General features: G+C 39.0%; 1 protein-coding gene across 2 annotated transcripts; it reads left to right on the forward strand.

Annotated features, from left to right (window-relative positions):
- The first annotated feature begins 5620 nt into the window (after window positions 1–5620).
- elfn1a (extracellular leucine-rich repeat and fibronectin type III domain containing 1a) lies at window positions 5621–81277 on the forward strand. 2 transcript variants are annotated; one of them, XM_023957446.2, is made up of 3 exons: window positions 5621–6251; window positions 52646–52735; window positions 76084–81277. In XM_023957446.2, the coding sequence occupies exon 3, from the start codon at window positions 76444–76446 to the stop codon at window positions 78808–78810; it is 2367 nt and encodes a 788-aa protein (XP_023813214.1). In that variant the 5' UTR covers window positions 5621–6251; window positions 52646–52735; window positions 76084–76443; the 3' UTR covers window positions 78811–81277. The 2 variants fall into 2 exon arrangements, with proteins under 2 accessions (XP_023813214.1, XP_078807106.1); XM_078950980.1 differs by lacking the exon at window positions 5621–6251 and adding an exon at window positions 6357–6508.
- Window positions 81278–144179: the final 62902 nt, after the last annotated feature.

Here is a 144179-nt window from a genome sequence, read left to right on the forward strand (position 1 = left end):
AAGATTGCCCTTTTTTAGTTATCATTCCTCGTAATTTTTTTCATATTAAATGCAACTTTTTCAAGTAAGCACAATGCCGAAATTGTGTGTAAAGCCTATTAAAACGTGTATCTTTATCATACTCCTGATGCTCTCCCATTCTGCTTCATCCCATCTGTGCGTTTGTTGGCTGCAAACACGGATGAGGGCAGAGAGAAGAGCGACTGAAACAGCAAAACATCAGTGCCATTTCATGTGCAACCTTTTCAAATTGGCAACTTTAGTGTCCCCCACTCCTCTAGTGTGCCATTGTTGTTGGATGACAATCACAAAAGGGGGGTTTGATAAAAGGCATCAAAATATTTTGAGTTCAGCTTTCCATATCTCTGATGGAGCAAAACATGTGCATAGTTTGCAAAAAATCAGCTTTTTTTAAGTGGTAAATAAGTTTTAATCTACCTTTACATATTTTCCATCTGCATTGTGATTCTAACCAACTTGTTATTTGTCATTTGGGGAGATTTGCTGCTTCAAGCTTCAATTGTCCCTCTGCAGATGAATAAACTGCTCTTTACATAATGTTATCACAGTGAAGTGGCTGTGAATATTTTTCCTGCTTTCAGGCAGTAAGGTAAACCTGCCTACCTAAAATCAGAAATGCTTGCAACTCGTTTTAATTGCCTCACCACCAAATTGATTTAACCAGTAAATGAAGGGTATAAATACATCTGTCCACCTCTCTTTTCCACTGAGACTGCTTTAACTTAATTTATTCATGTCATATTCTTTTTTTATGCATTACTTGGTAATTTCTGCAACTTAACCACATGGTGGTGAACTATAAAAATGTAATAGTTTCTACCATATAGAACAAAAATAGGTTTTGCAGAATAAATATTTATGTGTTTACATTTTTATTCTTGTTGCTTATAAAATGTATTCTCTTGCTGTTTGAGCATTGATCTGTCCCTCATTGGGCCTGACAATGATGCCAGCAGATGAGATGAGGAAGAGCAGGTCAACTAAGATTACCACATTACTCACAGTTAGCAAGAGAACCTCTTTATTTGCAGATATGTGCTTTTTTTAAGTGACTTTATGCATAACTGTAAATAATTTTTTAAACTGTCAGTTTTCAATTTCTTTCCTATACGATGTTTCTAGGTACATTTGTTTTTTGCAAATGTTAAACGGCTCGTGCAGATTGCCAATAAACATAACTGGCACTACAGGACACAAAACGTCTGGAACAATGTCAAAAAAGGAAATTACGACACAATTGCAGGTCCGTTTCTTTGAAGTGTTTCTAGACAAATCTGTGGTTTGTGTTTCAGATTACCCGTTAAAAAAGAGGGATTTTTAAATTTGTCTAACTTCCATAAATTGAACTTTTAGTCCAGATTTCATGTCATCTCAAGATGCAAGTGAACTCACAGTATATTTTTGTGTTTTTTCGTGTGGTCACTTTGCCCAAAGAAAAAGGAACAATAATAGTTTCTAAACAACAACAACTAATAGTTGTCCGATTGTAACTGCTGATTCTCTTGGTCTTAGTTTAACAAAACTGTAAACTTGAATTTTTCCCATCATGATGCCTCACCAATCGTCATGACTACAGCAGTCCTGGACAGCAAGGACCATGCTAGTGTCACATACTCAAAAATTCATCAAAATTTCCACTCACCATACCCAGAAAAAGGGAATTTGGGTATAGTGAACTACCCCTTTCCCCAAAAAGTTAATAAATAAATGAAATAAATAAATAAATGAAAATGACATCACACTAGTAATGGGACCATAATCTCTCAGAGAGCTCAAAAGACGTAGTTCAAAATCAAGTAACAAAACTTAAACACATGTGCGTGTATTGTAAATCCAAAGGAAGTTTTAAAATTTGAATGCGATGGCCAAGGGACCCAAGGCTTCGCATTAATTTTTTTTTTTTGGCAAAGTGTGAAATTTGGCAATTTTCACATTTTTGCACAATATGGGTAAAGTTACCTTTTGTTTGGGAAATCTTCATGAAATTTGACACACAGGCACAATTTAAGTTCACAACCACAACTGAAGTTTTGTTGACCTTTGATTTCAGGAAGAGGCTACCGTCTTGAGAAACAGAAAATCCCCTTTGGCACCTTCTACTAATGTTAACTCCTCCCAAGGGTTTAAATCTATTACCATATAACTCCCCGAGCATCATTGGGAAGCTACTTGGGAAAAACGTTGGATTGAGAAGTTGTAGATTTTGACTTTTGCGTTAGTGTGGTGAGCCCGCAAAAGTGGTGTTTCCCGGTTGCACACACACTGTTTTACTAGAGTATTGGGAAACTTAAACACGAATCCTTGGCTCAAGCAGACATATTGGGAAATTCAAAAATTTACTTTTGAGGATTTCAGAGCTGACCAGGGTTGGAGGGGCACAGGGGGCGTATAGCAGTGAGGGCAGGTCAAAAGGGGTCAGCAAGGGTGGGGTTAGGTAGCCTCTGCCCAGCATACGCGGCTTTAATTTGTATTGAATTCTTTACTTTTTTATTCAGAGTACTTCCTTTGATTTCTCTGCAGGCTTTTAGGGTGGATAAAAATCTGAGTTCCTCTGCACAGCACTGACTGGAATTATTGAATCAGCAAAAGCCCAGCTGCACAGAAAAACCTATTTTGAACAGTTCTCTGCCCACATGGACAGACTCTCACATCTGGGGGGGACTGTGGCTCACAGGGTTGAGCAGCCGTGACTGGGTTGAACTCATGACTCCTAAATGCTCAAACACAATGACTAGTTCAGGTGGGCAGCGTTCGGAAATCATGTGGAGTTTTTGATATTCAAACATAACAGAAACAACAGTTTTAAGCAAGTTTGAGGCAGGAGATGCAAAACACAACTTCAAACTGTGGAATATTCACTAGACATGTTTGAGATTACACGGGTTGGCTGTACAAGCTTTATCCAGACTATAGTAAAATTGTGTTTTTATGTGTTTTTAACATGTTCTTGTGGAATTTTTCTCATGATAGTGGACATATAAAACTGTACAGGGGGAGGCTGTGAGATAGTGGAGGGTGTAAACAAAGGGTTGATGGGAAATAAGAGAAGGGTCACAGACCGGCCTGAAACACAGAAGTGAATCTCTGATGGACTACTGTTTCTAGAAATGTCCTAATGTCCTGGAAAATGACACATGATTTTTAAATTTTGCCTAGAAATGTCCTAATGATAATAAAAACACCACTGGGAATGCTTTTAAAATAGATCAAAAGAGATTAAAGTGGAACTTTAAAAGATAACGCAGAGTAATCAACAAATTCATAGTAATTATATCTCACAATCACCTGACAGTGGTCATTTTACAGGTTTTATCAAAGTTTTTTTTTTGCTTTCAAATATCTTTATTTAAAGGTTTTTGACAAAAATAATACTTCTCTTACTGCAAAGCAAAAACAAAAAAACAAAAACTTTAATTTAATTTTAGCGCAAGGTAAAAAAAAACATGTAAAAGTGACCTGTTGATATATTTTATAGTCTCACTAACTTCTGTCTTAATGAACTGACTAATCACAAGTTATAGTTTCAGTTGACAAATTGCGCACCCATCACTACTGTTATTTATTTAGGGAACAACTTCTATTTTTCTTTTTCAGTCCATTTTTATTTCAGCCACTGAAAGAAAGAAAAAAACATTTAAAACATTTAGAGAGTTCTATATTTGCTTCTGTTTTTCACCTTATTTTGACATTTGTATTGGCAAAGATTTGTTGGCAAGTTAATGCAAGTGACAAGTCAGCCAAAACTGACAAATCACAGAGTTTTAAGCTTTATTATCCGCTCCACTTGAAGGTGCTGACCTTTGAAGTACTGCTTTTTTTTAATGTTTAGTTCTGTGTTCTGTCGCAGTGAAAACCTTCAAGCCAACAGTACTTTATCTTATGCGTCAGGAATAGTAAAGATGTTAGGAGGCATTATACAGAGTGTTCGTTTCTCCCAGATGCAGCTGCCTGGATGAGTCTTTCTAAGCCAAGCTGTCCATTTTTTACATTTTACAGCTCCAACATGGCTGCTGCAATGACACCAGGAATTGCTGTGTCTGTGCCAAGTCCTCAAACAACCACTTAGTCCCTCTCTGAGAAGAGCATCTGCATCCTGGCTGCCGCTTCCCGGCCTGCTGGGGTCATCCCCCAGACTACGTCATTACAGAGGACATCAGGCTGCACTCTCCATAAATTAAATGCGGGTCTGCATTTACACAGAGACAGGCAATCTGAGTGACCCAGAGATGCAGAGCACATTCAGCCACAGCTTTTTTAACACAGAAATGTCTGCTTCTATTTTCTAGGTCCTTTTTGTTTTTTATTTTATTCATTAGGCACAATTACTGTTGACAATTTTGTTATTATCCATGTGAACTATGAGTGTGTATCACACCCTCTCACATGATTCGATACACCTCTTGATACATGGTCCAGAAATCAATACATAAAAGATTCAACCAACTTTGTAGTCATTCAATACAGTCCACATCTAAATGGATACAATTTGGGATTTAAAATTATAAATAAAAATGCTTCTTGACAAAGAAACTTTTTTTTCTTAGTGGCACTTTTCATTTGAACAACAAAATATCTTTAATATAACAGCTTTATTAAAAAAAATATTTTAGATATTTTAGACTGCATGCTTTGGAGAAAAAATGTGTTGTATTAACTAATTCAGGCATTGTTTAGGGAAAAAATGGTTATCATATGTTTTTGTGGACACAACACATATCCCTCAGAGTGGCTCACCTTCACCTGGTTGTAATTGACCCGACTTGGTAGAAAAAAAGGTTGGGATTGGATATCTTTTTGCCTACATTACATGTGAACAAAATGTACAACAGGAAGAGGAAACAGGAAGTTATTATTTACTGTACCTCCTGATCTATTTTATACTTTTTTATCAACATAATCTTGTTTGTATCTGTGATTTACAACCAATGTTATCCCCACTGCTCGATTGATTTTTTTTTGATACACATCCATATTTTACACATCTCTACTGTGAATAAATACGTTTTTGGCATCATTTGAATTCCATAAATAAAAGAAAAATAAAATCAAACAGTTGAAAATGGGATTATTTCACCCCAGAGTTTATAAAAGTTTCGGTTTTCACGTACTTGTTTGAAGAGGTGAGCCCATATTTCTAAATGCTTAGTAATCAACCAACAATGAGTACTCGTAATTGATTTATTCCCTTGAAAGACAAAACTTTGCTTCCTCTGTGAAGTATAATGCTCATTATATTCTTCACTCAGATAACAGTAAATGTATAACCCACCATCATCCTGATGGAACCATTTTTCACTTCTCCAATGGTCTCCTTGATTTTGTGATTCTACTCTACCAGAGCACATAATCCTATAAATTTCAAGGAACATGTGAAAAAAGCCCAAGTGGCTCTTACATAGTTTGATTTATAGCCTCTGTGATCACATGTTCCATTTATATATATATATATATTTTAAGTTTGGCCACCAAATGGTGATAAATGATCATATTAGGCAGGGTTTTCATTATGAGCAGGCCCCCTGCTGGTTGCATTAGTTGATCTTCTCTTTTTTTTCTTTGAGAAGGAAGATGATCTCCTTTCATGCAGGACAGAATTAAGCATACCCCCAACCAGAGTGTGAAATTGGGCAGTTGAAATCATTTCAAGCGAGGAGGAGCCCATGCTCAGAGGGAAAGTTTGTTTAAAGATGTGCAGCTCAAGCTCAAAGCCCAAGTGACGTCAATTATACATTTTTTTAATAGGCTTAAATTACGTGAGTTTTTTTTTCTTATTCCTGTTTTTACCTCGAGAGTTGCGGTGACCCTCCCGACATCCCGTCTTAAACCAACCACCATTTATAGCCTTGCGGTCACAAACAATCTTATTATGAGATTTAAACTTTGCCTCGACGTGTCTGAAGGATGAAGATGAGCTGCTCTCGCAGTTATTCCCCCTCCTGATACCGTGAAAAACCTGCCTTCCTACACGCCTCCTTTGATTGCGGTTAAACGCTGGTGTCAGCTCTCGGTGCGACAGAAAGACCCAAAAGCAGGACTCTTGGTCTCCTCAGAATACAGAGAAGACGAGCAGCGCGAGGAGCTCAGCCCTGAACCAAATCACTCCGCTTTGTGGATCTCTGAGGCTGCACACAGGCGCGTCCTCTTGAACATTTGGATTCCTCCTTTGACATGTTTCTTTTAGACACGTCTTCACATCCAGTGAGCTGTCAGCTCCTGCTATCGTGAAGCAGGTAAGCTGTTGAATTCTTCCATGCAAGTCCCAATGTCACTGACCGCGTGCTGGTCATGTCTCGTGCCTTTCCGTTTGGTCATACCTAAGAATTGTTGTGATTTGACCCAACAGCGGTGCTTGAACGTCTGTGCGTTTCCTGCGTGGAAACTCGTGCATGCCTATTTGAAAATACGCAGCTCAACTTGTTCGCCCGCACGCTGAAGCCGCTATTATTTCGCATTAGTTTGGGAGTTATTTTGTTGCTTTGTCTTTCAGGTATGTTACGTTCCCTTTTCTTTTGCATGTGCTAATTTGAGTATTTTCTGCACTTACATTGAATCAGAAAGGCTTGAAAATCCGTCTCAAAGCCGACAGAGCTGCTTCTCTGCCGATTTGCTCCGTTCAGCACCACGGACAGCTCCGGGACCGGCAACTTTATGTCGGATGGGCTGTTTCAGGAGCTCGCTTGTGCTGAACATTGGACTTTTACCTTTCATAATACAGAACTGATAGTGAGATAAATGACTAACACTGTCAAACAGTCATATTTAGGGAAATACATAAGTATTATATGGCTTAAAGATACAGAAATGCTGTTATTACTCTGTACTGTATTTAGCCTTGTACTGTCTCACTCAGATTAGCTGGGGATTTTGCTGCGTTTCTGCCATCTGTCTAAGGAATCCATCCTATACACTGGATGTCGGACGTGTGGATTCATTTGAATTGCACAAGGCTTGGAGAATGTTTGATCAGCTCTGTGGTCTATACTCTGGTAGTGCCTGGGGTCCAGTAAAGTCTAAAGGTTCCCAAAAAGCCAAAAGATTGTGTAATTTGAACCTACTGATACACAACAGCCCAAATGCTTGCAGTTTCTTGAGAACTAATAGAAATTCAGCTTACAAATCTATATCTTCTATACTATAAAGCCTCCTGTTCATTGAAGGATCGGTCACTGGGTTTGCTTTTTGGCCACTGACACTGCAGTTATCGTCATACTTGTTGATGTTTCCGCTGATTTTCAGAATTTCATGGAGACGTTCAGCCTCCGCGTGAGTCACCATGTTTCCTCTTCAGACTGTTGATGTCAAAAGTTAGGAGCGCTGAAAAACATCTTCGTTCTGCTGCTTTTGCTGAAGATTTCTCTCGTCTGCTTTCACATCTCCCTTTTCCTGCTCCCCCCCCCGCAGTCTCCCTTATCTTGATCATACAGCTGGATGATTGAGTCAGCTGTTTTGTATGCAAGCTGCCCTAGCTTGCCTCTTTGTGGAGGAGAGAAAGAGATCGTGCTGAGGATACAGAGAGAGAATTACAGCTTCTCATGGCCATGAGGAGCAGAAAAGACGAGGCTGCCCTGTTCAATAAATTGCTATTTGAGAGAGACAGATATCCTGGGGGGGGACAGTGGTTTTGGAAATGTGACTAACCTTTCTAAATGGAAATGGCAATGTGTGTTACAGTTTTGCACAGTTTTTTACTCTAGATGACGTGAACTGATGCATCCTAAAGTGTTTGCTGATCATATTTCTGTTTATCTGAGCTGAAACTTGCTTTGTAATGTCAACAGCTTTACACATCTTTACATGTTTTCTCCTTTTAAGCCCTTTTTTTCCCTCATTCATTTTGAAATGAGGTTAAAAATTAGACAATTAATTTTAATAAACCCTCATTTAATATTCATTGCATTTAGCAAAGAGTAGGCAACAAATGCTTTTTAAAAAAAAATATTTATCATGGTAAGAATTTTGAAATTAGTCTGACAATAACATTGCACAGTTAATACAGTGTAAAATGTAATCAAAGGAAGCAGGCAGGGTTTGTAGGCAAGGCTGTGAAACATATGGCACAACAGCAGGCCCTAATTTAGTGCCACAGCTCTCAACAATCATTAAAACTTATTGTGCTGTGAGTAGTGGGTGTCATTTTAAGAGAGCTGTTGCATCACCTCAGCTGCAGGAGTCCCACGTGAAACGCGGTCATTTGAGTAAAGTGAAAATATGATGTGTTTGGTGAAAGAAAGGGTCAGCCACAAAGGAGAAAAAAAATCAAAGAATGACAAAAATGTCCAAGTGGAGGTTGAATATTAAATCTGACTGTAAACGTCTATGGTTCCACGCATGTTTTGCATTTTATTGAAACATTTTCCACTAAAATTTCATATAAGGAACGTTTTCTTTTTTTAAAGCAAACAATACATTGATTATTAAGCTGCATTTAGAGAGCAGTTATACACGTTTAATTCACATCTGATGAAAGTACTTTATATGCGATTTACTGAGAAAATAAAATATAAAGGACAATAATTATTTACAACAATAGAATTTTAATTAATCTTTAAAATGGTAAAGCCAACACTTCATTCTGGTAAAATCAAAATCACTTAAATGTCTTATAGGATGCAATTTAAAACCTTCACACTTTATTAATCCAGAAATCTACTTTACTTTAGTATCAACCGTGAGAGGAAAAAACACCTAACAATATTTTTTGTATAATTACATATAAGATCAGGCATGAAGGGGTTAAACAAATCATTTAGTCAGTCTAATGGGCACATTATGTGCTTTAAATATGTAATTTCATTGCAAATTTCAAACTGATTGAAAGTCAGAAGCAGGTACACGACTACATTTTACAAAAACATTCTTCTTTTATTTTCATATGTCCATTATTTGGCATACTTTTCTTGCACGGGTCATCTTGTTTATCCATTTTTTTAATGCCAGAGCTGGTCTCAGTTACTGTTAGGCAAAGGTGGGGTACACCCTGGACAGGTCGTCTGTCTCAGGGCATACAATCACTCCCACATGCACACCTATAGGGACACCAATTAACCAATGAACCATGTTTTTGGACTGTCGAAGGAAGCCGGAGTCCATGGAGGAAACCCATACATGCATGGAAAGAACACCATACAGAAAAGTCCCGGCCGGGGTTCAGACCACAGTTGTGAGGCGAGAGCGCTAACCACTGCCCCACCATGCAGCCCTATTTTGTTTATATTAACTTTATTAGTTGAATTGAGTGTAAATTTGAAAGGAAAGGTTTCAAACGCTGTCACAGTACTGATCGGATGCTTTTATACAATCTTTCTTTGTTCTTATGATCATTTTATACTTCTCGTCAGATTAAAAATATATTTTCTTAAAAAAATCAATAATATCATAAAATTGTGACTGTAAGTTGGTCTTGCTTAGACATCAGAAACTATAAACCAATGACAGCTCCAAAAAAGAGCCTTTTGAAAGGAAACATTATTTCCAGTTGTTTAGCATTCTGTAACCGTAAACCGTCGGTGGAGAATTTTTCGACATCGGACAAAGTCTGTAATGAGCAGATAAGGCTATAAATACAAAACCCGCTGTCCTTTCGAATGCAGCTGCCCCTAAGCACATTTACTTTAGACAATGGGTGAAAGATGCACATTAGCAGAGATGAGATCTCCAAAAAAAAAAAAAAAGCCTACAAAACAAGAGAACATCACCTTGAATGCTTACCTTCTGAGTCACTACCTGCAGTTACAGGAGCCCTTTTTGGTATACAATCTCACTCATCTGAGTGAGATGTTTGAATTTACTAAGAGGACTTTATAAAAAGTGTCAACACTTGTTCTTTACATCTCAGGCATGTCTCAAGGAAAATTACTTGGCATCTTTTTTTAAAAATATTTTTTTCAATTCTATTATTGCTAATTAAAGCTGGGAAGAAAAATAGATGATTACCTTTTTTTTTGCTGGATTTCATGCAGGAAACAAAAAAAAAATGTTAAGAATTTCGTTTAGAGGAATACAAGCAGCAGGCTTTTCCTCTGACTGATTGTGGGGATCAACCTGTGAATGTCGGGACTCACTCGAAAGTGTGGAGATTCATCACTCATTTAGACGTAAACAGCAATGAATCTTTTGCAGAAAGTCTGAAACATTTGTGTAGTTTCCTCAGCCACCTGCTGGCTGCCTTATGATGCACGAAACCCCTCAGTAAACAAGCATCCTGAAATGGCAGAGTGAGGTGCATTGAACATTACTCTCCCTCTTATTTGCCATCTTCGCTGCAAAGTAATTAGATGATGGCTTGCATGGCTGTATACATGCAGGCACCTGCACTGGATGATGAATATCCTATACATAAGATCCCACTGGAGTGAGCGTACAACAATTCTATCAAAGCTGCGTTCAGGAAGTGCGTTTCAAATGTCAAGTGATGATCAATGTTGGTTAAAGCTTTTGAAACATTTGATCATGAAAGCACACGCTGCACAAGTGTGTTGCAGGAAAGGTGCAGGACAAGCCGGAAAACTTCTCAGCATCAGAATTCCCAGCAAAGCAGCCTTTTTAGATGCTTATAAACACGGAGCCGGCTCAAACCTGCGAGGCTGCAGAGGCTCTGAGGATTTTTCCTTTGTGCATTGTGCACTGTACCAAAAAATAAGCAAATGCATTGTAATTAGGCACACAAAGCAGTGGCACAAAAACAAATGCTCAGCCCTCATTTAGCAAAAAAAAGAATGTGGTACAAACATTTGAGCACCTCAACATCTATTAAAAAGTCATGAAGATCATGGCAAATGCCAACTTCTGTGGTGTGTAAAAAAGTCAAGTTGTCCTTCTAAAGCACACAATATTCAGTAGTAAATAATTAAATCCATAACAACTGAATATTAACTATGTATGTAAAGCAAAGAAATAATTTCTTCCATGAAACAATGTTATTGCAAATCGTGCCAGTTCTCGTTTTGACAAAATAAAATTACAGGTCCGTCAAACATCTGCTCTCAATACAAAGCCACGTATAATTTGTCAATCACAGGAGAACAGCGGTTATAGACTGTATAATTAGCTGTCATTAGGGTACTTATGTGGGTTGCAGATACAGGCATTAGTTTGTCTATTACTGCATGCTGAAAAAGAATGAAAACAAAGTGGGATCATGTGTGTACAATCAAAGGCTTGTTCCCTTTTGCATGGAAATCTGACAAAGTTCATTGAGCTGCAGACTAGATCCTACAGAAGAAAGGCAGCAGATTTATGGTGGCGAGGAACAATGCCTTCATAAATCCTCATCATCTGCACCTACAGGGACACATCTCTACAGCGATTTTCTGGAGCACCCTTGAGCTTGAACAGCAACACAGTTCACCTGATCAATCAAAGCATTAAAGCTGTTTAAGGACTATGGAACAGACTGAGTGTGAAATGCACCATCAGGTGTGAGTGAACATATCATTTGGAGTTTTAGTTCTCATGTTGCTTCAGCAATCGATAAAGCATTTTTGAATTAAATCGAAAAGATATATCAAATTCCGCACAGAAGAGAACGCACTGGAGCTTAACGAGATTTTCATCATAATTAAAATCCTGGGTGCTATGTCTAATAGCCATCATTGTAATGACGGGTGACTGGCTGACTGAAGGCTTTGTACTCTGTTCTGTGACACAAAGACATGTTCATGTGCACAGCGCATCAGGACACGCTCTCAATCAGTGCAGGCAGAAATAAAACAGGACACCAAACACGTTAATTGGCTCCTTTGGGAAATGCAGAAAGCCAGGAGTGAGTTTGTTAGGTCCAAGGCTCTTAAAGTGCACCGCAGAAGAAATGGATTTGAGATTCAGAGCGACTAGTCTGTCACAGCAAAGCCAGTTGGTGCAGCTACAGTTTACGGGAAGATGCAACTGATTAGTGGAGTGATAATGCGACATGATTAAGCATTTTGTAGTTTCCTGCAAATTCGAAAACTGAAAGATGCAGCCTTTAAAGATGATGGATATGATATTGCTCCATAATGCCTTTCATCATGGCGAATAAATGCTGTAAGTGGCATGATGGCAATCAAAACACGGCCTTCCTCCCCCATGAATGTTAAGTAACTGTAGCCCGTGCTCAGCTGTTTTAGCTGCAACAGTGCAGTTGAGGGAATTAACCCAGTAAACACCTTCTCTCAAAACCCTTTTTTATGTAATCATGTGCCGTAAATATAAACAAAATATGAGGATACGTTTGGCCCATCTGATCAACCTGGTTCCAGTCTTGTTCAATCAAGCGAGCTGGTCCTAACCACTCACTGCGGATTTAGAAATGGTTTGTAAGGGGGCAAAATTAGCATATTCATAGCACCCCATGTGCTGAATGAAAGCATTTAAGGTCAGAAGAGGTTATTTTATGATAATGCTTTCAAGTGTATGATTTTAAGAAGCTTGAGATTGGTTCTCCTGGACCTCAAATGTTTTATATTCCTTTCATTGCCAGCAAGCAACTTGGTGGTGCTGCTTCCTGCCTGGGCAGTGTTTGGACAACTTTTTAGCTTTCCATTATCAAGAAAAAATGAGTTTTGCTATTTTATTCAATCACATAAAGACGTTTCCTCATGTTCATTTTTGCACAAAATCTTGTTTGGTAATCGTTCAGCGCTGAATGTGGCAAAAAACTACCCCAAATACTTTTAATCTTGTGAGTCAAGGTAACTTAATGGACTAACCTCAAGCTGCCCACCTTTCATATTAATTCATGCAGAACATAAAAGCTAAAATGAGGCACAAGGGAGCTCAGTTTTCTACTTTTAATCTGCCACACTGCTTCCAGCTATGTGCCCCTATTTCTGACTTTGTCCCCCAAAAGTTATTTGTCTGAATATGCTAAAAGAGGAGTCAATCCATTGAAGTCAGCATCAATATACTTTTTGTTTGGTTACAATTTTACAGCTCTGACTGTAGAAATTCCACAAAACAAAAGCCTGGATTTACCCAGGTAAATAAAAATGAATAATTCCTTGTTAATTTTCCTTTGCCAAAGGTGGCGAGGCAATAGCTTCACATCAAGCAACACATTCATTCTGCAAAAAAGAAATAGGATCAAATAAAGTTAACACTTCATCTGCAGCTTTAAGGGATCAAAATGCCAGAAATGTAAAACAGTTGAGGAAATTAGAAGAACACAAACAGAATTATTCTTTCTTACAAGAATGACTCTCACACCTGCTTTGATTCAGCTATGCTTGATAACATTTCTTTCCTGAGTTTAATAATCATGGAGCTGCTTCTCTGTACATCCAGTTGGCCAACAGTGCAACATTTTTATAATCCTTTCCACCTAAAATGGTGGGAAACCAGATGATGGCTTCCAGAACTAATATACACTCTGATGCTGTGTGAAGGTCACTTCTTAATCTTCCTCCTCACATCAGACATTGTAGAAATCTTTGATGAATGACTTGAGCAAGTCAATTGCTTTCGTTGAGCTATAGAAGCCGTACTGGGGGATGTTTGCTTGTAAATGCTTGATGGATGGTGGCAAAGGCAGCGACATGTAGTTGACCCACGCAGCAAGGTTAGGGGAAACAATGCTTACTGTACATGCAGTTAAGAAACATTGTCTTTGTTAACATGAGCGGAGAGGCCATCATTGACAGAACACTGATCAGACGTTTAGTACATAACTAATTTGCTCAGCTTTGTGCCCTCTTTACAAATTAATGAAGAAAAAAGATTTTAAAGAAATCGTGTAACCAGTTTTATTATTTTTATTATTATTATTATTTTTAACAGACCATAAATATTTACTAAAGTCCCACTCCAATCCTGCTTTGATCTATTGTAAAAACGCTCCCAGTTGTGGGCAGGAATGTTGGCCCAGAGTAAGCCTGCCCTCATTTCCCATCATCTCTTTGATTACATTCCCTCCTGCTTACAGCCCCTCACAACCCTAACCTAACACTAGCGGTGCAACAAAAATGTCGAGCAATATTGGAGCCATCGGAAAATAATAGCCATATATAAGGGTATGACATTGAAGCGCTAAAACTGAAACATTTCTTGTTTTTATAGTAAAGTCTCTTGCTTGAGCCATTATAAAGGAAGACTTTTATGAAATAACTGTGGCAGCATTGGTTTTTGAAAAAAAAACATCTTGAATTAGAGAAAAAAAGGTGGATTTTAAAACAGAAAACTAAGATTCCAAGGTGCTTTTGGTAAAGTAGAACGTGCTCTGCTGACCAGCTTTAGAAGGAGAGGCTGTAAATTATAGGGTGACTTATACTCATCAATAATTTCCAGTTTTTGTCTGGACTTTAAACCCTGCATGTGACCTTGCTTGCTGCCCTGAGAAGTTACAAGAGTAACCTCTGTGAATAATCGAGGACAGACTTCATGATTACTCAAAACGTGTCCCCTCATGAGGTTTATGTAACAGGTGTTGAAAATATTGTTCAAAATAATTAAAACTGTTTGTCACATAACTAAGCAGATGAGTTAAACTCAGACCAAAACAAGCCCTAACTGGACTTTCTTTTCTTTAAAGAAACAGGGACAAATCAGAACATTAACAGTGAGTGAGTGCAGACAGGGCCATGTTACCATAGAAACTGCTTCCAAACTTGGAACAAACATACTAACATCTACTTATAAAAATGTGCCAGTGTTCACACTACGAGCAGGCCTCTGTGTACAATAACACTAATACTTGACGTACTGTTTAGGAGGCTTTAATATGATGCAAATGATTCAAGGAACGCTGATTTTTCCCCCCCCCGATCCAATGAGGTTGGCTTGAAATGGCTCTACTGTAAGTGCTACACAACTTTTCTATGGGCATGATGAATTAACCACAGTGCATATTGTTTGTGAAGAATCCCACTGAGTGACTTATGTTTCTATTTTTGCGCATTTGAAAAAATAAAAGCCTCTCTATCGGAGAAGATTGGTTGCAGGGTGACAAATAACGGCTGTGTATTGGACCTTTCAAGCAATAATAACACTAGCTCACATCAAACTGGATGAAAAGGAAAACAAAATCTATATTTAGTGAATGAAGTCGGGGGATTTTTTTTTCTTTTACTCCATTTTGAGAGGTCTGATATGTAGCAATAAAGAGCATTATTCAAAGTTTTTGGTGATTTTTTTATTCTTGCTAACAGCAAATAATCAGGAGAATTTCAACATATATATTAGTATCAGTGTTAAAATATTGATTTCATTTGAGTTTGATTTACAATCCAAATATATTTTTAGGTTTCTTTTAAAATTAAAGCCGTTTGCTCATTTAAAAACTTTTCTCATAATTAAACTGAACAAAAGCAGAGCTTTTATTAGTATAATTATTGTTTAAGAACTACCAGAAAGAAGTTTTGTTTGACAAAAGTACAACAAATTGTGTTAAAGGAGAACAATCTTTTTATTTTATTTTAAGTGTCATGCCTAAAGCTGATATCTCCAAACAACAGCCAGAAAACGAAGATCTTCTACGACTTCAATGATAGTATGAACACTTTGCAAATATGCTGTTTTAATGATTATTATGCAGGCGGACAGCTGGCAAGAAAAGTGGTCCATCCCCAGCTGCAGAGCATCAATCTGACACTCCACCTGTTGTTTCATCTCTCATGCCCTCCATTGCTCATTAAACAGCGCTGCCTTTCAGGCCGAATCAGCTCAGACTGGTGATCACCCACTGTGAGACCAGAGCGCACAGAGAGGAGGAATCTGGGGTGCCAGATTGTTGGGCCTGTGAGGTGTTATTCCTTTACTAAATATGGAGATTATGTGTAAAGCCAGTGTGCCAATTAATCTTTCCCACTTCTTTAGTGAGAGCATTTGGAATCTGTGTAAAGCTTTGTGCAACGAATACAAGCAGCATAAACCTCCTGAGATGTGATGAATATGCAAAGTTTAAATTAAAAGAAAGCGGAAATTTTTTTTTCTTTCCAGTGATTTTTGTCCTAATAATAATTAATTAATAACTAATTTACTTGTTTCATTTACTATGTTAAAATCTTAAACCGATTTACAGGGTCAGACAAGTTTTTTTAACTGCCTATCTTTACTGCGACACCCAATGATTCCCTTTAATGTATGTCCTTCTTTATTGTCAAGGTGCTTCTCTGTATGCAGTACAGGTAAATCTGTCATTTGATTTGATGCTTTTGCAAAGGAAGGGTATACAGAGCATGTCTCTAAAGAAGAAACTGCAGCATTTCACAACATGAAAAGTAAAAAAGAATGACGCACAAAGCAATTGTGGATTTAAAAGTAGAGGCTTTTTTTAAAAAATAGAAACCTATGGGCTGACTTTGTCACTTAGTTTTCTGCACATGTTTTATTCTTTCAAACTTCTCTTCAAGTTAAATTTATTTTAAAAATGTTGCATTTACTGGTCTGCATCTAAGGGGATATGAAGTCAGCTCTTCATTTTTTTTGACCCCTTTAACAAAATCATTGATTTACCTTCATTAAATATATGGATTTGACCTTAAATTAACGTTATACCTCCTATTGGATAATCAGAAAAAAAGGTTACAGTGAGCTTGCACAGTACTGATTAATTAATTGTGGTTTAAATGGTCCTTAAGCTAAAGAGGCTTGATGGTACACACACACACACACCTCTGCAGATGGGCGTGTGTGTGTGTGTGGGGGGGTACATTTTCTGTTTGGAGACAGCTACACTCACGTGTGAGACGATGGCAAACCTGCTGGGCTGCATCTGATTGGATCATCAAACCTGAATTGAGCATCATTGCTGTTTTCTTTTTGCAAAATATGTCCTTAACTTGGTATTAATTCATAAATAAGCAACGTTTTGACACTACAATAGCATAGGTGCCAATAATTTAAAGACCCACACCAATAAAAAAAGAGTTTTTGGTATTTTTAACATAATTTTGTGGCATTTTTCTGATGATGGAGGACATATATATTTAAAAAAATAGGCTCAAAATTGCATTTCTGAAAAAATTAAATGAAAAAAATTGTAAAAAAAAGCAGATTGAAAAAAAGCTTAATTATGTCAAAGAAAATATGCTGAGCGGAAGAGCAGATAAACAGAGAACTCTTAGTAACGAGGAGGAGAAGAGGGGCGGACTTACTCTGTGTCAACAGTTCCGTCCCCTATACTCAGGTGTGAATTTCTAATGAACTTTTGCTGTTCTGCAGAAACGATGTCCTAGAAAATGACTTTTTTTTGTTTTTTTAATTTTGTCTAAAAATGGCATAGTCATCATTAAAAGACCACTAGAAACGCTTTTACAATATATCAAAAGTTGATCGGAGTGGTTCTTTAAATTCATTTTTATCATGTTACATCCTTTGAAAAGATTCACAATAAAATAAATGCATGCATTTAAGTGTAGTAATTATTAAAATGTCAAGAAAATAAAATGGAATATCTTAGAAATGCTTTAGCAGACTCTCAGGACTCTGAAGAGCTCCAATTGGATGTCCATCAAAAATAAAGATCTTTGTATTTGTTGGGACAAACATTTTTGAATTGATATCTTCTTAGTTCCTTTTTATATAGGATAAAACCATGGCAGTACTAAGGTTCCTTTTGTTGGCAATTTGGAGACTTTGACTGGCTGCCACCAAATTATAGTTCGGTGCAGATTTACATAATCATTAATGTCCTTATTGAGACATCTGAACACCAAACAAAGCAGCTTTCTGCTTTGAGTAACAAAGACACAGAGAAACAAAATAACAAAGAAGAAGTAGAAATGAAAATCTGGATGCTTTCCATGACTTGTCTGAATTTAGATTCAGCTCAAAGTCTTTAGGCAAAATGCAAGAGCCAGTGATCCTCACATCTGCAACCTCCTGCCAAAACTGCTGGGAGCATCCATGTAGACCTGGAGCAAAGCAACTTTTGGGAATTCAAGCTCAAGCAGCTTGACAATTTCATAAAAAAAAAAGAAAAATGATAGCTGATATTCTGGTCTGCTGTGGGCTAACACTTAGTCCTCTGTTTTAGTACGACTTACTCATCTGCTCACTGTCTTTGACTGGATTAGAGTGGGAGGCTGGCCGGCTGTAGGTGTGCAGTTTTGCATGAAGACAATTGTTGCAACAATTTTAAATACAGTTTAGACATGGAGACATAAAAGCTACATTTTTTCCCTCCAAATTTTGGAACTTCCAAATGTTCCCTATATGTTGACAAGGCAACATCTCACCTGTGTGATTACATGTAGGGCAATGAAATTACATCGGACATTCATGCATATGAAAGTAAACACATTACTTTTAGTTTAATCATCAGAAATAACCATAAATAACAGTTAAGTAGTGCGCTGATATTTAGATACCTGATCTCAAACATAACGTCTTTCACTTTAGGAGGCAAACGGTGTAAAATGGATACAACACATGGCTGTACCTGTTTAAAAAGAGTTAAACTGGATGGTCAAACTCTATTTTAATAGTAAAGAAATTCAGAAATATTACAATTACATGAACATGATTCATGTATCTTAAATCTGTATTGATATCTATCACAATATTTATTTAAAGTATTTGTGTGTTAGATTTCTGGCCAATAGTGTAGTGTGTAAACTTTGTTGTCAAGTGATAGAACAAGTATAAAAGATAAAAACTTTAAAAAGCAGTTTTCTGTTGAATCCTTTGCATTACAGCAGACTTTGATACTCCTAAATATTACCAATGAGGACTTGGATTTGAGTCCCCCTTCAGTCTTGACCCCAAAATCTAGGCTTGAGACTTATTTGGGATTATTTATTTACTCTCATTTTTACTTAAAGGACATCATTGTTCGGTCTAACTAAAAATGTCTCTTTTGTATGATTTATTATCATGCAGAAATTCCAAATTCGTTAGAGTTGTTCCCCAAAAGTAGAATAAATAAAGACAATTTGTGATGATAAAACATTAATTTTAATGATTGATAAGCTTCGACATTTATCCTGAATTTACGGACAAAGATTTGTATTTGTGACCACAATGACTTAACTCTCTAAGAGAGACACTTGGAAATCTCTAACATGAACAAATAACTCATTGGTTTATTTATTTTCATGCTACATCCACGAAAGATGAAGAGTCTTGCATGACTCCTAAGCTCACAGTGGTTGATTTTGATGAGTGGGATCACCTGTTATAGGTAGGAATAGCTAACTAAAGAACAGTAGTTGCAATTGTTACATTATGCAATGTTGCAAATGCAAAATGTGGAGAAACCATATGAAAAAAATAGCAATGAGCTGAGCTACAGCTAAGATGTTTATTTGCGTCTATAAAAAGGAAAAAAAATAGATTGCCACTCCAAAACAGCCCCTCAGCCTTTGATTCTTAGAATTTTGGGACTTCTTGTTGCTTCGAAATAAATGCAAGAATTTATTGGAATACTGAACGTTTTATTTGAGAACGGGATCTCCCTTGAGGGTCTGGGTGCCTATTAGCCCCGCGGCTGTGCCTGCTCAAACTTCGGGCTGCCGCAGGCTCATTCCCTCTGTCAGATCCTCTGCTCGGTGCCTACAGTCCCTCCTCCAGGGAAGTTTTCAAAGAGCTACATCTGTTATGTTGCACTAATGTCAGTTTCAACATGATGACAAGCAATTTTTTTCCTGTTATTACTTTGAAAATCATCTATGTGATTATACTGTATCAAATTACTCAGGTTGAACATAAAAAAGCCAAAAGTCTTGGAAAAAAAACAAAGTTTCTAATCTATTTAATCAAATTTATCATTTATGTTATTAAAAACAAGAGTTAACACTTCTAGGTTTATGGAATGAAAGTGACGGCCTCGATTCATGCAAAGTGAAAGTTCGGTCCATCAAAACTATCTTAATCAAAGCAGTGAAGAGGCCGAAATTTCAATTAATTTTCCTTGATGGTTTTGGAAGATACAAGCCTGATTAAAAAGTATAATCCGTTCTGAACAGCGTACAAATTTACTTCCGACACGTCCAGGAGGACGCTGCAGAGGCCCTGTACCTTGTTATTAATGATTCAGGCTTGACTAAATGTATCCTTTTCTGTCTAATCTGATTTACAAGGCTAAATGCTTATTCCACATGTCACCGTCACTGTACTTTAATTGAAACATTTCAGGTCTTTCACTTTTAATTATTGCTGCTGTTTTAAGAGTTTCACTATTCCGAATTGATCTGGTCAGGAAGAACTGTTGGACACCCAAAGCCTAACACTGTTTTTTTCTTTACATTAGGAAAAATGCAATAACTCTCATAACTCGACTGACCACCATCTTATAATAACTCAGATCACTCTTTCCTAAGTCAATGTGCTGCAAAATCTTTTTCTCTTTTAATGTTTAATCTTTTTAATGTGTTCTTGTGGCATTTTATCTCAGGATGAAGAGAAAACTATTAAGAAAATTAAGTTTAAAATGGCTGTCCTTAGTATTTCTTCATTCAAATCGTTAAGAATTAAGGGCAGATGAAAAGAAATGATGCTGAAAAATAGTCTGTAGCAGTGATGTACGTGTGTTACACCCCTTATTGGGTCTAGGGATACTTGTAGGAGCGTAACATAAAAGAATTTGAGTTTGCCACAAAACTTAAACAAAAACACCAAAAGAATGTCTCCATACAAATAACAAAGTTATTTCACAAATTAATGAAGCAAAAAGGCTTCAGGTTGAACCAAGGCCATTGTAACGAAAACTCCAACCTATCTAAGCCCAGAAAACAATCTTACCTGAACCAAAAGAAAATGGATAACAAAGAAACACTAACCTCCCTGGACTAACGTAAACAGGAGAAAAGGAGTACTAAAGAAAATGGCAATTCACCACTACAAAACTTCACTAAACAAAAGACTAAACAGAGTGGGCCTGAACACAAAACTACAAAACAACCTACAAAGTACCACAAAAAACTACAACAAGCAAGAATGTACAACACAACAAAACAAGTGGAGAAGAGCGCCAAGCTGCAGTGGAGACATGATGCAGCCAAGCTCCCTTCTCCCAGGCTGGAGGTCCAAATGGTGGTTTTACAGGCTGCCTCCATCAGCTAGGGTCCAAACGGAAGCCACGCCTTCATGCACCACACCTGAAAATAATTAGACACAGACAGACACAAAGATCCACAAAAACAATGAATTCCCACTCTGATACAAAAAAATACACAAAACACAGAACAAACAGAATGAACAAAACCAAATACGGCCAAAGCTGTAACAATGTGCCACAGTCGGTTTCGCTCCCTTCCGATGCATCCACTTGTTGAAAACTAGATCCATGTTCGTTTTCCTCATCTGAGCTTGCATCTGCCTCAGACATGTACATAGACTGGAAAGCTTGAAAATTGAACTGTATTGTGTATAAATCCCTCAAAATAAAAATATTAAACAGTGAAAATGAGAAATTCAAATACATGCATTTTAAATACATAGAAATAGATAGACATTTCCAATAAATGGTGACAAATTAATACGATTTCAAATATATAAAACATTCCAAGAGAGTGAGCTTCCATTCTGTAATGAGATGGTTCCTTTTCTCCAGAGATCTGCAATCTTTGTTCTTAAAAACAGAGTCATCTCCTGGTTGAAAATGACTTTTGATCTTGTGTTCCAGATGTGTGTTAATTACACACATGATCAACTAAAATAATCATGGTCGTCTCTTTATATCTAGGAGTTTCTCTGTGAACAGTCCAGGCATTACAGAACATACCGTTGCTTGACGTTTATATTACTCATTTTCCTTTTTTGTTGCACCAGTAATGTTACGTAGGGGTTGTGAGAGGCTGTAAGCTAGCAGGAGACTGTGGAAACAGATGGATGATGGGAAATGAGCATAGGCTTACTCTGTTCTGAATGTCCCACCCACAACCCAGAGGTTAATCCCTTCTGAACTATTGCCGCTCTGCAGAAACTATGTCCTAAACAGTAACACTGGTTGGTTGATTTTGCCTAAAAACTGCATAATTATAATTAAAAAAAAAACACTCTGAACAAATACACCAAAAGATGATCGGAGTGGAATTTAATGTCCCCAGGTGAATTGGTACCCGGTATTACTGCACAAAAATGAAGCATAGTTGGCTGCGTGCACACAGATGATTTTAAAGATGTTGTATCTGAAAAACATTCATCACTAAAAGCTGATAGACTGAACTTAGACTCTGTTAGCAAACTTGGCTGTCATCCCTGCAGCTCAGACTGAAAACTGTGTAAAACGGAAGATAAAGTATTAGTTTATTGACTCAAAACTGACTCTTCCGGGGAAATAAATCTTTAAGGTTATTTTGAACTTATTATGTCTCCATATTTCATGACACGTTTCATCTTAAGCTGTCAAAAGTACAAACTTGCGGGTTTATTGGAGAGGAGAAAAAAAATAATCAGATGAGCAACAGCTTGTCTACTCGGCTTCAGAAGCTTCTTTAATCTGAAATGAGTTTCATTTTTACGTACCATCTGTTTGATGCGTTTATGCATTAATGCTGAACTCAGAGGCCAGAATGCCACTCTGATCGTTTCAAACCCTGTCTCTTTTTTTTCTCCTTTCAATGATTATGGTAATGAAAAGGCTTTTGTGATCCCTCTGAAATTAAAATGTAACAGCTATCACAACCATCACTTGTAATTTAATTATTTTAACACCGTAGATCTTTTTTACTTTTAGCTACTTGAAAAAAAAAATCAAAAAAATCATGTAGCTTTTTTTATCTGGGGGTCTGGATGTAATCTTTTGTTTTATCATTTTTATTCCATCTATGAATTTTTGTTTTTTACTTCGGAAAAGTTAAATAAATGGTCCTGATACTCATTTGCATGCACATGTACTGCAGAAATGCTAGCCTGTCCATATATGGGACTTTCTGGTGACCCAGCGTTGTAAGAGACATTCAGTGTAACCACAATGTTCTCTCAGAGGACTCAGACTGAGGGGAAAAGGCCTTTGTCACATCATGTTCCTTTTCTTTGTGTCATCAATACCTCTGTGAAAAATGGAAAAAGTACCATATAAAAATGGTTGTCAAATGCATATACCAAATGTATAAAGATTTGGAAGTTGTTTTATTAAAAGTTTAACATGTTTTGGTCCACAGGAAGAATAAAACTGAAAACAAATGCTTTTTTCCAAATATAACTTATTGTCAGGTTCACATTAATTTTGCTCTATTTTAAAGACCCACTCTGATAATCTTCTGAGCTTTTTAAAAAGCATTTGTAGCGTTCCTTTTATTTATTTTTAGCCAAAATAAAGAAACTTAAGAAAAACTGCAGTTTTCTGCAGAGTGGCAGTATTTCATTAAAATGTTCCTTCGAGTTGTAGTCGGGACTGTACTACTGTCTTGGTTAATCTGTACAGTGCCCATACTAGCCAAGTCTTACTGAAACGGCCACGCAAAGGCAAAAAAAAGTATCAAACAAAATAATTAAATAAACAATTTTTACTGTTCTGATCATTCCAACAAGCCCCCCCACAATAAAAGAGAGACATAAAAAAAAGTTTCAAGAATATCCCATATAAGGAACATATTGCATAAAACCTGGGACTAATTATGCTGCAAAATACAAAAGATGCATCTTTGCCTCTAAGGATACAGCAAACTAATATTTATTTTTGTTGTTTTTGTTCCCTAAAGGACTGAAATGCTTTAATTAGAGTAACCACAGTTATTCCGCTTGTTTCACTTAATTTTTAGTTTTTTTTTTGTACAATAGTGCATTTATACATCCGTTTTTCATTTTAAAGAAATTCTAAGTAAAACAAAAAGACAATATGCAAAAGGATGAATGCATGACCAGTTAATTGTTGTTATGCTTCCCCCTAAAAACACTAATTGCAATATTTTTCATTGTAAGATATTTAAGAGATTAATCAGTAAAAACAAATCTAGTTTTACATCCGTTTTCAGTTAGCATATTTAACTTTTGTCTACCTCTTGTTGGATCTTTTCAGCAATCAAATGTGCAAAAACTGGCAGTTATGAAATTACATAACAAGTCATTTTCACAGAACTGAAGAGATGCCAATGGTTGCTTTAATGGAGCAGCGAGACAGAGCTCCTCTTCTCTTTTTAATGTGCTCTAGATAACAGAGCCATCAGCCTTCACACTTCCCACTGATCCACATACACACTCCGGCATTTTCGGGTTCCCAACTTTTGGCTTTTGTTTCTTTGACTTTCACCAAAACAGCAGTATTGGTTTGAAATGGTCAAATCGGATGAGTCCCATCTTTAGAACGATTGATAGACTGAAAATGTGACTTTAATTAAAAAAAAAAATATATATATATATATATATATATATATATATATATATATATATATATATATATAAAACAGTTTTTTAATTAAATTCATTCTATTGACATACCTCTAAATTTAAATTCAACGATCTGATTTGGAAACAGATTTGAAAGATGAAGACACCACATCCATAAACAAATGTAGGCAGAAGTCCTTCCAACCAGAAAGGCTAAATCAATAAATGTATTAATACATTAGAAAACATTGGTTTAATGGCAGCAATAAAAGGTAAAAGTGCTACAAAAGAGTAGATGTCCACAAAATGGGACGTCCTGCAGGAATCAATGCTCAGGGAGGCTTAGTTAAGGCTGAGTGTCTGCCCTGACTGTATGCTCTAACAAGAAAGGAAGGTGATTGCCTCCTGAATCCAAGCTGAGAGCTTCAACAATAGAGCAGCATTTCAGCTGATGACTCTGCTTTCCATTTCCTTTTTAGAAACCTGCGATCTAAGAAGATGGTGCTCAGTCGGGGTTATATGAGAGTTTTTTTTGATTTTTGTCTTTTTAGGATGTTGGTCGCTGAGGGCTTTGAACCCCCATAGAGCAGGATTTGAATTTCTGAATCTAACAAGGAGCGACTGAAAGAATGCAAACCATGCAGGAAAGCGATCTCCCCTGTCATTTCTCTACCAGATCTTTAGCTGCTGCAATTCATCTAGAGACTGTGAAGAATTTAAAGAAAAGAAAAACATGAAATTGGTCAAAGTTCAGAGGCAAAAGAGTACAAACGAGTCAGTTTGCATCCCTAAGTGTTTCCAATTCAACAATCTAAAGCCAGTTCTAGAAAAGTGTAGTGAAAGAGCATTCTCTGGTAAAATAAGGTTCAGTCTCATTCCTCACTAGCTAACAAAACTTGAATCTAATGCATTATTATTTCCACCTTTGTGCTTAAAATATGTATCTATCTTGACATGTGCGAGATATCTTCAACCCTTTGATCGCATGGAGTGGAGCAACGGAGGCCACACAAATGCCCCAGCACTCTTTCAAGCTGTGAGCTTCCCTCTGAATTGCCTGTCAGCATCGATTACAGAGCCTGTGTGGATGGGATCTTGGATTTTCTCTTGCTCAGAATTAAGATAAGCTCCTGTCTGCCTGTTTGAGATGCCCCTTGTTGACCCACCTGTTGAGTGTGATGTGAGATGTGTGTTCCACCGCTGTGGCCATATTATCCTCCAGCAATCACACACATGCACAAGCTGGCAGCACTCACTGTCCTCATCTGTTTGGCTTCTCCCCATCGGCCCCGCTCTTCGTCTCTGCTCTCACCTTTGTTTTCAGCCCGTGTTTTTCTTCTCCTTTCTCCTGCTCCCCTTGCTAAGCTATCTGTCTGCTCCTATTCAACCTCATCTCTTTCTCGCCATACCCCACTGACAGCAGATTCCAATGCAAACATCCTCCTTCTGCTGGTTTTCATGCAGAAATAAGACATTTTGTGAAATTGGAGGAACCTGCATCTAAATGGACCATATTGCTGGTAGTTGGGATGCAGAAGGTGCAATATTTTGAAGTAAACTAATGCATTTTAAGATTTTATTCCATTAATTTTTTTTATTTTTTACAACGTCACTTTTATTTTAACAATAATTTGCCTTCCATATCAGAATCAAAATCCAAATATGTAAATAAATAGAAGAAACACAACAAACATTGATTTTTGCATTCTTCTTAAACTGATTTGGTTGAATTTTGTAACAATTTCATACACTATTTTAATAATTATGCAGCATTTTCAATGTGCGTGTCCAGTTTTATTAATTTTTTTAAATCTCTTTTTGGTTAAAAACATACTTTTTCAAGAAAATATGACGATAGACTGACAAAAAGAAGCAATGATTGATTTTAAACAAGAGTCAAAAACTCATCTGCATCACAGATAGATTATAACACTGTTAGTTAAAGCTTATTGTAAGTTGGATAACAACAGAAGCTGGATTTGACTCAGTTATATCACATAAAGAAACCACAGCAATATACATACGGTATATACTGTATGTATGTATATATATATATATATATATATATATCATTAGAATAACCTTGTATATATATTATAAAACTTCAATATTTTCAGCTGGCAGTTTGCCTGAAATGTAAGTAATTAAATAATAAATTACAAAAAAGGAGAGTGAACATCCCATTGTTGGCAGATAAATCAATATCTTAACCATTAGAATAATGCACAGCTCTTTATGCTATAGTATAGAAAAAAAAATGTATTTGTCGTCCCAGCCCTTTTTTTAAATAATAAATCATGGACCCCAATGCAGTGGATCAGGGCTAGTTTGAAGTTAAGTTCTGGTGCTCTGGCTGGGAGTTATTTATCTTTTTGGACACTGATTGTGTTTCTGCTGGCCTCTGGAAATGATATGCCGCTTTGCAGCATTCGTGGACGATCACAAAAGCTTTCATCGTGGAAAAGAAAGTGTCCGCTTACAGATCGCCGTTCAAAATGTGCATGTTTTCAAGACGAAGTTGATGAGAGTCTAGTGGACTGGAGAACGAGATAAACTCATTCCATCGGAGGGCTGGTCACATTCTCAGGGGTGAGCTGATTTTAAGGTGCATTGCCTTAAGGAGACTGGTGGAAAAAAAGTACATTTTGAACAAAAAAACTTGTTATATAAAACTACGACATGGTTCTATTGGAAGGAGTTTATTTAGTAAAACTTTTCCTGTTGAAAAAAATCCATTACCTATTAGAAAATTCATTTTGCGTTTTAGCCCCTAGGATTAATCCATTTCAAATATGACAGAGACATAGTCTGAACACCCCCACTCTCTGCCTTTATCGGCTTGTCTCAAACATGGCAGAGTAATTGTGTCCCATTGGAGCCATATTGTTATTGTACTTACAGTTCCTAATCCCCTCAGGTAATCCCATCGACTTCTTCTCAACCCCCCGCCTGAGCTTTCCTGGACAGCTGTCATCTGCTCAGATTTTACTCTAACAATTTGAGGCAAATACAAGTTTATCTGCAGCTTTTTTTTTCTTTTTTAAACAGCTAAGCATTTTTAGATATATAAAAATGCTAAAAGTATGACAGTGATCATTGTACCCATAGTTAATACATCCAGTTTCATTGCCCTCTTCATAAATTCCATTCTGTAAATTAATTTAAGGCACCCGCCGAGTCAAACGTCAAGCACATAATGCCACTCCGTCCGGCCGCTCCTCCTCCCACTTTGCTGCACTCACACAAGCATGGGGGGCTTTTATCTCCTGCTTTGTGCAAACATACATCTAGGTCATGAGAAACTTCAAAACATGGAGGTCTTTTCATGTTCGCCTGCCTTCAGCCCACCTAATTACACTTGGCATGCGCAAAATGTGTTTGCCTGGATTTCAGCGTTAGTAGAATTAAGTGACAATGGTGAAGAATGGAGTGCTGAAGGGCTAAACGTTGATTGTCAACATCGACTCCGAGCGGAAGAAACCGACTGTGAAGATGGGACTTTACAGTGCAAATCACAGCAACTGAAGGAAAAATACCACTGTTTAGAGCTTTCAAGCTTAAAAAAAACATTAAAAAAAAAAAAAAACTTTTTCTTTACTTAATAGAACCAATTATTTCACTATGAAACACAAACATTGAACTAAAAAGCTACGGTCAGGCTTTTGCAACATGGGGCAGACTTCCTCAAAATGCTTACATAGAAATGTATCTGTTTTACAAAATTCTCTCATTAAATAGAAGCCAATTGGACAATTAATATTTCTATTATAAGTGCAGATAGAAATAAACAACCAATAAAGCAGAGTGATACTAAAAAAGTAAAATTTCTATAGTTTGAGTTTCCAGCAGAGCATTTGGGAGAAACGTGTAAATCTCCCTGAGCCTCGTATCAATGTTGGGGATTAGAGGGGGAATCTGATTTTGAACAGCGCAGCTCAATCTCTGTATTGTGTCTTCATGATCCTGAACAGCCTGGGATTTCCTTACATGCAGCATGCTCACAATCGCTGTCCAAACTTTGAAAGAAAGCCAAGCATTGTGGCAAAGTACGAGCACAAAGGCTGCTGGCTGAGCCCCATTTGAGGGGTGTTGTGTTTGAGTGCTGTGGGGGCTTTGCGAGTGCGTGAAGCTTAGCAGGTGTTGTTCAAGATGTAGTTTAAACCTCAGTCTCCTCAGCCTTCAGGCTGTTGGATCTCAGCGCCAAACCACGGGCGCTCTGACTCGCTTTGTTTATTAAACCAGAGAAGAAGAGACATGACATGAAAAAATGTGTGATGTGGTTTTTTTACTTGAAATAACACAGAGTCTCCTGAAAAAGGACAAAAAAATGTTTACATAAATAACTAGTTAGACCTATTCAGATTGTCCACTAAGTCTTCCCCAATAAATATGGGCTCTCTAAGGCAAAAGTTGCCACAAAGTTACAACATCTTTCTTGCTCCGAAAAGACTGTCAGACTGTTGGAGACATTAAAATCATGGCGGCCGAGGCCTGAAGTCAGAGAAGCTCAACAAGTCAAAAGGTCACAGTCAAGTTGTGCTGTGAAAGCAGCTGTGTGAACTGCATGCTGATCCTTTTCAGTCAGAGATGTGATTACTGGGTAACATTTTACAAAGAGGTACACTAAAGGTTGCTTTGGTTTTTTGGATAGCATATAAATAGAGAATTACATAGTTGTTGGGTATGTAAACCTTTTGTTAAAGAATGAATGAGTAGTTAACAGAGTGACAGGATAAACAATAGATACGTGATCAGTTTTAATTGAATATACAGCAAAATGCAGAGTAATACATTTGTTCAACTCAGGCTTAAACTCAACAAACTAGAATTTTTAGATTAATCTCCTTTTATGCTTGTCTCTTTTTGATTGAGAAAGATAACAATTCATCTTAATGACATTTTTTGCTTCTTAGCATTCTTTCATTGAGTGGTTTTAGTTTAAAGGCTAAAGGATTTGTTCTCTTCTCAGGATGCCTTCAAATCACTGCTTTTTGCTGCATGGCATGAAAAAGGAGAGAAACGGTTACGCTTGAAGACCCACTCTGATGAAAAATTGTCTTTTTGGTGGTTTTTATCATGTTTTGTGGCACTTTTCTCATGATGAATAAAATTAAGATTTTAATTGCATATTTATATGCAATTAAAATGAATCAGGAGCAGATGAAAAAATTCTAAAAAGACCATAATTGTTACCACCAGCTCTCTGGTTTCTCTCTTGCTCTCAATAGCGGGGAAGGGGAAGGGGGTGGGGTTGCTTTGCATCAACAAACCCACTCACAACTCACTAATGAACTGTTACCAATTTGGAGAAATCATGTCCAAATAAGCAACTCAGGGTTTTTGATTTGGGTTAAAAACGACATAACCATAATTAAAAGACCACTGCTTTTAAAATAGTTCAAAAGGTTGTCAGAGTGGGTCTTTAATGCATAACCCCATATATTTACAAGTTTCTTGCTAACTGCAATATGCTGGGGGAGAGTAGAGGGCTCTGGGAGATGAGCAGTTACCGGTAGTTGTTGTCTCTTCCTCAATGCCCTTTTTTTTCCGGCTGATCCTAACCGTTGACATGCTAAAAACATGCAGCACTATGAGTTTGGTTAGTGTAACTAATAAAACATGAGGTGCAGCAGTAACTCTAGAGTTTAAAGAAAACTCTTACACCTTTTTGTGTCACCCAGGTCACTTGACCACAGGTCTGCTTTGACTTTGCAGGGATACAGATATGATGCAGGTGCAGCACTGTGTGCAAAATGACCATCATTCTGCCGACAGACATGATTGTTCCATTTGGCACTTTTGTGCTCTCAGACACACTGCTTTTTCATTCCATCTATTTTCTTCAGGTTTAAATATATATATATATATATATATATATACATATATATTGTCCTTTTGGTTATTTCTCTTTTGTCACAGGTTTAGTTAGTCAAGAAAATTACCTGGTGAGGCTTCAGAGAAAGGAATGTCGTTTGTGTGCCAACGCAGACAGGCCCTTTTAGAAACCTTTGCAGAAGGCAACATTTTCCATTTTCATACACGCCACAATACACTGTTATTTAAAATGTGATACATTCTTAGCTGTGGTGCCAACTCTGAATGAGAAATTGGGGCTGTATGTCGCTAAAAAGACAAGAAATGTTTTACAAAGATGACAGAAAACGGTACTTTGATGACGTTAAGGTCACTTTTAATGTATTTTAAATGAGCAAAGCGTGTTATTTTTGATGCAGGAATAAAATATTACGAAGCATTTCTCACTGTACACGCAGATTCTCCAAATCTTCATAACTTAGTGACAATAGCAGGAGTCTTTTTATGATTATCGACGAGCAGCATGTCTGCTCTGTGGCTCAGAGGAAGCATTCACTTGTTGCACTGTACTTCTGCTGGGGTTTAAGCCTCTGTATGTTAAAGCACACCTGCATATTGCGATAACACGCCTGCCCTCTGATGCTTTTTTGGGTCTGAGACAGCCCTGCATGATGACACAGCTCAAGCACTGAAGAGAGAGCTTCCAACCGTCGCTAAAGTGTGGAAGTTTTTTTTTTGTCCCTGACAGATGTGCCTCACCTTCCCGAGTGCCAGGGCCTGAGTCAATCACGAGCCTCAGTGCAGGACATCTCTGCGTGTCCTACTTCCCTTGAGCTCTTTCAGTGCATTACCTTGACAGACGTGTGTCAGGTGATGAGTGACTTACACCAATCATTTTTTGTCTGACATCTTGTCAGCTCAACCGCTTAATGCAAAAGGAAAGATATACTGAGGTAAAGTGTTGCTTGGGTTTTCTTGGAAAGGACAGACCTCTTCCCACAGATCAGCTGCTCCACTCACTCAACCTAATATCAGTTCTTGTCTTTCTGGAAGACGCTGTAGTCTGTGCCTGCTTGGTGTGAAAGTACTCCCTTCCGTGTGTTTCTTGCACATATTCCTTTGGGTGTACTTCCTATTTGAAGAATGCTTTGTGTTGCACTGGTTAGCAGAGAAGGCTTGACTGTTCTGACAATTTGTGCCGTTATTCAGCACAATCCCACAATGCACTGTAGCAGATGTTTTAGCTAAGGTTGTGTTGGCTTGCGAGCTTCCATCAAGCGTGAGTTAACAGCCATGTTGCACATGCTTGGACAATATGACAGTATACTGAGAAATGGGGCATTCACTTCACAGTTTGTTCTTTTTTTAATCTTTTCTGTTCAGCTGGTAGGATTTAGTTGTATGGAAATAAGTTGGTTCACTTAGGTTTCAATTGATTGATTTCTTGAAGTCAGTTATTAAAATATTTATACATCATTAACAACATTTTAGGTTTTAACAAATACATTTTTTTTATTTAAAACAACAGTGCTGGGCGACCCCTGAAGGCATATGCTGAAAGGTGAACAACAAATACACTTTTGTATAAATAATATGTGTACGTATTTAAATATATATATATATTTTTTTTAATACAATTTTACATCTCATATCATGAGTTGCAACCTTGAAATATAATAATATTTAAGAAAGATTTGATTTCTAAAGGTTATCTTTAGAAATCTGACGTTGCTGAGTTTAGTCACAACTATTTTCTAGAGCAAATTCCACTTTTGCTCAATGTTTAAAGCAATTAGGAGCAATAATCCTTCCCTTTTTGTGCACAATTTAGATTAAGTTACTGACTACATGAATGGGACATCACGTAATGAAGGACCAGTCATTAGAGAAGTGCGAGCGCGTTGCAGACGGAGGAATATTGCAGTCTTTGACAACTATTGCCTGATCCATTGTTCTAAAGCAGTCATTAGGTCCAACTTCACCGATTGAACATGCTGATTAAAAGTTGCCATGGTGATGAAATTTGCGTGCAATGGGTAACTATGATCAGACAGAGGCCTTTTAATGGGAACTCTGCCACCCATTTCTGCATTTCTACTCAGTGAAATCTGCACATGCTCAGCCAAGCACATCGCTAACTTAGTCCTGTGGGAGCTGCTCAGAAACGCTCACTCCACTCAGGTTTGTGCGGTGAAGTGCAATTACTGAACCCTCCGCCCCGCAATTGGCAGTGTAACATAATTACCTTTAAAGGAAGTCCAGCACAGCTCACATTGTTAAGCCTTTGTGTTACAGGTCAGCAGGGGGGTTTTAGACTCAACCTATCTTTGCAAACAATTATCAGTATGTTGTGTTTCAAACCTGAGTGGCACCAGCCAAGTGCCTAACCATTGAAGCAGGAGCGATTCTGCACATCCCACCTTTGTAATCTGTATGTTGAATCCCACTTTAGAGGAAATTGCAGGGGAAATTCTACCTGTTTATTGTTATTTGATTGAAGTCCCACTCCGATAATCTTTTAATCTATCTGAAAAGTGTTCCCAGTGGTCTTTTAATTATGATTATGCTGTTTTTAGCCAAAATAAAAATTTTTTAAAAGTTGATTTTTTAGGACATAGTTTCTGCAGAACGGCAGGAGTTTATTCGAAATTTACCTCTGAGTTTTGGGCAGGACTGTTGGAGTGGAGAAAGCCTGTCCCCTTCCCATCATCCATCTGTTTGCATGCTCTCCCGCTAGCTTACATCCTCCCACAACTCCAACCTAACATTACCAGTGCAACAAATGGCGAGCAATATAAGAGCTGACCAGCCATACTTGAGCCAGATGTCAGCTGACAGCAAACGAGGAAAACGTACATGGATCTAGTTATCTACAAGTGTATGCATCACAATATAATGGGGCACAGAGCTTGCGGCTTACCGTAGTAGGCCTTACGTCTCACCTATAAGCTGTTTCAATTCTTTGAATAGAGAAATACTCAGAAATAATATCTTAAGCTTAATTTTCTTAATATATGTCCTCCATTATGTGATAAATATCAGAAAAACGAGTTAAAAAACATCAAAAACACAAATTTCATTGGAGTGACATGTTTTTTCAATATAAAATATCACATTTTTGCTTTTGAACTAATAAGAGTTGATATGTTTTAGCCGAAAAACATGAAAAGTTCCCCGCCTTTCCTTTCAAACAACAAGCGGCATACATTGCGAATGCAATACAGTCGCTTCCTCATTTAGTATTTAACTGCAGTCGAATCCATATTCAGCAGTAACCTTGCTGGTGTTTTTCAGCCCTACAGAGGTTTTCCAGATCAGACGGTTAGGGCCATTTTGGCAAACATCTCCTCCCAGCAGAACGATGATGCAAGCATGCAGGCTTTTAGCTGCCTGGTGTGCAGCCAGGTAGAATGACATATGGCAAGGAGGCATGAGCGATGTGCTGCAAATCACACTTAGGTGAGCACAATCTGTGCCTCGACTTTCAGCTTTCATAAATGATGCAGCGCGGACAAAAGAAAACATTTGGATTCCCCAGAAGCAAAGACAAATACCTCCTCACTTCCACTTTTAAGTGCACTCAAAAATATTCTCGTCAACTGTCACCACGTACAGTTGAATAATTTGTCCACGCTCAGTGTAGGCAAAAACAACATCGCTTGGCTTATATCACTTTGACCTGAAAAAACCCTAGTCTATTTTAAAACATGATATAAATCCACTCGAAACACGTCTGGGCTTTAAAAGGGCCGAGTCAGGACAGAGTAGTCAAGCCCATCCAGGGGGTCAGAGTTCAAATTGACTGCAAGTGAGGCAAAGCTGTTCCATGGTGAGTTCTCTGCACATGTGAAGCTTAGCACTGCATTCTAATGAGAAGTGATTTGTTTCTGTGTGAATAATTTATACAATCTAAATATGATATTGTTGATTCAGGCTTTAAAGAGTAAATCAGGATGATTCACTGATGATTCATAGCTAAATATTTCTAACTTTACTTCCTACTTTTTTTAACAGTAAAAGCACATATTGAAACTGGGTGGCAGGTGTAGCATTGAATGAGTGACATATCGCATGGAGACAAATGACTAACTGAGAATAAGAAGAACAGTGAAGAGAAACAAATGTGCAAAGAATGAATTACTGCTTTTCTAACTAAAAGCTCCCAGGCTTTTGTGCAAAAGTTGGTGGCTGTAAAGAGATAACTTTTACTAATGGGGTGTTGAGAAGAACATTTCACGTTATCAGACTTTCCTAATGTGACTGTGGAGTAAAATCAAGAGACTTCACTGCTACAATTGAGAGCTTTCAACCGGGAGAAGCTGGTGGTAATGGTGCGTTCAGCTTTACCTTGCAATGACAGATGTCAATAAAATGTGCATGTTCACCCTTCAACGTTTTTCTGTGGAACTGTACCATAAAAACATCATTAAATTCATAGAATTGCTTTAGTTTTCTCTACAGAGGAAGCTCCTGCTTAAAAGAAAACTTTGGTTGTGATCATTTCTTGTTCTAGATTTTGACAGGTTTACATTTATCCTTTTCTGATTTGCTTTAAAAGTATTATTTAACAATTGAAACTAAAATAGAAGTTAATAAATGTTGATATAGTGTATATTATATTGACTTTAAAGTTCCACTCCAATCAGCTTTTGAACTGTTGTAAAAGCATTCCCAGTGATTATGATTATGCAGTTTTTAGCCCAAAAAAAAAACTGTGTTGTTTTCTAGGACAGTTTCTGCAGAGCGGCAGTAGTTTATTAGAAATGTGCCTTTTATTTGTGGGTGGGACCATTATTGAGGAGCAACCCCGCCCCCATTTCCTGTCATTCATCTGTTTACATGCTCTCCTGCTAGTTTACAGCCTCTCACAACCCCAACCTCACATTACGAACACATACGTGGATCTATTTGTCTGCAAGTGGATGTATCGGCATGGAGTACCCCACCAACTGTATCACCTATGTCACTGCTACAAGCTTTTTCTAAATTTTTTCATCTGCTCCTGATTCACAATGAATTGAACAAAGAAATACCCCGAAATCTTGTTCTAATCGTAATTTTCTTTGTAAATATCATGAGAAAAATGCTAGAGGAACACGTTAAAAAAAAAACAATTTTCATTGGAGTGGGTCTTTAACTTGAAAAGTAGTTTTCTTCATACTGTCATGGCGCTCAAGGCGTGAGAACCCAGAGGAAAGACAGGTGAGTATTTGGTGAGAAAGGATTTATTGATTCTCCAAAGCTGGTAGTAGTTGTGGATGAATGAGGTCCGGTCTTGACGGCGGCTGATGGCGTGGCTGGAGGGCTTAAAGCGGTGAGTGTGATCCGGGAGGTCTTCAGATGATCCCAAGAGCCACAGAGTGGAAGGCAGTGCTGACGTCACTCGTGAGATGTGGGTATCCTGAGACAAAGGAGCAAGAGTTAGTGCAAGGCTGGGAGCAAGGCATGAGCATGAGAGCTTAGACTGTGAACCAGGCTTAGTCACCATAATGGGCAACGAACTGGCGTCGAACTGATGAGTGAGGTCTCCTTTTAAGCAGCATGGCAAATGAGGTGAGTGAAGTCAGCTGGTGGCAATCAGGGAGAAGAGCAGGCAGGGCTGGAGGGGGAGGAGTCTGCCAGGCACCATGACAGTACCCCCCCCTCAACGACCGCCTCCAGGCGGTCCGGGGCGCCGATCCGGGTGCGAACGGAAAAAGTCAGAGATGAGGGTAGGGTCCAGAATCAAAGAACGGGAGACCCATGAGCGTTCTTCCGGACCATAACCCTCCCAGTCCACGAGGTATTGATGGCCACGACCCCGGCGACGGATGTCCAAAATCCGGCTGACGGTATAAGCCGGGGCGCCGTCAATGAGCCGGGCGGGCGGAGGGGAAGCGGACGGCGGGCACAGAGTGCTGTCCATCACAGGCTTTATTTGCGAGACATGGAACGAAGGATGAATTTTGAGGGCAGCTGGGAGTCGGAGGCGAACACAGGCGGGATTGATGATTTTGTCGATGGTGTATGGACCTATGAAACGGGGGGCAAGCTTGCGAGAAGTGGCATGAATGGGAATATTGCGAGAGGAGAGCCAGACCTTTTGCCCAGGATGATAGGTGGGTCCCTCCACCCGGTGACGGTTAGCTGAACGGCAGTTGTTCTCCCTGGTACGTTGCAGTGCTGCCCTGGTACGATGCCATGTGTCCTGGCAGCGGCTGAGGTGTTCTTGCACAGAGGGAACAGCGAGATCCAGCTCGTGTGAAGGGAACAGAGGTGGTGCGTAGCCTAGAGCAGCCTCGAACGGGGACAATCCTGTAGCAGAGGATGGGTGAGTGTTGTGGGCGTATTCTGCCCAAAAGAGGTACCTGGACCAGTCGGATGAGTTCTGGTCGGCGAGACAACGGAGCATGGTTTCAAGTTCTTGATTTGCCCTCTCTGCTTGGCCATTCGATTGAGGATGGTACCCAGATGTGAGGCTTATGGTGGCTCCCAGAGCACCACAGAAGGCCTTCCACACCTGGGAGATAAACTGAGGGCCCCGGTCAGAGATGATATCAGCCGGGATCCCGTGGTGACGGAACACGTGCTGGGTGAGGATCTCTGTGGTTTCTGTGGCTGAGGGTAACTGTGGGAGCGGAATGAAGTGGACAAATTTAGAGAATCGATCGATGACTGTGAGAATGACAGTGTTACCCAGTGAAGGTGGGAGACCAGTGACAAAGTCCAGAGCAATGTGGGACCAAGGGCGGCAGGGAATGGACGGAGGATGCAGAAGGCCAGAAGGAGGTGAGTTCGAGGACTTTGAGCGTGCGCAGGTGGTGCAGGCGGCAACGTACTCCTTCACGTCCTTCCTCATAGTAGGCCAAAAGAACCGCCGACGGAGGAGGTTGATGGTCCTGGTGACTCCTCCGTGGCAGGCAATGCGTGAGGCATGGGCCCATGTGATAGCGTCGGACCTGAGAGACCGGGGAACATAAAGAGTGCCGTCAGGGGGAACCGGGTGACCAGGATCCTCACCTTGTGCCTGGAGGACTTTATTTTCGATATCCCAGGTGAGGCTTCCATTGATGCAGGTGGGAGGTATGATGGTGGCCATAGTGTTATCCTGGTCGTCAGAAGAGCTGTATTTCCGGGAAAGGGCGTCCGGCTTGATATTGCGGCTTCCAGGTCTGTATGTTATAGTGAAGTTGAACCGGTCAAAAAATAGACACCAGCGGGCCTGACGAGAATTTAAACGCTTGGCGGAACGGAGGTATGAGAGGTTCTTGTGATCAGTCCAGACAATGAATGGGTGGACCGCACCCTCCAGCCAATGACGCCACTCTTCGAGTGCTAACTTAATAGCCAGGAGCTCACGGTTGCCCACGTCGTAGTTGCGCTCCGCGGGAGTAAGTTTCTTGGAGTAGTAGGCGCAGGGCTTGAGCTTGCCAGATGTCTCCGCACGTTGGGACAGGACGGCCCCTACGCCAGAGTCGGAGGCGTCAACTTCGACTACAAATTGTCTGGTGGGATCGGGCTGAATCAGGATGGGAGCGGAGACAAAGAGACTTTTGAGGGTGTCGAAGGCTTTTTGAGCAGAGGAATCCCAATGATAAGCCCGAGCAATGGAGGTGAGTTTAGTCAGGGGGGCGGCAATGGCACTGTAATTACGGATGAACCGCCTGTAAAAATTGGCGAACCCCAAAAACTGTTGGAGTTTCTTTCGGGAGTTAGGGGGTTCCCATTTGGAGACAGCTTCGATCTTTACCGGGTCAGGACGGATGCTGCCTGCCTCAAATATATAACCCAAGAAGGGGATTACTGTGGCATGGAATTGACATTTCTCTGCTTTGACGAAGAGATGATTCTCAGATAAACGTTGTAGAACCTGCCGAACATGTTCAGGATGTTGCTCAGGGTTTTTGGAGTAGATAAGGATATCGTCGAGGTATACAAAAACAAACCGGTTGATGAAGTCCCGAAGAACGTCATTAACGAGACGTTGAAAGACGGCAGGAGCGTTGGTCAACCCAAATGGCATAACCAGATATTCATAGTGGCCAAGAGGGGTATTGAAGGCAGTTTTCCACTCGTCACCTTCCTTAACTCGAACGAGGTGGTAAGCGTTGCGCAGATCTAGTTTAGAGAAGATGCGAGCTTCCTGAATGGAATCAAAAACAGAACTAATCAGAGGGAGAGAGTATTTATCCTTAACAGTGATCTGATTAAGTTCTCTATAGTCAATGCAGGGTCTGAGGGTTTTATCCTTCTTCTCAACGAAGAAAAACCCCGCCCCGACTGGTGAGGACGAGGGACGGATGTGTCCAGAAGAAAGCGCCTCCTGGATGTAACTCTCCATAGCTACTTTCTCAGGACCGGAAAGATTAAACAGTCTGCCTTTAGGGAGAGGTGCACCATCGAGTAGCGTGATGGAACAATCGTAAGGCCGGTGCGGGGGTAAGGTGCCGGCCTTAGTTTTGCTAAAGACAGCGCGGAGGTCGTGATAACAACTAGGTACTTTAGAGAGATCAATTTCTTCCGGGGAGCTAGACGGGGAAGAGCTGACAGGCGGAATAGCAGATTGCAGGCAGTTAGCGAGACAAAACTCGCTCCAACCAGTGATACGACGACGCACCCAATCAAACTGTGGGTTGTGACGTTGGAGCCAGGAAAACCCCAGCACCACAGGATTTTGGGGGGTACGAGTAACGAAGAACCGGGTGAATTCCCTATGATTTCCGGAAGAAACCAGTAGAATAGGTTTGGTGCTATGCGTAATGATAGAAAGCTGCTGACCTCCCAACCCAGCCGCTTTAACCGGCGAAGGAAGAAGTTCAGTGGGCAAAAACAGACGAGAAACAATACTATGGTCAATAAGGTTTTGTTCTGCACCAGAGTCAATTAAGGCGTGGAGGTCCAAAGTTTCAGAGGCATGACATAGCTTGACAGGGATTTGAAGAAAGTCTTTAGGGCATGACCTGAAGGTACCTGCCCGTGGCCTGTCTTCTAGCGGGGGGGTTTGCGAGTTTAAACGTAAACTGCACTGGTGTACCTGGTGTCCTGACTGTCCACAGTAAAAACACGCCCCCTCGGCCCGTCGGCGCCGTCTTTCCTCTGCAGAGAGCTTAGAATGGCCGATTTGCATTGGTTCGTCCAATTGGCTGTGGGGGGGTTCAGCTGGAATCACTGGTGGAACGTGTGATGTAGTACCTTGAACAGGAGTAGATGAGTTCTTGCGAGTAGGCGGAGGTCTCTCGTGTTGTCGCTCACGTAAACGTGTGTCTGAGCGAAGGGCAGCAGTGACGAGTTCCTCAAATGAATGGGTTTCCGGTTGTGAGCACAGGTGGTCTTTTATGGCTTCATTCAAAGATTGGTAGAAGACCCCTCGTAATGCTGGGTCTGTCCAGCCTGCCTCCACCGCCAGTATCCTAAAATCAATGACATGATCGCTGACTGATCGGTTATGCTGTTTGAGGGCGAGGAGCTTACGTGCGGCTTCCTCCTGTTTGCGAGGTTGGTCAAACACCAGCTTGAATTCCTCCAGGAAACGATCATAAGTTAGATGTGCGACAGGATGTATGGCCAGAAACGCCTGGGCCCACTGCAGAGCTTTGTTACGGAGAGCATTTATGATCAAGGTGATTTTGCCAAGATCGGAGTTATAATACCTTGGGGCTTGCTGAAACAGCAGGCGACACTGGAGAAGGAAACCCCCACAGGCTTCGACGTCACCGTAATATGGTTCGGGCTGTGGGCGGAAGTTTTCAGGCGAGGGAGCGGACGCGGAAGCAGCGACGACACCGGAAGCAGAGGGAGCTGCTGCGGGGGGAGCCATCTGACCTGAGAGATCCATTAGTGATTGCGTTAAGCCATCCAAACGCCGAAAAAGTTCCTGCTGGGCAGAAGCCACTTGCGACAAGGCGTCGGTTTGGCAGTCCAGGGCGATACCCTGCTGATTGATGGCGTAGCGAAGTTCTTCTGGGTCAGCTGGGTCCGGAGTTTGGCCAGTTCGTTCTGTCATGGCGCTCAAGGCGTGAGAACCCAGATGCTGGAACCCAGAGGAAAGACAGGTGAGTATTTGGTGAGAAAGGATTTATTGATTCTCCAAAGCTGGTAGTAGTTGTGGATGAATGAGGTCCGGTCTTGACGGCGGCTGATGGCGTGGCTGGAGGGCTTAAAGCGGTGAGTGTGATCCGGGAGGTCTTCAGATGATCCCAAGAGCCACAGAGTGGAAGGCAGTGCTGACGTCACTCGTGAGATGTGGGTATCCTGAGACAAAGGAGCAAGAGTTAGTGCAAGGCTGGGAGCAAGGCATGAGCATGAGAGCTTAGACTGTGAACCAGGCTTAGTCACCATAATGGGCAACGAACTGGCGTCGAACTGATGAGTGAGGTCTCCTTTTAAGCAGCATGGCAAATGAGGTGAATGAAGTCAGCTGGTGGCAATCAGGGAGAAGAGCAGGCAGGGCTGGAGGGGGAGGAGTCTGCCAGGCACCATGACACATACCCTTTCTTAACTGTCAACAACACACAAATAGTAACAAAAAAACTCTGTTCAGAGTTGAATAATCCAACCTTCCCCTCTTTCGTCCACACAAAATTTTAAGACATTCATCGTTTCTCTAATAAAGACAGTTTTGAACTTATTTCTGCTTTGAGAAAAAAACTATGTTGCATAGTTGGGTTAAAAATATTTTCCAATGGCATTTTCATTGTTCTATTGTTTTCTTCCTAATTGGAAATTGAAAAAGAAATATTTCGTCCTTGCTAATGAACACAAAATCAATGTGTTTGCAGAGATGCTGCCTTCAAAAGACAAGATTGAAAATAAATCTTTCCCAAATAAAAGAATCAAAAACTCAAAATAAATAAAAGATTTATAGAGTTTGTATTTACAGGGGAATGCTGTGGTTTTCACAGCCAGACTGTTCACTTCCCTCAGCATTAGACTGAGGGGTGGTGTTTTACTACATTGCTTGAGACGAGATCTCCTAAACCTCAGGCAACAGAAGTGTTTGCCATTCAAATTAATAGTTAAGTAATTCAAAAATAGTCAGTCAAGTAAATTCGCTTTGCTGTGTCTGCTCCGGGCTCCGGAGGATTTTTTCTTCTGAAGACTTAATCATTTTCGACGGCAGTCAGTAAAATGAGATCTCCCCAACATCTCTGATGCGAACCGCCATGCTTCATTCTTAAATTGATCTCAGGTCAAAAGGAAAATGAGACAGCAGCATTACTACCAGACTGTTTAGCATTGTGATACCTAAGGATTTTAACAGAGGGGCTCTTTAGTTGGACTAAACATTCACAGAATAAGATTAGTATTTTGCCAAACTATTTCAACGTGCTAATAGGTCTGGAGCCTCAGGCAGCAGCAAAAAAGAGGATGTGAGTTAGAAAATTACCCTGAATAAAAAGGAATGAGAGTAAAGGTTAAACATGGATCAACTTATAGTGTTATTCCCACAAGCAGTTCTGCATTTCTGCATATAATACCCAATTTCCTTTTCTGATGCGCAGGCATTCTACAAATAATTGAAATGTTAAACTTTTTACCTGCTCTCTGAAAGTGTTTAAACTAATGTGAATAGAGCACCATGTGGTTTTTATTTTTTATATTTTTCACCAAGATTAAAAATCAGGACTAAAGAATTAAGTAAATACATGGCATGGAATGAAAACAAAGAGAATAAATGACATTGAAAGGTTTAGAAGGAGGAGAAAATGACAGGTTTTCCATCAGTGTTCAACCCGTAGGAGTTCTGGAGGCAAAGAGTAAAGGCCAGTGACACACAGCACAGACAGATGCTATTAAATGCAACAGCAATGAAGTCTTAGACATGGACCAAATCCCGAGAAAAAAGAGGAAGGCAAAAAAATAAAGGTTATAACATGCATTTAGCTTTTAAAAGTATGTGCTGACAAATTAAAATACAATTTTTTAGGTATTGAGGTGATGAATTGAATTAAGTTTCTTCAGCTTGGTGCAAAAAAAGAAAAAAGAAAAAAGCTAGAACTCCCATGATGCTCCTCACCAAGATTTGCATCAAGTTACTGATGCAGCAGGAACTATTTGGCAAGATCCTGAGTGCTGGTGTCTTCATTATCCCAGCAGAAGGTAGCAGTAAAAATAAAGAATCAAAAACAAGTTAATAAAATATTATTACTCAGTAATGTACTTATAAACAAAGCAGAAACATATTTTTTAGACTGATGAACATATTAAACATTTACTTCTTTGGAATCTCCTTAAAACACAGAAACTCCCCACTCTGCATCACCAAAGGTAAAGAAAATGTTGTGCACTTTTTCATACAAATTTCTTTTGTGGGACAATTAAACTGAGAGGAGATGATAAACAGAAGCAGTGGGGAAGAAATGTGAATGCCTCTGTGGCTCCCCATTACTAATAAGATATTGGCCTCAGTGTACATGGAGCAGTCAGAGAGCCAAAGTCACCAAGCAGACGATAGAAAATGATATATTTAACAATAGTGGCCTGACACACTAAAAGAAATCAATGAAAGTGTAAAAGAAATCAGAAGATGTGTTTTTGTCAATTCCAGAGTGTGATGAAAAAGATACACTGGAGATCTAAAAAATCTTTAAAAAAAAGTTTATTTCACTGAGAACTATATTTATAAAAATGATTTCTAAAAATATTTCATATCCTGATGTACTTTGTCTCAGCAAATGCTGAGGATTTTAAAGACCCACTCCAAAAAAACTGTGTTTTTGGTAAATTTAACATGTTTTTGTTTTATTTTTCTAAAGATGGAGGAAATTTATTGAGAAAATTAAGCTTAAAATTGATCTTCTGAGTATTTCTTTATTTAAATCATTGTGAATCAGGATCAAATGTAAAAATATTGTTGAAAAAGCGTTCATTTGTGCCGTTGAAAATCAATGGCCTTCCTGCTCCGAGCTCTCAGGAACAGGGAAGAGAAGGGGGTGGTGTAATTCTGCGCCAAAGGTCGGGCGGGACGTGAAGTGTAATTTCAATGGACTACAGCCGTTCTGCAGACACTATGTCTTAAGAAAGACACAACTTTTTTGATTTTTGGCTTTGAATAGATCAAAAGATGTGGGTCTTTAGACTACTGTTCCATTGAGTTTGCATAGTTTGGGAATATTTGCGGTCAAGATGAAGCTGGTGCTGCTCCTTCAACACCAACCTTCCTCTCATTCTTCTTTTATTCACAAAGCAAACATTTATCCACTCCACTGTATTGCCAACCCCTTAAAATACTACCATAACATAATGTATTGTGACACCGGTGAAAAAGAACAATATGTGTCCAAGACAATCAGAAATATTAAGATTTCCTTGATTGGCAAAAACAAGCAGGAATCCACTTCCCCTGGCAGCTGGAAAGCCGCTATAGCGTTATTGTCTCGACTTAATTGTTTTCCAATTACTCAAGAATGGTAATCCATCACAGTAGACAGCATGCCATCTTGATTTAGACCTCCTGTTGCTATAGCGTGCTTCCATAGCTGACAAATTTTCATTTTTCCTTTCAAACATTGGAAAACAAGCATTCTTTCATAAGGCAAAAATATGAAGGATAGTAACAGAATGTGAAGTTGAAACCTTTTTTTTATTAGCATTGATAATTCCCAAAGACTTGGCCAAGCATGCCTGTAGCCTCATCAGGCTTCCAAGTGCATTAGCGGCTCCACTGAAACTCTTAAATGAATCAACGCTGGCAACACTCATCAATATAAAGGCACAGGAAAATGCCTTTAGTGCAGACACTTGTTACCGTATTCATTCTATAAGTGCTGATTGAGGAAACGGGGGACAAATGGGTGCAAAGCGTTCATTTATTGCGTCAACCTAAAAGCATTCTCAGGAAATATTAATAATATGACTACTGTGTGACGGAGACATCGACACTCTGGAAACGATGCAGGTCGGCTTGCATAACTCCGGTTACATAAAATGATTTTATCCTCCATGGCACATTGGAAATTGAACCATGAAATGCAAAACCAGTTTGTAAGCAGGTCTCTAACAGACAACAATACCTGGACATGCATGTATCTCAAGTTACTTTCTACTCTTTGTATTATAGATGATGTTTGTTTATTTCCCTTGTTAATAATTGAGCTCATTCAAAAGACTGCATTACTTTATCCATGGCGCTTTTCACAGAAAAGTAAGAGGCCATTTTCTTTTATACGTTTTGCAAAATTGTTAAAATGGAAAACAAAACCAGAGCTCTTTCGGCCAACACTTGCTGAATCATGACGATTCATCCTGCGAGCCAGTGACATTGGCGTCTTTGGTGCAAAGTAGAGGCAGCTTTTGCTCTGTGATTTATTGAGTGGGCCTGCTGCAGAGGGAAGCAGGGAAAATAAAGTGCTCTCACCTGGAAAGTAAGGCTCACTGTAGTCTTGAAAGGCTTTTTTGTTTTTCCAGAAGCTTCGCTGCTCACATTACTGTAAAAAGAGCCAATGAGGTCTGAATGATTCCATATTCATGAGTGGGTTAATGAACAGTTGCAGGGATCGTGTCTGCAGAGGCAAATTAATTCCGAACATTTATCAGTGTTGAATATATGAATGGACAAGAGAAAGTAAAGCAGGTTGTTGAGCTGCAGGCTGCTTGTTCTAAATAATGAACGCAGAAAGGAACTTGAGCGTCTTTCTCCAAATTGTTCAGCTGAGACAAAGAGACGTGACCCCATGAGCCTCTTTCGCACTCTCTACGTCGAAGGTGAAGCATGCTGCTTTGCAGCCTCACAGGTTTCAGTGTTAACATTTGTAAAGTGCAGCCCCACGGCCCCACAATTCCCCTTGTGTGCTTTGTGTGCTAAAAAGGAGGAAAAAACATTTTTTGCTTTCAGATGATGCCCCAGATATCCATCACATGGCAGCAAATAAATCCCTTTGTTCGCCATCTCATGTTTGGTCTTTTCATTTTTTTTTTTTTAGATGTACTTTAGGCACTCAAGCTTTAGTGAATCTTTCAATCGGAGCTGACTCGTGCATAATAATGAACTTAAATAAGAGGATTTCACAGCACTCTGTCAACTTGACAACCTCTGCAAACAGCTCTGAAGCCTGAAGGGTTCCCAAGGATGCAGCATCCAGGGTTTTAACATCTCGCGGTCCTCTAAGTCTCCTCTGATCCCATCAATTAAACTGCAAACTTCCCTTTATAAAGGCCTTACGCTTTTTATTCTTTGAAAAGTCTGTCTTTAAAGGCTGTCACATTACCTGAAATTGGCCAAGCCAGACTTGAGGGTGTGCCTTTAAAACTGTGTACAGAAAAATATGTTGGCCTATTTCATTGATTAAAGTTTTTGTGTTTTAGTGTTCTTAAATGAGTAATGGCAGATTCTGGCTTCTACAGAATTCTCAATTGACAATTACAGAAAAATACTTTGAAGGGCCAACCCTCAAAATATTAATTTAGATATTAATATACTGTAGGTTTTAACCACACCTAGATTTGGAATATTTAGAAATTAAAATAATAAGACATTATGTTTTATAAACACTTTGAGCTTTAAAAATTTAATGTAAATATGTAAATAATTTTTGGTAGAGATTTTTATTGAGCAAGCGGGTATTCTGAGAAGTGCATGAGGATTCTGAAGCAGCAGCTTTTCTCCCAGTAAGGTACAGAACAGGACCATCACAGATCCGTTTTTAGCCCCAAATAAAAAATGAATCTGGGGTTTTCGTATCTGACGATTCGCAGTAGTTCCTTTGCTTCTGAGTTGTGGGCGGGACAGTTTGTGAAGAGTAACCCGGCCCCCACTTCCTGTCCCCCATCTGTTTACAAGCTCTCCCACTAGCCCCTCACACCCCTAACCAAACATTACCGATGTAACAAAAATGGTGAGCGAAATAGGAGCCATCCAGCTGTACAGTAAAGAGCTGGATTCCAGCTCAGACGAGGAAAACAAAGACATTCGTGGATGCATCAGTATTCATTGTGGCTTCTACTTCACAAATTTTTCCATCTATTTTTTTTTATTCAGAGTGATTTGAATAAATAAATACCTAGAAATGCAATTTTAAACTTCATTTTCTTAACATTTTTCCATTATCAAAAAAATGCAGCAAAAACATGTTAAAAAACACCAAAAACAGGATTTCCATCAGAGTGGGCGTTCAATGTCTCAGATGCCACAAATGTTGGCCCTTGAGAATTTCAAAGACAAAAATTGGGGCTGAAGTAGCTCTTGTCCAGTCTTGTTGTGTCTGGAGAATCTCCTGCAGCTGTTTTGACTTTTCAAATTTCTGAATATCATTAGAGCTACAAAGGAAAGAGTGTGTTGTAAATCTACAAGTGTCCTAATGCAGAATCTTTTCTGTCTCTGGAAGGAGCCTGGGTGCATTAGTCTGTTCTTCACATGACCCTCACTGCTCTTCTTAAGCGCTTCTGGAGTACCAACACAAAACAGCCTGTTTTGCAGGTCATGCCCTGGAGAAAGTCTGGTGAAAGCAATACGGGCAGTAGCATAAATATAAACAGAGCTCCTAATATACTTGTCAGGCTTGTCATTCTACCCCACTTATTCTGGATAATAACAGATTTCCGCTCATGTCACTCAATCGACCGGTGTTTGAATTTACAAAGAGTTCCTGAGGAATACTTCAGAGGAGCCATAACAGACATGAGAGTACATTAAGGTTTAGTCACATACATGTGTGCAAGAGCTCGCAGTAAAACACAGTTTCAGGCATTTAATGAATGCAGAGTGAAAATGCCTCCGTTTGTTTCGCTTAATAGGTTTGCAGCTTTTGCACCGGAGGGTCTGGTCCATTCAAAGATCGCAGAACGGCTTTAAGCTGAGATCACCAACGCACCTCTGAAATGAAGGGTCAACAGCAGGGGGATCTTTTAGTTTGGCTAAGAATTAGAGAGCAAAGCTTTTTAGCAATAAATCAACACAACAACTTCTGGATTTTACATGGAAAAATCAAAATCAATGAAAGGAACAGTCCTGCAAGCAATGGCTTCTTGTGTTCCATTTGAGTTGGTCAGGGGATTCATCCATCAACAAGTAATTCCTCCTCACCTTTATAAGTTAAACTGTGTAGATATACTGTGCAACTCTAGATTAAATGTCATCAGTGTCTAAAAAAAGTGTTTTTTCTAATATCTATATGACATAATCAAGTAAATAAGTATTTTGATTTTACAAAAATAAGAATAAATATAGTGTTCATTTTATGCAGATAAAGTATAAATACATCAACATCGTGAACCTTTTCTATCAGACAGTAAATATTTACTTTTATTTTTAGAATTTCAGCATTTGCTATCATGCCACAGGCTGAGTGTCTCAGGATTTGTGTGAGCACGAACCGTAAGTGCAAGAAGTGTGTAGTGCTTTATTTAAAACTCTCCTCCACAGCAGTGGTCCCCGACCCCCAGGCCATAGACTCTTACAGGTTTGTGGAACAGTTGGTACCGATCCACAAAGAGAAATAACACGATCTACATTTGATTACAAATTACATGATTCTGAAGGAAGTTTTATTTTGGAAATCGAACTGTGACGCACATCAAGTCACTCGACCAGGTGTCGAAAATACATCCACTCCCCTTCTTACAGTGATTTGAAACCACCCAAGCTAGCAAAGTTAGCAAAAAACTAACATATTTGGAAAGTTTTGTTTTTGCAAATAGAACCAGTGATGAAACAGAAGAGGAGCCTTCAACTTTGAAATAAAAGAAAGCTGCATTTAATTGTTGTTGGGATTTTAATTTTTTGTAGCGTTGAGCGATTGGTTGATGTGATTTGCACTTCAGGGCCAACGTAGGAATGGATTAAAGGAAAATCTACATCACATTTTTAAGGTTCCTACACAAAATCAACTGTGCAAATAAAGTTAAAAGCAGCTGCAGATATTTACAAAGGGATGACAATAAACATTAACTTCAAAAGTTAAAGGAAACTAGATGCTAAAAAAAAGGAAAAATTAGATGCCCACTTCAGCCTCCTACATGCAGGCCCGTGCCAAGCCTGAATAAGGTTAGTGACCTACAGTACGTATTTTAGGTTCTGGCAGACAAAACGACTATAGCTTCAGTTGCTGCTTTTTCAGTTGGTAAATCATTTTAGTTTTACGTCCAGAAGAAAATAAGGATGTGATTTCAGTTTTTGTTTTCATCAGGCACACCGTTGAGTCAGCAAGCTTAACAAAACAGACCCGCCTTAAAGCGTTTATGACTCAGCCTACAAACTGAGCGGATCGTTAGAGAGCAGAGTCTTTCAGCAGTGCGCTGATCTCTCCACGCCCGTCTGCTTCTTGTGACCACAGCCGGCTGCAAAGATTTGTTGTGATTTGCGCGCCCTGTTCCGCCCCAGCTCTCATGGCTTTAGGTGAAGAAACCAGCATTCTTCCTCAGAGCTGCTGATCACTGATGTGCAAAACAAGAAATATGGCCGCCTGCAAAACCTCGCCATCCTGTAGGATTTTAAAACACTTTGATTTAAAAGATAAAAAGCAACATTTTAGTCTATCTTGTCTTAGCATTGAACTCACTACGTTTCAAGATATCCAGCAATTCAGTACCTTTATTTTGGGTTTTGTAAAACAGATGTTAGAATTCACAATGGGAGAGTCAATGCTGGCTTTCACAAACCTCTTCCTATTTTTTTTTTCTTCAAAGTCACCATTTGAATTTCTGTTCAAAACCAAAGAAGGCTGGTATCAGCCTTGGAGCGCTCACAATACCAAGGTCAAAACATTTAAAAAAACAATTTTTTCACATTGTGAGCACTTCTAGATAACACCTGGTGCCTATTGCTGTAGCACAACACGAGATGACTCCCCCAAGGAGTGGAGGGAGAGCTGAAATCATTTCACCATGAGGCAGCAGTCAGTATATTTAAACCTTTTTCATAATTAAAGGTTTTTCGGAAAGTTGGAGCTACTCTTTGGGGATCCTTTTGGAATCAAAGAAGCTTCAAAGCAGCTTCTAAGCTGCCAAAACAGAAAAAATTAACTCATCAAAAAACTGTTGTGACTTTCTTAAGTTGCATTTGTTCAAAAATGTTCCTTTTTTTTAGTTTGCATCCTTTTTAATAGAAAACTTTTCATGAAACAGGAAAATATAACACGCCGTAAGCATTCAAAATGTTTTGTAAGGTTTTATCAGTTTTTCTTATCTGTGTTGCTTTTTGTTATACAACAATAAACCTATAAATTTACGAGTTCCTTCCTTGTAAAAAGTTGAAATGGGACAGATCCACTTGGCAGTGATTTAAATTCCAAGCATCTGTGTCAACCTGTGGACGTTGGTGAGCTATTTTCGTCCTTCTTTCCTGTGCAGCTCAGCAGATGAGAAAAATCAGTCAAATGCTCAGCCTTTCAGCACTCTGGGTAAAAGCGTGGATGTGTGCCAGAAATCAGCTCCTCGATTTTGCTGCAGGTTTGCCTCTCCACCCCACCAGCACCGTCACCCCTCCTGCAGCCTGACCCTTCCTGACATTTATTATGTATCATGGAAAGCCACACAAAAGATGAGAAGGATTTGGCTGCAACACGATTTTTTTTCTGGAAGACAATGCACTAGAAAGCGTTGTAACTATTCCATATTAAATAGCCTCTTCTTCTTGGAAATGAAGTATAAAATATTCAGTATTTTTACATACTCTTTGTTTCAGAAGAAATCACTTGAGGTTGTTGCTTTGTAGGTCATTTTGTGAAAGTACAAGGATTTGAAGATGTAAATAAAAAATTTGATCATGAAATTTGCATCATAATAAAGACCCACTTAGATATAAATAAAAAAATATAAAAAAAGCTCAAAATTGCATATCTGAGTATTTCTTTACACAAGTTGTTGTGAATCAGTAAGAGATGAAAAAATGTAATTTAAGAAAGATTGTAGTTGTGATGTCACAAATAATGTCACAAGCTCCCTGCTCCACTCCATTCCGATTAATCCACTTGAAGACTACTGGATCCAATCTTTGTTTTTCTCGTCTGATCTGGCATCCGGCTCAAAAATGTATGTCTGGATAGCCCCAATATCACTCGCTTTGTTGCACTGGCAATGGGTGGGTAGGTAGGTCGTGGGTGTAAGGGGCTGTAAGCTAGCAAGAGAGTGTGTTAACAGATGATTGCAGAAACTATTTCCAAGACAACGAAAACTATTTTTTCTTTGAGCTAAAAACATTATAATTACCACAAAAAGTCCAATGGGAATGCTTTTAAAAATAGATCAAAACATAATGGTAGTGGATCTTTAATTTATCTTTCAATTAAAGACTATATTTATGTGTAAAACCAAAGACCCTTCTTTTGGTAATATCACAAAATGTCAAGTGCATTTAAGTTAACACATCTTATAGATTTATACTTAAAAGAACTGAAGAGTTCCTCCTTATTTTTACCTCCAGTACTGTTTACACTGTGAGCCATCCACTGCGTCCAGAATCAATAATGTTGCAGGACAACAGTTAGCAGAGGAAGGAAACTTGACCTCTGCAGCTTAACTAATGTAGGCTTGTTGTTGCCTCCTCCTGGGGATAATAAAAGTCTTTGTATTACAAGGGCAGATGATGCATTCGACTGTCCCAGCCAGGGAAATCCCTTCACACAGATCCAACATTGCAAAAGTGATTTGTGCAGTTGTCAAAATAATATCCCTACCAGTTTTTAAGATTAGGTATGTTGCTGACTGAGGATAGTACAAAACATTCATTAGTTATTTGAGAAATTCAGTTGATAAAGGCTCAGTAGTAAATTCAACAGTAACTGAACTGCAGTTGCCACTTTCCCACCAGGTATAAAGTGGTAGAGTCAAGGTAAGGGTGGTGGTGGAGGGAATGATAGATTAATACAATCTTTTAAGTAGAAGGTTTTGGGCACCATGCCAGGCATTTCACATTTTTCTCTGCTGCTTGTTCAGATTTGGAAAACTAAATATACTTTTTTCATCAAATGTTTCTGCAAAAGGTTCTTCCTTCATTACCAAAGTGACATTTTGCACTAAAATAATCTGCAGAAAATATTTAACATAGATCTTCTGGCAACTGCAAAGACAGGAATTTGAAGTTTGACAACAATTCTAATTAACTAGTCAAGGTTTTTTTATTTATATTTTTATTTTATTTTAGAATCTTTTAGGTTTGTTTGCAATTTGATGACTCACTTTTCATATAAAATAACTTCCTTTTGTTGTATGAAAAGAACCACGTCGTCAGCAAATGTGATTGTTTTTTATTTATTTGGGAAAATTAAAAATAGAGGAAAGTGTTTTCATTTTCCAATCAAAATTCACATTCTTGATTTAAAAACTTTGTTGTCTGTCATCCAGTTTAACATGTGGTCAGTTTTCAGTTATTTAACCTAGATGTGTTTAAAACTGATTTAAAAAGTTCAAAAAAAATGTTTAAATAGAAAATTCCATCAAAATAAGGAATGACATTACCTCTTTGACCTGAAAACACCAAGAAGTGACATTAAGTCCAAATACATGGATGTGCTCTGAGAGAAAATTCCAGAGGGATGTGCTGGTTAAAAAAAAGAAAAGATCTCTCTTGTTTGGAGCATGTCAGCAGGGGCAGCTGCAGGATTGACCCTGCCAAGGACGGAGAGCTCCCCATGCCTGTTCAACGTCGTGAAATGAGCCATTGAACTGCTAAATGGAGTCTTTATGATGAGTAATTAAAAGAATATAGCTGAACTCTCTCAAACTCCCCTTTTCACTTGGTTCCGCTGAGTTTTGCTGTCACGGGTTTGCCAAAAGGCAGCTGCCTTGGGCCACTTTAACTATCGGCCCTTTCACCAAAATGCAAATGGCAGCCTTCAGGAATCACATCATATGTTGTTTGATTTTGCGAAAAATGTGCCTTTTTTGCTGACTTCCATTACTCGTTATTGGAGAAGTTTATGCCTGTCAAGCAGGATGCTGCAGCATTAGGTGTGAAGGAGGAAAGGTTGTAGCCTTTTATTGCTGCACTCTGTAAAGATCGTACAAAGAAACTCAAGAAAAAAATAAACCATGTGCAAACAATGAAGACATCACACTTCCTCTCTATTAAAACTTATTGGTACGAATGCAGAACATCCATCTCTCTTTGTGCAATGCGTCTCTTAGTCGTTTTTACAACTTCCATAAAAATGCATGAAGGATGTTGCCAAGGAAAGCCTCTGGTGTGCAGATTTTGAAATCTCACCCACTTTAAGGGGAGTCATTAAGATGATAGAGAGCTGGAGAAAGGCTCATGTTTGATTAATTAGTAAAACTAACTTTGGCAAGACAAGAAACTGAGGATTTCATTTGCTTGTGCTTGTTAGAAAAGGTTAATGAAGTGGTTCTCATTTTTGAAATAAAAGAGAAAAAAGGGAAAAAAACAGCTGAATTCTTTTCAGAGAATCCTCTTTGAAGATGAGAATTTATACCATTCAGTTTGACCTCTGTGGTTAAAATTATATCATGGTGACCTTAAACATAACTTCTACAAACACAAGTCGATAGTTCTTGCATTTGTGGAGAAATTTGGGGAAATTAGTTTAAAGGGCAGATTAGAAAAGGAATTGTTTTAACTACTGTGGAAACTTGATCAATATCGAAAACAACGTTCTGTGATTATTAATCTGAATCTATGTGACTATGAAAAAAGGAAAAAAAAATACATGTCGTTATTTTCTATTTCTAATCTTTACATTGTCCTTTACTGTTCTTTCAGAGTTTAACAGAGAAGTCAGGGGACATCTGAACGGCTGGAGGCCACCGGGGATGCTTTCTCCCACCGAGGATTGCAGCCCAGATTACAGAGGTTGGTGCAGGTGTTTTGGTGCAGCTGTGCGTGTGTGTTGACTTAGCCGAGGCCCTGCATGAGCAAACGCCCCCTAAGAGGATCACACCGCTAATCCACTGGTCAATACACAAGACAAAGAACAGTACAGTGCCGAGTCACTCAGAGGACATGTCATCCTGAGAGTGGACAGCATGGATATCCGTCAGTGGATACATAGAGGCTGCAACAAGGTCTACAACTACTCAGTGGCCTAGTTATGACTGGAAAGTTGTGGGTCGAGCCACACCGCAGACTGTAAAAGTGGAACCCAATGGCTCCCTGCTCAGTATGAAGGGTTTAATTGGTGGAGTAAATCAACAAATGGTTTCAGAGTGCAGCTGTGCTTGCAGCTAACTGCCCCCTTGGAGTGGGTCAAATATTTGGTGGAAATTCCACACACTAAGATGTGTGACAGCTAGAAACGATTTAGCATGTCTCAGTTTGTTTCATTTGGTTCATATGTTTTTCCAGTATTTATTTTTTAATTTTGTTTGAATTTTATTTAACCTTTATATAACCAGGTAAAACCCATTGAGATCAAAATCTCTATATTAAGGATGGCCAAGAGATCTACAACACACATCACATACTGTAAATATAGTTGAAATATAACACAAAACAATGACCTTAGATAGGGGTGGGAAATTCCAGGCATCGAGGGCAGGTGTGTCTGCATGATTTCCAGATAGTCTTGCCCTACTCATGGCTGATTACCTGGTTCAGGTGTGTCCAGCCAATCAGAACATGCCAGAGCAGGGTATGTTGGAAAACATGCAGGAATGCAGCCCCTCAGTGCCCACCTCTGCTTTAGAGTTTTAACTATTTAAAATCTAAAGTTACAGGTGCAGCAAAGTAACTTAGTGTTGTAAAATGCAATATATGTAAACAGTCAGGTGCAAAAGTTATAAGCAGCATAATAATAATAACATTTAGGAGATACAAGGTCCAGAGTTATCAGTAACAAAATATAAGTTAAATTAAAGACATTGGCAATGATGTATATAATCTTTATTTTTCTTTTTTTGCTACATAAAAAGTTGCAAAAAAATCTAAATTCAACAAGTTCAGACCATTTCAGTCCAGTTTTCAATTCCAAGCAGAGGCAGAAAATGTAAAAAAGAGTTTGGACTATTTTCACCCACTTTGTGTTTAATTTGCTTGACGTTAAATTGGAAATTGAATTTTCAATCAACGGTCTTGAGTTTTGCTTTTCATTAAGTGACCCGATATTTTTGATTATCCAACATTTCCTTTGTAGTAAATCAAAGGAATTTGTCCTTTCACTGACTGATGTGCAGGGATACCAACCAGAGTTCACACTAAGCAATCGCTACTACTAAATAAAGTAGCCCTAACAGAAATAATGTGACCCTAGTAATTATCAATGATTCATTTTCTTGCAATCATTTCTCATAACCTGCATAACCTTTCCACTTGGATGACTCACTAGTGACTTGGGTCGTCCATAATTAAACACCGAACAGAGGGGAGGTGCCCTGTGGTTTCAATATTGCATTTGTCATGTTTTTAACAGCAAAATAGCTTTTCAATGATTTTTTTTGTCTACGTCTTCCCCTTTACATACAGGAACTGAGGGAGTTGACTACATGTATATTTCTTCTCAAATAAAACACTGTGTTTGACATTTGTATGCAACATATGAAAATGATTTGTTGTTTCCACAATAGTAAAACTGTTAGTGTTAGCTTTTCCTGTTACTTTCCCAACTTAATGTTTTTAGTTATAACTCCAAAATTCGAAATAAAAGCAATGGTTTCAAAGTTGATCACAAAAACCTGCTGCAGCTTTAGTCTCATCGTGCTGCATATTCCAAGCTTCTCCATCAACCAGGAGTCTTAATCGATGATACTGGGGAAGACTTATTTGAATGGATTACTTTAAAGAGCATCATGGATTAGCTTGTAAGAGACATGGATCCCTGAGGGAGTCTTAAATTAGTCACATGAAATGATTCTAAAACGTTCTCTGGTCAGCAATTACAGGGGCTACTTCCACATCAAAACAATGTAACCCTCCTCATTATCCCCTCACTAAATGCATCAATGTCACTTTGGCCCATGCTCCATCATGTGACCAGCATGACAGTTTTACATTTAAATGAAGTGTGGCACCTATGCTTATGTTATCCTGCTGGTAATGCAATTTAAACTTTTTTCCGACACATAACAGAAAATCTGCATTTTCCATAACAACACTGCATAATTAAAATACTGAATTGCTCATCTGCATATGGTACGTGGAGTGAGACTGAATTTAAATGACGAGTTAAACCTGTCAGATTTATTTCTTAACTTTTTTTATAGTAAATTAGCAAAGAAAATTGCCCCTACATATGCATGAATCTCTTTAATGTTTTAGATTCTTTTTCAAACGTCTAGCTTAAAACACGTTTATCAGAAGAATAAGTACAAAAGCAACTTTAAAAAAGGGGTAAATTTAAAACGTCTTTTTTTTGTCTGATAAAACTCTTAATCTTGCATTTTGTCAAAATGGCAAAGATCCTAGATTTGCTACACAATTGAAGGAACACATTTGTTCTCCATTTTATAATTTGTCTTGGAGCAGATAGGATAAAAATGAAACCAAAATCGGAGTCAGCCACATGTTGTGGGAGGGGAGGTTGCTGTGCAAAGGAAATTTCACTCCACAGTTGGGTCTGTGGCGGATTCTGCAAAACAAACCTGAGGACTTTAAAAAATCAATACACCCGACTTTATTCACCGAGTTAGAAAAGCAAATGCATTCCAACTTAATAATTAGTTAAATAAAGAACCCAAAACTCAATCAGCAAAAAAAAAAAAAAATCCCTTTAAAAGAAGACAAGAAGTGGTCTAAGAGGATCAGCCTTTAAACCACTTTTCAAAAGGGGAAACAAGGCTAAACACTTGGCACTGAAATGCATTACTCTTTAGATGCTGAAAGTATATTTTTTGTAGAATTTAACTGTAAAGTAAAGTGAAATAGTAAGAGTTTTTACTTTCCTTCTGAATTTGGTCAGTTTTTACTACTGATAATGACAAATTGCCAACTTTTGTTTAAATTTTCTGTTTCCTTATGAATGAACTTATAAAACTATTTTAATAAAATACACAATTTGGTAAAACACCTTAAAGTTGCATTTAAATTTAAATTTAAATTTCAACTAACCCTCAGTAGTCACTGAACTCTCCAGTGTGTTTGCCAATCACGTCGGTTGTTTATTATGACATATGATTGACCCCCCCATTTGCACTGCTTTCATTCAACACGTTTAAAAAAAAAAATTTGTTTGAAATTTTTCTTATTTAAAACAAAGTCAAGGTATGAGACATAATAAATAATAAATAAAATAAGTCTTTCGAACAATGTATAGTTTAGTGGAGCCTTGCCTGTTTATTTTCCACATTTTTTGCAATGTTTTGACTTTGTCTTTGCCTTGTTTTCTGGTTGTATACCTTTTAATTTGTTTTTACACATTAGTTCTTTGTTATGGAAAACATAAAGAATGTAAATTTTTGCAGTTAAAAATGATATTTACAACTCGGAATTGTGTTTGTTGAACAGTTTCAGGTTCATTTTTGACTTATTGTACAATATAATGAAAATGATCTTTAACAAAGAAGCTGGTATTGTACTAAAAAGATGGAAATCAAGCACTGCCATAAAAAACATTTTCAAAGTTAATTTATCAGAGCAAATTGTAAAGTAGGATAAAGAGCCCAATAAGGCCCCAGACTAAGGGTTGATTAATGCTTGGAAGATGGATGTACAGTGAAGAGATTTACCAAAGACTACGGAGCCCTAAAGGCACACAGAGCAAAAAACAAAAATGATAAAATAGTATTGGTAGCTCTGACATAGTATCGGGTGGGCACTAGAAACTAGAAGTAAAAAGAAATAGTACTGGTTCCTCGTATTTGGTGCGCACCAGACTAGTCCTTTTTTTTTTTTTTTTTTTTTTTTTTTTTTTTTACGTCTATGTCCCGTCAGGGCCTCTGTAAAAATCAAACAAAAAAAAAGTTTTTACATCGATCTTTTTCTGCTTCCCTTTGCAAAAAAAAAATATATTTTTTTTTTAGAAAACAAAGTCTCTGGACACCAGGCTCTTGCTTTAAAATGAAAACCAATCATGAAGAAATAAACAGAGTTTAAACATGGCACCACTGTTATGACAGACAGCTTTCGGCCATTGCCTACACACCTCCTAATGACTTTTTTCTATGCCACTGATAAAACACTGTGGCACCTTTCTCCTTGTGACAGGATCCTTCTCTCATATCCTGACAGCTCAGTGTTTCCCTCTTATTACATGCCATTTCTTCAGCGATGCAACACAGCCAGTGTTTCTTGTCTCAGTCGAAATTTAAGATGTAAAAGTGAATCAAAACCCTCCTCAGGCTCAAGTTTTGTCCTTCTTTCAGCCAGTTAAATCGCAGATTCAATCTCTGCTCTGCAAAGTGAATAGAATTTCAAATTTCTTCACTGCTGTGTAGTCAAGATAAAACCTTTAAGGTTAAATAAAAGATGCAAGACTATTGTCTGTAAAACAAATATTCCTAATCTTCATTTTCCTTGCATTTATGCGGGGGAAAAAATGAACGGAGGTTTTAGAATTGATGCGTTGCCGCGGATGGCTGTTAGAGACCACCTGAAAGCACAGTGCTGCACAGCTGGTATAGTGGTGCAGACATAAAAAGAAGAGCTAAGCGAGGCTTTGGTTTATCGCCTACAGAACAGGATTAAAAACCCGAGCCACTCAGCTTTAAAGAAGGATCTCTGACCATCTGCTTTTGTTTGCACCTCTAAAAGCTGCCCACCATGTTTTGCTTCCCATTTTATTTCTTTACATAATACAAGTATTTCCTTTTTATACGGAAAGTTTTACTGCCAGTGAATGAACAACCAAGACATTAGCATGTAATCATCTGTCCCCGTCATCCAGATGCAAGTAAATATTTTATCACTCTCTCTTTATAATGCAGTGAAATGAAAAATGCCAGGTATGCTGTCTTTCAATGACACTTAGTTCCATCGGGAGCCTCTCTTTGGTCAGGAAGACAAGAAGACGAGACAGCAGTCTGCTCAAATGAGAAAACTGTCACAGCATCATTAGAGAAACCATTTGCTCGGGCTCGTTTCATTAGCTTATGTGCTTTGTTATGCCACCCTCATTCTCCAATAACTGAGGAGAAAAAAGTGTATTTTCTTCAAACTTTAATCAAAACCTGCTTTCTTTGGGCATTTGTGTTTAACAGGAAGTGACCCTTCCATCAAAATTGATGTGTTTTTCATTATTGTTGTGCCGCTTGACTTCCTTTGAAAGATTGCACTGAAGCTGATAATTGCATCTCAACAGGTTTAAAGATTAGTATCAGTGCCTGACTGTCCACGTTGGGTGGTAATTTGTCAGGATTGTGGTGGAAGCTTCATAAAGAATGTCTCGTCTCGCATGCTTTGAAAACTTACTCAATTTGAGGCAGTTATTACACTGCAAAACTGGACCGGTGATTTATCAGCTGTCAAAGTCACTGCAAAGTCAAAGTCTATCCGAATGTAGCTGCCCTGTTTTTGTTTACTGTTTGATTCTATTACAGATTCATTTCAGAATTCAAATCAGAAAATAGGAAGGAATTGCCTCTAGGCTAACAAGACTTTTCTTTTAAAGGAAAATGTCATTATTCCCTTTGTACTTAATGACATTGATTAACTTTTTTTCTCTTTTTAAATTAATAAATAATCCCTTTAACCATTTAAACCAATGCAATTCAACATACATTGAATAAATCTACCGATAGAGGATGCATTTTACTGCTTTAACTGCTTTTACTCTTTTCCAGACTGGTAATTAAAACTTTTTTCTGATGTCTTTACTGATGGATGACGCAACAACAGAATCTGTTTTCATGCAGTTTGATGGGTTTGCTGTTCTATTTTCAGAGAACCAACAGGTGGGAGGAAGGCTTTTTTGACTTTCTTTATTCATCACCAGAAAAGTATTTGCTTGTGATCAGGCATAGCTTTATGCCAATTTCCTTTTTATTATTTTTAATTTTTTTATCAAGCTACTTTTTGTGCTTTAGAGCACTCTAAAAAACCTTATTTTCTTGTTTGTGTTGGGTTTGTGAAAAAAATAAACTGCATCCACAGCTACCTTGGGGAAGTTTTAGAATGAAAAACGTCACTGATTTTTAGACAAAAATCTACTTAACATACATCTTGAGAAGCTACAGAAGTCATGGTGGTATTTCCTTTACACAGTAGAGACAGACTCATGGGTGCCAGGAAGTTTGACCATACTGTACTGCCCCTTGTGGTCTCTACAGCTTTTTACAACTTAGTTTTTTCCCCCCAGAAAAATACATAAATGTTCAAATCTGCCTTATACTAAGAAAGAAGAACCTCTTCATCTGCATTTATTTTGTTTGACCATGATTTTCTATATATATTTTTCGTTTTTCAGAAAAATACATTAAAAATGAAATACACAAATATATTCATCTTTGAACAAAAAACATAAGAAAGACCAATTTAGCGGACTGAAAATACCCTATAATTCCTTCGCTGATGGACAACTTTGTGTGCATTTACCTGTTTCTTCAATCCAAGTGTAAAATAATTGAAACTCAACTTTTATTTTCCTTGCAAACTAACACATTTGATCTTAGTCATAAAACAAAACGAAAAAATAGTTTGATCTCAATTCAAATAAGAAAAATTAAGAAACTAATCGGGGGGAAAATATGTTTAAAGCTAACCTTAAAAGATATAAAAACTAACCCAACATGATTTCAAGCAAGACATGATTATCTCATTTGAAAGGACTGCAGTAGTACTACATACTTTACTCTGAGTTGACTTGCTTTTAGGTGTTTTTGTGGGTTTTACAGCAGCATGGAGTTGGATCAGGTGCATGTCATGTGAACGAGCATCTGACAAAAGATGCTGATTGACTTTGCAGGAAGGCGTGTTGGCTTCATAACCAAAACACAGCTGAACCCATTGGCCTTGATGAGCTGAATCTGTCATATTTCCTCTCATTCACAATATTCCGTTAGCTTCTGAATACGTGCCCCTTTCAAGCTCGATATCATGCTACTCTAATAAATAGTCGCACTCATTTATCTGCTTTCTTATAAAATGTAACACATCAATGCCGTGCATCTGTGATCCATTAGAACTGAATTTCTTTTTCAAATAGTTCTCTCTGCCTTTTCCCATTCTGATTAGGACACAGCAGTGATGAAACACTTTGCATTATTAAAGGCTGGAATTACATGAGTGTTTTAACAACCTCCAGCTTTGATTATACTTCACAGAAGTCCCTTTCAAACTGGGAATTGGAACAGAAATATGAATTCATTCGACGGTGTGTGGACAGGGGAATATTATCTTTTGTCTATTGTCTGTCTTTTCAACAGGCCACAGTGAAGGTAGAAAAACATTTGAGCAAATGATTAATTGCGTGACATAAAGGATCTACTCACTTTTTGATAGATCTGCCTATATGGCCTCTCAACTTTGCACCAAGAATTATAGTCAAAGCTGCTACAAATCCCCTGAAGGCCACTGCACAGATGACATTTATTGACTTTATATTTTTATGTATTACTCAGTGAGAGATTCTTGTATGTTTAAAACAGAGGTTGTGATCAATTTTGGGGTGCTGTGGTAGTTAATGTTCTCACTGGTTGATGCATTTTTTTTTTGAAAGTCATGACATAAAGGAATCTAAAAAAACAAAAAACAAACTCAGACTTGACAAATTGCACAAGTAAGGAAGCTGTCCAGATTTTTCAACGTTGCATCATGTTTTAGGTTTCACTGAATGTAAAAAACGGGAAGTCCGAAGTCTTTCGAACAAATCTCTTTCATAACTGTAAAAAGGAAAACTTTGTCAACTCAGCTACGTTTCAAGCACTTTATTTGGAGTGCAAGGGTCAAATGTTGGTGAACAATAGATGAATTTTGTGAAATATTAAACATTCGCCTCAAAGGGGCATTACCTTCAGAGATGTAAGGAAAAAAATTAACAGTATGCCTCAATTTTATGCTTTGATCATTAGGGTGATGGAACAATCAATTTCAAAACTGAGGTTCTTTCTTTCGGAAGGAACATTACTGAAAATGGACTAGAATTTGCATTTTGATTAATCTTGATCCTTGGGTTATTCTACTGTTATGGTTCTAGAAAAGCTAGAACAAAGTTGAAGACCCTAAATCAATCGATTTACAAGTCATTTGCTCCACTAAGTCTGGTTCCATTTAAAGGTTAAAGGGCCTATATCATGCAAAATCAAATTTTTGGGCTTTAAAGTGTATTATATTGTTAATTCTTCACAAACAAACAAAAAACAACCCCAAAGGAGTATTTTGCTCTATTCTTGCATTTCTAAGCATTCCTCTCCAACCCTGCTCCATGAGCATCAGCCCCTTCCTGAAAGGGGAACAACCCCTTCCAGGAAGAGTCTGCCCTGCCAGCACCACCCCCTGGCTAAAACACACACCCACTTCCTCCACAGAGCCAGCGGTGATCGGCAAAACACTTTTTGTAAGGCTCCAGAATATAAACATCCATCTATGCAAAAGTTTGGATGCTGTTTGTTTTTGTGGGTGACACACTGCAGAGGCCGACTCCAGGTTGACGTCATGAAATGGGCGGCACCCGCAAGAAGCGAAAGGCGGTGCCTCAGAGATCGAGTCCTCTTACTTACGGGTAGGAAAATGAGCTCAAGAAAACAACTCATATTATATAAAGAAATTCTAATTTAGTGTGCCAAAGTATCATCAGATATATGACTATAGTTAACTCTGAAAGGCTCATCATAGCATGAAATTGGCCCTTCATTGTGGGTATGACATAACAATTGATTTAACATGCTACCTAAAATATATATAGCCATAAGAAAATGTTAAATGATTGTATCTATAGTAATTAAACCCCTGAACGCACAGTGTTCCCTCGTTTGTTGCAGGAGTTACGTTCTAAAAATAACCCATGAAGTAGGGTTAGGGATGTTATAAGGCTGTGAAACGCCTGACTACACACTTTATAAACTTTTCTCAAGGAGAAATTACCATTTTCACACTTTTCTCTCTAGCTTAAACTAGCAAAATTCAAACCTTTGTAAAATAAAATAAAAAAGTAAATCCAGTATTGTAGAACGAAAACAAAGATCTGGTTAATGATCTGCTTGCAAGGGCCAATCAGGACGCAAAACACAGTGTTTTATCTAAAAGAGAAGAGAAAAGCATGCAAAATGGCAAAAAAAAAATCTGCAAAATCACAAAAGGTGAATCGTGACATAGTGAGAAAAAACTGCATTTACCCTGTAAAAACAAACACCACAATACCATTCTGTGTGTTTTGGCTCCATATCAAGGAAAGATTTAAAAATGTGAGGTGAAAAAAAAAACTGATACATAAAGGATTAAAGTTGGATTTAAAAGTGGCCATAAGACCTGGGTGGAGTACCTCTCCTTTAATTGCTATGAACAGATTTGTTTAGCCATAGTACAAAAGGGAGCTTTTTTTTGCCGTTAAAGCAAAACCAAATGTATTTAACAAAGAACTCAGGAACTTGCTTTTTTTCTGTTGAATGAAAGGGCAAAATGTGTTTCTTCAAATTTCATTTAAAAATGCTAGAGCTTGCCGATCTTTCCTCTATTTACCATCATTGATGTCCATCAGTTGGTTGGCCTTTAGCCTGCACAGCCTTTAGATTAACAAGAATAAAAGCCCTCTCAGCAGTACACCTGTCATGTTGTGTTGAGATCTCCTTGAAGTCCACACTTGGCTTTCTGCGGAGCAGCGATATACCTTTCACTCCCCTGATAGTCAAGAACAAGCCCTCCGTTGCATCTTCTGCCTCATATTAAGCCTGAGTGAATTTGCTCTGTCAGGAACAATAACTTTTCTTTTCAAAGAAGAGACTATTTCATTTTGGCAGCAAAGCTATCACACAAGGAGGTTGTTTCTATTTCCCACCCCGCTGTTACCCTTCAGTCCTGCACTCGGTGTGGATGGATTAAATGGCAACAGCATCAGCCCGACCCTCCTAACATCTTCGCGAGCGCAGACACCTCCCGTCACTTTCTCTAGCTGCAGCAGCCTTTTGTGATGTCAGGTGAATATAGAAGAAAAAAGTAATAAAATCAGATCACAGTCTTTTTGATTGCTGGCCGAATAAACATACTTTTTCCTGTTACCACCTGCCGAAAAACCGTTTTAGCTGAGAAAATCTCCAGAGTCTGTTACGTAATTTTATCTCCCAAAAAAAGGAAAACTGCAAAATTTTCAGGAGAACAAAGCGGCCCATTTCCATGTAATTTATTCAAGTTAAAGCTATCTCGCATTGTCTTTGGCAAGGCAATCTCAAAGCGATAACACCCACTTCCTAAATGTGTCAGATAGTCTTATTGGGTCAGACAGATATAAACATTCAGCACAGGGAACGCTCCTGTTCGCAGCCTGTCAATCAGAACACACAGGCAGGATGAACTGTCAGTCAGACACACAGTCCTGCAGTCCAGTGTAATTGAATTAGCTCCAGTGTCTTTGTGAAGGTTAATTGGTGGTGATACCTTGGCAAAGCATGGCATATAAATTGACAAAGATAAGGATGGTTGTCTTATCGCTGGTTTTGTCAGCATATGTGTGAACTTTATCATTTTGCCAGCCATCAGATATTAAAATTATTATGGAGTTAAGCCCTCCACATTTTTTCTGGTTCATTTAAAACCTCCTCGGCTGTGAAATTTCTGAAACTTTCAGCTGTGTTGAGGGCAGAGCAGGAGCACCTGATTCATACGGAAATGCTATGAGTCAGCAGGTGCAGAACCGCCGCTGGCAGACGCTCTGGCTCAGAGGGCAAGAAAGAAAAAAATCTGACAAGTTGATGGTCACTTGATGGCTTGGAAAATTTAATTTACACCTGCAGGTGTTTTTTTTTTTTTTTAATAATAAATCACGTTTAATCCTGATTAAATTGAATTAACTATTTACAGTTGGATACTTTCTCAGGTGGATTGTTTGAAAGGCATGGTTGTGTTAGTCAATTTTACACAGATCACTGCATACTTATAAGAAAAGGCTATAGAGTATCGTGAAAATTCAACATTCTTTAAATCCCACTCCCATCATCTTTTGATCTATTTTAAAAGCATTCCCAGAAGTTTTTATTCATTAATATGCCATTATAGCTAAAATGAAAAAAATCCTGTCATTTTCTAGCTCATAGTTTCTGCTCAGTGTTAGTAGATCATTAAAAATTTGCCTCTGAGTTGTGGGGGGGACTGTTGGTGCTGAGCAACTCCGCTCCTTCTTCCCCTTTTGTTGCAGAGCGAAGCAGAGCAGGGGGCCAACCCGGTTTATTTTCTAGCAATAGATTGCTAGATAGATAAATACTTTATGGACCTTTGGGGAAATTACAAGACAGTCTATTGCTCTATCAGACCACTCACTCAGTAGCTTAAAACACACATTAAAAGAATAAATGAGTGTTAGAATATACCAATAGAAAACAAGAAAAAGAGCATAAAAAGTAGTTGAACATTCATTGTGCAAAGACTCCGAGGTACTCGTGTATCGACTCAATGGTGATGGGTTGTAGAGCAACAGGTGCCGGCATCTAAATCACAAATAATCTTTGTTTTTTAAACACAATTGTTTCAATTCTGAGCTTAATTTTCTAAATATATGTCCTCCATCATTAGAAGAATGCCATAAAAACACATTTTTCATTGGAGTGGGTCCTGAAACAATTTTGTTTTGTTTTTTTCCTGCAATTTTTTTGTGGTATTTCATTGCTTTACTGTAATTACATGTTTTTCCTTATAACTTATCTCTGTAAGAGGTGTCACCCGCCATAGAGCTTCTAGTTTGTAATGAGATTTCTTTGCTCAGCTTAAATCATAGAAGGCCGTAAGTCGGCTGAAGGATCTTGATACACTATAGAACAATAGTGAAAGATTCAGGGAATTTACAAGAGAAGGCAGGCCAGCAAGTCATTTAAAGTTTTACCAAGTCACCTGTGTGGAATACTAAGTGATGAGGGAGCAAAAGTAGATGAAGAGGTGGTTTTAAGTCTAAAGTACCAGAGGATACACGTACATCAGCCAAACCTCTGCACTTAAGGTTTTAATCATCTGAGAAACTACTGTTTTTTGACATTTAGCACTAAACTTTCATCAGCATTAATTAACATCAATCGACACTTCAGCATTACTTTCTTTTTCCAGTGCTAAATTTGAAGCTGCTTAGCAGGGAATAGCGCTAATTGGCAACAGTATGATTATTTATAAAATGTTCATGTCTGCAAAACATTCAGAAGCTTGCAAGGCTGGATTAAAGGAAATTATCAAGAGTAAAAGTTTAGCCATATTCCCGCTTTTTCTTTTGACTTTACTGCTTGGGGTATCGCAAACTTCAATTGAAAGTCAGCTGGAAAATTCTGCCTTAAGGCAGGGGATTTTAATAGTTTTCAACGGCTTGCTTTAATCAAACCAGAATTGATTTTTCTTTTTTTTTATGTGCACAAATAACATCAAAGAGTGTTTACATTTGTTATATTCTGCAAATAAATTTATCTTGTTAAAAAATTTTAGTTTGGAAACAGCATGTTTTTCATTGAAAGTAAAAGATCCAGGCAAAATTCAACAGTGGCCAATAAAATGCCAAAGGAGGACAAGTAAAGAAAAGATTCTTAAAGACCCACTCCGATGAAAAGTGTCCTTTTGGTGTTTATGATCAATTTCTTGTGGCATTGAATTAGTTTGATTTGCAAGGAAATAAAATAATTTTGCTGACCTATAGGAAATCCACCACAACACTGACTTTTCAACCAGCATTACCTTGAAACCTTTCCCAGTGCAAGATAAGATAAGATATATGACTCCCATTATTCCCATTTCATCACAAAGTCATTCCTCAAGGCCCTGCATTTTCCTTTTCCAAGACAATCCTTTCCCAAAATTATTTTGGATGAAGTGGAAGTTTCTTCTGACTCTATCACTTAAAATGCGTTGTAGAGCTTTAATTAAATCATGTAAAATGAAAAAAAAAAGAACAGTGAATGTGTTTAGAGATAGTAATTTCTCACCTACAAACAAAAAATAACTATATTTACTTGCAACTCATAGAAACAAACAATTCTTCACGATGGAACCCCAAGAAGTAGGTCTTTAATCGACCCATCAATTATTTTCCAAACATTATTCCCATAATAATTAATAAATGAGGTTAATGTCCTCTTTTGTAACTTCAAACTGCATGACCCCCTTTTTTTCTCTAGACCCACTTCGGTCTAGTTCCTCTATGAATGCTGCATTTCTGTCCCCAAGAGTAGCCGCTCCATTTTAACTCAATTTGTTCTCGTATTCTAAGTCCCCCATTTTTTACTTCTTTTTTTTACCCCTCCAAGTCTCGGAAATGCTCGCATTTCAAAGGACGTTAAATGAAGAGCATTTATTGGTTTGGATTAGGAGGATCGTCTGAGAAGAAGGCAGCTCAACAATCTCAAAGCACAACCCAACAGAGGTGCTTTAACCTGCTCAGAAATCTTTTGATTAAAGTAGTTATTTAAAACTGTCTTGTTTTGAATCTAAGTGCCTCAATTTGGACAACTTCACTCAATAAAGGGGAGTGACTGACAGACAACACTGAACTCTTTGTTGGGAAAAATGGGCAACATTTTTTGATCCGCTTTTTTCCCTGTGGCCTTCTGGAGAGTCAGTCAACAATTGCCTTGAAGCACTGGCTCTGTCAGTGGAGCAGCACCCCTGAGAATATGAGCCATAGAAGCCACTCTTTAAGTTTTTGTGCAAAGAGACAAGCCATTGATAAACATTTTTCTGTACTCAACTTTACGAGAAGTTCTACTTATTTTGTTCCCAAGGAAAATTTAGCAAGTTTCTCCAAAATGCTTAAGATAGGAGTTTTCATGTTTGAAAGTTGGAAAGGGCTCAATGAAACCTCCAAAATATGTTTTAATCCTTGTTTTAAGAGAATGGTTTTAAAAGTTTAGCCGCAACAAAGGAAAAACTATAATTGCCCAACTCATAAAGCATAAATGGAAAACAGTCCATGCAGGGGCTGTCTGCGCCTGATAGGGGTGTGCACCCAGCTCCGATGCCTTAGGTGTTCTGGACGGCTCCGCAGAGGCCCAGCACTGGACCGTACAGATTGCTGCCGTTATTGAAAGAGTTTCTGTTGTGGAAAAAAAGACCTAAGCTTTCACATGGCAACACGTACAAAGACTGCCCTAGGCTAACTTTGAGATCTGACTTTACAGTATGGTGTGATTTGCATGAAAGTGAAACTCTTGAAAATTAATTTTAATGTAGCTGGCTGCTGTGTTTATCCCACAACAACTTAACACTGCAGGCGTTGTTTTTGTTGGCACTTGCTCTGAATTCACTGGGACCCAAGTGCAAAAACAGTTCTTTCAATAATTAATTGCAAGCCATTATGACCAGCAAAAAAAGGGCCTTTTCTGTAAGCCATCTTTAGTATGGATAAGAAAGACAATTCTAATTTGGTTGGACCTTTCAGGCCAAGCTTAAGTTTCCATTTAATGGCTAAAAGCATCTTACACCGATGTCACGCTGTGAGTGAGCAGAGGCCAGGTCAGATGGGCCCAGTCTCTGCCGTGTGGTATTTGCAATAAAGGTCATAGACGGAAAACTAAGAAGACCGTTTTCTCCTCTTAAAGATCTCTCGCCTGTATGGATATTCTGCAGAGCGGTATTTTTTTCATATTCATTTCATGGAACATTTGATTTGGAACCTCTTTCCTCCCAGGGCTTTGAGACTGTTCTTTTCTTTAGTGCTCCTCTGCCACTGCTCTTTTGTAATCATGAAGGTGGTTTTGTAATGACAGCCTTTGGCATTCTGTTGCAGTGCTCAACACAGCATTTATTCCTCGCACTTTATCTATGCTTTAAAGGCTGACCAGAGCTTTTACTTGATTATCTAAGCTTTGTTGCAGATCATTTATTCGCGCAGTGTGCACCAAGGAGAACTGCACTTCTGTCCATCAAAACAACTTCTTGTTTACATTTCTAAACTACATTTTGTTGCACTTTGATTTGAACAAGTATGTGCGTTCACGAAGGCCATAGCTGCACGGTTTTGAACCGGATTAACCCTGATCAAAACTGAGAAATGAATTATTAGTTTTTCCAAAACATACATACTTTTATAAACTAAATATTAACAGTGGGTAGCTTAGAAGCTGTTTGAGTTGTCAATATACACATCAGTTTCCCTGTTTATAATGGATGTACAGAGTAATGAGCACGAAAACGGCTCTATAAGTCTGAATGGGCAAATAATCTCACCCTCAAGGCAAACTAAGATCTATGTGAAGCATGCAAAGCCTGAAATTATAAAACCCATGTTCAAGAGTAATTTTATCAGCATATGGCATTATCCCTGTTTTTTGTTGGCTATGATTCAGAGCTGAATGACTGGAAGTGGATAACATGCACTAGAATGGCCACGCATTTCTTTCTTTTCTTTTCTCTTTTTTTTTATTTTTTACTCCAAAAATGTTCTTTGCTATTCAGCAACAATAAAAAAAACAAATACCAGGTCGGGCAACATCCATATGACAAATGATAAAAGTAAAAAACTTGTGTGCCATACAAACATAACTGTCCAAATTCAAAAAGTGTGGGCGTGAAAAATCTCTGTCATTGTCTTCATCTGTTTGCTGACCACAGAGCTGTTGGTGGTCAGAGGTTGATCCTGCTAATGAACAAACAAGGACTGCAAATTGAGGATTAGACTCCAAGGCAGAAACAAACACTGCCTTATCTGAGACAGAGTCGGGCAAAACCACAACACGAGTGAGACTGTAATGTGCTAAACTCACACAAAGGTCATATGACAGCAGGAGTGGTCTTTAGATTCTCTGTGGCAACTCTAGTTTCCATTTGAAGTATATTCTCTCTGCCATCAACTGTCACATTTATTCTCCTCTAGCAGTGTGATTACCCCTGTTGTGAGTCAGGTCCTAATATCAAATTAACATCTTCTTATGTTTACCTAAGATTTTCTCACAGTAAAGAGACTTCATGTAAGTTCCTTAACGAGTCATGGTCTGTTTAATCTATTTTTATTCATATATTAAATCTCTATTTGTTGCACTAAACCATTAAACATTATAAACCTTTCAGAGTATGGCTGCTTCTGAAAGATCTTATTTAAAAATGAAAGGTTCGCTGTCAATGATCTCAACATTGAAACCAGTCAGTACGCTGTGGTCTTTTATTTTGAAAAGCTTTGAGGTAAAACATCCTTCTATTTTTTTTTTTTTTTTTTTTTTTTTTTTTTTAACTTGTCCTGTCCAACAGCTAGGCAGACAGATGAGAGCTGAGGGCCTCTTGGGTTGGACATATTTTACTTTAACAAGAGGGGTTATTAATCTTCAGACAAACCAAAGGTATGTCTGAATAAACCCCTTTTGTAATTGAGGCCAAACTTTATTAATTTCAAACATGTCTGAAAATCTTTGGTGTTGGACCGGACGGAAAAGGAAAGAGGGGAAGAAGAGAGAGGGACGTTAGAGAGAGGGGGGGTAGGGGGTGATAATAGGAGGGGAAGGGGGATAAGACCATGAAGCAGCATAAAGCAACAAGTTTACTGGTTGTTAATCATTATGGTAAGGTTCAAATGTAAAAAAAAACAAACAAAAAAAAAAAAAAGGGCGGAGCCTGTCCACACACACACTCAAATGTTATAAACACACCTGTTAGTTGCAAAAATGTCCACCTGTCGACATGTACACAAAACAGATAGTGTTCACACGCATACTTATGCCTTAAAACCAACTAGTGTGAAATATTTCAGTCATTCAGTCTGTTGAGCTAACACCTGTGCTCAGGTGAGTGTTTATGTTCTTCTAAAATGGATGGTGGAACGTGAAAAGAAGGAGGGAGAGTGCCCAGCCATCCCCACCCCAAGACCCCACACGGGAACCGGCAGGGAACAACCGCCGCCCGGGCGACCAAGCCCGCCACCCAGGCCAGGGCCAGCAGGGCCGCCGCAAGGCCCCCAGAGCCAGAGAGCAGGGAGGCACGGAGGGAAAGAGGGCGCCGCCCCAGCCCAACCAGGAGAGCAGCCCCCCCACCGCGCCGGGAGAACCCAACGCAGGGCCCCACCGGAGAAGGACGCCCACAGCCCCAGACGAGCACCCCACCACCACCCAGGAGTTCCGGGCATCCCCCCGCCCCAACCCCAGGTACGAGCCAGGACCCCCCAAGGGAGACCCACTCCGCACTCCAGGCAGCCATCCGCCCGGCCCACGGTTGGTCCAGGGAGGAGCAAGGCAGGGGCCCGCCGCCCCCGCCCAGAAGGGGGGAACCCCGGGGAAAAAAGAGGGCCCACAAGGGGTGTTGTAAATATGGCCCGACCAGGCTCGGCCACAGTTGGAAATTTGGCGGGGCCCAGCACTCAGGAGCAAGGACCAGAACCCACCCCCCAGGGACACGAACACCCCCGGCTCAGATGTAATGTGAACCCCCCCACCGCGCGGAGAGAGCACCGCCGGGCCCAGGAAGCCGGCACCCCGGGGACACAGCCGCCGTTGCAAAGGGGCCCGTACCCCCCACCAGGGAAGAGGCAGGGGACAGATGGTCCTAGGTCCCACCTTCCTTGCAAAATGTGTGTGCGTGTGTGTGTGTTTGAGAGAGTGTGTGTGTGCATGTGTGTGTGTTTATGTTGGGATGTGTATATTGAGGGGGGAGGGGTGTGTGTACTAAGGGGGGTGCGGTTAAAATTGGCGGGTAGGGCACTAAGGGGACGTCTCCTGATTACTCACAGTGACGTCCCCTCACCCTCCCCACCAAGGGGCCCTAAATGTCTAAGGTGCGGTTAAAATTGGCGGGTAGGGTGCTAGGAGGACATCCGCTGCTTGCTGGCAGTGATGTCCAAGCACCCCCCCTACCAAGGGCCCTGCATGTCTAAGGTGCAAATAAAACCGAAAGAGGGGGGGCCCACTCCATACGGCAACCACAGGAGGGGGGTCACTGCCTAGTAAACCCCCCCCCCAAGGCTCATCGCAGGCTAAGCCCCCCACCCCCTCACCCTATTATGAGGTTATATGAGGAAGGGGGTAAGTTGGGGACAGATGATAGACTGTCCCCCGGTGGTCAAACAGCCGTCCCCCGCCCCCCCCCAGCAAGGGGGCCAGGCCCACCCAGCCCCGGGGCCCCACCCCCGGAGGCGCAGACACCCCAGGCCCAGCACCACCACCCCCACACAGAGAGAGGGGAGCCAGAAAGCGCCGGCCCCCTCCGGAGCAAGCCCAGGCCCCCACCCCCAAACGCCGGCCCTAGAAGAGCTCTGGTCAGGCCTCGACGGGACCGAGGCAGCCAACCGGCCGGGGAAACCGCCGATGGCCTCAGCGGAGACCCCGACCCGTCAACCCCCCCTGCCCCGTACCAATAGTGCCCCCCCCCCCCCTCCCCCAGAATGCCCCCCCACAGGACAGGGCCGACAAGACCCCCACCCCACCCCACCCCCAGACCCCGCAGCCGAAGCGGATGACACCCAGAGCGACCGGGGGCCCCAAGAGGGTTGTCCCGTCCCGCCCCAGAGCCAGGGAAGGGCCGATCCCAGCCCCAGGTGTAGACGGGAAGCCCATCCAGCGCCGCTGGGCCCCCCCCCTGAGCAGCGCCCCCCGCCAACCCCCCCCAGCACAGGCAAAGGGACCACCCCCCCAAGCCAAGCCAGACCACCACCCCACCCCCCCACCACGCACCCCCACACCCAAGCCCAGAGGACCACGCAGCGCCCCAGGCCGCCCCACCCAGGCGCCGGACCCGACCCCCCGACCAACGGAGCCCCCACCACCCCCGGCCAGGCACCGGAGGCCCCGACCCCCACCCCGGCCCACGGCAGAAGGGCAAGGAGCAGCGACGACCATGCCCCCCCCACCCCCTAAGTCACGGAGTTAGCTATGGGAGACCAGAGAGACCGAATTCTTTCAAAGTTAGTTGAACTTTGGGCTGACATTTTTTCCAAGCTGATATGATCAAGCAGCAGATTTCTGTGTTGACTTATATTTATATTTTTTTTGCTTTTCCAATTTATTAAAATAGTTTTTTTAGCAATGCAAAGAGTTATGAAAATGATAGAGCCTAATCCTCCTTCTACATCGATGGCACTCATGTCACCAAGCACACAAAGTGACGGTGAAGCTGTGATTGAAACCTTAAGCCAGACTGATAGATCGGCACATACCTGCTGCCAGAGAGCCTGGACAGGCGTGCAGAACCATAGTGCATGCATGTAATTGTCGGGTAGATTACTGTCACAGTGCTGACAAATGTCTGAGTTACTGAGACCCATCTTGAACATCCTCTGTCCAGTGTAGTAAATTCTGTGAAGAGTTTTGAAATGGATTAGCTGCAGATTTGGATTTTTTGTCATTTTGAAGGTGTTTAGACAAAGTTCTGACCAAAAACTTTCATCTGTGCTGATGCTCAAATCCGCATCCCATTTTGTTGTCGGAAGTGAAATATTGTTATCTAAATTACATAAAAGTTTGTATATTTTGGAGAGAGTTTTATTCATTGAGAAATTGATCAGAGTCGTAACTACATCTGGTAGCTCTAAATCGTTGTCTCTGTATTTAAACTTTTTAGTAATAATTGATTTAAGTTGCTGATATTCCAAGAAGTTATATATTCCATGTTTGTCTTGAAGTTCCTGGGGAGTTATGAATCTTCTATCAATAATTATGTGCTCTAGTTGTTTTATGCCCCCTGCTTGCCAAGCTGGGAAGTGGATAATTTTTTTGTTTATGAGGATGTCTGGGTTGTTCCAGATGGGTGTCATTTTGCACGGTTGAATTGATGATTTTGATATTTTGAGAAATTCCCACCAGGCTGTTAAAGTGGCATTTATATTAATACTTTTGAAACAATCCTGTTTTTTAACTATTTGACTAATAAATGGAAGATCTGACAGGTTGATCTTTCCACATAACGCCTGTTCCAAGTCTAACCATGAGTTGGTTTCGGGATTATTTTTTAACCATTTTAAGATGTATTGTAATCTATTTGCAAGAAAGTAATTGTGGAAGTTAGGTAATTCTAATCCTCCACAGCTTTTTGCAGATTTTAAAGTTTTTAGACTAATTCTTGCAGGTTTATTGTTCCATAGAAAGCTTGATATGGATGAGTCTAATGTTTTGAACCATTTTAATGGCGGTTGTGTGGGAATCATTGAGAAGAGATAATTAACTTTGGGTAAGATTTTCATTTTAACCGTGGCTACCTTGCCCATAAGGGACAAAGGCAGGTTGGTCCAGCGTGTTAGATCGTCCTGTATGTTTTTCAGTAATGGGGTGTAGTTTAGCAGCACCAGTTCTGATATTTTGGGGGAAAAATAAATACCTAGATATTTTATATTGCCTGATTTAACTGGTATTGTGAGTCCTTGCTCCGCATTACTGTTCAGTGGTAATAAAACAGATTTATTCCAATTAATGGAATAGTCTGATATAGAAGAGAATTCATTAATGATTGTTGCCGTTTCATTTACAGAATGTATATTACTTAAAAACAGTAATATGTCATCTGCATAGAGACTAATTTTATGATGGCTGTGTTTGGTTTTAATTCCTTTAATACTCTCGTTCTGTCTTATTGCTGCAGCTAGAGGCTCGATAAATATTGCAAAAAGAGAGGGGGAGAGTGGGCAACCCTGTCTAGTTCCTCTTCCAAGAAAAAACCTGTTGGAAGTCTGTTTATTAGTTCTAACTGATGCATTGGGGTTGTGATATAATATTTTGATCCAATTGATGAATGATTCTCCAAACCCAAACTTATGGAGGGCAGCAATGAGGAACTTCCAATTTACTCTATCAAAGGCTTTTTCAGCATCCAGTGATAGTATAGTCATTTCCTGGTTTTTGATGGTGGCAAAGTCTATTATGTTAACGAGTCTGCGGACATTGTCATCCGAGTGTCTGCCTTTGATGAATCCAGTTTGATCAAAGTCAATTATGTGAGGAGTGACTTTTTCTATTCTCTGTGCTAGTGCTTTGCAGATAATTTTTACATCTGCATTAATTAAAGAAATGGGGCGATAGCTTGAAGGACTCGTGGGGTCTTTGTCTGGTTTTAGAAGAAGGATAATGTTGGCAGAGTTCATGTTAGGTGGTAGAGATTGGCTTTCATTGATAAATTTTACCGTTTTATAAAACGTTGGTGCCAGTTGTTCCCAGAATTCCTTATAAAACTCTGCAGGAAAGCCGTCAGGTCCTGGTGCTTTACCATTAGGCATAAGTAACAGAGCTTCATGAAGCTCAGACAACGAGAGCGGAGAGTCTAAATTTGTGATTTGATCTTCGTTTAACTTGGGCAGGTTTATATTGTTGAGAAATGAGTTGATGCTTTGTTCTGATGGATTGATCTGTGGAGTGTATAAGTTTTGATAAAAGTCTTTAAACGCATTATTAATTTTTACCGGGTCATGGGTGACATTCCCTGTTTGGTCCATAATCGAAGTGATTGTTGATTTTTCTTTATTAATTTTAAGCTGATTAGCTAGAAATTTGCCAGATTTATTTGAGTTTTCATATCTTTCCAGTCGAAGCCTTTGTATCTGGAATTGTGTTTGTTTATTGATGATGTCATTTAACTGCAGCTTTAAATTTTTCATGTCGCCCAGTATGTGTTCCTGTGCAGAAGCAGCATAAGCAGTCTCCAGAGTTTTTATTTTATTTCCTAATTCTAATAAATCTGCTTTCTCCTTGCGTTTTTTATGCGTTGAATAAGAGATGATTTTCCCTCTCATGACTGCTTTTGCTGCTTCCCAAAGAATACTTGGTGATATTTCAGAAGTATCGTTGAATTCTAAGAAGGTTGCCCACTCTTTTTTAAAGAATTCAATAAATTCCTGGTCTTTTAACAGAGACGTATTAAACCTCCAGGTTGAACCCGAGGGTCTGGGTACTTCCCTTGAAATAGTAACAGAAACTGGTGCATGGTCACTGATAATAATTGGATGAATGTTGGAACTTTTAATTTCTTTCAAAAGGGAGTTACTGACTAATAAATAATCTAAACGAGATTGTGAATGGTGAACTGGAGAAAAAAAGGTGAACCCCTTAGTGCTTGGATGACATGAGCGCCAAGCGTCGCAGAGACCCAGATCATTCATGTAAAACATCCTTCTAGCATTAGAACAAAATGTCTTTTCTGTAAACATATCCACACAGTATTTACGTGAAGGCGCCTCTTTGGTGCATATCAAATTTATTTGCCAGATTGAAATGTCTTGTTATTCTTAACAACTGTCCAATGGCATACCATGGGCACCAAGCAGTAATTTCCAACCTCTCTCTATAGCAACACTTGAGTCGTGAAGTTTAAAACTATGTGGACTGTTATACAGTACAGACCAAAAGTTTGGACACACCTTCCCATGTATATATCATGTTAGGAATCAGGAAATTTGCATTGGAGCACAAATCTCCCCACAGCAACTTCCTTAAAGCAAAAATAAAGCATGTTAGTCAAATTTAAACACCACATAGTGATGTATAATCCACGGCTGCAGAAGATAGTCTGTTTTTTGTAGTGCAGTAATAATACCAAATAAAAATAAGTTGGAGTTGTAATGGGCTAAATTGTAGATTTAATAGTTTATTTATTTATTATTATTTGCAGCTTGTTAGTTTCTTGTAAGAACATTCAGTGATCTCTTTTGAGATAACTTGAAAAGAACAGACAAGAGCAGGTCTACATCACAGTTGGATGCTTTTCTATATACACCAATTTATCTTTTAATACTGCTGTAGTGGTTTTTATCACATAAACCACACTAAATAGTTTCAGTTTGCACTTTTTCACCATTTTGTAACCTTTTTTTGTCTCTTTCCCTTACATTCTATAGAATTTCTGCTTTATTGATGCTGTGCAATGAACACAAATTGTTTCCTTTTATAGAAAGAGGATGCTAAATATATTAATCTGACTGTCACTTAGCAAGATGCGGTACATGTGATTTTAATGCTGTTTCTCAACATTGTTCTCTCCTCTGGAAGTCTTCAGGTTAATGATGTGAAAACAAAGAGCCTCCTTCCCATTACCTGTTCAGTTGTAATTGGCAAGCAGTTTTTTTAAGTACCTAAATACTACTGGGAGTTCACACATCTTTTAAACCGTGAACAACCAACCGGTGAGGCAAAAACGTAAAGGATTTAAAATAAATCCAAATCGGAAAATCTACAATTTCAGCAAAATGTATGTGCTTAAGCTGCATCTAACATCAGCTTTGCGCTTAAGATTGATTTTGTCTTGTTTCTGTGTTTCAGGTTGATCTTCTGTGCACATGAGTCACAGTGAGGAGGGAACTGACAGAATCACCAAGATGATGCTGTTTGATGAGGTCTACTTCTAAAGGGAAAAAAGGCACAAGCTAAAGTGGAAGAATCTGTTTTTGAACATTGCCACAAGTCTCAATGAAACAAACCAAGAAGAGATACCCCACATTTATCTGTTGATGCTTCAGGACTATATACATCCTCAATCATCCATCAATGCAGCAGCGACAAATAAAAGGACTGTTTCTGGCCCTGAGAGCAGCTGAACATCCAGCTGATTTTTTGACAAGGACCCTTAAAAGGTTTTGAAACAGTGGCATTGCCCTCCTTTGACACTTTTTGGCCCTGCACATGACTTTCAAAGACGCACCGATGGCCTGCAGCTCAGGCATGGTGATGAGTGCCTTGTTTTGGTCTGTAACTATTGTATATCTGACTCATGTTGGGAGAGTGAATGGAGACTGCTGGTTAATCGAGGGAGAAAAGGGCTTTGTCTGGCTTGCAATTTGTAGCCAAAACCAACCACCATTTGAGGCCATCCCACAGCATATCAACAGCACCATCGTAGACCTTCGTCTTAACGAAAACAAAATAAAAAGTATCCATTATTCTGCCCTTAGCCGCTTTGCCAACTTAACCTACCTGAACTTGACCAAGAATGAAATTTCCTACATAGAGGATGGGGCCTTCTCTGCTCAGTTTAACCTACAAGTACTTCAAATGGGCTTCAACAAGCTACGGAACCTGACAGAGGGGATTCTCCGGGGTCTGGGAAAGCTGCAGTACCTCTACCTCCAGGCAAACCTGATTGAGACTGTGACACCTAATGCCTTTTGGGAGTGCCCAAACATCGAGAACATCGATCTCTCCATGAATCGCATCCAGCAGTTGGATGGGTCCACCTTTACCAGTTTAACTAAACTAACCACCTGTGAGCTGTACACCAACCCTTTCAACTGCTCCTGTGAGTTACTGGGATTTGTGAAATGGCTCTCAATTTTCCCAAACCGTACCAACGAGCGAATGGTGTGCGACTCCCCACCTGGCGTCTCAGGATACAGTTTACTGAGCCAGAATCCCAACAACCCAACGTACCGAAATGCCCTCCACATGCTGAAAACTGTGTGTACCGATGACTATGTGACACCATTCATCTCTATTTCTATCGAGTCCACAACAATGCCACCCGACTCAACGCTTTGTGGGATGGATGAATGTCCGTCAGGCACCGAACCAGAGGACATTACTGTTAGTACCACGGAAAACGAGGTGCAAGGAAAACTTAAGATGGAACTGAAGGAAATAACAAAAGCAGGGGCAACAATTACTATTCAGATTCCTGATCCATACAAAAAGATGTACATCCTGGCTCTGTACAACAACAGCTTTTTCACAGATATTCAAAACCTGAAAGACAAAAAGGAGGACATTGAGCTAAAAAACCTGAAACCACACATAAACTACACATACTGCATCGTTTCAATACGCAATTCTCTAAGACACAATCACACCTGCCTAATTGTTTCTACAAACCCTCGGAATGGAAAAGAAAGAATTGTAAATCCTGCAACTGCTACTCACTACATTATGACAATTTTAGGTTGCCTCTTTAGTATGGTCATTTTTCTTGGGGTTGTTTATTACTGCCTGCGAAGAAAGCGCCAGCAAGAAGAAAAGCACAAAAAAGAAGGCAGCCTAAAGAAAAATATAATGGAACTAAAGTATGGTCAAGAACTGGAAGGTGGGACTATTTCTCGAATGTCGCAAAAGCAGTTATTGGCCGGGGAAAGCATGGGAAGAATGCCATACTTACCATCTACTGGTGAAATGGAGCAGTATAAATTCCAGGAGATAAGTGAGACTCCGAAAATGATCAAGGGAAACTACATGGATGTCAGAAGTATGGATCACCACGAGCGTAGAGAGTGTGATCTGGGAATGGCCGGGAACAGTCAAGGATCAGTAGCTGAAATTTCAACAATTGCAAAAGAGGTAGATAAAGTCAATCAGATCATTAACAACTGCATAGATGCCCTTAAGTCTGAATCCACTTCATTTCAGGGGGTTAAATCTGGAGCTGTGTCTACCGCAGAACCTCAACTTGTCCTAATATCAGAGCACCCTCAGAATAAATCTGGTCTTTTATCCCCAGTTTATAAAGATAGCTACCACCACTCTCTGCAGAGGCATCGAAGTTCCGATGTCTCTCCTAAGAGACCCAGCACTGCCACAGGAGGACCCATGAGAAGTCCAAGGCCTTATCGCTCTGAATCCAAGTACATAGAAAAAGCTTCCCCAACTGGAGAGACCATCCTCACTGTAACACCAGCTGCTGCCATCCTCAGGGCTGAGGCAGAGAAGATCCGCCAGTACGGTGAGCACAGGCACTCATACCCCGATGCTCAGATAGAAGAACTGGAAGGCCCCGACAGCCACAAGTTATTGGATCCTCTCACTCACTCCCGCTCCAGAGACTTAGCATTTTCCCAAATGCCGTCTCAGTATCACAATCTAAGCTACTCCTCCAGTCCTGAATACTACTGCAAACCCTCACACAGCATCTGGGAGCGCTTCAGACTCCACCGAAAACGCCATAAAGATGAGGAGTACATGGCTGCTGGCCATGCACTGCGAAAGAAAGTCCAGTTTGCAAAGGACGAGGACCTGCATGACATTTTAGACTACTGGAAAGGAGTTTCAGCTCAAAATAAATCATAACCCATTTAGGTGTTTTTAAAATGGACTTTTATTTTGTTGAAATGACACATGAACCTCATCTCTGACAACTAAATCAGTGGATACTTTCATGTTATAATCAGCTAGTCACTCGCGCGTATCGCATTCTCTCTTGACTGTGAAGAAAATGGGGTGAAGATTCTTTGAATTTTTCACATAGTGTAAAGAATTCACCAGGAGAAATTTGTTGAGAAATAATAATAATAATAATAATATATATATAAATATATGTTATATGGATAATAGGTTTTGGGTATCGCATGGCCAAGTCCTGTGACAGTGGATTTGCTGTTGTGTACAATGGAACTACTCTACGAAGATACTGGCACCTCAATATTTTTTGAGAACTATCTGGACCCATTTCAACAAAACACTTTTTCCCTCCCCCTTGCATATATTTAATTCATAACTATGTACAGATATGGCTTTCTATATTTGAAATGTTTGCTGTGTAAATGGTGAATTGTTAATGGATGAATCAGGTTTATCAAACAGAGCGCTGTTCATATAGGTTATCTTGTTTGTTTGCTGTGGAAGGGCGAGTCTATTTTAAACCTGTCGCAACATTTGTCATTTTAAACCGTCGCCACCTGTTGTGTGTCCTTTTGTTTTGTTAACGGTTTGACACGATTCAAACGGATTCGGTTCTAAGACCCCTGAATCACACTGTGCGTACTTCACCGGATGGATCCTGATGGACTTCCTGCTGACTAAAGTGCAGCATAAATCATGCAGTGGTGAGCATCTGTTCCGACGGTTGCACAAACTGTTTTCTAGAACCAAAGTAGAGAATAACTGAAATGTTTACAAAATCCCTGCAAGATCTGAAGATCACACAAACAAAAAGGGGGACTCACACAGATTTACTTGCATTTTGTTTTTTTCAGACCTTTCCTCACAAGATAGTTTGAAAGTATCCAAACACAGGATATGACATAAAAGCCTACTATTAATCTTGAGTATTTCAAAGGGAAGGCAGCTGTTCTTTGTCAATTGTTGATTTCAGGTACAGCTGTTCTACCCTGCAGGGGAGCCCGATGGATGAATGTATTCAATACATATTCCGATCTGTCTACGGCAGCTTTTATGTACATTTTCAAAAGAAATCATTTATTTCTTGCAATTAACAACTGTGTTTTGTTTTGGTTTTCTTTCTTCCAGTGTATTATATTGCATAATATGTAAACTAATAAATAACAGAAGGTAGTTTGTTATCCAGATGGGCCTTGTCGTTTGCTGAGAGGTTATATGTTATTTTTATCCGCTTAGGCTGTTGAACCTTTTTTGTAAATTATGAAAGCTAAATACACAGATAATTATTAAACATGCTAGAGTTAAAATTGAGAATGTGACACTGAATCTTCTGACTTACTGGCTGTGATTTTGTATATCTTGATATGTTTGTTTGTTTTTGTAACTTTTTTATTTTTTACTCCAACCAGGCTCATGATGTTTCATCACATCTATCTAAATGGAGGCTAAATAGGAAAGAAAAGACTTTTCGATGGCCAAACTGACATGTAGAGTTGTTTTATTCTTTTTTTAGGGTTTTCTCGTAAAATCTATTAAGGTTTTTGGGAAAGACAAACCTTGCAGTCAAAAAGTAAAGAAAGGAAAACACAGGCCGCCATTGTAGAAAAACAGGCTCAATTTATCTCCAATTGTCAACAAGTCTTCATTTTGGAGTTTTCCTTTCAGTAGAGTTAGATTTATTCACATGTAAGCTGTTGGAAAATGGCTTTTTTGTTCAAATGGTTCATGCTTAAACTGAGCTGCTTCAGATAATTCTAAATTTATTACCATTTCCATCTAAACTGAACATAAAGTATACCAGTCACAAAATAAAGTAATAGGGGACTGAGATTTCAAATATATCTATTACAAAGTTCATGAAGATTTTGCTGCAGGTGTAACAAGAAACAATTAGGAATCAATTTTGAAATATTTGTGACATCGTAACATTAAGTCAGACTGTTATGATGCTGTTATTTTCCATTTATGGCAAATCATGAGCCTGTTGTGGATTTTCCATGTAAGCACTTTGTTATTATTTAACTGGGTCGTTTAACTTAATATTTCAACCGCCTTAAGATTTTGGAATTTGTGTAAAAGTGTAAATTTCTTTTTTTTCTTTTTTTTTTATCATATTGTTACTGTCATTCAGACTCCATTTGTTACTTTTATAAATGCATTTCACAGTTTTCTGAGAGCTGTCAGGGTTTAAGTTCATTTAGCTATTTACCGACATGTTTTTATACTGCATATTGTAGCACTTCTGTGTCTAATAAGAGTTTAAATATTGAGAATACCTTTAGAAGAATCAACAGTTGATGTTCAAGTGCATCAAAAACAAACAAGAGCACAATATTGTGTTTTTTATTCATTTCCTAATGCTATGTTATCTGCTTTCGGAAAAAGTACTGTGAAATAAAGTCAAGGGTGCACATAAGATCAGATAAGAGTTAACTTTTTTTCTTTTTTATGAAGTATGATTTGTTTGCATACCTTGTAATTGTTTGAAAAAAAAAACACAATTAGGCCTTGAAAGTTGGCATAAAACCTTTTTTTCTTTTCTTGAAAGAACACGTTCTAACATAAAAGAATGAAATGAAGGTTATCCATGCAAAAAATGCCCATGTATAAATTATGTAAACTGCATTATATTATGTTGAAAATTGATTATCCATGTTAATTGGGAAAAATACTCTATTTTTTGTCTCTATTTTCCTCAAATGAAGCCAGTGGACAAGGAGATTTGTTTGCAATACCACTGAGTGCCACTAGGCCCCCTCAAGAAAAAACCCTCAGTCTCTGATGAAATGAAATGTGTAAGTGCTCATTTTCAGTCTGCTCTCCATCACTGGCATGACCGGCTGACTTTTTAAAAGCTCCTGTTGCCTCAGAGACGCTTAAAAGTATCCTGCTCTGGCTGTATCAAAACACAGACATATTTCCGTGCAAAGTAACAAGGTTCAAAAATGATGGCTAAGGAGAGGAGTGGGAGAGGCCCCGGACTGGAAAAAGGCAAGTTTGAGATCAATTCTTGTTCACTTCCCTCTTTTATTTTTGCATGGGGTTTTTATTTTAGTCATTTCAGCTGAAAGGGTGAGGAGCACAATGTCATTTTTCTTAAAGTGACATCAATGAATCACAACAGAATAATAATGCGGAAACGAATTGTGTATTTATCCCATCGATCATGTCAAAGGTTCCTGTCAAAATGGAAAGCTGAAAACTTTGCATCATGATCACTCCTTTGTCAAAGACATTTTTCTATAACAAGCCACCTGCCATGTCAAGTTATGATCCCGCCAAGGTGACATGGACCGTCCTTGTCACTAACGGCCCCAAGATACTGATAAACAAAGAGTTCAAGACAGTGGTCCAAAAACAAACAGCTGCGTAAAGCAACAGCAGACGCTTAAGAGAGATAAACAAAAAAAAATGTATCATGTGGCTCAAAAACTCAAAGTTTTTCAAAATAATGGTCATGAGATATTTATTTTGGATGTTGGATTTTTCCAACATTGAGTTCTGACATTCCTCTGGTTTAAAGTCCCCATAAGCCTTTTTTTTTATCAATAAAAACGTTTTCAGTGGTGTTTTAATTATGATTATGAAGTTTTTTACCGAAATCCCACAACCTCTATGTCTAAAAAAGCCATATTTCATGTCTATCTGAAGCCGCTGTTTCTAAAATTTACTCTACAAGGGCGTGGCCCTTAGTGCTGTGCTGAGTAGCCCCGCCCTTGATCCCCCATTTCTGTAAGCTGTGTCTGGCATGAGTGAACAACTCGACAAAAGGGGGGGGGGGCATAATCAACACCGCCTGATAGTCTCCAATCACAAAATTGTATCTTTAGTGATATAGAAAATTGGCATATTTTTGGTTCCAAATCAATACTTTTTGAAAAATGTGCAGAATGACAAAAAAATGTGTGTACCAGACCCTGCTGTGTAATAAAATAAGCCCATGTAAAAAATGCTTTGAATTGCATTATAATTAAAGGGAGTTTATAATTAGAATTGATTTGATACTAGCACATGCAGATTGCTGAATTAAACTGCACAGCAAATAAAATGAAATGCCATAAAGAAAGTGTCTATTCACACGTAATTTTCCAAATACGTGCGGCCAAAGCTGTACTTTTTTCTTGGCTGCATGAAGGACCCAGAAGAAGGGTTAAGTTTGGCATTATGGGTTAGGGTTAAGATGCTTTCACATCGAACGCGATTTGTGTGGCAGCAGCGGACAGTTTCAGTGTTAAGTCAGTGGTATAGATGCAATCTGAGGTCCAGCGATTTGAGCGATTTGAGAGACAAGCGCAGTGTGAAGATCTGGCAGCAGTGCGGTTTCAGTGGCACGGCGCAATTTGGTACCCAGCTGAACCGTCAGAACTAAATTTTCTAGCAGCGCCCATCCTAACTTTTGGGGGAAGGCAGGTACACCCTAGACAGTCTGTCGCAGGGCCCATGTAACTGGAGCAATCGCGACCACTTTGCCAGACAGAGACCCTCTGCGAAATGGAAAGCCAGCCAGCTCGGGCCTCCTGAGCTTTATAATATTTTTCTTATTTTCGTCGAAGCAATATTAAAAAGTGTCTCCTAATTTTATTTTGCTTTTATTCCTACACTCTCTGGTTAACCCTTGTGCTATCTTATGGGGTCCAGATGACCCGATCCTTTCATTGACATGTTATCCCTACCATGACAAAGGTGGATAAATGTGAAGAGGATTTCATGTAATCCATGGACACCAGTGAGGATCACAAATCATTTAAGAAAAAAGGTTTAGCACACTATGTTGTGGGGTCTAGATGACCCCACTCCCAACTTTAAAGGGCCTAGGATAGCACAAGGGTTACTGTGGGACAGCAAGCCTTCAAACTCGGTCAGAATGAGAACACAAATGCAGAGAACACATTTGGGACTTTAATTTTAAGTTTGATTTTAAATACCTGCAACCAACAATAAAATTCCAGCCTTGGACGCACTGAAAATATGTGCAGGGAATGCAGCAATGTGCCATCTTCTCTTCTCTCGCACCTGAGCTTGTGCATGCAGGACGGGACAGATCAAGGAGCTTGTGCAATGAGCATGCACTACTGGGCCGTTGTGACATCACAACAGCTCATTAATTCAAACGGAGCGTCTTCGCGACAATTTGATTGAGAGTGATTTAAAAGGAAAAATACTCAAAATTGCAAAAATGAAATTATTTTGTAAGATAAATGTCACATGTACATGTTAGAAACAAAACAAAAAACACTATTTTCATCTGAGGGGGACTTTAAACATTTAACAAACAACTTTCTTCCTATCTCCTTACTATTCTTACTATCACTGTGAAAGTCTAATTTCTTTCTTTTCCCTAGAAAATCAGTCTAGAAAATTATTTAAAGATTTTCCTCTATTTTTTTCTGACCTGTCATGTCAACATTCTTTCTTTATCTTCTCTAGATCTTAAATCACTCGGCTTCCAATTTGTATCAATATGGTGACTCATAAAAATAGAGTTTTTTAACTAACCATGTAAAAGCCTGTTCCGTCCATTCAGTGTTTCATGTCCCTCGTGTTTGGCAGCATATCTTAAAGAAAATTTGGGGTAATTGCATCTTCCTGCTAATGCTAATGCTACATTGACCAGTAAAACTACATGACAGGCCCTTTTAAAAACACATTTATTTATTAAAAAAGTAAAAAACTAGTCTATTCGAGAAAGTCCTGGTTAACATTAGTCATTAAAATTCTGATTCATGTCTGTGTGATCAATGTGATAAACAATCCTTTTTTATAAATCTATTATTACCCAGGGATGAGGCTAAAGGAGTAATTGCTGCATATAAAACGAAAGATCCCAGGAAACTTGTAAGCCACTAACATACAGAAATTTAAGATTTTTCATTGCAAAAAAGTGACATATTTAAATTATCGTTTTATGTAACAACATTTACGTTTGTCATCTGTTCTTAGCAAAGAATAGAAAATTGGTTCTCGTTTTTGAAGCCATAGGAGGGACCTAAATATTCCAGCAATTTAATTTTAAGCCAACGTCTTTTCAGACATTTATATTCCTTTTCAGTGTATGATGAAGGGTCCCAAAGACATTCTGGTACAGCCCCTTCCACTTCAATTAAAGCAAACAATCTGACGCCTATGATGAATATTCAATGCTGACATTAAAAATAAAAAAAACATCAGTGATGGGGGTAGAAAAGTTAGTTTATTATAGCTCCCACGCCCAAATACATTTTATTGTATTATACCATATTATTTTATGCAACAATAAGAAAAAACATTAACAGTATGAAATATGTTAGAAGTGAGTAAAAGAAACCACTGTTTGAACTTCTAACAGCTCAGTTAATTACAGACTGAGTATGAAATACCCTGGCAGGAAAGCATGCATGTTTTGCATTCATGTCAACATTTCCAGGGAGTCATGTGATCTCCTTTCATCTTGGTCATGCTTGTCAGATTCATTTAGATAAAAATGCTCCATCCAGCAGATGTGCTCCATGCACGGCTCGTCATACTTTTTAATGCCGTTAAGGTGGTATTAACAGAGAGTACTTAGTGATGGATTAGATCGCTTTCAGGCTTTTACTTTCTAAACTACACTGCCACTTCTCCATGGGTACCAAGGGGACTTATTGATTAAGATCATGTTTTTTAAGATGATGATGAATACCAAAAAAAGGGACAAATATTGGGTTGTTCCGACCATTTTCATAGGGAGCTTTACCCAAAATAAGGCAGCGTTCAGAAAGTGTGAGTCAAATGAAAGGTCAAAGCCGAAGTGGATTCTAATTCCTTTGCTTGAGCCTACAGGCGTGACAAGACTGGAAGATTTATCTGGCAAAGGTTCCTCTCCACAGACAAGCCTCAGTAACTGTGACTTTGGTTCAGTCATGTGTGATTTTGTCCAGATGTGTAAAAAAAATAAATTTCATTTTTGTGTTGCTATTGAGCACAAGACCGCACATGTTTCCTGACTGATCAATGAGGTCGTGTGCTGACTTAAAGAGTGAGCACAACTCCATTTCCAGGAAAATCCCATCTGTTTTCTGCCGCGGGTTATTGATGGAGTTGAATGAATTTTTAGTTCTGAGAAATTAAACAGCTCAATAATATAAAACTTTAAAGCAAATGCAAAAGGAGTGAACTAACTACTTCCCTCTTTCTGTTAAGTGCACTTTTTAAAGCCTTTTTAAATGCATTTGAACTTCAACAGCAAAGCACTGACCATGAGGATGCTCTAACTTGTCTCAGCAAAGTCGACAACTGTGTGTTTATAGTGCTGGTTTTGCAGCCTTCAGTGCAATCTACTTGCATGGTTTGTCTGAAGGGAAATGAAGGCGAAGAGCCTCTGAAACTCATTGATTTGCGGCTGTGAGTCGGATGACTGAACAGCAGGAGGAGGAATTAAAGAAAACATTACACACACTCTACTCATTATGTTAAATCAGGTGTGTCTTTTAAATGTATGTAAAATTACTTCTGGTGCATCATTCTACTCAATAACTGAACTTTCTTGTTTGGAGAACACATCAGTATTTCCAGCAAATCTAAAACACTACAGGATGTTTGCTACCTGTTTATGTTTGTTACCTGTTTGCTTGATGCTCAAACTGTATATTTGCAGCTAAACCTCTGAAATGAACCAAACTGCGTTTTACTTTGTTAGTAGATCTGAACTGAAATAGGGTAAGCAATTATTTAAAAATTCTTCTCTAAATGAAAAAGACAAATGTAGGTAAGTAAACACGCGAGCCGTCATTAATCAATTGATTAATTGATAGTTGGAGCCACTGCTGACTGTTTTGTTTGCACTATTTTTTAATGCTTTTTGAGAATTCTGAATACCTCACGATGAAGGAATTTCCTTCAGGATCAATGCACATTCTGTTCTATTCTATTCTATTCTATTCTATTCTATTCTATTCTATTCTATTCTATTCTATTCTATAACCCTAACACTATACCCCAAAAGTGCTCAGAATTGTAAAAAAAAAAAAAAAAAGCTTTAGATAAAGCCTAAAACTGGAACTGTTTGGGTTCCCAGTAGAAAAAAAAAAACGTTTTCTGGTCAAAGACGTCCGGTACGGGATGTTACCGTCTGCAGCCTGGTACTCTTGGAACCAACACCTACTGTATGTGCTGTAGCGGGTTGCAATTCTAATAAGAGATATATAGATGTTATCTTTAACTTTTTACCCGAAAAAAGAAATGGGGAGGGAAAGGGGGACGGAGTTGCTCTGCGCTAACAATGCCCCCGACAACTCAGAGGCAAATTTCTAATGAACTCCTGCCCCTCTGAAAAGATTGTGTCCTAGAAAACGACACAGGTTGTTTTTGCTACAAGCGGCATAATCATAATTAAAAGACCACTTGGAACGCTGTTAAAATAGATGAAAAGATGATAGGAGTGGGTCTTTAAGAGATTTACGACATTACTGAAACACTTCATCTTACACTTTTTGTGAATGTCACTTTAAAGAAACAAAAGTGGAAAAAAAGTGGAGTTTACCAGAAGAACAATTGCTTTACTGCACATAAACACACTTCCTGTCATCATTATCACAAAGTTTGGAGAAGAAGACACTTTTCCGCTGGACATGGCAGATAGCATTAGGCGGTTGTCTGCAGAGCTCCAACTTTAAAGTGTCTGACGGGAGGAAACACCAAAGTTCCTTAGCTTTTGTCAAACTCAGTGTCTAATTGGATACGGGTGATTGACTGAGAGGAGGAGAGCATCCGTAGCAGACTCCAAAATGAGATCTGCTCCAGAGATCAAAGTTCAAGCAGCTAGTTTAATTAACACATTGAGTACATAAAGCTGACTTGGCGGGGATGAAACTCACAACGGGACTTCAATACAGATGTTTACTGACTGGTTTTCAGAAGAAAAAAGAACTTTTTCTTAAAGTACATAGCAATTAATGTACTATGTTTTAATCATTCTTTTTGTTTGTAACTAAAAAATAATCAAATTCAAATTAATTTTATTTATGAAGCGCCTTTCATGTCAAAAAGACAGCTCAAAGTGCTTTCCATAAAGAACAAACAAGAATACAATAAAACCAATCCCCACACATGTAATAAAATAATGAAATAAGCACCTTATAATAAAATACACAAAAACAAGCACAAGTAAAAGAGAAATGACAGAGCCAAAGAAAAGAGAACCCAGAAGGCGCTATCCTCCCTGTCCTCCCTGTCCTCCTGTTGGCCGGAGTGTCAGCATCTAAGCAGCACAAGCACAACTCATCCCAAGCACCTCCCACCCCAGAGACCCCCAACCCCCAGGTCCAGTGCACCCAGCATGGGTACACCAAGCCCGGCAGCCTGGAGGACCCGGAACATGAGATGCCAGAGGACAAGCATGGCCAAAATCTCTGGGAGCCCGAACACTAATACCCCAGCCAAGGGTGAGAAAACACTCGTAAACAGTCTAAGATGTAGAAGTAATAAAATAAGAAAGTAAAAATATAAAAAAAAATAAGATAAATAAGATGAGTATTCTATTACTTTCTTGACAAAGGTCAGAAAACAAGCTTTATTTGAAATTAAAACTGGGAGAAAATAATCGTTGCTGGAAAACTGGGAAAAATAAAATTCAGAAACGATTAAATGTTGTTGTTTTTTTTTTTTGTTTTTTACTGGATTTGTCCGATTTAGTAGCCTCAATAATAGACATTGTAAAGTAACCAAATGCAATAAAGATACTGAACACAGTTAACTACAATACATAAGTAAAGTTAAAAAAAAAAACGGTACTGTTGACTGACAGACTAAAAATTGAAAGATAACAGAAACAAGGAGACATTTTGGGGGGATTGAAAGACTTTACTCAAGTGGTACAAGGTGTTCTGGCCAAGTGTACTTTCTTGGAAAGATTATAAAGTTAAAACGTGTCCTGCTGAAAGGTACCGCTAAATCTGATTCACCAAGGTAAAACGTTTGAACACCCCTGACATTGACATGATAAAAATCTGGGCTCAGAAAAGAAGCCACATGATGGAAGTACAGCCCACAGCATCACTTAGTGAAATGTATAAGTGTGTCCAGTGTACTGCTTGAAAGGAGTAACACCATGGCCTATTTGATTTATTAATCAGCTGAACATGCGTAATGGTGGCTCTTTACCAAAAAATATTTACATCAAGTTTTTCTCATTTTAAAATAAGTTTGTGGAGGTTTTAGGTGCTTGACTTTATGTACGATGGCTTTAATAAAAGTTGGATTTCCCATAAATCAGTTTTGCTGATCAGGATGTGTTTGACCTTGGCAAGAGTTTGCTGTAAAAAAAGTGAGTCACATCTTTATTTGCATCAAACAATACAAGCAGAATTCAGTGTCTATTAAAATCATGTTTGGCTGTGAAAAAATAACCTCAATAAAAGCTTTGACCAGAAAAGGAAATAGGAGTTCTTTAGAATGTATAAACTTTTTGAAACCAATGCAAAAAAAACAGAAAGGTGGTTAAAAAGGAAAATTAATATCACCCCACTCCCCTTAAAAAAAAATAACAACATTGAAGTTAAAAAAGAAAAAAAAAGTACTGCTTTCGTGTGCGCACACGAACGTATCTGGTGCGGACTCGCCTACAAAGACATTGCAGCTTTGCTTACCCTGCGTCACATAAGACAAGGTCTAAAGTGATGTGGTTTGTTTTACTGCTCTCAAGCGAGCCACCGTTTGCATTTCTGAAGTCAAATCAGTGGTTTTTAAAGCGGGATTTGTGTGATGGAAAAGCGTCTTCTAAAACTTATCTCGAGACTAATTTTTATTGCCAACCATTTGGTCACACATGACATTTTGCTTTATTATTTTAAATGTTAAGTTTTATGTTTTACCTTTAATTCTTTTAAAATTGTATTCACTTATTTATTAGGTTTGTTTTTATTATGCTTAGCCTTAACGCACAGCCCTTCGTTTCAACGTTTATTTGTGTTCAAGCGCTTTATAAATAAAGATGAGGGTGATTTTAACAGTAGCAGGATTGTAATCGCAAGATAAAGCTGAGACTTTGGAGCTTCAAGAGAAGATTTCTGCAGCTTATCCTTGACATTGTCAAAAGTATTATACATTTTCAGAAAGGTAATAAAGTCCATATCCTCTGCTGCAAACTGGTGCACTGCGGATGAGTTCTTGTGCACATGCTCACTTTCTGTTATGCACCAGATATCTTCTCGTGCGCACGAGAAGCCAGAAATTTCTTTTTTCTTACTTCTATGTCCCTTCAGGGGCTGCGTATCTTTCAGGTTAAGCTTAAATATGATCTGTTATGTTATAAAAAAACAAATAGGATCTAAATCAGTTTTGCTGCCCTTCAGACCACTTGAGGCTCCAATTCAAAAGCTCTCTCCAACTTGTTTAAATGGACATTTATTCCCATGTATAAACCGCCATGCAGCTACAGTCCATCCATCATGATTTCTGAGTGTGTTGGAGCCTGTGATCTGTGGGAGCCCCTCGGTTGATGGGCTGAGACTCCTTACACTTGTTAAAGGAGATTTTTGCTGATTGATGATTCTGGAACCAAAGAGACCCAGAACCAGCTCATTAATAAGCAGCCAGGGAGCTCAAGAGGAAAGCCCCGGTGATTGCCAATGCAGGGTAAGTGAATGATCCTTCAAATGAATGATGTGCAGACGCAGGTCACAGGGACCACTAGTCAACACTGCTGCCAGTGAAGAAAGAAGGAACTGCTCAGCATTCCACTTGGAGAGCGGGAAAACTCCACAGCTCATTAGGATGTAAAAGTGAGAGCAAATCAAAGAGTCTGCATACACCAGAAAACAAAAGACGTGCAAACACATTCCATATGACTTGTTCACAAAACTTTTGCTTCTAGCTCAAACGAGCCAGCCTGTTTCCTTCTTGATCATGGGTGAGTACAAATGGGAACTCGCTGAAGAAGAAAAGTGCACTGCTCATATTCTGTTGGAAGATAAAAAGCTCTTCGGCTTTAATTACTCTCCCCTTGTCCTTTTATGAATTTGCTTACGATTCAAATCAGAGGTGAGGACTCTCTTGAACAGGCAACAGGCTGGATCAGTGCATTTCCTTTAAAAATGCAAATGAGGTTCCGAGTGATAAAAGAAGAATTTGCAGAGAAAGGAAATTTGTATATAGGTTATATAAGATATTCAAGTCCTCTTTAGTTTATTTTTAAGGATGAATAACATTAATCCCTTCCAAAATGTTGTGCAAGTAAATAAATACAAATGTATCTGAAAAAATATGTTCATTTACTGATCTATTAAATTTGTTTTGCAACTTTATTTTAGTTTCTGTAGAACTGTGAATTACATGTTGGCTACCTAGAAGGATTTGGGTCCATTATCCATCCCTCTGACTTATTTTTAAAGAAAAGGAAAAAAAGATAGAAAAGAGATGCATCAGGGAAACATTTGATCATGTCTTCTGATGACGCTTAACATTCCAAAATGAAAACAAAGCACATAGGAAAAAAAGAAAGCATAGAAGAACCCAGTTTAAGGCTAAGCATAGAAGAACCCAGTTTAAGGCTAAAGCAAGAAAAGACAGGTTTAACACCACAAACTTTGCACCTCAAAACATTTTTGCACTTGTCATCAATGCTGAACCTTGTGGTATCAGTCACATCACTTTCCATAACAACATTTAACCTGAAGGGGAGAAGCTTGACCTTCAATAAATGTCTGTCAGCATTTCATCGCTTCAAGCTGTAGACAGTAAATATAGGTCTGACCTTTGACTGTGCTTTAAAGTTTCTCTCTGACCTGAGAAAAATCAGATAAGAAACAGATAGCAGTTTCCCTGAAAACAACTTGATTCTTTGTGTACCGATAAGCTTTTGTTGTAAAATTGTTATACAACAAGTTGATCCAATAGGTCCTGAAGATCCATTCCAATGAAAAATGAAAATACTTTTAACATGTTCTTGTAGCATTGGGCATACATAAAGAAAACTAGGATTAAAACTGCATTTCTGAGTACTTCTGTATTTAAATCATGGTGAATCAGGAGCAGACAAAAACATGCAGTTGGGCGTTTGGGGGACTGTAAACTAGTGGGCGAGCACAAAAATAAATAGATAATAGGAAGTGTAGGCGATGTTGCTCTGCACCAATTGTCCCACCTACAACTCAGAGGCAAATTTCTGATGAACTCCTGCTGCTCTGCAGAAACTATGTCCTAGAAACAATTTTATTTTTTTTTTAATTTTTTTTTTTTTTGCCTAAAAATGGCAGAATCATAATTAAGATACCACTGTGAAAGCTTTTACTATAGATCAAGAGTAAATTGGAGGGGGATTTTGTTAATTAATAAAATAGCAAATAAAGTTAATGTTTTGACCTCCTTGATATTTATTAAAATATATAAAAATCAATTGAATCAATGTCTTTAATCAACTTATTGCTAATGCATACAGGAGAGAAAAAACAGGCAACTCTGCTACCTGATAAAAAATAAAGCTTCTCAATCAAATGTGCTCTTAAACGTTTTTCAATTAATTAATCTTATTTCAATCAATAATTACAATTAGTCACTATTTCTATCACCCCTACTTCCTTTTGATTTATCATCATTATAAAACAATATAATTTTCTCACCCTCTGCTGGTGTTTCTCACACAAGCTTTGGTCCTTTGCCAAATGCCTGCAGGTTGAGGGTCTTGGGCACCATCTTTGCTGTTCTTATAACTGTGCATTTCTGGGATGAGATTTCTGCGTTTTTTTCTCAGAGATCTCCTGTTGCCACTCCTCCAGTTTGGAGCAGTTACTGCTCCGATCTCACTTTCCTGGCTTCCTTTAGTTCCTCCTTGAGTCCTTGGTATTTCTCCAGTTTCTCACGTTCTTTCATCCTGTTGTTGCCATCACTTGGTAATACCAGGCAGTTCAAGGTAGTTCATTCAATAGTTGCCATGGAGACATAATATTGCCATAAGGTGTTTTTTCAAGTACGATAGCTGAGTAAGGATGTAGCTCAAGTCAAACTAGAAAAATACGACGTCACATGCTAAAAATGAAAGCGGAGGTCCAAATTGGTCATTTGACTTGGATTCTGGACAACAGCTACTATGGCAGGCCCATAAAATGATTTCAGAGGCATTAGAAACTGTAAGGCCAAGCTCTAGATTCTACTCAAATCAGTTCCTTGCACAAAGCAATTCATCTCAGTCTTGTTGGCATCAGGTCCTATTTCTTTTGGTGTAATGCTCAGGTGGTTCCAAGCATAAAGTCTGAGGAACTAGCTTGACATCTCTCATCCCCTTAACAGGTGTATCTGTTCGAGCTGTCTGAGGGAGTTTGAAATCCGTCATAGTCACGCCTTGATGCTGAAATGGTGAAAGAGGTCCAGGTTAAGAAAATAAGTTAAGCCTTGCTCAGAAAGGATTCACCTTAATGTGACTTGTCTTTACAATGGGATAGAAAGGGCTTACCAGCTAACCAGGAAGGTATGTTAGCTGTGGCTATCTCAAGATAACAGAAAGAACAGAAGATAAAAAAGCAATTAAGGCAATTATAAACAACACAAGAATAAATAATCTTTGGATTTTCTTCACATTTCAATATTTTTCCTTTATGGATGAGGTACTTTTGTGCTTTTTGTGGGATTTTAAAACCTACAAGAACCCAAGACAGGAAATTACAAGCTGGTAGATAAAAAAAAAACAAACAAGCAGAATCTTGTGGGAGGAAAAAAAAAATCAGATCCTATAAATCAAGTTAAGCAAAAGAAGATTTGGTGAAACGTAAAAATGAACAACAGGAAAATAATACCGAATCGAAACAGTTAAATGAAGTTCAGAGGCTTAAATACAGACAGGAAATGTCTTAACAAGCAACAGGTATAGTGATTTAATTAGGACTATGTGACCACAGGAAAATGAACACTGAAACCCTGGCCCAAACAGCTTCTACCATATAAAAATGTTTATGATATACCAATAAAATCCAAGTCATAGTGGATAAGAAAGAAATTTTTTTTTAAAGACACTGCCAAATACTTAACATAAAAACCACAGAACAGGGGTGAAAGAAAAACTGGCGTCTGGATGTCTCAAAAAAATACATAAGCATACTTAACATAAAATATTTAAAGCAATTAATTCAGTTTATAATTGTGTAACGTTCTGTCATGATCCAAATTGGCTGAAGAGAATGTTGGAGATGATCTAATTCCTTATCTGAAAATAATCTTTTGTATGAGTCTGTTCAAAAGCTCTGAAAGCTTCCCTTCTCCATAAGATGCGTGGGTGTGCTTTATTAAAGTACTAACAATAAATTATTCATCTGGCAACTTTATTGATTTTTATAATATGAATATATCGTATTAAAAGTGTAGAATATATTGTGGACTTTGTTACGTTGCAGAGCAATGCTTTAATTCCCACTTTTTCTTTTCTGCACAGTCATGGAAGTTCAATTCTTTTTAGTGTCGCCATGCTGATTCAGGATAAAAGCTGGAGCTATGCCATATAAAAAACATTACTTATAGTGATAAAAAAATATATCTCCTCCTGTGTAGTTGTGGGTTAGAAACACACTAAAATGTGTTTTTAAACCATCACTGATACATTTATTGATTGAAAAGTTTATTTTTTTACAAAAACAATCTTTTTTATCATGTAAAATGCGAGGCCAAATGAACCCTGAATCTGCAATGATCCAGATTTTATTCAGAGTGAGAACTGATCATCTACAATGTCCCATGGCTGTTTTGTTTGCCTCACTTAAATATCTCAAATGATAACGTCACACAAAGTGATGTTGTCTTCTGTCACACTTTGTTTGTGCTTTTGTCCAGGAGGGGAATTGACCGCAACAATGTTCTTAAAGGCCCTACAATCTTTTTTTTTTTTTTTCCATTTTACAAAGAGGCGAGTTTCTGATTGCAGAGACACTTCTGGTTTTCTGGATGAGGCGCGGATGTGTACCACCACACTCTACTGCGCTCAGAGAGTAAAAAGTGGATGGGGGCCCCTGATTGCCCTGCTAGTTACATGCTTTCTGAGGGGATGTTGAAAAAAAAAATAAATATATATATATATATATATTTTTTTTTTTTTTTTTTTGTTTCCAAGACTGAATGGGGTTTTGTCTGTTTGATTCCAATGATATTTGTTGGCTCCAAAAAAGATAGATCAACTACAAGATGTTTATAGTAACAGCTCCTTTTTTTCTTGTATTTTAGCATGCAAAGTTCCATATGTGGTCATTTCACAGTAGTAGGGATGTGAATATAAATAAAAAAATGCATGAATAAAGCAGCTGCACAGATCAACATAGATGCCATCTTTGGAATCGTACCATTATTTGATTTGATCCATGATGCAGCTGTTGATGAAGCTGAGTTCCATAAACAAATTCCTCTTCATTCTTTTTGATGACAGCAGGTCAAAGGTTTAGAGAACATTTTAACAATAAAAAATATTGGATAAAACTATTTAAAAAAAACACTACTTTGTCCTTGCAATGTTAAAGTGACTGCTCTTTGTTTTTCTGTTCTTTCTAAATATCAATATAGTTTTTTTTAATTTTCTAAATCAGTCTTATTCAGCCATTTTTTAGGGGAAACTCCCTGCAGGCATGGCCAGTTTTGGACCTAACAACGTTTTGTAGGCTAACATTTAAAATATCAACATTCAAAATAAGACTCAGGGATGCAAGACAACTGCAAATGTTGCATCTGCGAACATGCATTTTATTTTTTTCTCCATCGTTGTTGCTTTGCATGCCCATGCATATCCCTCCTGCCTCTAACTGGGCTGTTTTAACAGGAGAACTCCACAGACAAACAAAAAAAAAAACAAAAGCTGACATGCACAGTAATGTGACTGAGCACATTCTTTTCTGCACTGGTATAAAAACTGACTCAGATAATCATTTGACATTTAAGACACTGTTCTCTCTGCATCTCCACAATGGGCTCAGAGAATATGCTTATCCTGCAACGACGAGTCATTTTGAGGAATTATGTGAGGCAAGAAAAGATCATTTGGACTGAGTCACCTCTGCATTCTACTTGACAACAGTATTCACGCTGAATAGAGAATGAGATGCATCAGACCAAAAAATGGTGTTTTAGTATGCATTGTGACTGAAATTAAGCTTTTTTCATTTTACTTCCTTGCTATGCAGAGACATCTGAATTACACGGATATAGTTTCTATTGGTTGCTGTGAATAAATTCATTACCTCATGCATCTTCTTTGCCAGGGATCCCAACATTTGGTTCATCTTTTTTTAATAATAGAGGACAGAGTTTCCATTCAGCTATAAAATTCAAAAATGCACAATTCAGAGAATCGATGCAGGGAAAATGTTATTACCTACAGAACCGTTTTTCCTCAATCAATGTGTAATGGATGAGATACCAAGTGTTAGAGTGAAAGAATACATCGAGTTTCATTTGTTCTTGCATGAGACAAACAGCTTTTATGTCCTGTGTGTTCTTTGGTTTCCAACCACAGTCTGAAGAGACTCAATTCAGGTTAAAGAATCTTCAAATTGCCTGTAGGCAAGGGTGTGAGTGTGAAGGTGTTTGTGTGTCTGTATGTATTAGTTCCGTAATGGTTTGGTGACCTCTGAAGCGCTAAACCTCACCTTTTGCTGAATGCACACTGGGATAAGCTAAGGCCCAAATGTCTACTAAGCGGGATAGAGCTGGAAGAGGATGAAAATAATTTAAACTGTCTGTGAATGTGTCAGCTGTGAGATAATATGGATATTTAGAAGATTGGATGCAGATCTGAATATGCAAGAAAAACCCTGATCAAAATAACAAGTTGAACGGCTTTAGTGTTTTTTATGACTTTCAGACATTTTTAATTCACACTTCAAAGACTCTTGAAAATTTGCGCAGATAAAACTGAACGGACACACAATTAGACAGTTACCTTCATTAGAAACTCCCAATAGACTTTCATTGAGTTTGTTTTAGAATTTTGGACCTGAACCCTTAAGGAGTTAATACCTAAAGCCTTAGCCCAAACTGCCCTGGACAGAAATGGGTTGTCTGGGCAAAAAATGGGCAAACCCATGACCCGTATGGGGTATGGAGGTGGCCTGCAGGAAACATCAAGGTCGTAGACTGCTCTGTGAGCCCAAAGGGTGAAAATGTGCATTTTTTCTTCGGGCATGCTGCCGGAGAAAGGTTATTGCAAACACTTATACAACATGCACGAGTAAGTAAGAATGAAGTAGATTAGATGCATGAATGTCATACAGATTTTTCCTTTCATGTTCAAGCTTGACAGTTAGAAATGAGGAAGTTGGATAATCAGAGTTTGTGTGGGCATTCAACAGGCATCCAGTAGGTCTTTACACATTTGCGTGCGGTCAAATCATTTTCAACGCACACTCAGTGGCTGCGTGTGTTGTACATAGAGCCAGTAGAAACTTGCGTTGTAACCAGAGCTTTGAACACAGAAGGCCAAAACGCGCATTTACATAGACTTTTCATTGGAAGTGGTTGTGTGAATGTGCGTCTCTGAGGGCGGTGTGAACATAGCTTAAGGCTTTACCAAAACAAACCTAAAAAAACACACACAACTTTTACCATACTCAACCATTTAACCAAATCAGAAACCCACTGTTATGGCTCACGGCCTACCACAGAGACACAAAAAGGTAGAAAAGTAACAGTATATTAAGAGCAAAAAAGGCAAAAACCTAATTGATGGGGGGAGGGGGGCAGCACAAGCAAACAGACAGAGGCTCATTAGACATGCAAACTGAACTCGACCACAATTACAGGTCAAATGTCCCGATAATGTCCAAAAGCTAAGTGATTATGCAACAGGGCGGTTTATGGTTAGGGTCAAGGAATAAAAAAAACATCAATTCACCTAATTAATGAAAACATGGACAAATAAAACTAACAACACTGTGTAGGTTAATGATTATTTATTTAATTATAAAATTTACTTTATTTCATTGCTAAACTACAAAAGTTAAACACTAGATTTTTATTGTTCTCCTGTTTGTTTTGTGGCTAAATAGCAATAATTAGCCTCTATTTCAATTTTACCTTACTTATTATTATTATTATTATTTTTATTATTATTATTATTATGTCTTTATAAAGCCAGCCAGCATTAGTCATTTTTAACAATTGGTTATACAATCACCCAACCTCAAACACATACATTTTACACTCACGTATGGCTTTTTTTTATGTCTCTTTTTATTTATATTTGGATACGTTGTGCCTTCCTTACTAGAAAAGCTTTCTTACAAAGAAGGAGCACTTTGTGTAAATAAATTATGAGTCCAAGGCCAGCCTTTCCAGAAGCTCTTACCGCATTACACATTGTAGTAAAATGCTTAAAATAGTTAGCCTATGCAATCATTTGTGATGATTTATATATGAAGCAGACCTAAGAAAAGCCATATTTAGCTCTTAGGGGAATACATTTTTATATCGCAGTGAAACCACTGAATTGTCTGGATTTTTAGGAATCACAACAGCTGCAGGTAAATGTGTCTCATGATGTCATTATTAGTAAATCCACCTGTAAGCCACTCACTTTCTGTAAGTCCAACACAATCTGATTTTACTCGTAATAGTAATTAAACATCAATAATTTTGTATCATATGATTATGCTGCAACATCCTTAATTAAAAGAACTTCAGCCCTAAAATCCAGAAGTGCATGTTGGATCCTCTCCAGGACAGCAGCACCCCCCCCCAAACAACCCAAATGTCAGATGTCTCAATGGAGGGTCACACAATGCATCTAGCATTGCTACCGTCAGGACGGCGGTACAGATCACACAAGGCACCCAACAATAGACTAAAAGACATCCTGAACAAAATGTTAACATCAAAAATAAAAACACGGTAACATCTGTATACCAATCATGCGCAATATGTAACAGTATGCAAGTGCAATAAACGTTACGTGCCATACATGTATGTACCGGTAAGTTGTAAAAATGTATATATCCATAGTTCCACATATTTTCTATTATCTATTTTATTCTAACATGCATGTAACTTTATTTTATTTTGCTCTAGCAGCTGGAGAGCACCAGTAATTTCGCTGTAACAAGCCTCTTGTGTACAATAATACTAAAGGATTCTGATTCTGATTTCTCATGGTCAGAAAGTAGCCAGTACCTTACTGATCAGAGTATGGAGTACCGTGTGACTGCATGATCCGTACGTTATGAGTGCATGCAACTTACATTAGCCTATGAATACTTCACAACACACTATCTCACACACAAGAATTGTACATTCCTTCATGCCCATTAATCCATTCAGTACCCAAATCAACTTCAATTCCTCTAAACATCCACCAAATATTTGGGAAACAGCTAAGTGAGCAGAAAGCTTCCCTTTCTTCTTCAGGATGTTTTGCCAGCTTAGTGGACCTGACTTTTTAATTTCTTTAATTTCAAGAAAGTGCATATTTGTTGCTCAAAATTAAATTTACTGGGCTAATATGTTGGCTCACAAGACAAACGTATTGGACTTATTTTGGTTTTAGTGACAGAGTTTCATTTTTGAAATCAGGAAGTTAATGGTCTCCATGTTTTTTGGCAACTTCCCTGCTATTTCAAAACTGTTGAAAAAGCAGCATCTGAAGGAATATGCGTCTTTGGTGACACTAATTAACGTCATTAAAGTTTGGTTTCATAGCAACCACCGTGAAAATTTCCTGGAATTGAACATGCTTGCATACAGGGACACCTAAATGGCATCATTGATACTGTAATAATAGGCTTCAGCTCCAGATATGAGATCAATTTGTTTTTTATATGGATAAACATCACTCTTTCTGGCAGAAATGTTAAAAAAGATTATAGTGAACATTCAAACTGTTCATTGTGGTTCCTTGCAGCAAAAACAGGATGTGATTAAGGCAATTAGATCCACCTGTTCTCGCTTTTCCCCTGCGACCCAGTTGTTCCTCAGCGGAACCAAGCTGCGTAATCAGAGGATAGCATCAAAACAGTTTCTAACTGAACAGAGGACTGCTCATGTGAAAGACGTTGTTTCCCCCCCACAAATATCTACTCAGATATGTTCAACAGTCCAAGAGTGTCAAATATCCACGGTTTGTCTTTGAATGTATCCTTAAAGATTTCTTTTTCTTTTTAAATATGAGAATTGTGTTGACTTTATCGATACTATGGTCATATTCTCTTTAGAAACAGATAAAGTCGTGTCCAACTGAACATCCACACTGAGAAAAAATCAATTCCAGTCCAGAAAAGTTCGTATTTTTCAATCATTTACGAATTCTTGGTAAAGATGTTGGTTTCAGTGTATGTATTTATTTGCTTCTGTAATGGCATCTGCTTTGGTTTTATCATTCTAATCCTTTATCTTGTCATTAAAAGAATTGATTTCTTCCATTTTAATTATTCGTGTAATTTCCCTTTCAGCTCTAGGCCTGGGGATGCTTATAAGCTAATTGGCACATTTGCATGCACTTTCATGCATCTATGAATACATCCCTGAAACGATTAGGTAATTAATTGAATACCCATCAGGAAGTTTTAATCAGCTGTGTTAACCTATCCATGATTTATTTATTTAAAAAGAAAAACAAGCTTTAAAATATTGGAGACTGAGTCGATTTTATTTCTGTTTGTTTCACTTGGATTTGAAAATAGCCGCTTTGTCCTGTGTAGGGTCAAGAGGGTTGCTGGAGCCTATCCCTGCAAATTTACAACCTGGACCAGCTGTGTAACAAGACAAATAACCATGCAGTCACTCCCAAGGGTCAGTTTTAAGTCATCGATCAACCATGTTTTTATTCTACCTGGAGAAACCCACACGCACGGAAAACAAGCAAACTCCACACAGGAATTCAATCTTCTCGTGGTGAGGTCAGACCACCACACCACAGTGCGCTCCACCCTTCAGTGTGTGTGTTTTTTGTATTTTTAAATCTGTATAAACAATGTCAATTCAAACACTAATGGGTTCTTGTGCATCAGCATCTTGCCAATCGCATTTGCGTCCTGCCTCATCTACCACACAAGAAACATGGAAAATCAGAAACATAGAAACTTCTGAAAACATTAAATACAGTAATCACTTAACTTTAACTCTGACAGTCTAATGCAACATGAAAATGTATGTAATAATACAACACATATATTTAAATATAAACTTAAATATACAACAGTATAACATTTTTTTTGGACTGTTTTCTTTAATCATTGTGCTATGAATTCAGTTTTTGTGCATCACTTGGTGACAGCATTTTTTTTAACATACAATGTAAATAAATTTGAACTAAATTAAAAATATTTCAAATGGAGAGATGCTAGTCTCTTTGTTTTGTTTTGTTCTATTCTTTTGTAAAATAAAGCTTATTTTTGCATAGACTTTTAAACTACTGTCTTGTTACTGCAAAATGATTGGTTCTGCTTTGATTTTTTTTTTTCATTCTGGTTTTTGTTTATTTTGATATTTCTGTGTATGCCATAAAAGGTCATCCATGTTAGTTAATTGGATTCTGTTAATCTCGGATAATTGCTCACACCTGCCCATGGTTCTTAACCACACCTGCTGCCTTTTGGTTTTCCTTCATTAGTACATTACATATGTGTTTGGTCCTTATTTCCTTATGTTCTTTACATGTTTACTTTTGGAACTTTTTGGGCGTTTTTACATTTCTTTAGACATTTCCTAGAGTATGACATTGCCACCTCCTTTGGATTCTTTAAGGAATGTTTCTTTTCCTTTGCTTCAGGGCTAGGCAAAGTCAGCAGTGACTTGATTTTAAATTCGTTAATCAGAACAGACAAATATTCAGTAGTTCTTGACTGTATCTCAAAAAGAAGTAATTGGTTGAAGTAGAAAACGATGCCTGTCACACCAAAGTTTAATTTTTGTTTTTTTTATTTTTCACAAAGTACAGTTTGTGTTCCCCTTTGCAATTGCCTTCTTGGCTAAAAGACATTAGGAAGTTTAATTAAGTTTGATTCGATTCAATTAATTTAGCTCTGGGTACTTTACAGCCATAGTAAACAAGCTCAATACAAGTCCAATGAAATGTGGTCCAAATCAAACTGCTGAAAATCCATGTAGTTCAATTCAGTCAACTATAATTAAATTCATAATGTGTCATTTATTAGAAAAACGGCTTACCTAAGGAAACCAGCAGAGGGATCGACACTTTAATCCAATTTCATCCCAGGGTGACTTGTGACTTAGGGAGGCGTCTGTCTTGGACAGTTGGGGAGTTAGAGGGCAAGACGGAAAAGGCATTATGCTAGAAATACTTTCTATGTGAACCAAAAAGAGGCAGGAATGATGGCATATACATGCTCATATATCAAGAGCACAAAGGCCAGAGTAAGGAGACGTGAAAAGTGCACCTCGGGTCATTCCTCAAAAATTCTGGTCCATCACAAGATAAATTAAGATTTTGCTCAGGGTTACTTGGGTCTGTGTAGGAACTATGAGCTGGCTTTAGGTCTAGTCTTTAAGGTAGAGAGAAGGCCTGCAACTCAAAGAATACAAAGAAAACCACCAAAAAAGTAGTCTAATAGTTGAAGACTTAGTCTCTCATTCTATCTCTAAAATGAAGATGAACCATGAGGACAGTTGCAGTCTGAGTGAAAAATACTAACAACAGAAAACTATAAGCTTCAAGGAGAAAGAAACCTCTCATGAAGGCCCTACATGGGAACATTAACTTTTGTTTTTTGTTATATGTTGAAAGAAAAGAAATCATACCTGGAAGAAAATACAGCTAATTATTAAAACTCTTGTAGCAACCTTTTTATAGTTTTCAAAGTGTTTTAGGACTGTCTGGAGACAAAGCTGAACAATTTCTTATCAATGGAAGACAAAAATCCTTCCGAGCATTTTACAAGAGGTGAACTTTTTTTTTCTTTCTTGTCGAACAAAACAGCTTTTGTGTCTCCTATTAGAAAATTAAACAACTATGTTATTGCCCTTGAATCCAATCCAAACAAGAACTTGACTTAAAAATAACAAGATGGCAACTTTTATGTTCACTTTACTACTAAGAAAGCTGTCGAGGGTTCACTGAACTCTGTGGAAAAAAGGGGGCAAAAGGTGTGAATTCACATTTCCGAACACTGTTTTTAATCTCCAAATTGTTGAAGTAAAAAACTCAAGCAAGAGCAAAGGTTTTTAAGTTTTTAGTTCAAAATTAAATGTAGAACACTTCAGGACATTTTTTACTATAATTACAGAGAATAATTAGGGATAACTGGCCAGTTTTTATTCTGACAATCAGTAAGAAGATCCCCGTGGACCTGAACCAGCAAGGGATGACTTCAGTCAAAGTGTTTGTGTTAATTATCAACAACAAACCTAACTGTTCAAGGGACCTTGTTGAAGTTGACCCTCCACAAAACGATATGAATGGAACATCATTGGGCAGTTAAGTTGTGGTTTCAGGTCAGCGTGCTGAGAAAATAAGACTCAGCTGCTTCTGTCTGGGAAAAGAACAGATCCTGTTTTAATTATAGTTTTTATATGTGTCCTTTTTACATTTGAACATAAAACCAACAAGAGAGAAATAGTATGTTTCATGATATGACACATGCATTACTGACTACCTATTCAGACCTGCGGGTTGAAACATAGAACAAGCGCTGAGTTATTTCTTCAAGGTTGCACCAGGAAACCAATGAGTAATTACATCTGAAATCTGAGCCTGTAGTCCAATAGCCAAATAGAAAGGGAAAAAAGACACTTCTATTCCTTGAGAGGAGCAAAAAAAAAAAAAAAACTCAATAACTGGTTTTATTCTCACACAGTCACGCCCTTTTTAGATCTAATCAATTTCATTAGACTTTCATACCGTGGCTGCAGAGAATTCTCCATTTCAAATGACCTGAAGGTGCTGTATGAGGGATGCATACATTTTCATGCGCCACTACATTGTAATCATGCTGTGAAGCCATCACCTGCTGCTTTCGCAGCACTCTGGACTGACATAAAAGCCGGGAATACATAGCTTTTCCAGCAAAACACTTGCAGAATCTGTTCGGACAGCATCGCCAATCAAACTGTACACATTTCTAATTTGTGTAATTGATTACTTGCCAAGTTGGCAGGTAACTTGATGACACTCTTCTGTGCAATTATTATTATTTTTTGCCACAGAGGATGGGCAGGTGCTAATTTCAAGCCCTGTTGGGCACCTATAAACACAGTCTTCTGTCTTGGAAATGAGCACACAGAAACCAGTGGTAATAATCACAAGCTGTCCTGTATTCCTTTTTGGTCATGCTGCAACAGACATAATGGCTGCAAATGTGTACGTTTCTACTTGGCTAAAGAGATTAAACTTTCATTTTATGCTAAATTATGGTACCTCTTAGTTAACTCTATAATACTGGATATATTGACTAGTGTAACTTTCCGAATGTTTACGCAATTGATGTAATTCCAGCGGATTCTGTAGCAGAGAAAAGCAGCTATGCGCTGATATGCAACACATTAAAGTAGTGAAATGCTTACGCAATCATCCTGCGTCAGCTGATTCTGTCTCAAATAAACTGCTTTTCGCTATTGTGTGTAAGTAGGCACAAAGTCATTATACAAAGACGCTTTTCTCCCTTTTAAAAAATCTGAAGATTTACAATAATTGCTTAAAGAGTCAAAGAGTTGCAGTACATCAAAGAGCGTGTCTTAGTAGGTCTCATTACAGACATCTCCAGTGTTAAACGATTAAAAAAAAACAAAATAAATGAAAAACAAATATGTTTTGGACATGGATTTGTGTTTACTAAGGTTGTAGCAGTGAAGGGCATGACACCGATAATTTCAAGTGGTGGTATCTAAATTAAATAATTTCTAACAATCTGGGACATTGCTGTCAGCAGGATCTTATGAAAGCAAAAGCACATTGTCACGTCTTCAAAGGCAGAAATCAGAGTTGATCAGACAAGGCCTTCAATGATGTCATTTTATCCCTAACCATAAATGAGGAAATAGATTGGTAACTTACTCAACAACTTATAGCTTAATGACAATCATCTGAATTAAAAAAAAATACATAAATATAATAAATGAATAATACATGATGATACATTATAAATATATAACAAATAAATAAAACTAATGACTTTCAAAATTGCACAAAATGTTTACAAATCGCCATACTTTAACTAATTTGATTGTTTTCTTTTCTGAAATACTAGGGATACAGGACGCAGGTAAGTATCAAAAATTGATATAGTACTGGGAGTAACAGTAACATGGTTAAAAACCACAGATTATCTTGGTAAAAAGACATTAATTTCATCGGGGACAGTGGTTCAGTGGTACAGTGTGTGTTGGGGGGGGGGGGGGGGGGGGTTAATGTTTGGACGTCTTCATTTTTTTCTGCCTCTCAGCACCTGTGTAGCTTCAAATTGAACTGTACCATTTTCTTGATTATTTGCCTGATTGATTATTATTTTAAAATAAAGAAATAAAAATTGATTTGATATCAACTTTAATAGCAGCAGGAATGTTTAAGATTTTGATATATTATTAAAGTTTAACATATTTGGCTTATTTTGTCAGTTTTCTCGTGGTGGGGGGAATGAACATTTTTCCTCCTCCAAAGGGGGGAACAAGAGAAAAAGTTTGAGAACCACTGGGGTAGTAAATGACCAATGTCTGGCAAACTTTGTTATTTTCTTTTCCTTTTGTGCTCTCTTATGTTTGCCTTTTTATGATGCAGTCAAAAAGACTTCCAATCACAAGCTAGCTTCTACCAAGTCGAGTCAATTCCATTTGACTGTACTGTACCCCTCAGTTGGAGCAAGGAAAAAATGACATGTGCTTACAAATTGTGCAACTATGATGAATTTTACTCATCACTCTGTGCACAATTGTAACAAAAAACTGTGCAAAATATAAATGTGTAAAATTCTTTTGTGACTGACAGAAATTTATGTCAGCTGAACAACACACATTTTTTTTTACGTATTTTCTGACAAACAGGTTCAAAAATTATAGTTTAAAGCTGGAAACTAATGTTTTTTTCCCTTCTATGTGACATTTACAGATGGTTTGAAAAAAAAATGTTATTTGTCCAACACAAAAAAACAGTTGAGATGGAGCGCAGTTTTCACTTTTTCTGCTTTAATTTGATTCTCACTTGTGCTTTGTGGCAACTTCCCACATGTCCCTTGCGCTTGTGTACTATAATCTAACACCCACTGTAACACCAGCTCAGGAGGGGAATAACTGGATATATGAAGGAAGTGGTGGATGAGCTGTAAACAGGATTTGATTTGAGACAAATGCATCCTAAGATTTATGATACGGTGTATGAGTTCTTATTTTCTTTAGTGCTTCTGTTCTCCTGAGGACCAGCAGATTGATCATTCTGTATGTTACTCTGTATGTTCTCAGGTGAAGGAAAAAAGGTGCAAATGCATCATTTAAAGAAACAACCCTAAAAAAATGATGAGTTGAAATTCTCATAAATTTATGCTCCTAATTAACAGACTTTTTTTATGTAAAATCTTGTGAGAATCAACAATACGCAAATTTAAATGATAAAAGCTTTTGGCCTGGAATCAAGTTCTTCTCCCATTCTCTGCCCTCCCCACATTGCATGATTCAAAGCACGTTTGTTTGTCAAACACAATACACTGATCTGCCCAAAGTTTGGCATAAAATGTGAGGAAAAATCAGCTGCCAAAAACAGCCTCAACATACAGATTTTTAAAAAATCTCAGAAATACACTGAAGCCCAGTCTGCCTCTCCAACTGTGTCCAACGACAACAGTCAAGTTTAAATTTCGGAAAATGGCAAACACCCCAGAGGTGGCGGAGAACTGAAAAAGGAAAAATCTAGAAAAACTATGATCAAACTCTTCAGTGGGGCAAAAACAGTAATAAGTCAGCCACCAATTGTGCAAGTTCTTCTACTTAAAAAGATACAAGGATTCAAGGAGTATTTATTGCCATTTTTAGTGAACAGAGCAGTTTCACAGAATAGGAATTTGCTGCGGTGCTAATGTGTGACATAAAAACAACAGTAAGGAAAAAAATGACAATGTTCAGTACAATAAATAGAAATAAATTGTGCAAACAGTGCAAACTGAGGATGATCAAGGTGCAGGTGACTGGTAAATGGACATATAGGTGAAAAGGTTTAAGGGGGGAGGAGTTAAAAAGTGTTCATGAGTAGGACTGCAGAGGGAAAGAAACTTTTCTTGTGTCGTGAGGTTCTGGTCCTGATGGACCTTAGCCTCCTGTCCGAAGGGAGTCGTTCAAGTAGACCATGTCCAGGGTGAGAAGGGTCGGCCACTATCCAACCTGCATGTCCCCGGGTTCTGGAGGCGTATAGGTCCTGGACAGATGGAAGGCTGCAGCCAATCACCTTCTCAGCTGAGCGCACAACACGCTGCAGTCTGTGCAGTCAGTTCTGTCCCTGGTTGTAGCTTCGGCGTACCACACTGTGATGGAGGAGGTGATGATGGATTCTATGATGGCCTTGTAGAACTGCACCCTCATCTGGGCCGGCAGCTTGGCTTTCTTCAACTGCCGCAGAAAGTACATCCTCTGCTGGGCCTTTGCCTGTGCGTGTAGTTTGAATTATCGGTAAACGGTGAAAAATGATTTTGTTTACTGTTCCGGCGCCATCCACAAAATACTTTTTGCAGAAGATACTAGTTTATTTCTGGCACATAGAAATATAGACCTATTAGAAAAACTCTTAAATGAACAACTAGTAAAAGTAGATACTTGGTTCAAATGCAATAAATTGTCATTAAACACTAGCAAAACCTTTTTTTATCATATTCCACACATCCAGACACAAATCCACCTACAGGAAGTTAAACATAAATATAGATGGACGATCTCTACAACAGGTGGACTCAATAAAATTTCTTGGAATCCATATAGATCAATTTATAAATTTTAAAAAACACATAGATGAACTTGTAAAAAAATTATCCAAATTTGTTGGTTTATTCTACAAGATTCGACACATGCTCCCATCAGATGCATTGCTAACATTGTACAGATCCCTGTTTGAGCCTCACCTGAATTACTGTAACATCATATGGAATAACTCATACTCTACCTACACCGCAAAACTCCTGATTACACAAAAAAAAGCAATAAGAGCAATAACCTGGTCCACGCCAAATTCTCCTACAGATCCACTCTTTCACAGATACAGCCTCCTTAAGTTACCGGAACTTAACACGTATCATAACGCATGCACAATGTACAGTGTTGTTCATAAACTAAACAGTCGTTTGTGTGACCTCATACCACTTTCCTCGCCCTCTTATCACCATGACACCAGGGGAAAGCATATGCTAAAAGGCAAAAACAGAAAGTTGCAATGTACAAGCTTCTCTGTCTGTACTAGAGGTCCGAAAATTTGGAATACATTAGACAATGACATTAAACAGTCTGCTACAATATACATGTTTAAAAGGGAACTAAAATTACTACTATTGTCATCATACTGTACAAATGCTGCTCCGACCGAAACCACCTATTAATGTTTTGTGATTTCTCTCTGTTTGTTGACACTTATATGGCCACACGCCAAAGTTTATGTTGTTCAAATCCATTGTCCCTATTGTATAACACTTTCCATTATATTACCATTATTTTCTCATATTATTATTGTATTTTATTTTTGTAATTATTTTCTTTTTCTTTTATTTTCTTTTTTTTTTCTTACGCCACTCATCTTCTGTACTTTTATGCTGGTTTCAATGCTGGACCCCTAATAATAAGCAGCTGCTTCAGGGATGTCCATTTTTTCCACATTTTGTATTATGAGGGGATTTGTTGATTTTGACACATTGTGGAAAAATAAACTAAACTAAATGTAAAACTAAATGTAAACCTCAACAATGAGAGACAAAAGGAGAAAAAAATCCAGAAAATCAAATTGTCTGACTGTTAAAGAATTTATTTGTAAATTATGATGGAAAATAAGTATTTGGTCACCTACAAACAAGTAAGATTTCTGGCTGTCACAGACCTGTAAGTTCTTCTGTAAGAGGATCCTCTGTCCTCTACTCGTTACCTGTATTAATGGCACCTGTTTGAACGGGTTATCTATATTAAAGACACCTGTCCACAGCCTCAAACAGTCACACTCCAAACTATGACCAAGACCAAAGAGCTGTCTGAGGAAACCAGAGACAAAATTGTTGACCTGCACAAGTCTGGGAAGACTATATCACAATTCAGTAATAAATCAGAAATTCAAAAATTCAGCTTAATGCAACACTGTTTGTCAGTGTATTTTTCAAGTTTACACATTAACAGAATTTGAGAACTGGATCGAGTGAGTGTGACATCACCCATGGATTCCAGCGAAATCAAGTCAATTAAGTCGCTATTTTGTCACGATACGGACGCCGCCATGTTGGACCCAGATGTTATCAGTAGTGATTGTTCTGAGTTGGCCTGAGTCAATGTTTCTATGGCAACCCCTCTTGCCAATCGGGAGTGAGCGTGTTGCAAGTCCACTCCCCTCCCACTTGAAAGCGGGCTCTGGGGAATCTGTTGGACGAGGGGGCCAGCAGGCACCACATACTGTTGTTGAGGTATCTGATTGGCCCATTTATAACTTGCACTGCGGGTAAAAAAAAATAGGACTAGTAAGAACATGTTAAAAAAAGTTATTCTAATCTAACAAATAGAATGACTGAATAATGGCTGTGTATTTATCAAAAGACGTCTATGGGATTTTGGCTTATTGGAGCCAGCTGGAGATGTTTCTTAGTCCAGTTAGCATATGCAGTCAATACATTTACATTACATCCATTAAAGTTTATACTTTATAATACTTCATTTTGAAAAATCTTTACTCGACAGCAATAAATACAAATCCTTGGTCAAGCCACATAACAGGATAAACATGAATCCATCTTTTTTTTTTTTTGACAATGTAATTGTCACCTCTGATTTTGCTAATCAGAAATTGATCAAATATTCATTTAAAACCAATTTTCAGCCTAGTCCTTCTGCTCAGCCTCTCACAAAGTATAAAGTAATCTGTAATCTGGTACAGTTTGGAAGTAAGATGCACAACACTGATCATGCATAGGTAGAAAATATGGGAAAAAGTGAATAAATAAAAGACATCTAAAAATATTGATATTTTATTTAATGTTTTTCTATAGAAGAAAAATAATTATATTTTATGTTTATGCACCTGAAGATTTTTTCTTTTCTTTCTTAGTGAAATAGATTTGACCAAGTTAATTTTGCAAGTGTGCTCCAGCAGGGCAGATTTAACCATCAACAACTGGCACACCGCAGTAATTTCTCTCCCTGAAATGACAGCTTTAGAAGCCCTACTTACTCTTTCTGTCAAATCTGCTGGCATAAACCTTTTTGACAAGATGGAAAGAGAAACGGTCAAAGCATGCCTCCAAAAATATGCTTTAAAATCTCAGACTTTCACCCTAATTGTACTTGAGTCAATTTCTCTCTGAACAAATGAATCTGCTCTGATTTTTAGGCACTTTTGTTGAAGATTTTGTTTTCCGGAAGCCTTTGGGGATTTCAGTGTTCAACTTTTAGAAATAAAAACTTTCAATTTGCATTCTCTGTACCTGACATGCTACTCAAAAGTTAAAAAGTTAAATAGTTAAAAGTGGCAGAAAAGTTACAGAGACACAAACAATTATGTTGCAAATCTGAATTCTGACAGCCTTCAAACGCAGGATTATACTCACACACACAAAAAAAATCTATCTGGCAGATAGGATTTACTTTTTCTGTGTTTATCGTTGAAGTGCCCTTGAGCAATAGAAGACTAAGTCTACCGCTCCAGTAGAGCTGCTAATTTGTCCAAAGCACTCACGGAAATACAGGTTCTTTGGGCAGAATGAAGGTGTGATGATAAAGGTCAGTGCTGCTTTAAGGAAGAGAGCACACGCTGATGAAAACATTAGCCTGCAGGAGGTTTGCGAGGAGTTTTAGTATTGCCTTACGAGTTAATAGATGCTTCGTGTTAAGCGTTTTGTTTTTTCAGAAAAAGAAGAGAGATTAACCCTTTTTTCTTTCCTGAGGATGTATAATTTATGGGAATGTGACATCAGATTTTTTATTCCAACATCATATATTCTGACTGATCACGTGACCTTTTTGTTTGAACCCTTTCACACCAAAGCATTAGCTCCGCTGTGGACTCTAGGAATTCTTCAACCGATAACCTAATTAAAGTAGATCCAGCAAATTCTGAAGCGGAGAAAAGCAGCCTTACAAGTCCTGATATGCAACATTCCAATCAACAAAATCAACGGTAAATCAGATGATTCTGATGTAAAAAAAGTGGCTTTGAGCTGTTATGTAACTTACGATTTGCGTCAATCGCGTTAACGGTCGAAGCGTTACAGTAGGTAAAAGAGCATGTGTTGTTTGAGGATCGTCAACGACATCTCTGGTGTTAAAGGGTTAATCGGTTGCAGTTAAACTTGATATTATACAAATAATCCCAAGAACCTCAATGTTGAGAGTATCATTTGAATTAAAAACCAATTAGGATGCAACAAGTAAAAACAAACACAAATAAGTAGTCCCTTTTGAGAAACTGTTTTTCTTTTTCTTGAACCTTGAAGCCATTCAGTTCATTGCACAGAAACCATTTTACATCAGTCAGTAATGCTGATCTTTTCTGGCCTGAATGAAATATTTACATTGCGTGACCTAAAGCACGGTGGCGTTAATTCCTGCCGAAACTCTATTCTGAGCTCAGGCTTTGAACTCGGTTGCTCCCACCGCAACCTCGTCACCTCTTTTGGTTTCGATTCCCCACAGCAGATCAGCCAAGCAACTGAAGCCTGTTTATTTCATCAGGCTTCCCGCGGCAGCTGATGGGGTCGCTGCTGCCATCCAAGCCCGCTTCATGAGACACCTGCACACTCCACAGACTGGAACATGTCACTCTGACTAAATGCCAAGTGTCAGCGCCCATGAATCGTGAAGTGCATTGGTTCCTATGTAGTCAATATCATGATTCTAATAAGCCTCATGAACTTTAGGCATAGAGCTTCTCTAATTATTTAAGCATCAAGCAAGGCGGGCCAGCGAGGCTGCATTCATTACCATCCTCGAAAAGATTAATGTTTTCAGCCATGGTGGTGCACTCTACCTTTGTCAGAAAAATAAGCAACACAGCCCCGTAAATGCATAAACACACTTCTTCAGCCGTGCTCTTTGAAATGATCTTTAGCCCTCTCTGAACTGATTGGGCTCTCAGGAGATCGACTGCAAAGCAATCTGTATCTCAGAACATCTGTAATGTTAATGGCCAATTCACAGGAGATGACAGATCTGTAATCGGTCTGTAAAATTACACAGATGGGAGTGTTTGCTCCGTTATTAGAGGTGTCTGCTCTATTTACACACTAGCTTGACATCAAGGCACACCGTATAGAGAATTTAAGCTTAATGATTGGAAAACAAAAGCTTAGAAATAGTGTGCATTTTGTCATCAGCTCGATATGGGAACACTGTTCCCCAATCACAGAACTTATTACACCTTGAGAACATTTTGCTCCAATTTAAAGTGGAGTTTAATCAGCTGAACCAAACACATCACAAGAGGAGCAGGGGAGACAGCAGTACAAAGAAATGATCAGTCAGCTGCTATCAGCACCCATTCTGTGCTTTATTTGAACTAATCACCGCCCATCATGTGCAATTTGTTCAATGATAATAACTTGCTTACAAATATTTTTATTTGGATTATTGAATGAAAATTTATTGAATGAAAATATGTATGTTATCAAACCAGAAAATGGGAATTTACACAGAAATCTTTGTTTCATTGTAGGATTTATACCAAATGCTGACAAAGAGAAAACGTGTGCATATTTTAAAATAGTTTTTTAGTAGTATAGTATAGTATATCAAATGGAATATATTTGGATTTGGTTTATTTCAAGCAATCTTAATTGCTTTAAAGGTAGTGAGAGGAAGCGAACCTGTCTAACCCCACCCCTATTGTGCTTAAAAAAAATTTCTACATAGATATAATAGTCCGGTTTATAACTTCTAATTAGAATTAACAACTTGAACAAAACTGATATTTGTTTGTCCTGTCAGGATTCTGGACTTATCTCAAAGTGTATTTACTTTAACCCTTTAACACCTGCGCTTTAGTTCCAGTGTTACCATTCTTTGGACTATCATAACTCTTCAACCGTTGATGCAATTAACGTAATTCCAGTGGATTCTAAAGTGCAGAAAAGCAGCCTTGCATTGATATGCAACACTTGACAGCAACGATTTATGGAAGCAGTGCAAATCAGCTGATTTACAACAGTCGAAGGTTTATGGTATGTCAAAGATTGTGTGTTATTTAGATGTTGTCGGTGACAGCTCAAGTGTTCAAAGGCTGAATAAACATATTTACACCAACTGTACTACATGATATTCCTCTTTTCTTTAAAAGAAAACTAAAAAATAACATAAAAAATTATAGCAAATAAGAAGTTGAAGTATTTAGTTTTTCATACCATCAATTCTGCGTAAAGACTCATTCAGAGGAAAATGAAATTTTTGTGTTTCTAACATGTTATTGTAGTAATTTTCTGATGGATGACATATTTACACACACACACACACACACACACACACACATATATATACATATATATATATATATATATATTAAAAAAACGCCCCTCTCACCCTCCGCGGTTGGTTTCTCCTCCCACAATCTCGGGTTCTCTACCAGAGGCCTGGGAGCTTGAGGGTCCTGCGCAGTATCTTAGCTGTTCCTAGCACTGCGCTTTTCTGGACTGAGAGGTCTGAGGTCTTTCCAGGTATCTGTTGTAGCCACTCCTCCAGCTTGGGGGTTACTGCCCCGAGTGCTCCAATTACCACAGGCACCACTGTCACCTTCACTTTCCAGGCTTTCTCCAGTTCTTCTCTGAGTCCCTGGTATTTCTCCAGTTTCTCATGTTCGTTCTTCCTGATGTTTCCATCGCTTGGCACTGCCACATCCACCACAATGGCTTTCCTCTGTTCTTTGTTTTTGTTTTTTTTTTTTGTTTTTTTAACTTGTCCTGTCCAACAGCTAGGCAGGCAGATGAGAGCTGAGGGCCTCTTGTGGTGGACATATTTTACTTTAACAAGAGGGGTTATTAATCTTCAGACAAACCAAAGGTGTGACTGAACAAACCCCTTCTGTAATTGAGGCCAAACTTTATTCATTTCAACCATGATTGAAAATCTTTGGTGTTGGACCGGACGGAAAAGGAAAGAAGGGAAGAAGAGGGAGGGATGTCAGAGGGGGGGGGGGGGGGGTGATAGTGAGAGGGGGGGTAAGACCATGAAGCAGCATAGAGCAGACAGGTTTACTGGTTGTTTATCGTTACGGTACATTTCAAATGTAGTACAAAAAGGGCGAGGCCTGTTCACACACACTCAGATATTATCAACACACCTGCTAGCTGCAAGAAATGTTCACATGTCAACATGTACACAAAACAGATAGTGTTCACACACGCATACTTATGCCTTTAAACCAACTAGTGTGAAATCTTTCATTCATTCAATCATGCAAACTATAAGTGCAAAGGTGAGCTAACACCAGTGCTCAGGTTAGTGTTTATGTTCTTCTAAAATGGATGGTGGAATGTGAAAAGAAGGAGGAGGAGCGCCCAGCCACCCCCACACCCAGACCCCCGCCGCAGCAGCAGCGGCAGCCGGAATTCCCCCAACGCCACACGGGAACAGGCAGGGAACAACCGCCCCCCGGGCGACCAAGACCGCCACACAGGCCAGGGCCAGCAGGACCGCCGCAAGGCCCCCAGAGCCAGAGAGCAGGGAGGCGCGGAGGGAAAGAGAGCGCCGCCCCAGCCCAGCCAGGAAAGCAGCCCCCCCGCCGCGCCGGAAGAGCCCAACGAAGGGCCCCACCGGAGAAGGACGCCCACAGCCCCAGACGAGCACCCCACCACCACCCAGGAGTTCCGGGCATCCCCCCGCCCCAACCCCAGGTACGAGCCAGGACCCCCCAAGGGAGACCCGCTCCGCACTCCAGGCAGCCACCCACCCAGTATCTGTTCCAGGTCGGTTCCAGGTATCTGTTGTAGCCACTCCTCCAGCTTGGGGGTTACTGCCCCGAGTGCTCCAATTACCACAGGCACCACTGTCACCTTCACTTTCCAGGCTTTCTCCAGTTCTTCTCTGAGTCCCTGGTATTTCTCCAGTTTCTCATGTTCCTTCTTCCTGATGTTTCCTGATGTTTCCATCGCTTGGCACTGCCACATCCACCACAACGGCTTTCCTCTACACCACTACACCACCACTACAATGTCTGGTTGGTTTGCCATTACCATCCTATCAGTCTGGATCTGGAAGTCCCACAGGATCTTTGCCCTCTCATTCTCTACCACCTTCGGAGGTGTTTCCCATTTTGACCTTGGGGTTTCCAGTTCATATTCTGCACACATGTTCCTGTATATTATTCCAGCCATTTGATTGTGGCGCTCCATGTATGCTTTACCTGCCAGCATCTTACATCCTGCAGTTATGTGCTGGATTGTTTCAGGGGCCTCTTTGCACAGCCTACACCTTGGGTCTTGTCTGGTGTGGTAGATCTGAGCCTCTATCGCTCTGGTGCTCAGGGCTTGTTCCTGAGCTGCCAGGATGAGCGCTTCAGTACTGTCCTGTAGGCCAGCCCTTTCTAGCCATTGGTAGGACTTCTTGATATCAGCCACTTCAGTTATGGTCCGGTGGTACATCCCATGCAGGGGTTTGTCCTCCCATGAGGATCTGTCCTCCAGCACTGTGTCCTCTGCTCTCCATTGCCTGAGACATTCACTGAGCACACTGTCATTTGGGGCCTTGAGCTTGATGTACTCATGCATCTTGGATGTTTCATCCTGGATAGTGGCTTCTACACTCACTAGTCCTTGGCCTCCTTCCTTGCGGCTAGCATACAGTCTCAGTGTGCTGGATTTGGGATGGAACCCTCCATGCATGGTGAGGAGCTTTCGTGTTTTAACATCCGTGGTCTGTATCTCTTCCTTTGGCCATCTTATTATTCCTGCAGGGTATCTGATAACTGGCAGTGCGTAGCTGTTTATTGCTCGGGTCTTATTTTTGCCATTGAGCTGGCTCCTCAGGACTTGCCTTACTCGTTGGAGGTATTTAGCTGTTGCAGCTTTCCTTGTTGCCTGCTCCAGGTTGCCATTTGCCTGGGGAATTCCAAGGTACTTGTAACTGTCCTCGATGTCTGTTATTGTTCCTTCTGGGAGTGAGACCCCTCCTGTGTGGACTACCTTGCCTCTCTTTGTCACCATTCGGCTGCATTTCTCGAGCCCGAATGACATCCCAATGTCAGTACTGTAGATCCTGGTGGTGTGGATCAGGGAGTCAATGTCACGCTCGCTCTTAGCATATAGCTTGATGTCATCCATGTAGAGGAGGTGACTGATGTTGGCCCCATTTCTGAGTCGGTATCCATAGCCAGTCTTGGTGATTATTTGGCTGAGGGGGTACAGACCTATGCAGAACAGCAGTGGGGACAGAGCATCACCTTGGTATGTCCCACATTTGATGGACACTTGTGCAAGTGGCTTCCCATTGGCTTTAAAGGTGGTTTTCCACCCTTGGCTAACGGAAGGGCGAACGATCCTGATCCAGAAGGATCCCTCAAAGGGTGCAATCCCATCCAACTACCGGCCAATAACCTGTCTGTCCACAACATGGAAGCTCATGTCAGGCATCATTGCAACCAAGATAAACAGGCACATGGATCAATTCATGAGTAACACACAGAAGGGCATTGGTAGAGACTCCAGAAGAGCCAAACACCAACTCCTGGTCGACAGAACAGTCGCCCAAGACTGCAAGTCACGACACACCAACCTGTGCACAGCCTGGATTGATTACAAGAAGGCCTATGACTCAATGCCACACACATATATATATATATATGTGTATATATATATATATATATATATATAGGTGTGACTTAGTAGTTACAATGCACAGGCCACAAACTCCCTGTGCCGCTCCATTCTGATGCATCCAGTTGTGGACGATTAGATCCATGTATGTCTTCATCTTCCCCATAAGGCTCAACTATGTCCTAGAAAACAACAGGTTTTTCGGATTTTGGCTAGAAACGGCATAATCATAATTAATAGACCACTGGGAACACTTTTACAAAAGATCAATAGATGACCAGAGTGGGACTTTAAATTCTAAGAAATTGTTTTATGCCTTGCAAGGATGAGTTTCAACCTTAAACCACTTTTGAAGGTGGAGAGCATCTTGTTGGCAATTACTGAACAATAAACGGTTGCTATTTTTGTCAGAATCATTATTCAAATCAAACAGAAAAAGTCTCAATTTTATTATATTTTTTGGCTGTAAACACTTCAGCGTTCTTCACAGGCAGCCTGTCAGCAAGATTTGAACAGTTTTACCTCAGCTTCAGACGCCTTAAGGAGAGCCACTCATTTCCTACAGAGGTGATTTACAGTGAACATGTTCTGCAGACCTTTTGGAGAAGCCCCTCAATCCAATGTGACAAATCAAATCAGCTGAGTGCTTCAAAGTTTGCAACAGATTTTAGATTTCACCACAGTATAGAGCAAGATAAGGTACTGCATCATGAGCTGACACATGGAAGACATCAACCCTTCTTAGCTCTGTGTGTCTGCGAACACGCAGCATATGAGCGCTGGCAGCATTGCTCTGTCACTTTTGCTCACTCTCAGGTGGATACTTCAAAAAGGAGAACTTTGCAGGTCTGTGACTCTATTAGGAGCTGTGACAGCAGCAGTATTTTAGCGTCTCCCGCCCTTTTGCTCCCAATAACAAACCCTATAAAGTGTTGATTGAATTATGAGCCCGCTTTCTACCTACTCATTTTGATAATAGATTTGGAGATAAATCACTCCACTTTGTTTGGCGAGTAATGCTCTGCTGACAGGATAACAGAGGACACAGCTCCTTTACTCCATAACCTCTACACTGTGTAAAGCAATAACAAGGTACTGCTGGTGTTTCTCCCAGCACTTTACACTGGAGAGCATGGATTGAATTTTTCCACATCTTTCGAATCCATGTGTGTTATCACAGAGAGAGGCAGCAGCATGGCTAAGTAAGTACTGCAAAATATGATTACAAAGCAGGCAGGGAGCTCTGCTGTCTTGGTAAATGGACCCTGTTTAAATTGCTGGAAGCCCAGAGCTCTGCAGTGACAGTTTTACATTGTTCATTTGGCAATTAATAACTTCTCCATGAAAGGTTTGCAGGGGGAGCTCATTGATTGTGTGTTATTAAAACTCCCAGAGCTGCTAACAAAGTCTCAATCTGGGCTTGCAGACTGTTAAAAAGGAACCCCAGCAGAACCCCACAAACCCATGCATGTGCAGGCTGTCTGCTCCTCTAATTTGGGCTATTTGCTATCAATATTGATCATCTTCTGATACTCCCTTCAGCTGGCCTGTCTGTGTAGCTCTCCACTGTAAGCCATTGCTCACCCACGTGTCAATTACTGTGGAAGGAGAGAGCAGCACTCTGTCTTAATGAAAGCAGATGGGCTGAGGAGTTGAACATTTTCCCTTTGCGGCTGATATAAAAGGCTGCGTTGGGGAAGTGGGAAAGTAGGTTGCTGAGGAAATTGTGCCCAGCTCTTATGGCAAATGAAATAAAACCGCAATGTAGTGTGATTACAGTGTCAACTGAAAGTGTGTTCATTTGATTTACAATGAAAACATTAAGGCTAAATGTGATATATTGGAGAGAACGGTGGTATTAAACAAGAATGGTGAGTGGGTGGTCAGTTCTTTGCAGTTTTCATGCCACAACTTTTGCAAACAAATACAAAAAGCAGTTCGGTATCACTTGTGTGAAGAAATAAATATATATATATATATATATATATATATATATATATATATATATATATATATATATATATATATATATATATATATATATATATATTACACAGGAATGAAGCTATGGCTGTAAAACTGTACTTGCATCATAGAAATCCCTCTTTTTTTTGAGGGAGAAAAAAGCATTGTGTTGTGTGTTAAAAAAAGGCACATATGCTAACTTTGAAAATGAAGGAAATGTTTTGGTGCTTTTTTGAGGCTTGGGTCGTAGATTTGCCACTTCTGTTTACTAAGGGTGGGCGATACTGGGAATTTGGGTATTGATCCGATGCCAGATAATTATAGGGATGGTATAGCTGTTGCCGATACTTTTTTCTTAAAATGTTTGATTAGAGAATAAGTTTGGGAGGGGAAATGTGTGAGCAGCAGCAAGGGAGTGGGGAGTTGCGCTGTTTACAAAGACAGACAGTGTTACCAGATGGGGAAGTTTTCCGCTCAAATCGAGCATTTTTTCACCCAATTTGGCAACACTATAGGCAGATAGACACAGCGCTTGCCTAAACTACATAAGTAAATTAGAGCTCTCTAGAACTGCCACACACGTCTCCAAAGTACTACCCCTAGTATTAATACTTCACCTATTGATCCTCAGAGCGATGCACAAACCCCGACTGTTTACCAGGGACACCATAATTGGCAGTTAAAAACCAGACCATATTTTACACCATTGAACCAAATCGAGGGAAAGTATAGTATTGTATCACTTTAGCAAACATTAGCTTATGTTTAGGTTGAATGTGCTAAACAGATGTGTTGTTCAGAATTCTTTATATTTAGCATTGTTTTACTAGCCTTAGTTTTTTTTTCCATTGTTACTTGATTATTAGCAAATTCAAAAAAAATATTTTTCATATATTAAATATATATGTTGTTGTTGTAATATACAACTCATGTATTAAACTCGAACAAAACCGTGACCCAAAAATGAAGGTGTAAACAGAATTGTGGCTTTGGTTTCCAAAAACAGAAATATATAGTGACTCACAGGAAGTGGAACTTCTAAAAACTCAGATGGCATTCCCTAATGTTTGATTATATGTACACAAATAAAAGCAGCTTTGAAAAGCTTTGGAAGCAGCTGACTGAAAATACTTGATTCTGTCACGCACATCCCCCAAAGGAAGTATCCTGCTTTTAAAATGATTGGTGAAAACTGATAGGAGTAAAATCTGAGATGGTTCCCCTTAGTGGCCACTTCATTTGCTTATTGAAGCTGTAATGTGCATACTAAAATATTCTGAATAATGCACAGAATGTTCCATAGTCTATTGACTGGAATCAAAGTGCAAACTCTTCTCTTACGGTGTGTGCAACCAGTCAGCATTGTATTTTTTGTCGTACATCTGTATTTTATAGCCTTTTTGGTACCATTGATCTGTAGTTCAAGCTTTTCTCCAGATTTTATGCTCTTAAAAGAGGTGCTTGTTCACATATAAGCATTTATTTAAAAAAAAAACAGTTGTATTAATATTACCATGAAAAATTAATTTACCAATGTAACAATGTAATACAATTTGACAGTATCTGTGACAGAAAGTAATCTTTAAAGCAGTTATTATATTGTATAAATACACTAACCTTATTAGGTAGACCTTGCTAGGACAGGGTTTGACCCCATTTTTGCCTTCAGAACTGTCGTAATTCTTGGTAGCATAGATTCAAAAAGGTATTTGAAACATTCCTCATAGAGTTCATGCTCCATATTGACATGATAGCATCACACAGTTGCTGCAGATTTGTCAGCTGCACATCCATGATGCCAGTCTTCCGTTCCACATCCCAAAGGTGCTCTATTGGGTTGTGGAACGGAAGACTGTTAAGGCCATGTGAGTACAGTGAACTCAGAAACCAGTCTGAGATGATTCCAGCTGTATTTCGTGGCACTTTATCTTGGCGGAAGTAGCTTTCAGAAGATGGGTACACTGTGGTTATAAGGGCATGGACATGTCCAGCAACAAAACTCATGCAGGCTGAGGCATTGTAACTATGGTCAAGTGTACCATTACACCACCACCACCACCAGTCGGGACAATTGATACCAGGCAGAATGAGTCATGTTGTTGTTGCCAAATTCTACCATTCGAATATCGCAGCAGAAATGGAGAGTCATCAGACCAGGCAATGTTTTTCCAATCTTTAATTGTCTAGTTTTGGTGAGTCTGTGTAAATCGTAGTCCCAGATTCCTGTTCTTAACTGACAGGAGTGGCACCTGGTGTGGTCCTCTGCTGCTGTAGCCCATATGACCCAAGGCTGGACGTGTTGTGCATTCAGAGACGAACTTCTGCAGACCTCGATTGTAACCAGTGGTTCTTTGAGTCACTGTTGCCTTTCTATCAGTTGGAAACAGTCTGGTCATTCTCCTCTAACCTCTGACATCAACAAGGCATTTCCTCTCACAGAACTGCCACTCACTGGATATTTTCTCTTTTTCAGACCATTGGCTATAAACCCTTGAGATAGCTGAATCGGTTAGTTCAAAAGGGGCCCAAGTCCAAGAGGTTTGTTTTTCCAGGAAATGATTTTAATTGCATAGCATGAAGTCTCTGGACTTGGGCCCTTCTTGAATTATACAGGGGCGCTGCCCTATTGGATAAGTAGTGCTGCCATCTATGGGAGGAAGCAAAACCCATGCAATAGAGGCCCAAGTCCAGGAATTTTGCACTTAATGCATTTTAAATGTCAAGCGTAGTCAACACATTACAACAGACTTGGTTGGGACTTTTTTGCACATAATCATATAGCTTTTCCCTTGAAGACCATAGAGCATATAATATCTCTAATATGAAAAATTGTGGACTTGGGCCCTTTTGAACTAACCGATGCAGTTGTTGGTGAAAATCCCAGTAGATCTACAGTTTCTGAAAAGACTCAGACCAGCCAATCTGGCACCAACAACCATACCATGCTAAAAAAGTCACCGTTCTTTCCAAATCATGATGCTCTGTTTCAACTACAGCAGATCGTCTTGACCATGTCTACATGCCTAAATGCACTAAGTTGCTGCCATTTGATTGGCTGATTAGAATTTTTTGTTAACAAGCAGTTGAACAGATGTATGTAATAAAGTGGCTGGTGAGTGTTTCTTAAATCCAGTTAGCAGCTTGAAATGCCATAGGTTGATTGAAATTTTTCAAATCTAATTTTTTCTCCCTCAGAAAATGCCAACAGCAACACCAAGCTTCATTTGGAAGGATTGCACACAAAGGCAAAAGACAACTCAAAAGAATTCCAGAAAACATTGGAGACAGCTGTTGGGCATCATGGTTCTTAGTCAGTATAAAAACATGATGTATCCATTCACCAAATCTTCACCAATGTTCCTTTTTACTGTACATGGCTGCATATCAGTCTTCTGTATAACATCAGCTTGCATTAAGAAAAATGTTTAACAAGTGCATGGCACAGAAGTTAAAGACGTCCCTATTTAGCCGAAAGACCTTGAAGTATGTGCAATCATGACCTCTGAAAAGAATTATTAGCACAATCTACCCTGATGAGCTATTACCACAAGTCAATGGAGATGATTGCTGAGATGCACATTTCCTCACCACCTGCGGCGTCTGATTACCCCAGACAGAAAGGCGGAAACACCACGCTAAACGTCAAATCAAAATCTTAATTTGAAAACTTTTCAAACAGGTACAGTATGTGAAACAGTTCAATAAAAGCCAAGCGTCTCGAACACTCTGCCCAAACAGTTTTAATCAGTTGAGGAGAAGTTTGCCATTTCCTTTGATGAAGGAGCAGAAGCTAAGAGTGAATACCAGAGACAGAGTCTGTTGTAAAATTTAATGAGGCCTTTTTCGATACATGCTATCTATCGGCAGCAGCTGAGTGATGGAGCATCATGCATGAACGAGGCTGATTAACAGGGACGAGCTGCGCTGGCATGGGGATGACTAACGAAGGAAGAGCTGAAATATTTTCTCAGTTTTACATTAAAACCCAGGCTCCACTATTATCAGAAGGGATCAGAAAAAAAGACCAGAGGGTCAGAGTGACTGCAGGTGCAGTTCAAGATAATAATAACACAAAAAAGGGAAAGAAAAAACACTGGAAAGCAAATTACTCCTTAAAAGCACCTTTATGTTCTCTGTGATGCATCTCCAGGAGAAGACATCAGTGAGGTTGGAAGCTCAGAGGGGACTGAAGTGTTGCCGTATGATATTTGAAATGGCTTTGAGAGCTCTCCATTCTATGACATGATAGATAATGCTGTTTCAAGCAACTACCCATCGCTCCAGCTTTGCTCCTACCTCTTCCATTACATCGCACTCACAGCTGCCATCAAGAATACTTTGTAGAGGCTCATGAGCTTTATATGAAAGATTTCACCTCATCAGTATATTTAAAGTCCCTCCGAACAAAAAGCTCGGAGATCATAAAAGAAAACATATGATCGAGGAAGATCCAGAAGGGCTTCTGCAGTTTTCAGATTACAATGAGTACTAAAACTGCACACATTTGAAATATATGACCACAGGAAATGAGTTACAGATATACGCACTAAGATCTGAGGAGGGAAACGATTGAATATTAAAAAATGAAATATCTAAATTTTGGTTATTTTTATTCTGATGTTTGATCCGTGGGTCTGTGTTGATGAAAATAAAAGTAGAATTACTCATTTTAATGAGAGTGTAGTAAAAGCTGACAAAAAGTTGTATCAATCACATATTTTGTGACTATTAAAATTATTTTAGCACTTTTTTTCTTATTTTCCAACTTTAAACTACAGAGAAAAGAAGCTACTACCTATTAATCAGGTGCAGTTACATTGACAAAAGTCATTTGAATAAACGCATTATCAGAATAAAAACTTGTCATGTAAGCACACCATTCGAAATACTCTACCCCAAAATGTCCTTCCAATCAGATGGGTGGGTTGTGCCGATTTTTGATCCGATCGTGGTGCATGTAAACTATTTCTTCAGATTGTGGGTCGTTACTGCGCTGGCTTTTACGTCATGCGTAGACGTTGTGGCCCTCCAGAGGAGGCTTTGGAGCGCGAACAGGACCGGCCAGCTGCTCCGCACGAGCGAAGCATGTCTCAGACCAGAGCAGCCGGATTCGTAGCTACGTGTTTGCGGGCAGCGAAGGGTGATTTGTTACGGTGTGCGCTCCAAAGGAGGCTTCGGACCGCTCTGCGTGAGCGAGCTGCTGGACTCCGCAGTCCTGAGAAATCGTGTTAACAATCACCTGAATTTGTGTTACCAGTTGTGTCCAGACAAAAAATAAAGGTTGATGTTATTCCCACATACTTACCTGCAGCTAAGATGCACATTGCAGCATAGACCACATGGATTTAAGTACATCCAAAGCCAAATATTGTTGGCATGTATTAGCCTAATCCTAAGCCTTCTTTAATGTCCGTGTGGCCAGGAATGAAGCGCTGGCCACACATATTTAGAATATTATGAGCGGACAGGCACTTAATAATAATCATAAAAGTAATAAAAGCACGTTTAGAAGATCATCTCGCTATGTCGCAGCTTTGTTTGTTTACAACTGAACTTGCTATTTCTTCTTCTACAGTCCTTTCCGGTATTTTAGAGAGTTCTGTGCATGTCAAAAGGATTTATTTCAATCGAAAGTGTGGCATATGCAAATGTGTGATATCATTGGATAAAGTTTGCCGGGGCCCATGTACATAGTTCAATTCTAATCCGATCTTTGATCCGATCAAAGGCATTTTGCACATGGAACCGCAGCTATTGAATAATTTGTCAGATAGCAAATTATGGAACTTCCTAGAACTAGTAGTAAAAGAGCATTTGTCAAGCCATGGTTCTGAAGGGGAACACTGCAAAAAATATTGAGAACTAAACAAAAGATCCACATTAGTTTGTTAACACTCTAATATCTTTTCTTTTTAATGCTAAAATTTTGTTTAATAAAATGATAATTAAATGAATAAACCTAATTTAGCCAAAAATAATTCTCAATCTTTTTCAACAGCTTGCCTTTGCTTGTGTAAAAAGATGTGTGATGAAAGAACCAGAATACAATAAGTGTTGAATACTTTTACCGTTTCCTCCGTTTTGATTAATGATGACGATGCACAAAGTGTTGATCCAGATCTCCAAGTGATGCTCTGCTCCATGAAGGTCAGGCGACTTTAGAGGACACGTGTGTTTTGTGCAAAGTTTGTCCCCTGTGTACGTGGTTGCTCAGCGTCCTGTAGACATTACACAGATAACTCACAGCAACCGCAGAAATAAAAAAATGCAGTTTATTTTGTAAATGATGCAATCAAATCTTACTATTCCAAACTCAATTACATTTTAAGCCAGTGGCATTATAATAAACAGGATGCATTTAACTCTGTGGGGAGGTGGATATGATGAGATAGCTATGGGCTTGTTGGTAAGGAGGACCACTGGGCCATCGATCTACCACAACACATCACTCCAGCTCCATTTACAGAACCAATCACGTCCCCTGCTGATTGATGTGTGGATAATTGAGCTGTCGCCTGGGTTTTCATGTTTCCCATCTGGTTTGCTCCAGACTTTAGGAATTGTATTGTATTTTACTTTGACACCATTTACAACAAAAGACATCCTGGTGTGTATTTATGTCAATATTCTGCCAGACTGCTGTCAGGAAGACAGAGAGATTTTAACTGCTGCACTGGGCTTGATTGACCACCTTCCTCTCCAAGCTAATTAACCTCAGGGGGCAGGACTCCTGAAACCCTGCAGGGTCAGCTGGTGTGGCAGCTACTTTTTCCTGACGTTGCACAGTTGAAAGCTCTTCTCTGGCTCCATCATTCAACCATGTTTACATCAATAGTCCAAATGCAAGGTAATCAAACCTTTGTAATGTTAAGTATATGGGAAATAAATTTTTAATCACCAACACTTTTTGCATCTGAATTGTGTGTGATTTATAGAGTTGTAAAGGTGCAGCTTATGCACTTCTTTATCAGGCGTGCATTTATTGATATTTACTGAGCTTCTGCAGGGCTCTGGAAGAATTGTATCCTGGATGTAGCATCTGTTCTTTATTATCCTTTATGACCATCTTTACTGCATCCAAATGCAAATTATTTGTGATTAATTTTGGCATTTGAATACCTTTCAAACTCTTGTAGAATGCATATATCGTGTTTTTATAGCAAGCATATTTAAACAAACCTACATATTATCAGTGTATTGGTTTAGCATGAAGATATTGGTTTGCTAAATCACTTGCAAAAGCCTGTTAACAGGAATTTACCCATGCTGCATCTGGGCAAGAGAATAACATTTGACTGCACTGTCATAGCTATGTCTTAAAACCTCTCAATCTCTTTATTTGACATATATTTAGCAGTTTTTTTGTTATGGTTTATTGTGTTTTCATGCAGCTTTTTCATTTCTTATTCTTCAAATTAACCTTTTATGGCTTCATGAAATTGTTGGCTCACAATGTTCTGACCTATTTTTGAACATGAACTTAAAATTCCTAAATGCTTACACTTGAGGCAAGAGCTAGTCCATTACAGACACAAGAAAAATCACACTCCAGCTGGTTGCTTGTTTAACATTATTTTTCTGATTCCACCTTCAGCTCACTTAATCACAATTGACCACCCTGAATCAGGGGCCTTCTATGATGACTCCCCATGCGTTTGGTCATTACATCAACAGTGGAGGTGCAGCCTGTTTTGACTCACTGCCCACTGTGTCCACATGATTGTGGGAATAACTGTGCTTGAGTAGGAAGATGGATGTCTTGGACCTTTACCAAAGCTCCAAGCACACTCCTTTTGCAATGATTGAGTGCAGCAAACCTGTGTTTTATCTTTTCCATGACTTGATCCAACTTGCCACCATGCAGCGTTAATTTGACAACTCAGCACTTCTCTTTACTCCGCCGTCTCAGGCATTCAGTGACAGATGTTATGATATGATCACAAAATCAATCATCAACCTGCAGCTAGAGGTGTCTGGAAGCCGGGAGCACTCAGAGATGCTGTAATGGTCCAACATGTAGAGTGTAAATGACATGAAACACACAAGTGGAAGAAAATACAAATAAAATGTCCTGAGTGTGCATGGATGCATCACCTAAATCCCAAGTCAGTGCACCTTTGGGCGCCCTTTGCAAAGGCTCAAAAACGCTGTCACAACATTCAGGGGTCCTTTCCATCTTATAAAAAATTGTAGGAACTCACATTCATACCCGCAGTGGAAAACTAAAGTTTTCCCCCAATCCAAGTGAGATTTCTGGGTGTCAAGTTGGATTTTTTGCAAGACCTTTTGAATTGCAAATGACCGGTCTTTCACCTCTCATCTAACTGTCTGGGGAGCCAAAGGTGATTCTGAGAACACAACAAAAATAAAAAAAAAGGGAATATGATACAACTTTTTGATCCCAAGCAGGGAAACTCATCTATAGCCAACAATAATAAGCAATAAAGTTGATAAAATTGTACAAAAAGGTTGAAAAAGAAGTTTAGAGAATCCTGCACAGGTGCGGAGTTCTTTAGTCTGATGGTTGCAGGAACTAAGGCAGTCCTTAACCTCTCAGTGAGGACTCTGCTTATTTGCTCACACAGCGCATTGTGTAAAGGATGGTTGAAGTTATCCTTAATGGCAGTGAACTTACTTTTCAGCCTCACCTCCACCACAGCCCTAAGTGAGCCCAATTCTCGCTCTATTAATCAGCTTGTCCAGTCTCCTATGGTCCTTCTTTTTCAGGCTGCTGCAGCGGACTAGAAGGCACCCGCCACCACAGTCTGGTAAAAACAGGTGGAGTCTGCTCCTGCAGACATCTAAAGACCTCAATCTTCTCAGGAGAGAAGAAAACAGGTGGCATTGTGTGAACTTAAAGAGGGACAAAACAGTCAGCCATGAACCCCCCCTTGCTGCACTCCATCCCGCAGATTGACAAACTGTGGTCTTGATGGTAGGTAGCGTCCAATCTACGGGGTTAAGAAAGAAGGCCACCCTCATCCTAAGCCAAAATATTTTGCAAAGAGGGCCAGATGCGGTGAGATGAAAATGTGTGAGGGCTGACCAATCAGTTAGCATTCTTTGAACCCCTGTAATCTCATATAACGTTAAATAACATGGACTATTTAAAGAACATTTTATTGCAATGGGAAACAATGCGATTCATTTCTTTGCATAGAGCAAAAATATATCTAAATATATAGTTTAACCCAATTGCTATGAATTTTTTAAGCCAGAGATATATTGAAGAAAAAGTCTGTCCGGAAAAAGATCTTGTCAAAATAAATTCTGTGTTCACATGAAATGTTACATTCATTATTACAGTCTCACTGTAAACCTCTAAATGTAAATTATGTGAACAGGAAAATAATAATGGTCTTATTCAGAAGTGCAAGACAATCTTGCTTTGATGAGAGAAAAAAATCTATTCATTTCATTTACACCTAACATTTCATAAATGAGCTAGAAAGTGTCACAGTAGGGTCTAGCAACAGTGTCTCCAAATGGCTTTTAACAGAATTTAGCCAATCATAACTGAGAAACCGTACAGTTCTTAGAAAGTGCTGGGGGTAGCCGATGTTTGATTTTATGACAGGAACCTGCAGGCTGATAGAAATTTGTATTTGGACCGCATTTGGCCTCATGGGCTGGACTTTGAACATGCCTGTCCTAAGCAGTTCATCTGCCAGAATGGAGGGGCTGTTGGTGTTAAATGCTTTAAAAAAAGGAAAACGTGTCAAAGAACCTGCCCCTTACGTACAGTATGTACCAGACTTTAGTTATACACAAGATATAAACTCATTTCAAATGAAATTTTTCAAGGAAGATAATGCCATGACTCAACTTCAAGACAACATCACCTGGAAAAATGGGAACCTTCATCAACACATGATGTAATACGTGGAAGATCGCATCCTTCTCACCTAAGTTATCCTGGTACACGAACTGAAGGGGTTTCTGCTCTGTGAAGACCTGAGGCTTTAAATGCTGGAGAATTAGAATACTTCTGCATAAAGACTACGGTTGAACCGCTTCTGGAGTGATCCTGCCAGCTGGGCTGCAGATTCCTTGAGCAACCCTCATACCATCAGGATGACATCTCCCAAGCCTCAACCAGGTGTCCTCTTATGAGAACAACAATGGTAAAATGACTTCAAACAGCTGCTTATGACTAACAACAGCTGCCAAACAGATGACCCAGGAGTGGGGTGCACTATGGGTGTGAAGGTTTAGAAGCACCTGAAAGAGAGTCCGTTATGGATGGAGGCTGTTGTCCTAGGTGAGGTAGGATGGCCATGAATGAGATACTGCTACTGTCAGACTGAAAACTGGTGAATGTCATTAACTTTATCCAAATCCACCTCCAGAACAGAATGGTTCTTGTTGTAGCCCTAGATGCATCTCACTGCCACACCTTTCTTATATTCCTGAGTCGCAGCCCTCTCTTACATACCCACTCCAAAAAAATGTGTTTTTGTGTGTTTTTAACATGTTCTTGTACCATTTTTCTCATGATGGGTGACATATACTGTATATAGAAAAGTACAGGGGCTGAGGGGCTTTAAGCAAGCGGGAGAGAGTGTAAACAAAGGGTTGATGGGATGGGAAATTGAGCTTATACTTAGTCTGCACCAACAGTCTGAGGCAAATTACTAAAATAATGCTGCTCTGCAGAAACTATGTCCTAGAAACAACACAGGGTTGTGTTTGTGTTGTTAAAAACGGCATAATTAAAAGACCACTGGGGATACTTTTACAATAACTCAAAAGATGACTCTGGTGGGTCTTTGAGGTTCATTTAAATGTGATGGTTATAAATGGAAGATGTAAAAGCCTTGCTTTTGTAAACATTTCATCATTATATGAAAATATGAATAGATTCAAATGTTGTTACATGCTTTAAACTTCTGAAAATTTCAAGTAACTTTATTGTTTTTGTTTTGTACCGATGGCAAGTAGGCCAGATGGCAGTTTAAAAGTGTCTTGGGCCGTATTCCCAGCTAAACTTTACACGATTCCCGTTAGAAAGATGTTGAAAATGGGTTTTCTCTGTGGTCCAAGCAGTGCCACTCTCTGTGACACATCAAGCCAAAGAAGCCTCCCATGGTTTCTCTGCAACTCTAAATGGCTGAACAGCAGGCAAACGTTGCCCACATAAAGTCTACTGCTCCCCGACAATTAATAATTAAAGATGTCCTGCATATCTCCTCATGCAATGTCCCCCTCTCAGGATGGCCATGAGCCACTTGATTGCTGTTGTCAACGTTGACTGTGCAAGATTATTATCTGCTACCCGCTGATACCGCAGCCATCATCTCAAAGCTTGCTCTCCAGCAAAATGCATCATTGCTCGCAGGCAGTGGCAGCTTCATCAGAGAACTGTAATGCACCGAGATAGCTTAAGTGATTATGCCTCCACACAGCAGGCACCAAACATTGAAATATGAACAGCGGTGGCCTGAGCTTTTTACTGTCTTACTCGCTGTTTTTCCTGCCCCCCCTGATAATCTGGGTGTTTGCAGACATTCAAATAAAAGATAGAACAGATCAAACAGGAAGCTGTAAAAAAGAAAATTAACTTACATTTAAAGGATGAGTACATGCTCAAAGTTTGATCAGGAGTAAACAGATCCTGAAGCTCTGAAACAGAAACAGGGATAGGCCAGGGTTATACGTTATTTTCAAAACTGCAAAACATGCCAGTGGCAAGGTTTGGTATAGATGTCCTAACCTTAGGTTTGTATTTAGCATTCAACAGTAAACATTATGCACAGCTGCTGGGCTTAAATATAATTAGTTATTTATTTAATCATAAAATTAAAGATAATTAATGTATTTGAGAGACTTAGCTAACAGGTATCGGCAACTCCAGGCTTTGAGAGATGGTGTGTTATGCAGGTTTATTTGTACAGCACCATTTATTTACTGGCTTATTCAATGTGTGTCTTTGATAAGAGCTCGCAAATATCAAGAACAAAATAGACAACAAGCTAAAATAATGTACAGTGGTTCCTCTCTATAACACGTTTTGCCTTTCACGGTCTGCTTTGTTTTTTTTCTGGTCTGATTGTTCAGGCTTTTTTGTGGCACTGTATTCTGCATTCTGATTGGCTGTGGAACACTGTCAATCAATCTTTTCCATGCTGTGTCTAGTGTTCAGAATGCAGTCAGCTTCATAATCTGCAAAAATCATTAAACGTGAGCAGATCTTTGTTTTCATTTTACAATACTGAACTTTTTTTTTCCATGTGGGTTTGAACTTTGAGAGTTTAAACGAGAAAGAAAAGTGAAAAAATGTTCATGTCTGTCTTAGAAAAGTCTTCAAAGTGTGTAGCAGTGTTGGGAGTAACGCTGTTTAAGTATAACTGCGTCAATGACGGCATTTAATTTTAAGTATTGGAGTAATCTAATTAAATAATTGTATCCCTGCTTCAACGCCTATATAGTTACTTTGCATAAACCGTGTCGTGTTACTTCACAGTTTATTGATGTGTTTTAATCAGCTCTTAATGCTTTATTTTTTTCCCGCTTGATTGCGGGAAGCGGAGGGTCCAATTCGAGATCGTGATTGGCTAGGGAGTCAAGTGGGCGGAGCATGCTGACGCTCTCCAGAATTGTGTGCGTGCAGCTCTGAGCACAGCTCTGAGGACCAAAACAACATGTCTGCGACAAAGGTAGCATTGCAGCTGGACATATCAACACCATTTTACCTTCTCTGGATAAAAAAAAAACCACATGTTTATGTCAAATGTACGTTGTGTGTTGTGTAGTAACTATATTTACTTTTCTAAAGTAAGACTGATGTGTAGTGAGTGTTTTTTCAGCCTTAAAACATCTACAATGTCTAAAAAATCAAACTGACACACATGGTAGATTTTGTCTATCACAACTCCTGCGATGAACAATGTATGTCCATTACACTATAATAACACATTATTTCCACAAATCACTAGGAAACATTTAAACTAGAGATAAATGTAAAGACTGTGCTGTTTAGATGGTGTACAGGAAAAACAGTCATAGCACCCCTAGTTTGGTTCAGATTGTAAGACTTCCCACACTTTTTAATAATGCACTAATAGTATACAGTTTGCACACCAAGCTTGTAAACATAAATTTTACAGCACCTGTGATTGACAGCAAGTTTTAGTTTTACATTTTTTCCCCTCTCTTTTCAAAGCGTAATGAGCCTGCAGCTGCCATCTCTATTCTAAAATCATTTCATCACAAGCCTCACCTTTTCCACTGATAAATCACAGCCAGCCGAAGCTGTAGGACTTTTTTTTTTTTTTTTTTTAGGTTGAACGGTGGTCCACTTGTTCACAGGGCTGTCCACACACATGGTTACACGAACAACAGTTCAGACCAAACCATAATTATTTGGCTTATTTGAGGGCTAATTCACCAAATTTTTGACAAAAAAAAAACACTGGCTCTGCTCTTACAAAACAGCCCTCATGTGAGGCATCAATCATGAGAGGGAGGATAAATGTCAAAAAACCGTCCATGCTGGAAACAAAAGCTCCTCTTCAACCAAAACACAGGTCTTCTGGAAGAAACGACTCCAAAGTCCATTTTGTGTTTCTACCGGATGACAAAAAAAACTGTATTAAAGCACCATTTAATGGGGAATGTGACTGTCTATGTAAAGAAGTAACACATTGCCTCCTGCAGTTGGAGAATGACATGAATGAACAAGCTGACCTCTTTCTCCTCTACATGATGCTACCTTTCTGATACAGAAAGCAGCCTAACAAAAAAAAAATCCTTAATTCCCAAAGCTTCCCTTTTATTTAGACTCATAATCAGCTAAAGGATCTCGAAATGTGAATATGAACAATTGAGGCATTGAATGGGAGACGTAAAAGAGAAAGATTTTGACATTTCTTACGGCTGTTGTACCATTTCAGCATGGATCAATGTGCACCTCACATAACAGTAACATCTAAAAGCAAGCACAGCCAAAGGCGCTTCCGTTGTCCATTTTTTTTCAACAAAGCTTTAGGACATTCCTGACTGATGTCCGATTGTGTGACACGGTCAGCAGAGAACCCTTAAACCTTGATTCAACATCTTTTGGTGCTTCCACACTTTTTTGGAGTAAGCTAAATGCTCTGCAAAGGGCAGCAAAGACAGGCTGTTGTGAAAACACTGGTTTTATCCGATCCATTTGGACAAAGGGACCATGAGTCCATTTGAAAGTCATCCCAGCATGAACATCCATTTCCTCACATGTAATTTAGAGTTGTAGGAATCTGCTTCAGACAATTAATTGAATAAATCAAAGGCAAACATCTCTTTAGATATTTATAAGCATCTAATAACGTCATTACTCTTTCTGGCATTCCTTTTATTGCTTGTGTATATCCCTGGTAAGGAAAGTGTGCTTTGCAATTTTCAGTTGCTCCCTTGTTGCACATTACGACAACAGGGTTGCAGAGTTAGAGCTCAAAGATGTTTGCTGCAACAGGCAGAAGAAGAGGGAGCCCAGTGGTGAGGAAGGATTTGATGCTGTTGGTCAGAGACTAACGGTCAAGTAGACGGGTAGAAAGTTAGTGAAAGTGTAATTTTTATTTCTTCTGGAAACAAAATACCCCCCCTAAATGGTTGGTACTAAAGAAAGACTGGCAAAACTTTCCAGAAATTAGACACACTAAGGAGTTTTACCTTGTACAAGGTCATGAACTTTTTTTTTTTAATTAAAGATGGCTGCCTCTTCCCGAGACTAAAAGTCAATGAAACCTTGGTTGAGATTGTAGACTTATCCTGGTGTTGTGCAAACATTTTTGAAGATCGCTCAAACAAAAGTTCTCGGTTCTCATTTTGGGCCTAAAAATGCAAAAACCGACACATTTCACACTTTGCCACAAAATGGCTGGCAAGTACCCATAAAATGTCCCTTTTTAAATGTTATTTTATTTCTTTGACAAAGTGTGTGCATGTTTTGGTGAGTTTTTGTATTGGGACATCTTTTGCTCAAATGCGCAGTGAGAAAGTAGAATTGCCAAATCAACGTGCTCATCACAACCCAGGACAACTGCAGGCCACAAACAAAACAATGAAGTGAGGGCAACAACATTATCTCATCCACATCATAACAGATTCCATAGATGATATTAATCATACTGTTGTGAGAGTGATGCGCGCCTGCGCCTTGAAGAAAGATGGTGTGGGTGGCTGTGTACAGGGCCCCGGGGTGAACAAAATGAAACACAGAGCAGGAAAAAGGAACTTTGTAGTCTTCAATAAATAACAATAAATGAAGTTACCATCCTCAAAACATCAGAATGTGTCTTCTTAGTTGCTGAGGGGAAAAGAAAAGCGTGTTTAACCACAAGATGTGCCTCTGCCCTGGAGCTTCAGTGTCTATGTGTTCTCTGACCACAGTCATTAATAATCCAAATTTATTGTATGTATCCAATAATACTAAAAACTTTCACACATATAAAAATGTACTCTACAGTATATTTAAATGACTTGAACTTTGATTTCACTGGAGTGATCCCTACATAGACAACAAAACTGTGCCACATTGGAATAAGTGTTGTAAATGGTATAGAAATGCACTTTGCAGTTTTTCCCTCTAACACCTCGAAACTTTCCAATATTAAAAACTCTAATTCACAACTTCAATCCAAAGTTCTTGGAGAAAGTGGTGCACACTGGGATATTTTATTGTATAAATTATGACGTGCAAATGAAACATGTTAAGAAATGCATCTTTATGGATTTCATCTGGAGCAGAGTTGCATGAAGCAAAGTCCTTCTGATGGTTCAGATTTAGAAACCTAGAATAATCTTGGCAGCCTATAATAATATCTGCAGACAGGTCGCAGGTGCACGCTCAAGGCTGTTGTTACCTGCATCACTCTGACAAGCAATGATCAGTCAAGAAGCTCACACGGTTGAAGAAAAGACCTTATATAACGCCACTTTTACGGGGAGTAATCCCATAAAATATTAATTAAAGATTCATTTGAACCTTTTTCATGCAGGAATAAAAAAAAAACTATGTTAAACATATCGAGAAGAGCAAACGGAAACAAATTTTGAACTAAATAATATATTGTATGACCCTCACCTGTTTGTCTCTAGCAGCATTTTTGTTCCCACTTGCATAAATATTGAATTCTATTTTGTTTCATCATGACGAGGATGGACAGGGTCAGCATTTGTGGACTGGCTCTTGTTCTTAATGCCTTGAAAGCAGCACTGGTTTAGATGAAGGACATTACAGCAAAATAATAAAAATAATGTAAAAGGAAGATGACCTCATATTAAGTTTAAAAGTTTACAACAAAGTAGTTTTCCGTGCTTATTGAGTTTAGAAGGTTGACCCCTTTGCATGGGTCAAGACTGACATTTTCATGTCTCTATTTGTACCGGTATATATAAATATGAATTGTGACATTCTACATAATAGTATTTATTTATTTCATTCTGCACTAAATTGATCAAAAACATTGAACTCTTAGAAAAAGTAAGTGGGACACTAATAGAGCAGTCTTTTGGCTCTGTCTCTGTGGTGAAGGTCAGGTTTGCATTAGGGTGGTTGTTCCTTGGTCTTTGTCTGATGGGAGGGTTCTTGGGTGCCAGGATCGGCCGGTGTAGGTACCATAACCGTTTGGCCTGGAACTTCCGTTCGAGGTCCTTTCGACTGAAGGTAATGTCACACTACGGCAACCCCACTTGGACAAACTACATAGCGTCGAGATCTGCTCGGGCCCTACAAAATTTTTATTTCACGTTCCCTTTTATAACCTAAAGTTATTTTCCCTCATAAATTGTGTATGACAATATTCTTTGTAATTTTTATAAAGACATATTGCCACAATCCGCGTGATATTCCAGTTTAAGTTCAGCCGTGGCGGAAAATGTTGTCAGCACGGCTAAATGTTGTTCTTCCGGGTCCGTTTTGCCAATAATAAAGCAGTGGGCGCACGGATTTAAAAAACTATAAGCGAATATGCATTTAATAAAAATTATAACAATAATAAAGGCAGGTTTGTTTACAAGAGACTTCATAATATTTTCTTCTATGGTTGTATCGTAATTTTTCCAGACCAATCACTATCTGACACTTCATCGGAGCAATGTACAGCCAATCACAGAATGTGACGTCAGCATTTGTCCCAGGACCCCGAAGGACCCCGAACGGAAGTTCCAGGCCGAACGGTAATGGTAGCAACAACGGGCTGCAGCGCATTCTGCCCCTGCCTCTGGGGTGTGGGGTGCCTCCTGCCTTTGCTGGAGCATTCAGAGTGATCAAGGTACACATTCATTGAACTCACATGCTTATCCACTTTTGCACAAATATGGGCAAGGGTATTGTTTTTACACCCCTGTCCAAGAATATTGGTCATGCAAATCTTGTGTGCACCTGTCTGTGAATGTGTTTCAGAGAATCATTAAAAAAACCTGAATATTGATAACCCTTTCTGTCTTAAAGTCATAGCCCTATAGTATTTTGGAGCCAATTTAAGTAATTGTTTATCACTCTCCTCAATACTTTTCTTGCCCGTTTTTACAGGTAATCGATTTTCACATATCCCATCAATTAACCAAGTTACTGCACATGTTTCAGGCTAAATTAAAGAAAATCGTTCATTTTAATGCAGTGGTGTAGGATAGGTACATCTCTTCAAAAGGTTTCCCTCATTAGAAAGGCAACGCAAGGTCAAGTATGAGCGCTTCAGCTCCATTCATTTAATGAGTCAGGTCTTTCTCATGAGACTTCTTTTCCACAGAGAATAATTAGCCCTCCAACTTTTCAAAAGTACATGATGAAACTGCACGTAGATGTGGAAGCACGGATCATTTCACCCGAGAAAATCCTGTCTTCCTAATTTTTAACAGGACAAGCTCCTAAACTTTTATAGATATTTTAAACTGCTACATTCACTCAAAAATTAAATGTTCTATAAATTTTACAAAGGCAACAAGTTGAAGGACAACTCATCATTGGCAATTTGCTGCAATTACAGACAAAAAGTCAGCTGCTTAGTGCTCAAAAACATCCAGGCTTTTTTTGTTCATTAGCATTCATCTTTTTTTATGACTTGCGGTTGAAAGGTGGAGGTTTTGTAACTGTTTGTAAACGTTTATTTAATTACGTAGACTAAGATAAATTGGCCCAGATGACCTGCAGTCAGAACATGACATTATAGACGAGAGCCAGGAAGTGAACACTTCCTGTAGGAGCCCTATTGAGAAACATGTCCTGTGGGTGTCGCTGTTTTCATGTTTTGCTGTCAATTATAAATTGGTTGATGATCTGACCACACACAGGTGTGCATGAGCCAGATGGAGAAATGGTTTTTGACCGCTTGTGCGGGAAATGAAGCAAAAGAGTAGTCCAATCCGTTCAGCAGTGTAAATTAATAAAAGAAACAAAGTAATGCAAAGTTGATCGGAGTAAAGGACTAATTTTTCTTCGTCGTATAAGGAAACGACAGCCCGCTTGGCGCGTCAATCAACTCTGGCGTCGCACATCTCAGTGTATCAAAGGAGCTACAACTTAGTTAAATAGTTTCTAGGCCTTTAGCTCCTACACTTATTAGTCAAAAACCCCTCCTTTCTTTGGATGGATTGATGGAAATCTCGGGATTCGGAAGCCAGTTCGGAGCATCGCTGGATTGTTTTGAGTGATCGAATCAGCTGGACCCAGTGCTGACAGCGAGAAGATCAGCAAGACCCAGGGCAGCCTACGATTCTGTTGGAATCCGATCGGGATATTGGAGTGGACATTTGGAATAATTCGTGGATTTGGACAAGGAAGAGAGCCGACAACTGAAGCAGTCCGTGAAGTTCAGCTCTGCCTTCGGCGCCCAACACTTCTAAAACCCAGAGGTATGAGTAGCGCTACACCTTCAATGGCCATTTAAAAAGTGTGCACACATAACTGAACATAAAATCCAATGCATTGGTTGACTGATTGACGAGACTGCTCAATAAGCGCTTTAAAACTTGTTGAATAAAAGACTGCGTTGGCATGGAGACGCGCGACGCAACGTCAGACGTAACAGTGGGAACTGCAGCGTGCACCACGAGCAGAACTAATAGTTTGACTGGCAGTGAAATACATGCTGAAAAGCGAGTGGTTAGACTGACTGCAAAAGCTCTCGCTGATAAACTGGACAGGCTACAAAATAACAGAAAACTGAAATTAAATAAAGCAAGCAACATTAGGAAATCACTGCAAAGTTTAATGGTTACAGGTGATAAAACAAAGGTTCAAATAGCTCTTGATAAACTTGTTGAGGTTTGTAATGATGCCACATGTATGCACGAATCTTTGTTGGGTTTATTGCCATCCGATGAATGTGAAAAACATGAAACGTGGTTTAAAGCCAAAATGTTGTTCAATAATGAATGTATTTCTGAGGGTAAAACATGGATTTCTGTGAATGAGGAAAATGTGTTTAAAAATGAGAATGCTGAAGATGACGTTGGTCCAAATGACAGTATTTCCAATGTTGAAAGTAAGCCTAGTCTGAGAAGTAAATCAAGCAGAACATCATCTTCAAGAATTAAAGCTCAAGCAGACAAAGCTGCATTGATTGCTCGTATGGCCGCACTAAAACAAAGACATGCTCTGGAGGAACAAGAACTGCAAATTAAGAGGAAAAAGGAAGAACTGGACTTGGAGGCTGAACTAGCAGCTTACACAGCTAAGCTTGCTGTACTGCGAGCTGCAGATGAAGAGTATGAAAATGAAGCCGATGGAATGAATTCTTACTTTGAGAAGCAAAGGCATCAAATGGAGTCTAAAACACCATTAAATCCTTCAGCGGAGGAATACAAACCAGAAACATGGAAATTAGCCTATCAAAATACTTCAAAGGGACAACAACCGACTATGGATGCAATACCAAAGGAAACCAAACAAATGGAGTCAGCTGTCAAGTATCAACACAGCATAAGTCTACAACCGGAGCACAACAAGCAAAAAACGGTTCAACAAACTCAATCTCATTCATCAGTTCTAGTTTTAAGTGATCACACAAGGCAATTAACTAACTACCATTATTCCAGCAATAACCAACAAGAACAGACTGGGAACTCACCAAATGACCGCATAATTAACATAATGGAGAAGCAAAATGAAATAACATCAGCACTTGTGCAACAGCAGCTTTCAACATCTCTACCACCACGAACTATTCCCATCTTCGAAGGGGATCCTCTGGAATATAGAAGTTTTATCAAGGCTTTTGAGCAAGGAGTGGAAGCAAAAACAGGAAAAGCCGATTGCTTATACTATTTGGAACAGTTTACAAGGGGACAACCACAAGAACTGGTGCGTACCTGTCAACATATGACTCCTGAACATGGCTATGCAGTGGCCAAGGATCTTCTTCAGTACCACTTTGGAAATCCTTATAAAATAGCAACAGCTTACAATGAAAAGGCGTTGGCTTGGCAAACAATAAAAGCTGAGGATGTTAAAGCTCTAAAAGCATTTTCTTTATTCCTTCGTTCCTGTTGTAATGTTATGACGGAGCTTCAGCACATGCAAGAACTTGACATGCCTGCAAACATGAGAGCTATAATCTCAAAGTTGCCATACAAAATGAGAGAACATTGGAGAGTCACCGCATATGAAGTTATGGAAAGAACCAACAACAGAGCTCATTTCATTGATCTTGTCGCTTTCATTGAACGACATGTAAAAATTCTTTCTGATCCTCTATTTGGCAACATACAAGATCCTTTATCAAACATTGCTCATACAAAATCCTTTATAAGATCCAAGTCACTTCCTAAGTTTGGATTCAAAGGAAACACTGTGGCCACTACAGTAACATCAGGTGTATTTAAAAAACCCAGCAACAACAAAGAGTTTCCTAACTGTGTTTTTTGTGCAAAAGGCCATCTATTGGAAAACTGCAAAGCCTTTACAATAATGAAACATAAAGACAAGATTCAGTGGCTTAAAGAAAGACAATTCTGTTTTGCATGTTTAAGCACTGGTCACGTGAGTCGCATCTGCGAGCAGCGGCTAAAATGTGAGGCCTGTAGTCAAATGCACCCTACTGTGCTCCACATTAAAAGACAGCCCCTAGCTGCAGAGCAGTCAAAGGAGTCCATAGAGAATAAACCAACCTTACAGACAACATGTGGACATACAGGGGCCGGAGTGGATTACTGTGCCCTATCTATACTTCCTGTGAAGATCAAGGCAAAAAAGGGAAATTGTGTCATCAAAACACATGCATTTTTGGACCCTGGGAGTTCAGCAACTTTTTGCTCCGAACATCTTATGCAAAAGCTGAATGTTACTGGTAGAAGAACTTCATTTCTCTTGCGTACAATGGGACAGGAGACTGTTGTTCCAGCCTACTCTTTGATTGGTCTAGAAGTGTCTGGTGTAGAAGACCATAATTTTTATCCTCTGCCAGAAGTATTGACACAAAGGAAAATGCCAGTTTCAACTGAGAGCATGGCAACATCTGAACATCTGAAGAAACATCCTCACTTGTCTAAAATTCACATGCCAAAAATAAATGCAGAAGTCGACCTATTAATAGGTACCAACGCCCCCCAGCTACTGGAGCCTTGGGAAGTTATTAACAGTAATGGAAATGGACCATATGCCGTTAAGACAGTGTTGGGATGGGTCGTCAATGGTCCACTGAATGGAAACAGTGGTGTTTTGGAGGAGTGCCCCCGCTCTGTTACAGTGAACAGGATCTCTGTGAATAAACTTGAGGAATTGCTGTCCAGTCAGTACAGCTATGAGTTTAATGAAAAGGTTTCAAAGGAGAAAGAGATGTCAAGAGAAGATGTAAAGTTTCTAAATACATTGGAAAATTCAGTAACGTTGATTGGCGGACAGTACTGCATGAACTTACCCTTTAGAAATCCTGAGGTTCATTTTCCAAACAACTACAGTGTGGCTAGGCAAAGACTTCAAAGTTTAAAGAAGAGATTTATTCATGATAAAGCTTGGCAAGAGGAGTATTCAAGATACATGAATGAACTTTTCAAGAAATCTTATGCTGAAAGGGTCCCTAAACAGCAGATAAAGGGGAGGGAAGGAAAGGTCTGGTACATCCCTCATCATGGTGTTCAACATCCAAGGAAAAAATCCCTGCGAGTTGTTTTCGATTGTGGAGCCACCTTCAAAGGAGTGTCATTAAATGGAGAGCTCATGCAAGGCCCCAATCTAACAAGTTCATTGCTGGGAGTTCTTACAAGATTCAGACAGGAACCTGTGGCTTTCATGGGTGATATCCGGGCAATGTTCCACCAAGTGAAGGTAATGGAAGAACATAGAGACTTTCTGCGATTTCTATGGTGGCCAGGTGGAGATTTTGCTAAAGGGCCTGAAGAGTATAGGATGACTGTGCATCTGTTTGGTGCCGTTTCATCACCAAGCTGTGCAAGCTTCGCTCTCCAGAAAACAGCAGATGACAACAAATCTGAATTCAAATCAGAGGTTTGTCAAACAGTCAAGAAAAACTTCTATGTTGATGACTGCTTGAAGAGCTCGCCCACGGAGGAGACAGCAGTAAAAATGATGAAAGATCTCATTTTTATGTGCGCCAAAGGAGGGTTCATTTTGGAGAAGTGGATCAGTAACAGTCGAGCCGTTTTGGAAGCTATCACTTCTAGTCAAAGAGCCAGCAAGTTAACGACTGCGGTTGCCTGGATCCTTAAAATGAAATCCATACTGTTGGAAAAGGGTCGACAGAGAAAGCAGTTGAAAACTGTACAGGATGAAACCACAAGGACAAAGCAGAAAAATGTCACACCTGCAACAGACGCAACATTTGGCAAGGTTGACTTCTTAACACTGAGTGATGTGAAGGAAGCTGAATTGGCCATCATACGCTATTGTCAGCAGCAGCGATTTATGAAAGAAATTCATGCATTGATGTCAAACTCAAGTGTGAGTAAACAAAGTTCGATCTACAAATTAGATCCCATCATGGATGATGGACTTCTGAGAGTAGGTGGAAGACTGTGCAAAGGAGCAATGCCCGAAGAAAGCAAGCATCCTCTTATCCTTTCTAAGGACCAGCATATCTCTATGCTCATTCTGAAATACATACATCAACGTCTTGGTCATGGCGGTCGGGCTTATACACTCTCCAAAGTAAGGCAAAGATTTTGGATTACAAACGCCAACTCTGCGGTGAGGCGAGTAATTTCAGAGTGTCTATTTTGTCGACGGTTTCATGGGAGATCAGTAACACAAAAAATGGCTGATCTTCCAAAAAAACGAATCCTTCCGGATCTGCCTCCATTCACCAACACAGGTGTTGATTACTTTGGTCCAGTGGAAGTGAAAAGAGGAAGAGGAACCTGTAAACGCTATGGGGTCATCTTCACTTGCATGGCTAGCCGAGCTGTTCATTTGGAGGTTGCAACATCTCTGGATACAGATGCATGCATTAATGCTTTACGTCGCTTCATTAGCAGAAGAGGACAAGTGAAGCAGCTAAGATCGGATAATGGCACAAATTTCATCGGTGCCAACAAAGAACTAAAAAGAGCGTTGTCTGCAATAAACCAAGACAAAATTGCAAGAGTTATGACACAAGCCGGAATACAGTGGAGTTTTAACCCACCAGGAGCTTCACATTTTGGAGGCGAATGGGAGCGTTTAATCCGCCTGATTCGTAAGGTTCTTTGTTCAGTTCTACAGCAGCAGCAACTGGATGATGATGGACTGTCCACAGTACTCTGTGAAATAGAAGCAATTCTAAATGATCGTCCACTCACGAAGATGTCTGATGATCCAAATGACTTGGAACCTCTTACACCAAACCATCTTCTTCTTCTCATGAGGAAACCTGCTCTACCCCCTGGAATATTTGACCTGCAGGACCAGTATGTTAGAAAACGCTGGAAGCAAGTACAATATCTTGCTGATCTTTTCTGGAAAAGGTGGATAGGGGAATATTTGCCTTTACTCCAAGAGAGACAGAAATGGAATCAAAGGAAGAGGAATTTGTTAGTCGGGGACATAGTTGTAATCATGGACTCATCAGCTCCCCGTGGTTCCTGGTTACTTGGCAAAGTCTTAGAAGTTTATTCAGACAAAAGGGGACTTGTACGATCTGTGAAACTACAAACTAAATCTAATGTAATCGACAGGCCCATATCAAAACTTTGTTTGTTACAAGAAGTGTAAACTATGTTTGGCTCCTTTTTTAAGAGGTATTTGTAAATTGTTATTCAATTGTATAACAATTTAGGGGCCGGTGTGTAGGAGCCCTATTGAGAAACATGTCCTGTGGGTGTCGCTGTTTTCATGTTTTGCTGTCAATTATAAATTGGTTGATGATCTGACCACACACAGGTGTGCATGAGCCAGATGGAGAAATGGTTTTTGACCGCTTGTGCGGGAAATGAAGCAAAAGAGTAGCCCAATCCGTTCAGCAGTGTAAATTAATAAAAGAAACAAAGTAATGCAAAGTTGATCGGAGTAAAGGACTCATTTTTCTTCGTCGTATAAGGAAACGACAGCCCGCTTGGCGCGTCAATCAACTCTGGCGTCGCACATCTCAGTGTATCAAAGGAGCTAGAACTTAGTTAAATAGTTTCTAGGCCTTTAGCTCCTACACTTCCACTCAATATTTTTCCATGCACACCAATTTTCAAATATCATCCCCCAATCAGAAAATGCCACATAAACAGCTTTTTTTTCCTGTTCTTATCTTGCTTCGTCTTGCAAAAAATTAGGTCAGGTCCAAAACAAGAATTAAGCAAAGTAAGAAGTGAATATCTTGCAGATTCACATATTTATCATAATATTTCATCTTTTTGATTTTTCATGGAACATTGAGTTATGGTCCTTTGCTGTGCAAACACTGCAGACCTCAATGAATGTTAAAAGGAGGGCAGTTTCATTTGAGCTGAGCATGTCTACATCATTTAGTTCAGAGATACAGTCCTTTTTATTCATGGTTTATGTTCTCAGACGTCGATGTGAATGTTGTTCCCAAAGATTCAAAGCGAAGATAAACTTAGTGTTCACATTTATTTCAACAAAAGATCATGTTGTCACATAGAAAATGCTCTTGGAGCTTCAAGAGCTGCATTTTATTCCAACATTGGTCTTTTCCTAACCCTGCATAGATTTTTGTAGTCACTGAAAACAGAGAACAACTGGATGTTTCTCAAGAGATTAAAAAGACCAAGTTAATTTGCTTTGGGATGATAACACCACATTCTAAAAAGTACATAAAAGTTTATTTTCTATTTTATCCCTAAAGGCCTTATCACACAGCTACTATGTACATTTCACGCATATTGCACGGATGAAAATTGGCCATAAGTGAAAATACAAAAGAAAAAGTGAGAAAAGTTGAGGTCTTTACATGACATCACAGATGTATCACGCACATTAAATGTAGAAAAAATCGAAAGCTTTAACCCTCCCCTCTCATGTTTCCAAATAGGAAGAAGCCCTTGGTTTCAAGAAACTAAAATCCCATAGACTTCTATTGAGAAATAGACAGTTATTACTCAGTGATTTTATTTGTCAGAATGACCACTCTTTTTCTGATATCTTCTTCTAAACATATTTCAAATCTGACCAAT

Source organism: Oryzias latipes, chromosome 8 (assembly GCF_053564925.1).
Source record: "Oryzias latipes strain Hd-rR chromosome 8, Olatipes_Hd-rR_3.1".
NCBI classification, from domain to species: domain Eukaryota; kingdom Metazoa; phylum Chordata; class Actinopteri; order Beloniformes; family Adrianichthyidae; genus Oryzias; species Oryzias latipes.

Excerpts from the sequence above, each read along its gene's own strand:
- elfn1a (XM_023957446.2), top strand. The coding sequence starts at position 76,444 with ATGACTTTCAAAGACGCACCGATGGCCTGCAGCTCAGGCATGGTGATG.